Source organism: Vanessa cardui, chromosome 23 (genome assembly GCF_905220365.1).
Source record: "Vanessa cardui chromosome 23, ilVanCard2.1, whole genome shotgun sequence".
In the NCBI taxonomy this organism is placed as follows: Eukaryota; Metazoa; Arthropoda; class Insecta; order Lepidoptera; family Nymphalidae; genus Vanessa; species Vanessa cardui.
In genome coordinates this window covers 9231258-9337520 of record NC_061145.1, presented here as the reverse complement: position 1 = coordinate 9337520, position 106263 = coordinate 9231258, and the positions used below count along the sequence as shown (strand labels likewise).

The window sequence follows — 106263 nt, the reverse complement described above, 5'->3', positions numbered from 1 at the left end:
AAAAAAAAACCAAAATGTTTAAAAGCAACTGTACAATCATAAATGCATGGAATGGTTGCAAGAATGCTAGCAATGTTACTCCGTTGTTTCATATTATATTTTTCTTTATGTTTTGTTAACGACACTATAAATTGTTGCTTCTCAATACATAATTATTAGTCTGAGATATATGTTTTAAGAAATATAAACTCAAAATAATCATAGACATTGTCAAAAAATTTCGAATCACTAAGTAATACTCTAAAATTCGGTATTTTGTGTTCCAATCGGTACGGTTTTATTAGAGAATTCTAAAATTCATCGAAATGAACTTAAAAAGTCTTAAAGAACTTATTTCTCATAAAATATGCAATGAGGCATAAATTTCAAATTCATATAAAAAAATTAACCGCCTGATATACAATGAATATAAATCTAAACTTATAATATATGTTTAGTGCTTAGGCCAAACGTCGAAGCAGTATCCGAAAGTGTTCACTTTCCCCCAGAAACGCTTGGCCCCGCTAAAGAATTTGTCACGGTAGCGTAAGAGATCCCGTGGCCCCGGAGAAAGACGGAGAGGGACGCTGGTTTTTTAGTTTATAAACTCGGTGTACCTGGGCGCATTTGGCGTCCAGGGCTCCGGGAGTTCAATTTTTTTCAGAAAAAAGAGGTACTTAGTCCTACTTAGAACCATATTTACAAAATACTCGCTGTCGTATCTCTGTAATCACACCTTCCGCGATTGTAACTATATACCACCTGCTCATAGCTTTTTAGTTTTGGAGACAACAGTCTAAACTAATTTTTTAAATAAATTAATTTAGTGTAAAAACTAGTTTTGCCACTTTAAGTTAAATAACAAGCAGTTATTATTTCTTTTAAATTATGTTTTAAAAATAATAGTCTTATTATATGAATATAAACAATCAACATCAACAAGGGCAACAATAATTATTTTTATTGTGAATTATATTTTAATATAATCAAGAATATAAAAGCTGCAGTGGTTATACCATAACGCAATTGTCAAAATTGACAAACTCAATGTCAAACTGTTACTTGACGTTGGTAGTTGGTACACTTGTCACTTATGTTCTTTTCAAAGTTAATTTAAATTATTTTACAAAATGAACGACATAGGTAGACTTGTGGTTTTATATGGAAGCCAAACGTTTACCGCGCAAGAAGCAGCTGAACGAATATGGCGCACATCAAAGATATTAGGTTTCAAGGGCCCAGTACAGGCCATGGATGATTATCCAATATCTCATTTAATTCATGAGGAATACGCGCTATTTGTTTGTGCAACAACCGGTCAAGGAGACGAACCGGATAATATGAGAAGGTTCTGGAAGTTACTCCTCCGAAAAAATCTCCCTTCAAATTCATTAATGAAACTTAAGTTTGGTGTTATCGGTTTGGGTGACTCGTCATATGCCAAGTTTAATTTCGTGGGAAAAAAGCTTCATAAACGACTGATACAGCTCGGTGCTAAACCTCTCTTGGATATAGGTAAGATAATTATTGCAGTAAGTGAACACAATACAATACAATCACAAGGAAATATTAAACACAACATGAAAGGCAGAGACTGGTTATATTAATATTAATGTTTTTAATTAATTTATACAATATATAATTCTATAAGTACAAAAGTCAAACATTATTTCATTGTTAAAATGTTGTTGCCATAGAGAACATAACTATGTACTGTTAAAAATTTAACTTTTTTAGTATTAAAACCACAAATAAATTATATCAAATGATATTTAACTATAAAGTTATATATTCTGAATATCCATAAATTCCTTGTTTTAGCTTTATGTGATTATCAACATGACTTAGGACATGATGCCGTCATGATTCCATGGCTTAAAGACTTTTTTGCATCGATGAGAACATATTTTCCTAGTTTAAAAACTGACACCCTGGAAACCTCCTTCATACCAAGATGGAAAGTTTCGATATTGAAGAAATCAGAATGTCCAGATGAAACCACCCTCAATAAAGATATTTATTATGCAAAAGGTCATAAGGACCATTTTCATGATGCAACTTATTTTGAATTAGAAGAAAATAAAAGAACAACAGATGAAACACATTTTCAGGTAAGAAACAGGCCACAGATAATTAACAATGTTCTTTTTTTTAAAATTTGTGGAAAAAACATCAGGTGATATTTGATTGATTCTTGATGAGTCTGTATTTTTTTTTTTTTTTTTAGGATGTAAGACTAATAACTCTTAAATCTACAAATGATAGAATTGAATATAATCCAGGTGATATTTTTAACATAAGACCACGAAATTGTAAAGAGGATGTCGATGACCTCTTTGATATATTTCATACGCACAATATAGATATAAAACCGCATTATCACCTCTTAGTTGAAGAATATCACGATGGTAAGTGCTAGATAAGATCTATCTGTAAATCAGGTTTTTTAAATCTCATATCACTAAGATTTGTTATCTTAAATATGTGAGCTACGTTTTTACCCCAATACATTTAAAAAAAAAACTATATATATTGAAAATAATATAAAAATGTGCTCTGCATGTGAATTACCCTTATGAATTAATCTTAATTATTGGATTGCATCAAAAGTTTCTACCAAAAATTATATGAGAATTTAATACGGTAACACATTATTTTATTTAAATTAAGAACGTTCATACATGAAAATTGCTAATCATATATAAAATTAAATTAAATAATTATATTCTAATATATATAAATAAAAGCCTTATATTTACAAACTATATGTCAGTCTTCAAGTCTTATCACTAATAAAAAAAATATTAAAACATTATGAACACATCTTATATAATTGTTAATATTTCAACATATAAATATTTATTTATATTAGAATTATTAACATTAAGGCCATACACGTTCTATTAATATTTATATTAATATTATTAATCATTGCGTACATAATTTTCAAAGCACTATCAAAACGCAATCTGTCAAAACACACGTGCCGCGGAATTTGACAATTGCAAATGTCAATGTCATTTATCAACAACGCTTCCTCCCAAGTCGCATGTGATGAAATAAATTATATTGTAAAACGTATCTTAACACCTTAAAACCGATATGTTACGACGGCAGGCGCGTTTGCGCCGAGAATACTTGTATAGGAAATCAGTGGAGGATAAACAAAAGAGTATTCAAGCGAAGAAAGATCAGTTGAAAAAAAGTTTGGAAGAAAACATTCCGATACATGGTGATTTGCGTAAAGAAGCGCTCGCTTTGCAGAAAAGACTAGAATATGAGGATAAAGGTAAGTTATTAATTAAATGTTGTAGTATTTACGTCAAGATTAATAGTTGTTAAATAAGGCTCTATTTGGAAACACTGACCGTCGCAATTGCTTGTGCAAATCCAACAGTAACTAAATTTAAGTTCGTTAATTACTTAAATAAGTCAAAGTATGTAAATTTAAAGACAATTAGTAAGAATATTCGTCTTGTTCTGAGTTTTTGATGCTGTGTGTTGTGCATGATACAGATACATACAGATATATACATTTGTTACGGCACAAGTATCTATCCTTAAACAAATAAGTTGCATGATGTATAAAAAATTTTGAAGAAATATTTAATAACAATGTATTGGACAAATTCATATTGTTTTATTGTTGGAATTTGAAAAAAATATGATATTCAGTATATTGTATTGTATAAAAAAATTGTTGATCCATTTCAGGTCCTGAAAGAGCAGCAGTAATCGGTGGTATCAGTGGTGGAGCAAACACACTCAACTCACAAGATGACGAGTACAGATTTGCGGGCGTCGAAGACCCTAAGATCATGATAACTACATCCAGAGAGCCAAGTGCTAGGCTGAAGATGTTTGTGAAGGAAATCAGGTAGGAATCCATAAATAATCAGTTCTAAACAATAGTACTAAATAGGTGTATTTGAAACAATTGTGGTAAATATACAGTCTATGTTGTTCCCCGGAGTTTAATATTACTTAATACCAAACTTTGTCAAATTCAGTTCAGTGATGGCTATGAATGAGCAAGAGATAGACAATGTTGCTTTCACAATTATAATATTAGTATAGTACTATAAATATTGTACAATTGGACTATAGCATAACTCAGTTGTGCTAGTTGCTTGATTTGTTGATTCAAATCCAAGTTTAAAAGATCTTAAGAATTTGAATCAAGAAATCAGTTTAGTAAGAATAGAATTAGTCTTCAATCTGAACTATTTTGAATCTTATCTAATGTGCATCAGATTGTGAGAGAGTACTTGTGCTTTATTTATGAAACTAATTAGCTTTTATTTCAAATAAATTTATTGAAAACATTTTACGTAATGAATGCAAAAAGTATAACTAAAATAACAATTATTTCAGATTGATATTTCCGAACAGTCAACGTATGAACCGTGGTGGTTATGAAATGTCGCAGCTAATTCATGCATGCCGGGCAAATGATGTCACAGACTTCATAATTGTACACGAGACTAGAGGTGTACCAGATAGTTTGGTAAGTTAATATGTACTGACTTGTGAATATTGTTTGGAGTGAGAATATGTTAAAAATAAATTATTAAATAAATTTTATTGTCTATTAAAAGAGTCTTTTTTAGAAACTCTGGATTTAGGCTTGAGTTCCATCACAGGACGTTAATTACTATTGTAAACAACAGCATTGAGATTTCTCTTTTCAAATAAACAGATAACAGAATTTCTTGCCCTTCCTTCTGGAGAGTGTTTGGGTGTGAAAAATGCTTCAATGTGAAGTTTACTTGAATAAATTTGATTTAATTAATCTTAGGTAATCTGCCACTTGCCATACGGCCCCACGGCGTCATTCACTCTGTCCGGCGTGGTGATGAGACACGACATACCAGACATCGGGCCCATGAGCGAACAGTACCCACACCTCATATTCCACAACTTCAAAACTGACCTTGGTAAGTTAATAAACTAGTTTAAATATATCACGACACAAGACCATTTTTTTCTGTTAAACCAATAGTGGTAGTACTTAAAGTTTATTCAATTGTATAAAAATGTGTAATTTCAATGGAAGTTTTATCAAACTTATTTTTTATTTATATAAAATAATGTATTAATATTTTAATTAATCTTTTTTGCTCACAGGTTTAAGAACAATGAGTATTTTGAAGTATCTGTTTCCCGTTCCGAAGGCTGAATCCAAGAGAGTGATCACATTTGCGAACAATGATGATTACATATGTTTCAGACAACACACATACAGAAAGGTATATTGATTTTTATTTATGTCCAACATATTAATGTTAAATTTATAAAAATCTTTTTTAACCTGAGTATGTAGTAACCACAGTGCATAGATATTTTAGATATCGATTATTAATAATTCCTTCCTGTATTTGCTCTGGCTAACTCACCTTATAAGCTGAAACAGAACTATACTGAGTATTGTAGTAGAACATATGTGTATGAGTATACTGTAATTCGCAATAGTCAGTCAAACTATTATATATATTAGTGGTTAGAATGCATGCATCTTAACCAATGATTGCAGGTTCAAACCCACACAAGCACCACTATATATATATGTACTTAATTTGTGTTTATAATTCATCTCATGCTCGGCGGTAAAGGAAAACATCGTCAGGAAACCTGCATGTGTCTAATTTTGCATTCCACCAACACGCATTGGAACAATGTGGTGGAATATGTTCCAAACACTCCTTAATGGAAGAGGAGGCCTTATGCCAGCAGTGGGAAATCTACAGGCTGTTACAAAAAAAAAAGTCAAACTATTCCAAATTGTCATCTATGTATGGCATAGTGATGGAGAGTCATCGATAGAAAATAATAATTTGCCACTTTATATATGTTTTAAATAATGCTTAGATAAACTAGAAAATTAAAAGAGGTGATTGAATCACTCACCTGATAATAGTATGGATAATTTAAGCAATGTATGCAAGCATGTAGTGTTTTCTATGAAATAATACAACATTATCTTATATTTTCAGGCCGGTAAAGACATAGAACTAACAGAAATAGGCCCGAGGTTCCAAATGAAATTGTATGAAATCAAGCTCGGCACCCTGGAAGCCTTGGACGCAGCCAACACCGAATGGGCTCTCCGTCCCTACATGAATACAGCCGCTAAGAGAAGATTTTTGAGCAACGAAGACGGCTGGCAGGAAGAGGAATAAATTTTTTATAAATTAGTCTTTTGTTTTATTTGTCAGAATCCTTTTGTTCATGGTCATAATAAGTATATTTTGACTTCTAAATACAGTAGAACCTCTATGGTCGAAAATCAAGGGAGACGCCAAAAATTGGAGTTATAGTTTACGACTCAGGCAGATTTTGATTCGACATAGAGGTTGGGAATTGTTATAAATTTTGCGTTTCAAAATTTAAAAATTGCGGATGTGACACATTTTGTTGTTTATTATTTGTATGCAACCAACTATATTTCAAAACATCCTTAAAGTAAAAGTCTGTAACTTATTATTATTCAAACTAAAGCGGTAGTAAATCCTAAAGTCAATAAATTATTTTTCGAGTTTATGGAGGGAGATTTCGAATGATGGAGGTTTTGGTCCTTAGAGGGGAGGGAACAAAACATTTTTTCGAGATTTAGAGGTTTTCAACTCAACGAGGTTTTACTGTATTTATCTAAATGTTTTCTATTATAATATAATTGAATATAAAGCAGCCATTGACACCGAAAGAAATGTTAGCTATTCCTTATATCATCAATTCATCACTAATGTACAGTCAGTAAAACCTTCGTCAGTTTTCAAATTCATTCGTTTATCAAGTCTTAAACTCTTAGTACCTTTTGAATCTAAACATCAAAGCATTGCGACGCAATATGTCATTCTCGATCGGTAAAGCAGATTATCGCTCATACTGAGCACGCGAAAGTAGATCTTAAGGTGACGAACCTTTTCTTACCCCGACCGTGCAAGGACTACTATCAGTGCCTTATATCATTGCGCGTGCAAATTGACACTGAAATGTTGTTAAATGTTCTTTTGCGAAGGTTGAAGTGAGACATTGATAACATTATTTTCACAGCTGTATTGTATTTTCAGACATGCCAGTTCCAGATTTCCTTAAAGAACCCCTAACATTATACGAAATAGCAGAACAATACTGGGACCTGAAGGCGTATCCGACACAATACGTCTTCTCTCTTCTCGCGCTTATCTCGGAAGATAAATTAGAAAGAGACAAATGTCTTGAACTTAGCTCGGCTGAAGGTCAGGAAGACTGGTTGAATTATTGTAGAAGGCCTAGAAGGACTGTTCTTGAAGTTAGTTACTTTGTTTGATTATTTAAGAATATTTTGTTGGTATCAGAAAAGTACCTAAAATAATTTTCTGAAATCGTCTCCCTTTCATAAGGAAAGGATAAGGTTTTCGAATTTTTATTATTATTATTATTATTATATAATTTAAAAAAAATGTTTGTGAGTATGTATGTTATTGCTACTAATTCACGAAAAAACTACTGTAAGGATTTGGATGAAATTTTACAGTAATATAGTATATACTCAGAACACTTAGGTTACAATTTATAATTCTATGTTATTTGGTCATAAAATAACGATACATATAAAGTACCCGTGCGAAGCCGGGGCGAGTCGCTATAATTCATAATTCTAATGTACAGGTACTCCACGATTTTCACAAATCCGCGTCGAAGCTTACAATAGAAATAATATTCGAATTATTCTCGACGATAAAACCAAGATCGTTCTCCATAGCGAGCAGTGGCCTCGCGTCTGGGGGCACGAGGATAGAACTACTGATCGTCGTGGTCAAATATTATAGCAAATTAAAAAAAGCTAGACTCGGCTTAGCTTCGAACTGGCTGAAAAGTTTGAACGTAGGAGATAAAGTATATGGCTGGATTAAGAAAGGCACGTTCAAATTTCCAACGGATGTGGTAAGTTATGATCTACGCATCTATGTATAGTACGACACAAATTAGATGTAGCATCGGAAAATGCAATGGAATGAAAATAAAACAGATTACTGCCGATTTACACGACCAATAGAAATAGCTCCCTACCTCGCCATTCGACGCTATTCGTCGCTATAGATTCACGCGTCAGAGAAAGCAAGTGCATGTAAATCGACGTGTCAAATTGACGAATATATTAGGTACATAACACCTTAGTTAACAAGGTTGGTGGCACATTGACGATGTAAGGAATAGTTACTATTTCTTACAGCGTCATTGTCTATGGGTGATGGTGACCACTTACCATCAGGTGGCCCATATGCTCGTCCGCCAACCTGTACCATAAAAAAAGTACTATGGCATGAAATTTTTTGATATACCACACTAAATATTAGTCCCCCTTAGTTTTCTAAATTCTGATAATCCATAATATTCCTTCCAGAGCGTTCCCCATATATTCATAGGGCCCGGCACTGGACTCGCCCCATTCAGAAGTTTATTACAGGAGAAGATAATCCAAGGTACGGCTCATAAAGACACAATGCACCTTTTCTTCGGCTGCAGATACAAAGACAAGGACTTCCACTGTCGCGACGAATTGGAGAAAATGGTCGAAGACGGGAAACTGACTCTGTACTGCGCTTTTTCAAGAGATCAGGAGAATAAGATGTAAGTAAAAGCTCGAATTTAATATTTAGCCTAAGTATGTGATATAATTAGAAGGAAAAATGTAGAAATATGTAATTGTGGCATCATTTATGTTATATGATATAGTTGGTAAATAACTTACATATAATCAAGCAGCATTCAAAGAATGTTAGATCAACCAAACCATCTGATTGGTTAATGGAGGGTCATATTCCATCAATATAGAAAGATTACTCCTAGACCAGCGGCAACTTGCGGCCCGTGTTATGTTTTTTTTAAAAAGTTTACAAATATAACAAGTGACATACAAGAAATAGCCTCTCAAATGCAACCTCAGACATTAAAATAAAATTTGTGTAAAATCAGTTTCCTATTTAAGTAGTTTGTAGTTTTCATTTCTTTTTTTTCCTTTTTTTCTAGCTATAAAGCTCAAACATAATGTCTACGAATTAAATTCTGTGTCTTTTAGCAATTTTTAATACTATTTTTCTTTTTTCTATGGAACATGACTAATTAATACTAATTATGTAAAGGCATATTGGACTTCTTAGGTGGCCCTTGCCTACCAAGAGGTTGCCGACCACTGCTCTAGACCAGCGTTTCCCATTTGCCGGGTCGCGACCCGGTACCGGGCCATCAAAATAAAATACCGGGTCGCAATATTCCTTGTTTAAAAAATAATACCTACTATCTTGTCGTCAAGAATACACAAAATTAGCTCATCAAGCAATAACTTTTTTAATGCTTTTTGTCACAACTTACAAATGTGAAGCTGGGTTTTCAACACTAGTTTACCTTAAAAATAAATACAGAAACCGACTTGAAGTGGAACCAGACTTTAGAATAAAACTGTCATCATTTTCCGCGAACTTGGATTCTTTGGTCAAAAATAAGCAACAATTATACTCTTCGCACTGCATTTTTTTTGTGATTAAATAGACTATACCAAAATATTATGTTCCTAGTATCAATAAAATATTTTTACTATTAATAAATGTGTCTTATTTAATCTTAACGGAACCAGCTTGGGTTTAAAAGTATTCAGTGGGTCACGAAAGGGCTGTGGGAAAATTACCGGGCCATGGTAGAACAAACTTTGGGAAACACTGCTCTAGACTATACATAAAGTAACTGTTTCAATGTATGCGCATATAAATATAATATCTAAATGACCTTCCTAGTGTTAAAGTACAAAAATAACTAAACTAAACTTTTATTACAGATACGTTCAACATAAAATAGCCGAACATAGAAACTTGTTATGGCAACTTATAAATGAAATGGGAGCTTTTATTTTTATATCTGGCAATGCCAAGAATATGCCGGATAACGTCCGGGACGCGTTCATAGAAGATGTATTTAATAAGAGTGGCAACATTGAATTAGAGCAAGCTAAAGAAATGTTAAACAAAATGGAGCGAAATAATAGATTACAAGTGGAGACCTGGTGATAAGTTGTGATATTTAAATATAGTACGCACAACTTAGATGTCGCGTCGGCAAAATTCGTAAAACCGATCACATCCGAATTGAGTACGCTATCCCAAATTATTAATATTTATTTCTCATGTGAAAATAATCTTCACACAAACGTAATATTATATGACCTATCTTGATTCGTCAATTTAACACGACGATTTACATGTAATTGCTTTCTCGGGTTGAACTGACGCGAGAATCTATAGCGACGAATAGCGTCGAATGGCGCGATAGACGCTATTTCTATTGGTTGTGTAAATCGGCAGTGATCGGTTTTTTGAATTTTCCGATGCTACATCTAATTGTGTCGAACTATACATTTTTGATTACTTTCAAAGTAATCATTTGTAACGGGTTTATTGTATTGTAACTTCTAGTATTGTAATGAAAAGTGCGAATTTTGAAATATTTTAGGAATTGACAAATTAAAACTTGATACAAACAAGAAAATGTTTTGTTTATTTTTACTTTGAATTTCCTCTGTGAACAATTTTGAAAAAAAAAATAAATAAAATAAATTTTACGATGAACATTAAATTTTTTATTTTTACTAAAATTAGACATTTTTAAAAAAGATATACAATAGGAAGATTTTTTTATTTTAATTCAGTTTATTTCACTTACATATTGTTTATGAAAATAAGTTTTTATATAAATACATTGTATTTGTATAGAAATTAGTCTCCAATGAACGCAAACTTCAATCTTTCGACTAATCGACAAACAACCATAAAACTACACAAACAAGATATCTTAATAACTGCTTTCTGCGTTGAGTGATTATTTTATAAGGGATAACTCCTCCCAATTTATGTAGGTGTTGACAACTAAAGTAATTATACTTTAATTTACAATCACAGAAAACGTTTCATTTCTATGCATTATTACTTTTTTAATGTGTGATAAATTTTGTTTACATATGTGTGGTTTAATACACTTATCTTGGTATTAGTTATTATGGCGGGCAAACGGCAATACTTGGACTAATACGCCCTTGCATGACAAAACATTTAATTTCACTCAAGCTCAGGCTCACAGACTCATTTAAGGACGTTGTATAAAGTCTTTCTTGGACTATTTTCATTAAATCATTAAAAGTCATCTCAGACGAGAAATTTTAATTCACTTAAATTAATTCACAGTTATAATCACTATCACTAACTACTGCTCAGTCCCCACAACTTGACGTTGCCAGCATCCCGTTTCCTCTCCGGGGGCTCCTTGTCCTCACAGGCGAATGCCACCAGGTATCTGGACGGATGCCAGGCCACTGTGAACGTGGCTGCTTGTACTGGTATTTCTGCTACTTTTTCTCCTGTGGAAGTAATATATAATTCAATCTTACATGTTTCAAACACTATACTTTATTGGTGGGCATTATTATGGTATTATAGAGGCCAGCACATATGGCCTCAGATTCTAATTATGACATGTCTCCATTGCCAATAGGAGAAGAAATCAATATATACACATCTTAACTTAATACAACACTGTTACACATGACCGATAACAACTTTAATTTTACTTCCAAAGTTCCGTTAACAACCTCTTTGGTGTTCAAAATGACATTTTATCGAAAATCCATAATATCATGGATTATTCAATGATTGAAGGAATTCTGAATGTTTATTTGGCTTTGGATCTCTTGTGCATGGAATAGACTATATATAAAGATATTTCTTACACTCTAATCTAACCATAATAAGAGATATAAAAAACATTTAACAGTAAATTATAAATGTAATTGACTATATTATTGGTCAAGAGCTTGGTAAATCTAAGATATTTACTATGGATTTGCGAAAAAATGGCGTTATGACCGTCCTCAAATCTTAAATCGGAATCACAAAACTTATAGGAATGTTGGAAAAGTGCTATTTTATATAAAAAAAATTTAAATATATTGATCATACTCTCTCTCTCTCTCTCTCTCTCTCTCTCTCTCCCTCTCGTAAATCTAAGGTTTATGTATAATTTTTTTTTCTACTTATAATAGAATGGGGAATATACATATACCTATTATATAGAAAAACACTGACCTGTTTCAGTATCACCGATATCAATAATGTGATCTTCACTCGCTGAAGCCAAGAGTCGGCCGTCAAAACTGAACGACAGGGTGCGCACCGGCCATTCCAGTCTAAAAAAATTTAAGTCAAACATTTTATGAATACAGATAGACTAATAGAATGAACACTCTTAATGGAGCCTATATAGAAAATATGGATATCGTATTATATAAAGCTGAAGAGTTTGGATGTTTGTTTGAACGCGCAAACTTAAGCCCATTTATCTAGAACTACTAATAGGAGCGGAGTATCAATGAAAAATATTGTAATCAGAATCTGTAGTGTAATACAGATATCTATAGTAAAATACAAGAATTATGATAATATAAAAAAAGAACTGTCATTTTTGTGTGTCATGTGTCATGTTCTTGTACTTCTGTGCACGTGTGTACGTGTAAGAGTGTATAGTACGACACAAATTAGATGTAGCATCGCAAATGAAAACAAAACCGATTAGTGCCGATTTACCCAACCAATAGAAAAAGTTCCTTGTCGCGCCATTCGACGCTATTCGTTGCTATAGATTCTCGCGTCAGTTTAACCCGAGAAAGCAAACGCATGTAAATCGACGTGTCAAACAACGTGACGAATATATTAGGTCATGTGATATTACTAGTTATTACGTTTGTGTAAAGATCATATTCACATAAGAAATAAATATTGATAATTTGGGACAACGTACTCAATTCGGATGTTATCGGTTTTACGAATTTTGCCGACGCGACATCTAAGTTGTGTCGTACTATACATGTGTGTGTGTGAGAGCTAACATGTATGAATGTGTCAATATATTTGTACAATAAATCACCTGGAGAAGACCCTGAGGCAGGCAAGCTCGTTGACATCCCACAGGGACACGAGCGCGTCCGCTGAGCCCGTGGCGAAGTACCGGCCCGTGGGGTCGTGCTCGATGCAGATACACGTGCCGGGGTGAGCCTTCAGCACCGTCTGCAGCTCCAGGCCCGGGTAACTGAGGAGAGACCCATAGCTCGTATTACAGGATTTTTTTTTTTTGGTATAGTTTGGCGGACGAGCATATGGGCCACCTGATGGTAAGTGGTCACCATCGCCCATAGACAATGACGCTGTAAGAAATATTAACTATTCCTTAATTCGTCAATGTGCCACCAACCTTGGGAACTAAGATGTTATGTCCCTTGTGTCTGTAGTTACACTGGCTCACTCACCCTTCAGACCGGAACACAACAATACTGAATATTGTTATTTGGCGGTAGAATAACTGATGAGTGGGTGGTACCTACCCAGACGGGCTTGCACAAAGCCCTACCACCAAGTACCACATATACTATTTTATACTTTGAGTAACAGACATTTCTGTCAGCCTAGACATTTTCTACTTCGCACAACCACTTTGTGGAACCAGCTATCGTCGGCGGTTTTTCCGAACCGATACGATATGGAAACCTTCAAGAAAAGAGCGTACACCTTTCTCAAAGGCCGGCAACGCACCTGCAAGCCCCCTGGTGTTGCAGATGTCCATGGGCGGTGGTAGTCACTTATTATCACGTGAGCATGCTGGCCGTTTGCCACTTATATCATAAAAAAAGGACTTCATACTTACGTGAGAATGTGGACGCAGCCCAGTCCATTGGTCAAGAAAAAGAGATCAGACGTGCTGTTCCATGAGATTTCATTCACTTCGAAATTGAACTGCTCCTCGACAACCTGAAACATTGCCACGAATAAATTTAATATTCAGCTACACAATACTTGCAAAGATTTTTGCTATTCCAAAGAATAACCGGTTCTAACCGGCTCTAACTGGTTTTTTTTAAACAAAGAATAGGCAATATGCACCTGAACTCTCTACAAATGAAGTGCCATCTTTTCATGTTTAAAAAACCTTTAACATCCTCTTCCTCATACTTATGTGCTTACATAAAGAATTACTGTGAAAAATTTATGTTTGAAAAACCTTTGAGACCCTTTTTCTCATGTGTCTGTTCTTACATAAGGAATGACTGTAAGAAATTTTTTAGGCTCACCAGGGCAGACTAATCACTTTCAAGCAGGATATATTAATATATTATATTAATTTTAATAATTGTATTAACTAACATGACTTTGTATTTTTTAAATGTTGAAAACGAGTACCTACTGAGTTTCTTGCCAGTTCTTCTCGGTAGAATCTAATTTCCAAACTGGTGGTAGCTTCACTTAATTGTAAAATGAAGAATCAAAAGTGCTTATAAAAGTCTACTTGAATAATGTTTATTTTGATTAGATTGTTTATCTGTAATGTTGTATCTATATCTAAAGTTATAATCAATATCCTACCACTTTGTAGTTGCGAGCATCTATAAATGACACAAGGTCTTCTTTGTTCCCAACAGCAATCGTGGCTCCACTGGGTGACCATGCTATATTTATGTTCTCTCCCTTTGTTGAAATTGCTGCTGCGCATTTGTGTGATCTGAAATTATAAAGGATAAAAACTGACATTATTAATAATAACAATATACATTCTTTACTGCTTGACCAATATTTGTTATTTAAAGATATTTATTGCAGGTCATAATGGATAATGGATACTGAAATACAGGCTAATTCTGCATGAAATTTGAACATATCCTTAACAGAACATTGATTCTTATATATATGACGACCTCTATGATTGAGTAGTGTGTACATCAGTTTTCGCGGGCACACTATTCCGAAGTACAGGATTTGATTCCCGGCCGAGTAAATGTTGAAAAAGTTTATTAGTTTACTATGTTGTTTAGGGTCTGGGTGTTTGTGGTGCTGTCGTTACTTTTGATTTTCCATAACTTGTGTAAGCGCTTGCGCACTTTAGCAGCTTACATTGGGATCAGAGTAATATATGTTGTCCAATATTTATTTTTATTTTTTATACATAACTGTGACTTCCTATTTTCATGATTTATCTTACCGAGTATCCCATATCCGCACTGACTTGTCTCCACTGGCTGTGCTTAATAAATCAGGATGTGAGGCATGCCAGCATAGTTGATCAACCGAGCCGGTATGTCCTTTGAATATAAAATCTTGTGCCTGTAATTTGAAATAACAACCTGTTTCACTAATTGTAGATCTTATGAATAATAGATTTATTCACAAGATACATGGCTTTGTATGGACACACATACAAGATGTTAAGTAAGTAACTAATATTTTTACAGATTTTTTTCTTTTTTTTTATTAATAATATTAAAATAAGGTTTTATTAAAAAATATATTTTAATTTTTTTTCATATGCTTTATTTATTATAATCATCATCATTTAGAATTTCTGTATAACATAGATGAGGTTTGGAACTGATTCTACAATATATTTTTTTAATATTTTTAATTTAGTAATACTCTTGGTCTTAGAGTCTTCCTCTCTCCTAACATTTTACTGGACAATAATGATCTATTGTAAGTAAAATAATAAGGACAACTAATACTCATTAAAACAATTATGGTATGGGTATCGTTTCATATTTACCTACATAACCTCAAATAGTTTGTATGTAAAATAAATCGTGAGATTACTTACTAGTCTGTTTCTCTCCAAATTAAAAATCGCAACACTTTTATCAAAAGAACCTGAAGCTAATCTTCTACCATCGCAAGACCAGCCGACAGAATGTACTTTGGAGCTATGGGCTATATACTCCCGCACAACATTATGACTCGCAAAGTAACTTCGTAATTCTGCTAAATCTTCTATCGGTGTCTGAGTTTGCTTAGATTCCTTCATTTTAGTTTCTAAATTTGTTAATAACCATTTACTTTTTAAATTAGTAAACAAATATGAAATACCGCTACTGAAATGTCAACTTACAAAATACTGACAGTGTCAAATGACATTATGACAAGCCGTCAAAATGAATGAGGCTCGGGTTCTCGGGTATTTCATTATACAGCTGTGCCCTGTCGGTCGGTATAGCTAAAAGGCATAAAACAAAGAATTGAATCGAATATACAGGCGAAAATTGTTAGATGCCTATCAATAAAAAAAACTCCCTGACTTGTAACGAATGACACAAACACGCTGTCTGTTTAAGTCTTATCAGATTTTAGATTTAGATTTTATAATAAGTAGTAACAGTGTGAACTTTACACTGCTGGACTAAGGCCTTCCTCTCCCACTAAGGAGAGGGTTTGGAACATATTGCACCATGCTTTTGCAATGCGGGTTGGGGGAATGTAGAATTTCGATGAAATTAGACACATGCAATAAATAATAGGATACATTATAGGACGTCCTCAGGCACGGTGGAGTGACGATATACGCAAGGCGGCTGGCAGGAGCTGGATGCGAGTAGCCGGAGAAAGACCGCAGTGGCGTGTGCTTGGAGAGGCCTATATCCGGCAGTGGACAAAAACGTGCTGATGATGTGATGTGTGATGATGTGATAGACACATGCAGGTTTCCTGGTGATGTTTTCCTTCACCACCGAGCACGAAATGAATTATAAACATAAATTAAGCATATTTATATTGTAGTGCTTGCCTGGGTTTGAATAAGTATCAGTTTCAATAATTCAATAATATAATAATAGTTTTGACGGTTGTAACAGCAATATTTAGAGTTTCAGCTTAATAATGATAAATGGCCTTATAATAAATGAAATAATAAACGTACAAGTGAAATTAGAACATTTATTTCAAAATATATTTTTTAGTTCGATTGAACATATTCCCTCCTCCAAACTTTAAGCTGCGTAAGAAAATACGCCATTGGTAAAAACCAGACGCAGTACATAAACAATATATGTAATAATTTCTCCTGTAAATAATAAAACATTATAGCATAGTACCTAAATTTTTTTTTCAACAGTTAAAAATATGTACTAATTTTAAATATAATTAGAAATAGCTAGTACAAGACGTAAAGTTACGAAAATATCTATTACTCTGTATAAGTCTTTAATCTGAGCCAGATATTTACGTCGTTTTAGTTTTGGTCGGACAATGGCCTATATTAAAATAAATCACTTTTAGTTCTAAGATTTTAGTTTTTGCGCAAATAGCTTACCCCGTACGAACATGGAATCCTAGGAGGAGTGCATATAACTATACCGACTTGAGCAAACTTTCTTTTAGGCACGATAAGTGGTTGAACTGTTGTTCTACTTCTACGCAATATATTTATTAAGCCTTTTCCCAGCATATTTGATCGATCAATGCTATCCTTCGGCGATACAGTAACAATAATGCGAAAATGACATTTAAGTTTTTTATAATAAGAATACTTTCATTTAAAACATCCTTTAAATATAGGTTTTTTTATTAAAAAGGTTTTATTATTTTTTAAAAAAAATTCAACACTATAAATAAAAAGTTGTGTCTAATCACAAACCATAGATACAAACATGGGCGTTTAACAGACATATTAATCAGCGAAATCCATTACATTAGAGTATGTTCCCAATAACAATACGTTTTAGCATAAATTAGCAGAATATATTAAAGGTTTCTGACGTAGAAGGTATGATAGTATAAACTATAAACGCAAGAGACTTAACACTTTGCTCATATGATCCAGCAAAGGAAAAAGTTGTGAAGAGGGTACAAACATACATATTATAAAGGTACTAATACTCAAATCATCATCATCTTAGACAGCTTAGTTAACATAAACAAAACATCATATATCATATATATTTTTTCATACACACATTGCAAACATGTGTATTTAAAAAGTAAAATTAAGTAGAAACTTATTAGGAACTGTGCACAATATAAAAACCAAGGCACAAGGTCATATGTAAAAAATAAATTAATATTAAACAAGCTTTATACATACATTCAGTCCACATACTACAAAACATGTATACTAGATTTTATTTAAATAAACAATAAAATTGTGCGTTAGGTCAATTTTTCTATAAATATATGACTGCTGTGATAAAACTTAACCAGAGTTTTACTGCAGCTTAAAGAATATATTAACAAATGACTCTTTTCACTACTTCACTTAACAAAGCATAAAAAATGAAATCATATGCAAGATTCCAGGATAAAAATATATACATTCTCAATGCTTACGTAGGCATACACTCATCCAGTAAAATAATAAATATTAGACATCACATACATTACTATGATTCCAATGTAAGTAGCTAAAACACTTGTGTTATGGAAAACCAGAAGTAACAACGGTACCACAAACATCAAGAAAACATAGAAAACTAATTAACTTTCACTACGTCGACTCGGCCGGGAATCAAGAGCGGCGTACCCAAGAAAATCGGTGTACATAATACTCGACCACAGAGGTCGTCAAATAGTAAAGTCCCTGTATCTCAGACCATATAGTGGTTTCAAAGGCCATGAAGTTAACAAACGCAGGCAATAAAATAATAATTTTAAATATTGTAATATAAAAAAGCTATGGACATGTCCGTAGAGAAATATAAAATCAAAGGTCTATGAATCAGAATAACTCGATAAAGTTTCCTCTAAATTCTGCATGCATTTATAAAGACAAAATGTCGAACAATCTAAAATAGCAGCGCATTGGCGTATCACAAACACGAAACTTTTTGGACAGTTTTCCATAATTTCGATATCAAACTTTTCACTCATATCCAGGCTGCGGGTAACAGCTCGTGACTTGTAATGTCTCATCCAGTAATTAAACTTTTCTATGCTTAGATTACTAACAAGATTTTCACGTTTAATGTGCCTTCTTCTTTTTTTTGCCATGCGTGATAATTTTTCATTTGCAATTTCACTCAAAGGAATATCATCTTCAGAATCACTATCACTTTTTATAAGTTCTATTTTATTTTGCTGAGATCCAATGTTTGCATAGTTCTCTATTGTCTTATGAATTATCTTATCGAGATCTAAATCTGCGTCAAAGTTGATATTGTAGTTAAATTCAATGTCTTCATTCAATTTCAGGTATAGTTGTTCAATATCGTGAGTTGAATCGTCGAATTTCGGATTGCTTGGAGTTTTTATATTTAGATCTTCTGTGGTTTCGTCTTCGAGATCTGACATTGTATTATTTATTGTAACATTTGGATGAATGCTACTTATAACTGATGAATTAATGTCATTTTCTTTTTGGTCATTAAAATCTTCAATTTTACCAATGGAAGTTTCCATTTTAGTATCTTCTAAATCAAAGTGATTATTTACAAAAGTTTCATTGTTTAATAATTCCTGATTACTTTGGTTATGTATCACAGATTTGACATGCTCTGCTACTTTTTCTAATATGTCACTCTCTATGCTTTTATAGTACCCTTCCATTATTGCTTTGACAGAACCAATCGATTCACTCTGACCCGTTGGTGCGTCCATTTTCTTTCTTTTAACTTTAGTTTCACCAGCCTCTTGGTTTTCAAAGTCCTTCTTTCGCTTTCTCGGTTGTTTTTCCTTTGGCAGTGGTATTTTATATTTTCTGCAAGCCATTTCTATTAATGTTTCTATAGCCGAATTTCTGTCGAATGTATTTGGATTATAGTTGTCTTCCGAGTTCACAGATTCACTTAATCTGTCGTTAAAATCTAGTTTTGTATTTTGAAAATCATTGCCGTAGTCATTTTGAAATTCGGTGTTTTTCGAATCTTCGAATGCATCATCCTTTTTTTCTTTTTGAAAAATGTCCATATCTCTAAAATCATCATCAAATATACAAACGCCTTCATCTTCTTCGTCTATCGGTTCAAAAGCTTTTTCTTTTTTCATCTTAATGTTTTCCTTTGAGTCGTCACTCATTGCTTCATCACTTTCAACGGGTGTGGATTCTATATTAGAATCGTATCCATGATCACTGTCTTTATCACTGTTGAATTTATTTTCACTTTCTTTTGTAACATGATCAGTTGTAGGTGGTTTAGTTTTCAGCCAGTGTTTATTTTCACAATTCCTAACAAACACCATTGTAGTGTTCCCTTTGGATGATTTCAAGGTTCCAATTATAAAAGGATTTATACATTTGTTTATTTCGCTAACACCCTCAATCGTGTTATCCACATCGTCATATTCTTCAGGAAATTTTAAATCAATTATGGCATATTTGAGAGAATATTTAGTGAAGTCTTCACTGAGAAGTAACCTTAAGTCCGGATCTTGTAGGTATTCTAATATAATTTCCGTGTATGTGGACATAGGGGTAAGAGTAGCGGGGAATTCTTTTTTAGGGATAACCGAAACAGTTTTCTCGACTGTGATCTTATTTATGATGTCCATTGTCACATTGTCACTTAGCTTTATCGTCCTTGTTTTCCTCTCATTCAAATGTTCCATTAACACACAGTCATCAACTGGTAGTTTGTATATTCTCGCCATCGGCAAGTAATATTTACACAATATTGTCTTTCTAAATAATAAAAACTGATACCAGTCTTGAAACGAGAACAATCTCTCCGTTGAGTCTGAATATAAGCCGAGTTTGTAGGATTTTGAATAATTCTTTTCATAATTGATTTTATCAACTTGATCTGATATTTTGAATTCGTACTGATCATCCAAACCGAAGCACATTTTCAGAGCTATTAGGATATAAGACATACAAACGCCTTCGTAATCTGGTATGCGTACTAGGGTTTGCTTAGCCCGAGTATCCAGTTTCAAAAATTCACATGGCATGAGATTCATTAACGATATTACTAAAGTTTTAAATTCGCTAGGCAGACATAATTCCTTAACATAGTTACTAATCATTTTATTTAAATCTGGTACAAGCGGAACGCCTAGATCGAGACGTTTGAAGAATGTCATTGCTAACGTACGAATAATCTTCGGAGTGTAATCGTTTTGACAAAGGATGAAGTTCTTCCAATGTGGAATGGATTTCGTATTTATTTCATCCGGCACATATTTTGTACAATTATACAAGCTCAGCCTACCCTCTTTTATGAACCTGAGCAGATGAGACAGCTGTATCTCACTTCTGTCTAAATTCAATGCTATATATATCAATGTTAGCAATGTTCCTTTTGTCACGATTTTGATGTCACGTCGAAATTTGTCTGTTTTAGTTTTTTTATTGCGTGACGTTTTTGAGATGGTAGATTTGTCGTTTTCATCATCAGAGTCATCTGTATTTGCATCATCAACTTTCTCTTCTCCATCTGAATGTATTGTTTCATTGAAACTTTCATTATCAAGTTGACTTTTGTTTCTGAAAATTTAAAAAGATGTTAATAAAGTAAACCTACTGCAGGGCTTTTAGGTTGCACAAAAGTAAAGCTACTGAAAATCTTTAAGATCGCACCAATTCGGTTTGGTCACACATGTAATATACATATATACGTAAACTAAAAACTATTTATCTTAATTATAAAATTAAGAAAAAAAATACTAACGCTTGTAGCTCTAAACAATTCAAATATATTTATCAACTGTTAATCGTCCTAAACAGTAAAAAAGAGCTTTTGTGTGAATGAGAGACAAATATGGAGAGAGAATTTAGGGTAATTAAGCAGAAAACGAAGGTATCTTAAAAAAAGTTTCAAGTATACTGCGACACAACTTAAATGTAGCATCGGCAAAATTCGTGAAACTCCCTAATTAGGACTAACTATCCCAAATTATCAAAATTTTATTTCTTATGTGAATATGATCTTTACACGAACGTAATAACTTGTAATATCATATGACCTAATATATTCGTCAATTTGACACATCGATTTATATATATACTTGCTTTCTCGGGTTGAACTGCCGCGAGAATCTATAACGACAAATGCCTTCGGATGGCGCGATAGGGAGCTATTTCTATTGGTTGCATAAATCGGCAGTAATCGGTTTTATTGAATTTGCTGATACGGTTTGGTTTGCTGAGGGGTTTTATTGTAAAAATTGACTTCAAAGAAAACTCAATGCATATAAAATCGTTTGTTGGGAATTTATAAGCGTCGCTAATAAGTGAAATAAGTTTTAGTTACAATGAGATGTGCATAGCTTGATTATGGTGTGCCTACCGTCTAGAACGGTATTACGTGGTCGCGTGCGTTTACAAATAGGCGGTAGGTGAGTTGGTTGCTATTCTATTTGCCAGGCGCTAACAGGGGTAAGTATTTCATATGCAATTTTATTCTGGGGAAAAGCTATTACTATAACCTGTGGATACTTTTACCGTTCTTATATGTTGCGTATACACTGACGTTCATTAAAGGCGTAATAAAAAAACACATTCACAGGTAATATAATAATACTTACTTGTCAACATCTGTCACTTGAAACATCTTAATGTATTTTGTCCAAATCCATAATATAGCCGTCTTCACGCTGGTTTCAGCTCCCAAGTTCAACAATTCCTCTGTCAATCCGGCTAAGATGAAGTTGTAAGCATGCCACTTGTTCCATTCTGGACTCACTGAAACGATTTACAAAACATATTACAACAACACTTAAGGCCACACGTAGGGTAATATACGAAGGCTAAATAACATTAACATTTTTTTCATGACGTACTTGGCGTATAGGTTTGCGTATTGACTTGGCAACTAAGAAATTGTGTAACAGGAATAAGAAAAAATGAGATCAGTGTTGCCAACATCGGAGTTTTAACTTGTTTTTCTCGATTCGTTATGGATTTTAAAACATGAATGAATATAAAAAAAAAATCGAGTGGTCCCCTCACTAAGCCTGTCTTGTAGATACCAACTACAACTAAGCAGTAGAAAGTGCAAATTTCTACTTACTGCTGCTCATTAAGTGTTTCAAATTACGATAGCACATCGTATTTTGGACGATGATAGACAAGTAGTCTTTATCGACAAATCCTACTTTTACCATAGGCCAGATGTGGCATAAGTCAAATCATGAAAGCGTGTGACTTAGTATCACCCTGAGGAAATTCTTTGGAACATTGTGGGCAATTATTTGGAAAAGAATATCAATGGGGCCAGACATTAGAAAAAATCACCTGACTGCTAGACAGTATGTTTATGTATCTCAAATATAATTTGGTATCGTATTTTGAGGGTATTAGGACAGCAAGACGATATAATGCTAATACTCTATTGTTTTCCCCTTAAAGTCCAAAGGAGATTTAGCATAGGGCTAAAGGATTAAAGAATTTCTTGAGTTACAGATTATATTATTGCAACTGAAAACTGGAGACGGGAAAAACCTTTAACATTTAAAGAGCAGCCCAAATATTCTGCAAAACTTAATCTCTTGTAAAAAGTTACAGAGTTGCCTGCTACTTAATATTTTCTTTAACAATCTCTTAATATATTGATTCATTCTGTGAAATAAATTCAATTTGAAACAAGTTCTTTCCATTATGTTACCTTAACTTCCAATAAACTCATACGAAAATAGAAGAAGTGTATCATCTCACGGTAATGCCGTGGTGGAATATGTTCCAACCTTCAAATGGAAAGGAAGCCTTAGTGGCAGCAGGCAGCAGTAGGAAATTTACAGGCTGTTGTTGGTTCGTTGGTTCTTTTAAGCAGTTATTGTACTTAATTTCATAAGTAATATACTAATTTCATAGATGAATTTATACTAATAAAACAGTTTAACATACTTTCATTTATTTGTTTCGCTTGCACGGCTGTAGTAAGCTTCCTGGCTGTGGTATGTGCGAAGGTACCATCAGCTAACACTGTTTGCTCTACCACAGTTTCTCTTACATTAACATCTTGTGTACCACACTCAACGCAGTAGTAGAAGCCATCAACGAGATTCATATCTGTCCCATCACAAACTTTACAGGAATATGACGTCATTGTAAAAGATTAGAATTTCTATTTTATTATTTCTTATATTTACGATTATTGGTATTGCTCACAATTTAAAAACACGTGAATAACATGCTGCAACTCAGCTGAGATTTGACATTTGTATAAAAACATTAAATAAAATAAAAGACATAATTCAATAAATATATTACGTTATTTGTATATATCACAATTTTCCTTTTTAATCAATTGTTTTTCAAACCATTAATGTATATATTACAATAAAGGTTTTAACTTAACTACTTAGTGTTTAAAAATGTAAGTTACTATAAAGTTGGTATCATTGTTTTGAACTGACATATCATTTATTGCCATTAATAATGGAATGCTCCCATTTTAGGTGAATCCTATAAAGAACTCAAATCACATTATTATAATCATATTTATTACTAAAATTTATTCAAATCACTTAAGTACAAATACTGAAAAAATCATTTACTAGGCTAATACCAAAAATGTACAAAAGATACCATGTACCAAAGATGTTATGGAGCTCTGGAACCGTAACCAAAACTATTAAATATCCAAAACAGAAATGTAACTGAAACCTGCGTTTTATAATTTTTTGCAGACTCACAGAAATAGCTAAAACTTGTTTTTAAAGCTATTTGTTTTTTCGGTGCTGGTAAAATATTATGCATATATTCATATTCATCTCCTGATCCTGAATACTATGTTCAATATGGCACGTTTCAATGTGGATGAATTATAAACATGTTTATTTTTACTTTAAACGTAAATTATAAAAGTAAGTCTGTTAAAAAAACGTAACCTATTTAAAGTCTTCTACAATAATGAATTTAATATATTTTATTGATAAGCTTTTAATTTAAATTAAGACAAAATGACATGCACGGGATTATATGCGTTCAGAAATAAATAATCCCTTATGCATTATTAATTATTAATAAAGTACTGATTTTTTTTAGTAATGTATATGATATGCTCATTTAAATTTGTAATAAACGATATTTGATTTTGAAATATAAATAATATTGATAGTTTTCAAATAAAATTTCTATTTTTTTTAAATATAGTAGCATATAAAGTCATATCATGGCAACTGGAATTGTACCGTACCTTGCTTGCGGTTGTGGTCATTTGTAGCGTATCGCTATCCGTCGTCAATAACTATACGATACGATCCCGGGGCGTGTTCTGCGTAACAGAGAACTGAAAGAAACCGACCGGCTAATTTCACTTTCATCACTTAAACGAGTAAAGTTAAATCTTTGTGGGTAAAAAACTGAAATGCGAGCTCTGTTACGACCCGTCACACCCCTGTGAGAGATCGTGATCCGTGTTCGTTGCGTGTCTTCGTTTCAAGGGTTGTGCTATTCCCGCGGCTGTTTATCAGTGTTTACTATAGAGTGACTGAGCTGATGTTGTGCAGTGTAAGTTCTGTGTAAGATCGCGCGTTATTCATTGATGGGCGGCTTTTTGCACGCGGCGAAGGCGGCAGATCGGCCGCATCGGCGGATACCAGCTTTCCGGAGGGTCTACTTTAAAATCCGCCACACTGGAACTGATGGAATTAGAAAATATCGTAGCCAACACTGTCTACTTGAAAGCCAGAGAGGGTACGTTGTTATTTACAATTTAAATTAGTTACGCGAATTATTATTCATGAGCGACTTTGGGATTCTTTATTTAAAATGGTATCGAGTTGTGCGTGAATCTTGTTTACCGTGCAATTTGTAAACAGGCATAGTTGAATGACCTAATAATCAGTTATTTAATATATATTAATAAAGTTGATCAATGGACTCCTGTATGCACGTAATAGCGGCTATCTTCAACCGAAAAGTAAATAAATCTTGAACGGCTGGCACATTAGACATTACACATTAGTCATAATTGTCTGTAATCAGCTGTGAAATGTAATTTACGACTTGAGGTATGTCATTATTATTTATATTCTTGGTAAATTATTTGGCCATATTTAGTGATGCTATTAAAACATTCTTTATAAAAATACAACTTTATTGGATTGAAGGATTCATATTTACTATTTGGCCTTTTACGTTAAGGCAATTATTTTTTTTTACTTAAGAAAAAAAGCAGCCTCTAAGTATCCCACTGGTGGACTTAGGTCTACTATCCCTTTTCAGAAGAAGGTTATATGGATATTTTTGAAAATCATTTTGCTAATTATTATATACATTTTATGGCCAATGTTTCTCAATTATATTTATTAACGAAACAAATTATTATATTCATATAAATTTATGACATCACAAATGTTTCATGTAGGACTAAATGTCCTTGATCACTAAAAATATACACAATTCTCTGTTTTCCTAGTATATTATCAATATAGTGTTTTAATTAATTGTTAAACATTTTAAACAACCTTGAAATACAAAGATCTTTGGTTTATAATATAACAGTGTAACTTATAAATGGTGTTCATTAAGCGATCGGTTAAACAATGCTGTCATTAGAATGTCTTTTTTCCCACATTGATATGAGATTGAATGAGCTCTGCAATGGTTATTGATCACTGCCCCCCATAGTTATTGAGGCTGTATGATATACTTACCATTACTTACATAAAAAACACCAATCTAGAAAATTGGAATGTTACAACTGAAATACAATGACAATATATTACTGCTTGCACAAATGTTTAAGGCTTTGCATAGAGCCCTACCACCAATTAAAACAACAGCAACCTATTATTTATTAATTGATAATGCAAATAATAAATAATAGTTTTAGTAGATTGTTATAAAGATTAACTGAGTGTACCATACTTTACCTCTCTACTCTTACCTTATATCTTATATTTTCATACAGTTTGAGATTTTGTGGTTATTTAAAACAGTTGTTTTTGATGGATTGAAATAGTTGTTCCATTGGGATTTGTTCATTCTTTCTACTGACATTAGTGCATCTCTGGTAAAAAAAAAATCTTATTTAGGTCTGGCAATAATATGTGGTCAAGATTGCTTACAATAAAAGCACTATTATCTTTATATAAGTCAGGACTTTCTGCTATTGTCTGGGCTATCTATTTAACTAATATGTTTCAATGAATTGTCATCTATAGAGTCATTGTCTAAAAGGTAAAAACACATATAGTCTATTCCAACGACAAGAGAACAAAAGTTAAATAAAAAACATTTGACATAGAATTCTTGTTATATCATTGTAGACAGATCGAATAATTGATTATATTAGGTATGCATTTTCAAAATTGCTTTACGAATGTCAACAAAGCTGTTATCCTAACTTGGGCTATAATATACAAGTAGTTAAGTGGAGTATTATAATTAAAGATTAATCGTAATAGCGCTCAATATAGGTATAGCAAATCACAAAAATGCAAATTTAGCTACCATAAGTGTTAAGCATTCTTTTTAAATTTTCACGGTAATAGACATACAAATTTATCAATATAATTTTTATTTATCTTCATTTTCATTTTCCTTATAGTTATAAAGGTATTTATTTATTTACTTAAACATTAAACTGATTGTATGGTTTTATTTTTTATATTGAGTCTGAATTGACCTGCATTATTTAATCAACATTATTTGATAAAAGAAATTTTATCAAATAAAGATAATATGCATTTTTAGCAAATTATTCATTGCAATGATTGTTATCAAAATTTTATAGTATTTGTCGTACAACAGTCCAATAAACAACATTTAAAAAAAAGAAGTTTGAAATGGATTAATCAGCATTTATTGTACTGAAATGAGTTCAAAAGCTTGATCATCTTTATCTATTTGCTGTTAGCAGTTATGCATAGAATATTTTGTTAGTGTTTGCAATGAGGTCTTCTTAGATTAAAAAAGATTAATATTGTAATTTTATAAAAAATATTAAATTGTAAAAAAAATTCTCAATCAATGACTAAGAATAATAAAAATATACTTCTATCTTAAATAAAGAGGGTTTACCATATGGCAACATATTAAAAATAAAACAGTGAAGTGTTTATTAAAATAAATTATATTTCCATGGTAGCAAAAAAAAGAATGATGACAAGATGTATTTTATTGACATTATTTGTTGTATAAAAAAAGGAACAGATGTCGTTTAAAAGAGATTCAAACTTTATTAAATTACCAGAATCTTTAGATTTAGACCATGAACTTACAATCAGAGTCAAATATTGTATGCAAAAAAAAAAACACGTTGTTCTTAATTTAAAATTTAGTCACAAAACGAATTACATTTTTCTCTTTGATTAACTATTTAAAGTCTAGATAGACTTTCAAAAAGGAAAACGCATTAAAGGAAAAAATTGTGACCAATAGTAGACCTCTACGTACACGCACACAAGGAACGTAGGATGATGTTTGGCTAGTGTGAAGCGTAGTTGTCACGCACACCAAGATAATGAAATAGGCCTAATTGTTTTAGTATGTTTTTTTTTATTCTATCTAGACATAATATTTTTTCAATAGAATTTAGATGACGATGTTTTATAACAATGTACGTATATATATTTTTTTCCTTATCGCTTTCAAAGGTTAGACAGTTACATAAACCACTTAAGATAAAATTGTTCAAACGCATTATGTCACATGTTTGGGTTAAACACAAAACACAAAAGTTTATTGAACTTTATCGTATTATAAAAATTACAATCTCTTAAATAAATATTATTATAAACTTATTTGACTTGGTGCTATTTAATCTTTATACAATTTAAGTAAATTAAAAAAAATAGTTGAGTTGTAAATGAAAACTCAAATAAAAACTCATTGTTAATTCTTGTCATATTAAGTTTGTTTACAGTCGATATCACCTTTTATATTTTAATCACGCACACATACGTAACAGCAAAATCTATACAGATATAACTTATAAATTAAAAATCACCTTTTTTAAGAAGATTCATAACTAATCAATCGTTCAATTAAAAAGCAAATAATAAAACCGGGTGTATGGGTTGAAGGCTAAGCAAAGTAAGAGCGTTCAAGTGTCCTCTGCCTATGAAGACTGTTCTTGAGGAGGTTTGAAGCATACTCCGCTACAGTGCTCCAATGCATTCTGGTGGAAACACATGATGCATAATTTCACCCCACACATAAAGTAGCCTCACGATCTTTTCCTCTACCGCTGTTAGATGACGAATGAAATGAATTACTAATTCAGGAAACTTAAATTTTATTTTGAACAATGATTTATTTATCGTAACAATTCGAAGACGATTATAGCGCGATTTGAAAACCTACTAATCTATTAATGACAACTTATAAATAATATTTTACTGACGAAGATGAAAAACCGCGGAGCACGAGATGCTTTACTACAAACAATAGAACTCGTGATAAAAACATCAACTTCATATAAATTAAAAATAAAATTGGAGTGAAAAATGGGCAAGAAATAAAAAGATAATTTTAAACATCGATACATAAATGTCCAACTTAAAAATGTACAACTTCATTGCGAGCATCTCCTATTTTAACAGTCGGTTAAAACGATTTTGCTTTGCAATTTGAATCAGCAATCTTCGTGCAAAACTCACGTGTTCTAATCACTCGATCATCCCGGCTTAAGAGTAATTGAGCCAATGTAATTAAAGACACAATGGATACAACACAGTAGATAGATAGGTTGGTAGCATTGATTGATTGATTGCATACTTACGAAGGTGATCACTTACCATTACGATTCAATTGCCAACCCAACAAATATAATTAGACTTTTGCCGAAGTTGTAGAATAAAAAAAAAAAAGTTTTGTATTACCTTCGAACAGTTGCGAATTTAAATATGGAATTACTTATGCGTTCCTTTTTCTGTTTTAAACGGTAAATTGTAACTGCAATTCCATTATTAAAATTGTTCACATAACAACGCTCCCAATACGCCTAAATAATTAATTGAATACAAGTGAATTGACTAACTAAGGATAGGGACAAGCGTGAACCTGTTTAATTAGCATTCATGGCGCCGATCGACTGGTTTCATGCATTTCTAGAAAATAAACCGTAATTAATTAATATACGAACAAAAGTGTCTTAAAATAAACTTTATTTGTTAGTGGTGGTGGTTCCGACTATATAACGGTTCTTATACGATAACTAAAGGATGTTTCTAGTTATTCGTGTTTTGTGAATAATAATAATTTAAAAGAAGCAAATAAATTTTCTTCAAGTAATGCTCTGAGTTAATAAATAAAACAAAAATAATTTTACCAATAACCTCTTATGTTTTGCGGCATTCCTTTAAATCGAAATTAAAAAAAAATTTGCTAAATCCATTCATAAATTAACGAGTTTAAGACAGCGAATTGAGAACTTATTTTCAGTCAGTTAGTAGTAAAGCTTTAATTGAATAATGGAATAAGTTCGAAAGAATTATATATTAGAAATTACACACAGTATTAATAGTAAGATGGAAAATATTTTTAACGCATACTTGTCAAATCATCGACTAATTAAGTTCTAATGAAAAATAATTTTCTTAATTATATTTCATATTTTAGTCGCAATTATATACTCCCTATATTGTCACGTCACACGTTTACAATTAAAGATTAAACTATTTCATAGACTATTTTTTTTTTTAAATGTAAATATATTTTAATGTCAATGACCCGAAAAGGAGTGCCAGATCGACTATTTCATATTCAAGTAAATCGTTCGTATAAAATTGTTTACACTTTTAAAACACCTTAGCTGGCTCAAATGTTAGCTTAATATGACCGTAAATGGTTGTACGTTTTTCATCTCATTTAACGGTACAACTAATTAACTAACTTCTAACCCAAATCATCCGGTAAAAAATGTATTTCAATTCGCACTCAAGTGAGGTTTTAGAAGCAGTTTTGTATTGTCCTTTTACAGGTTAACGTTGAATGTAAAATATCCACCACCTTCACCAGTGTCCAATAGTAACTTAGTCTATGATGTAGCCCTGATCGGTTTCGACCAATCTCAAGTGAGAGTCTCACCAGTTCGATGGGACAGCAATTCCGATACGGCAGAAAAGTGTTCAAATACAGCACCAACAGCTAAACGTACCTTCAAGATACGGAAATATATTCACACTTCTAGTTTCTGGGACCCTAGCTGTTATCGAGAAAAATTTGGATAGTAAAACCCAATAACTTTTATCAGGCACAATTTGTGTCAGCACGCAGAAACTCGGGATCTAAGGTGTTATATGTAGCCACTACCACAATTAAAAAGTCAAGATCGGTATTAGATATACGAAGCTAGATGGCATATCTCGTCTATCCGTATCTAGCGAGATTGTGAACTGTCAAAAGATTGTTAACCGCAACATACTGCTTACAATTTCACATGCGTTAAATTCATATAATTATTCTTTAGTTTATAATCTATCGGAGCAGATTTCAGCTAGAATCGACTAGCACTATCGAAATTGTGTATGTTATATTGTAAGTTGAATAAACGTTCACAATCATTCGACAGTTTGTAATTGCGTGATATAGATAATTATCTAACGGTATTAATTTTTTTTACGGTGGTATATACAAATTATAGATAGATGTACCATTGAAGAAGATTACGATTGCCATGCTGTTTAAAAATAAAAATATACAGGAGTATAATAAAAAATACACAGATAAGATATACTAAAATTTTATATAGTTTTAAAGTCCAATAAAAAATATTTTTATTTTGTTTTCCAGAAAAAAAATATTAAAAAACTTATAAAGTCTGAAAATTTATCCTGAAAACAAAATCCTTATTTTATTAAGTATTCAAGCAAAGCGCTGGGATAACAGATATTTAACTTATAAATCACAGTTTTTGTGTAGGGTTTAACAATTTAGGTGTTGTTTACATAGCGTAATAAAAATAAAAAACCTTATATAATAAACGTATGTATGTGCGAGGCGTAGTACAAAGTATGTGCTTTACTAAGTGTATTTTGATATGTAAGTGAGTACTTAAAAAATTACCGTATACTTTAAAAAGGAATTTACCTAAAGATAAAGTATTACTATTACGTATTATAGGATGGACGATTTAAAAAAGATGGCGTGTATGGTTTGGATGTGGGCGGTCCAAGATTGGGATGGTTGTCGTTCTATGGCGCTTTCGTACAGTTGTTGTAAAAAATTGTCCTTTAATTTAATTAGTAACATCTCCTAAAGCCATTGGCTGTCGTATGTACATATAAACATAAGTAGCGGATTTATACTTGGTAGTAGGGCTTTGTGCAAGTCAGTCTGGGTAGGTACCACCCATTCATCAGATATTCCACTCCAAACAACAGTATTCAGTATTGTTGTGTTCCGGCTTGAAGGGTGAGTGAGCCGGTGCAACTACAGGCACAATACAAAACATCTTAATACCCGAGGTTGGTGGCGCATTAATAATCTAAGGAATGGTTAATATTTCTTAGCGCCATTGTCTATGGACGGTGGTGACCACTTTCCATTAGGTAGCCCATACGTTTGTCCGCCAACTTATACCATAATAAAAATGAGTCCGATGCCGTAACTAACCATATACAATATAAAACTTATTTCTTTATATTTTATATTTGTTTTGTGTGCATTATGATGAGCGGTCGACAGCCCATACACATTTATTACATGTACATCGTGCTACCAACCTTGAGAGCTAAGATGTTATTCTGCAGTTACAGTGATATATTCACCTTTTAAACCGTAACTTAACAATACTAAGTATTGCCGTTTGGCGAGAGAATATCTGATGAGTGGGTGGTTCCCACATAGACGGACTTCAGTTATACCACTAAGCAACCATCTCGGCTACCTTATTGATGAAAGTGTTCCAAATTATTTTTCTGCATCGTTATCATTAATCATTAAATAGTATAAAACAAAGTCGCTTACTGCTATCTGTCGCTATGTATGCTTAGATCTTTAAAATTACGGAACGGATTTTGATGCGGTTTTTTTAATAGATAGAGTGATTCGGAAGAAAGTTTGTATGAATGAATACATACACAATATTGTAAACAAACACTGATAATTTTAAAAGTTTGTAATGTGATGTCGTAGCCATGCGCAGACAGGGCGGATCGCTAGTAGGACATATTAAGTTGGCAACACTAAATCAAAATGATTGACGTCAACCTTAAAATCCTCATATGGTATAATTACATTTGCCGTTTAAGTTATTTTTTTTTTTTAATTTCGATTTTTAATGTTGCACGCCTGGGAATAACATTTATTGACACGTTCGTGTTCAATGAAAATGGTGTGATTTGATGCGGTTCGACACTTAAGGAACTTTAATTACTGTATTAAGTTCTTATATGGTCTTAAAGTGTTATTTATACGTCGGGTACGCTAACTTAAGTCTTAATTCAATCGCCTGTTAGACATTCCACACGATCACGATTTATCGCTGCGGAAAACCTCGCGTCTTAAACCCTATTTGTACCTTTTTAATCATAAAATACGTTTGCCCTAAATTATTGCTTTTTATATATCGGAGTAGTTCTAATTTTATTAACAATTATACAAATTTAGAACTATTCTGCCGATATTGCTAATGTAAGACATATTCTGTATTAGAACGTAACATGAAAATTTACGTTTTCGTAAGTTACGTTAAGATACAATAAAGTGTGTCATTAAAATAATCAATGGATTGATACAATTCTATTTAATAAATTATCTTTAAACCTCCGATCGTCGATTTGTATGAATAGTTTTTGTATCTTAACTTATGCGTGTCAGTGACCTTTCACTCGATTTTGACGAAAAAAAAGATATGTATATCGTGATACTTTGATATGCTTATTATTAATTGTTGTAGGATATTATAAGATAAGAATTATTAAGGAGATAATTACGCAAATGAAAATGATTTACTTTAATTTTTACTAAGAACACATAACGCCTAAATGTAGTTAAGTGGTAGGTTGACAATTCCATTTTGATATTGCGATGCTGATTTTAGACATAGGATAGAGATAGGATATAGTTAGATACTTTATTTATGACACTCAGTTAACAGAGACATGAAGTAAGAAAAAAGAATTAAAAAAATAAGGTCGATCGATAATTCCAATGTTCACCGATTTAAATATTACTTCGAAAGATGAATAAAATGTATACATCGAATGTAGGAATCTATATCATATATGCTTTTCAAAGAAACGTTTCGATACATACTAGCGAGTTGCCCCGGCTTCGCACGGGTACTTGTATGTATGTACGTATATGTATCGTTATATTATGTCCGATTTACATAAAATCATTATAAATTATAATCTATGTGTTACACTGTTTTGCATCCAAATTCGTTCAGTAGTTTTTTCGTGAAAGAGTAACAAATATATAGTACGACACAACTTAGATGTAGCATCGGCAAAATTCGGAAAACCGATCACATCCGAATTAAGTACACTATCCCAAATTATTAATATTTATTTCTCATGTGAATATGATCTTTACGCGAACGTAATAACTTGTAACATCATATGACCTAATATATTCGTCAATTTGACACGTCGATTTACATGCACTTGCTTTCTCGGGTTGAACTGACGCGACAATCTATAGCGACGAATAGCTTCGAATGGCGCGATAGGGAGCTATTTCTGTTGGTCGTGTAAATCGGCAGTGATCGGTTTTATTTTAATTTCATTGTATTTTCCGATGCTACATATTATTTGTGTCGTACTATACATGCATCCGTCCTCACAAACATTTATAATATGAGTAGGATATGACAGCACGTTCTGATCTTAACTTGTCTGTTATTGACACTAGCAGGGCATCAATGGTAGCGACGGTGTCATCTGATTTTGTTTGAGAATGAAGCGTTATCCCTAGCTCACTATGTCAGCGCCATCTGACGATATAAAGTATTATTATTATATGATTGACTTAATCTTTTGTTTATTATTTTATTTGTTGATTATAATACCTTATTAACTGCCCTGCATCTACAATACTTCGCACGTGACATTGACGCGACAATCTCTCTGTCCTCCAGGCACAAATAAAAGACCCAAAAAGTAAAAATATCTATCCAAAATACCGTGATAAGTTCAAATGTAGGCCTTTATACATTTTTTGTTTGAAATGAAAAGTACCTCTCAATTTTATGATATAACACGTCAGAATATTTGAAAATAGAACGCAATGAATAATGTCATGCAACGTATAGTAAGACACAAATTAGATGTAGCATCGGATAAATTTTTATAAATTAAAAAAAATCGCCTTCAAAAATGAACTAAAAAGAAAAAAATAATCAGTTACATCCATATCCAATTTACGATTTTTTAATCACCTCTCAAAGTCGGTGCCAACATTGCTATATATGCGTATAGGTACATAATACATACATACAAAAACTAAATCTATTTATTGTATAGATGACACCATTAGACAAACCTATCGAAACAAATTAAATGATTTCAATATAGGAATTTATTTACTTTGTTGGCACCGCCTTCAAAAGGTGATTAAAAAATCGTAAATTGGATATGGATGTAACTGATTATTTTTTTCTTTTTAGTTCATTTTTGAAGGCGGTTTTTTTTAATTTATAAAAATTTATTTACTGCTTTTCAGTGTTGTTTTGTTATTTATAATTACAATTGGTAGTGTTTGTCATTCACTTTAATGCCGTTAATCATTGAGGAGTTCTCCTGGTAGTCCACCATTAGCTAGACTTCATCATAGGCATGTTTACTAACATCAATTGCTTGACTACTATCTTAAAGAAATAGAACTAAGCCCGTAAAATAGTTACTTACTAATAGGTTCTGATTACTAGTTGTGGTCTTCATCATCAGTTCCACTTCATCAAATGTCACTTTTCGTGAGCATATGACCAAGGCACTTTGAATAAAACCAAAATCACTATAGGTGTGCCTATAAAATTTGAGGAGTTCCCTCGATTTCTCCAGGATCCCATTATCAAATCCTGATCTCCTGACAATGGGACCACCTGTAAAACATGCCCTTTCAAACAAAAAAAGAATTGTCAAAATCGGCCCAGCCATCTTCGAGTAATTCGGTAACATACATAAAAAATAAAAAAAAAAAATAAAAAAAATGGCCCCGACGAATTGAGAACCTCCTCCTTTTTTTGAAGTCGGTTAAAAATGAAATGGAATGAAAATAAAACCGATTACTGTCGATTTACACGACCAATAGAAATAGTTCCCTATCGCGCCATTCGACGCTATTTGTCGCTATAGATTAATGCGTCAGAGAAAGCAAGTGCATGTAAATCGACGCGTCAAATTGACAAATATATTAGGTCATATGATATTACAAGTTATTACATTTGTGCAAAGATCATATTCGCGTGAGAAATAAATATTAATAATTTGGGATAGCGTACTTAATTCGGATGTGATCGGTTTTACGAATTTTGCCGATGCGACATCTAAGTTGTGTCGTACTATACGTAAATTAACATTTATGAACGCGATAATGTTTGGTCAGTGTGAAGTGACTTAACAAGATTTAGCGTTTAATTGCGCTCCAGTTGTGACAAGCTCGTGGCCAGCTATCCAGTTCTTATTAAAATTTATTTCAATTATAAATCAATGCATTGCGTAACCTCAATCTGTATATATATTATATATCTTAAACTACATACTGTAACATTACATAGTATATATCCTTGGATCTTTAATATTCCGCAATGGATTTTTGAAGCGTTTTTTTAATAGATAGATTGAAGAGGAAGGTTTATATGTATAATACATGCACAATATAGTAGAGAATGTCTTAAAACATAGTAAGACATTCTGTAGTGTATTTAGTATCAGCATTGCAACCGTGCGAATCCGGGTCGGGTCGCTAGTATATAATATAATAGAGTTGAACGTATGGTTTCACGCGCTAATGCTAGCAGCTAACATAAATATTTAAATAATATTTTTATTTGCGTCACATTATCCGTTTATTTAGGGAGGCGACAGATTATAATATAAAAATTACGTTCATACTAAAATCTTTTTAAATAAATAAAAATTTTAACAAAAAGAAAAACCGACTTCAAACAAAACACTATTTTAAAACAAATGAATATGCACGAAAAAGGTAATAAAAATAATTGCGTATTCAACATAATTTTTAGAGTCTTCCTAAGTTAAATGAAATGAAAAATATTAGACTACTTAAAAGTCGATTAACGATTATATCATGTAGTTATAGTTATTGGTATATTTGGAGCCGGTGTCAGCCACGGTGCCCTTGCCCCAACAATCAAAAGAAAGAAGCGATACGAGCCCCTTGATTGATCCAGTATATTATTGTGTAAAAGGTAATTTGTAAAAAACATATTTGTTAAAGTTTTCTCGTATTGTTTTTTGATAGATATACGTATGTATGTAGGGTTTTATTGGCTGACACCGACTCCAAATATAACAATAATTATAACTACATGATATAATCGTTAATCGACTTTTAAGTAGTCTAATATTTTTCATTTCATTTAACTTAGGAAGACTCTAAAAATTATGTTGAATACGCAATTATTTTTATTACCTTTTTCGTGCATATTCATTTGTTTTAAAATAGTGTTTTGTTTGAAGTCGGTTTTTCCTTTTGTTAAAATTTTTATTTATTTTTTGATTTTAAGTGAAGCTCATGTTGACTAACTAATTTTTTATAATATGGATAGATTAAGCGTTCCGTTTATATGAGTCAGAAACTACTTCGAGGACAATTTCAAAGGAAACTTGCGAATAAAGCAAAAATAGACTTTCGAAAATGCGGATTTAATACGTCACGCGGCGTAAACTACAAGGATCCCTCGAAAGAGCTGTAATCGAACTCAGCAAAAAAACTTTGAAAAAGACCAACTATATTTCGTACATCATATGACATCACATCACATACACAAAATTTGATTAAAGATAGTAAGAAATTCTGCCCCATATCGCACCCTAACTGCGAGCCGTATAGGAGTTGCATCACTACATAGTATAAAACAAAGTCGCTTTCTCTGTCCCTATATTTTTAAATCTACGCAACGGATTTTGATCCGGTTTTTTTAAAAGATAGTGTGATTCAAGGGGAAGGTTTGTGTATATAATACATGAACAATATAGTAAAGAAACACTGATAATTTCAGAAGTTTGCGATGTAATGTCGTAAATACACAAATTCTGTAGTATATTTATATAGTATCAGTATTGCACCCGTGCGAAGCCGGGGTGGGTAGCTAGTCGATTATAATATTCGACTATGATAATTACATTAACATAACCACATCACGGAAGGTGACTCAAATATCCAAATAACCTATAAATAAAAGATTCGACCGAGTATCGCTAACGTGCTCCTCAGAATTGTTCCGTTCCCTTCCGTTCCGTTACTTTGTCATGGATCCTGTACTCAGAACCTTACCAAACTTTCACCAAATTACCCTTGAAGTATATATTTTATAATAAAAAAAGAATTATCAAAATTGGTTAACGTGATTTTCAGTTATTCACCTATTTGTCGCGCATATACATAATGCAAATTTAAGACTTATGTCGTTTTCATATGGATACCATCATCGGAAAAAAATTAAAAAAAAATGGGACCCCACGGGAAGCACTACCTTTCGAACAAAAAAAAAATTATCAAAATCGGTCTACCCAGTGAAAAGTTATGAGGTAACAAACATAAAAAAAAAAAAAAAAAAATACAGACGAATTGATAACCTCCTCCTTTTGGAAGTCGGTTGAAAATATATGATAGAAAAATCTCGTTCGGAAAGATTATATCAGGAATCAAAGAAAGTATCTCAACTGGATCGTGATTTTTAAATCATTTGTTGTTTATCGTCTATATTAATATAATAAATGTGACAGTAACTCTGTCTGTATGTCAGTCTGTCTGTCTCTTTCAAGACCAAACCGCTAAACACCGACTTAATGAAATTTGGTATGAAGCAAACTTGAACTCAACAAAGAACATAGGCTGTTATCACCTGACACATGACAACCAATGCCTAAAATGCGTGTGAAGTCGCGATAGACTTCTAGTTTGTAATATTTTACTGACATTATAGATGCGAATGTTTGAATAGATTGATGTTTATCAGTCCATCACGCCGAAACGCCTGAATAGGTATGAATGAAATTTGCTACAGTGATAAATTATTGTCTGGAACAACATATAAGTTACTCTTCATCCCGACAATGATAACTTATACCTGCAATAGATAGATTTTTATTCTGGCATTTTCAATTGCTTCAGTTGCTGGATTTATACTGAAGCTTTTTTTTATTATTATTGTAAGCGTGGGCAAAATTGTGCTTATAGGAATATATTTACAAATTAACTTATAATATTACAATTATGAATTTAAGACCTTACTCAGACTCTAGACTATTTTTGTACCAAATTTTATTAAAATCGGTCTAGTAGTTTTCGCGTAAAAGCAAGACAGACAGACGAGCAGAGTTACTTTCGCATATATAATATTAGTATAGTAGTATATTAGCCGAGATGGCCCAGTGGTTAGAACGCGTGCATCTTAACCGATGATTGCTGGTTAAAACCCAGGCAAGCACCACTATATATATGTGCTTAATTGTGTTTATAATTCATCTCGGGCTCGGCGGTGAAGGAAAACATCGTGAGGAAACCTGCATGTGCCTAATTTCATCGAAATTCTGCCACATGTGCATTCCACCAACCCGCATTGGATCAGCGTGGTGGAATATGTTCCAAACCCTCTCCTAAATGGAAGAGGAGGCCTTATCTCAGCAGTGGGAAATTTACAGGCTGTTACTTACTTACTCACTAGTAGGGTTTTATATCGCAGTTATTTTAACTTATGTGAATCAAGCTTTATTTTTTTTTTCGTAAGTATATAATATGTAATTTGTTGTGGCCTCGATAATACTAATAATAGTCCAGTGAAACTTAAATAAAACATTAATCTGCAGTCAATTGGCTGAAATAAAAGCTAATGATCAATATAACATAAAATCGATTAATATACTGTATATTATATACCACGATTCTATTTGCGTCAAATGTTGCCCGTTAAACCTGACATTTATAAGCCTATGTCCAATTTCCAGGCTAATTCAATGCCAAATTTAATTACGATCAGTTCAGCGTGTTGCAGTGTGTTCGTGCTGAGATATCAAAATGACAGAGATCCGTTCTCATAGTATAAGTATTTATGAAATACTATTATGCATCTAAAGTTAAATGTGTATTATTTATTAATGTTATATATGAAACATTAAGCATCTCTATTCCCCTTAGGCGACATAGAATACCTATATTAAGTGAAGAAGTTAAAATACCTGCTCCCTTTGTAAAGGATTTGTGGAAATTATTTAATATGAACTATACTAAGAAGGTTACATAAGAAATTCTAAATTTGAATATCGAAACGCGATTATTATTCCATTGATTGCCTCGCTGTTCTAGTAAGTAGTTCTGACTTGAAATCCCCGGATGGGCCCGAATAAATGCCAGTGAGTTATATGTAGAAAAGTTCTCAGTTACACCCCGTTTCTGGCAGATGCGAGCGTACACTCTCGTTCCTCAGCACATAAATACGTTGATCGCACGCGTGTACCCTTCACACTCGTGTTGGTTTACGAGAGTTAGGGTTCACTTATGTTTGTGCACACACTTGATGCTCTATAGTGTGTCCTGAAACACGTACGAATTGTTTTACGCTACCGTGTCGTGTGAAAGAGATAGCGTAATTAAAGTAGTACGAAAAATATTGCTAGTTCTTTGTCACACACTTAGCAAAGGCTGACCAAAATAAATACAGAGGTTCTTCAGTTCGCGGATGCTATTAACGCTAACCTATCTGTTCTTTTTTTCATGTAGGCATTAAATATAGAGGTGAAGTTTATTTTTTCTATTTAAAAAAAATGATTAAGTGTTGCCACTTTTTAATTGGGTTTATAACTCGACATTTAAAATTAGATTAAATGTGACATTTATGCACTTCTTACTATGCGAATATATTATATAAGGATCTACATAAAGCGTTTGTATCATGAGATATATACGTATCTATTGCTCAGCAATCATCATTATTTTTCAGCCAATTTCATCAAGTCTTAACGAACTTATCATCTAAACCTTTAAATAACCCTACGGATTCTTCATTTTTAATTATCACGAATAAACACTGAAGGACTTTATTTAATAACCAGCTGAGCCCGAGACCTTATACGCGTTTGAATTTAACAAAAAAAAAATATCCTTATTATATCAGTTATCTGTTAATGAAAGTCCCATCAAAATCGGTCCAATCGCTCCAGAGATTAGCCGGAAAAAACAGACAGACAAAAAATGTTATTTTGGTATATGTATCGCGCATACACACATATGCATTGAGAAAAAAGGGCTATTTAAATATTACAGATACTCCAATTTTATTATACGTGTAGATATATAGTGTTGCATATGAGATAGCAATAAAGATACATATTAATCGTATACGTTTGTCCTCAGGCGGTTCCGATAGCAACAAGGGCAAAAGCAAGAAATGGCGGAAGATCCTCCAGTTCCCTCACATATCGCAATGCTTAGATATAAAAACAAAAATAGGTAAGTACATTGTTATAAGTTCACATATGACATATAGATACCAGTTATTTAAAACATCTCCTTTTAAATTTACCCGACTTCAAAAAGGAGGAGGGTTATCAATTCGTCTGTATTTTTTTTTATATGTTTGTTACCTCATAACTTTACTGCTGGTTCACTGTCTTAACGACAGCCTGTAAATTTCCCACTGCTGGGCTAAGGCCTGTCCCTTTGAGGAGAAGGTTTGGAGCATATTCCATCACGCTGTTCCAATGCGGGTTAGTGCAATACACATGTGGCAGAAATTCAGAGAAATTAGACACTTGCACCGGCTCAAAAAATAACAATAATTGTAACTACATTATAGAGTTGTAAATCAACTTTTAAGTAGTCAAATATTTTTAGTTTTCATTATACTTTGGAGAACTAAAAATATTTTGAATACGTAATTTTTTTTTTTTTACTTTTTATTGCATATTAATTTATTTATTAATTTTGTTTTGTTATTTATTTACTTTTATTTGATGGAGCTCGTTATTTCGAACATCAACATCTATCCTCAAACTTCAGTCTCGTGAACAAGATATTCGTAGAAAATGTCGAAATATCGAATTCCACCAAATACAAATAAAAATTATGGTAAATATTCCGTTTTAAATAACTGCAATAAAAATAACCATGTTAATTTAAAATCTTATATATACATAGATACCATTTTTATGATTTCAATGACGATTCAAACGAACGACACAAAACACACGAAAAAATCAGTCTAATTTCGTATGGAGCGCGGTGATTCAAGTCTCAGCAATAAATAAGTTGTATAGAACGACACAACTTAGATGTAGCATCGGCAAAATTCGTAAAACCGATCGCATCCGAATTAAGTACGCTATCCCAAATTATCAATAGTCAATACTTATTTCTTATGAATATGATCTTTACACAAACGTAATAACTTGTAATATTACATGAACGTCGATTTACACGCACTTGCGTTTTCGGGTTGAACTGACGCGAGAATCTATAGCGACGAATAGTATCGTATGGCGCGAAAGGGAGCTATTTCTATTGGTTGTATAAATCGGCACTAATCGGTTTTATTTAATTTGCCGATGCTACTATATTTAAGTTGTGCCGTACTTTAGTACGAACAAACAGACATCGTCGACGTCGAGCCGTTATTAGTATTTTACCAGTTGACTCCACGCGAAAACAGCGCCATTGTTGGTTAAAATGAAAATAAAAGAAACTTCAACTAATGACGACACTTCAAAAGAATTTCTTTAAACGGTTTTTACTCTTATATCAATAAACTTTACCGTTCGTTTTGAATTAAATTCGTATGTATGACTTACTGTCTTCGATGTTACTAAAATTCGTTTTTACGCATGGTAGGTTGGTGGATGATTATATGGGCCATCTGATGGAAAATGGTCACTACCGCCCATAGACAATGGCGTATTATTGTAACCATTCCTTGTATCGCCAATACGCCACTAACATCGGGAACTAAGATGTTATCCCCGTTGTACATGTAGTTACACTTTCTCACTCACCCTTCAAACTTGAAAGCAACACTTTGGCGGTAGAATAACTGATGAGTGGGTGGTAACTACCCACTCATCATTTATTGAACAGTTAAACAGTTGGTATTTACAATTTCAGTTACGTTGTTTAGTAACCCTCACATTAAATTTAAGATTAGTAGTTTAACAATAATTTAAAATTAATAGAGTTTTTGGACTACTAAAATTTTGATAGTCATTAAATTAAACCAATATAATAATTATTTAAAATTGTACATGTACTTAATTTGAGAAAGGTAACCCTTTCTCTCGTAATTACATTCTTACACTAATAGCTGTGTTAGAAATGTAGGTAATAGAATTTTAATAATTATATTAATATAAACATTATACAGGCAGCAATAGGGCTGACCTCAAAGCCTTTTAGGTATCGTATTCAAGGTTATCCCAAAGTCATGTATATAAGTTTGTTCAACCCTTAATAACCGTTAGCAGCTGTAATATTATACAAATATCCGCTGGCTATTTCTGCAAACGCTATAAATGTAGTGTTACGAAGTGCCGATGAGATTCGGTTCGGTATTGTTTCATATTAGAACCTTTTTGTTATGTTTCTATGTTTATATACGTAAGGTAAATTATTTCTTATATGATGACGCGGTCTGCCTGCGATTTCGTGCTCGTTTGGTTTTTTAGTCGATGTAGAAAAAGTTCATTAGTTTTCTATGTTTTCTTGGGTCTGTGTTAGTGGTACCGTAGATTCTTCTGATTTTCCATAACACAAATGCTTTAGCTACTTACATTGAGATCAGAGTTACATATGTGATGTTGTCCAATGTTTATTTGAATTATTTCTTCCCAATATCCTAAATTAAAATTTTATATAATATAATTCTAAAATAAAAAGACCATTCCGTCCAACCGTTCCAGAGATTAGCCGGAACAAACAGACAGAGACATAAAATTGTAAAACAATGTAGGCAGTGACGTGCCTTTGGTATATATTTTTTATTGACATGGTAATATTAAACAAAATAAAAATAAGTCTACATAAATAGTCGTACATTCCAGACATATTTTACTGACTCGGAATTTGGCCTTGAAGGGGTGTTATATTTCTTAGTCCTATTCTGGATTCCTTAGCCGGTCTGGGTGGTATGTTATTGAAATATGATAATACTGTTACCATGTAAAAAATCATTTACTTAGAATACCGCAGCACTCAAACACAGGCTGATCGTCATCAACATCTGTCAGTCATGGCCAGAGATATACATATTCATATGCCAATATAATAATACAAAGAGCCGAGATGGTCCAGTGGTTAGTAGGCGTGCATCTTAACCGATGATTCCAGGTTCAAACCCAGGCAAGCACCACTGAATTTCTTATACTTAAATAGTGCTTATAATTCATCTCGTGCTCGGCGGTGAAGGAAAACATCGTGAGGAAACCTGCATGTGTTAAATTTCTACAAAATCCTGCCAATGTGTCATGTAAATGTACCCGCATTGGAGCAGTGTGATCTTACTACAGCCTTTGAGGAGAAGATAACGTAGTACATTAGTAGTACATTTAGTATTACATTAGTAGTACATTTACAGTAGTAAATGTACATCAGTATGTTGTCCAATACATTTGTCGGAACATCAAAGTCGGTCCCAATGTGAACCAGTTCTCACATAAAACGAGATAAAGTCTTATTAATGTTCATCCTAGACTTTATTAATAATGGTTAATGTTAATGGCGGTAAGTGAACGAGTCTTTCAATCCAAATCGTGGTTATTACTCTGGGGATGAGTCAGAACTGTCGTTTATCTTATACTAGCCACCCTTCCCGGCTGTACACGGCCGAGATAAGTTCTCTTTGCGACTTTGAAGCTAAAAAATAAAAATTTTTGGCGACTTCCGTGGTTGAGTAGTGTTTACACCGGTTTCCACTCCGAGGTCTCGGGATTAATTCTCGGCAGAGTCGATGAAGAAAAAGTTCATTAGTTTGGAATGTTGTGTTGGTCTGGGTGTTTGTGGCGCCGTCGCTACTTCTGATTTTCCATAACACAAGTGCGTTAGCTACTTACATTGGGATCAGAGGGATGTGTGTGATGTTGCCTAATATTTAAAAAAATAATTGATATAAATTGCATTAAAATCCGTTGTGTAGTAAAATATTAAGCACACAGACGATGGGAGGCGGCTGACTTTTTTATGCTATATTGAGACTAGTTTTAGCCGCGGTTTCACCCACTTTATATTTGTGTTATATATATGTAGGTATGTCTTATGTTTATGGAATACTAGTAGTCGCCCGTGGCCTCGCTCGCGTTTTAGAGTATTAGTTGTCATGTTTTATGCACAAAAAATAGCCTATATCCTTTTTTGGAGTTCAAGTTTGCTTCATAATAAATTTCATCAAATTCGGTTTAGCGATTGGTCGTGAAAGAGTATCAGACAGACAGAGTTACTTTCACACTTTATAATATTATTATAAATAAAAAATTACTTAAACGTAACAGTACTCAAAAATTTACCTTTATTACTTCTGACGCTATTATGTCGTATACATAATAAGTTATCACCATATATCACCATATATCATTGGAAATTGACTGAAAGACTTAAAAAAAGTCACGAACGCCTGTATGGGTTTACTATTTGTAAAGTTTACTTAGTATAGTTACTCACCAACTGATGTCCACTATGTAAGCTGTTTTTCGACGCGTGTTTAGCTTTTATTCCAATTCAGATACCTAGATAAATATTCTATGACTAAATAATATTGTATATATAAAAAAAAGATATGTATTTATGCGGTTTAAAAATGGCTTATATCACGGTCACCAAATACATACATTTACATATTCATACCAATGTAACTCTATCTGCAGTACAGTTAGTTATTGATGTATCTATATGTTATATTTCATTTGACGATGTTCTTTTATTATCTTTCCGGGTCAAAGAGGTTGCATATCTAGAAGCGGCCAGTTTTATAACGGCAGATATGACGTTTCTACAATCTATATGATCTAGATTTTTTATTAACAGATAGACAGATAATATCGGATATGTCCTTTGCGATAGTTGATGTGTTCTTAACAACTATGAAACATAATAATTTTAATTAATTTAAATTTCTTAAAGAATAACCTACGAAACAATCTATGAATAGCGTGACTCTTATGTGTATTAATATAAGGTCTAAATTTGAACCTCATGGTGTGACTCGTGCTCAAAGAAAGCAGATACACAATAGAAAACGACGACAATATGGCGTCCCATTTTCCCTCGTTCAAATTTCACGTGCATATTAAGTGTATGAACAGACAGACATTGGTTTACTCAAGTGGACGTTTTCTTGCACAAATGGCCTTTAGTGTACGTTTTTTAATGTATGATAAGTTTATGTTACCAATTTCCTACTAATGTTATAAATGCGAATGTAAGTATGTTTGTTTGTTACGCTTTGACGACATAACTAATGTTATGATAATTATGAATTTTAATCTTGGTCTTAAATAGATATCTACTCTTTTTTTAATCTGTATACCTAAAATAGTTGTATGTTTCTGACTTAAAAAATGACGGATTTCCACGCAACTTTCAACCCCAATTTCACGCCTTTAGAGGTTGAGTCACCCCGAGGTTGCACGGCGATGAGGAATCTGTCAAGAAGGACTTTTTATTATATACCAGCGACCCGCCCTGGCTTCGCACATGTGCAATTCTGATACTAAATATGCTACAGATTTTTCCTTGTTTCTTTACTATAAAGTAAAGTAAAGTAACAGCCTGTAAATTTCCTACTGCTGAGATAAGGCCTCTTCTCCTATAGAGGAGAGAGTTTGGAACATATTCCACCACGCTGTTCTAATGCGGGTTGGTGGAATGCACATGTCGCAGAATTTCGATGAAATTAGATACATGCAGGTTTCCTTACGATGTTTTCCTTCACCGCCGAGCACGAGATGAATTAGAAACACAATTAAGCACATGTGTATATAGTTATGCTTGCCTGGGTTTGAACCCTCAATCATCGGTTAAGATGCACGCGGCCATCTCAACTCTTCTTTACTATAGGGTCCATTTCTATATAAAAATCTTCCTTTCGAATTGCTCTTAACTATTAAAAAAAAACCGCATTACAATCCGTTTTAAAGATATAAGCATACATAGGGATAGACAGCTGTAAGCGACTTTGTTATACTATGTAATGAAGATATAGATATGTAACATTTGAACAGTTAGAGTGATACCTCTACTCTCTCTCTCTCTCTCTCCCTCTCTACTCTACTCTAATGGTACAAATGTATACTATACACAGTACTGGGATACAAGACTACAAAGTATTGATACTAGGCGGTAAAGTAAATGATGATAGCGTGCTTACTCCTCAGCTAAGAGGTCCCTGAACTGGCTTTACCGTTACTATTATAGTGGATTTACAATTATGTTTATACGTTATTAGATATTATATAAAGTTTAAAGTACCATAAAAGTTTTATCAATGTTGTCATTTTTATAAAATAGCCAATATACATAATTATACGGAACCTAGAAACTCTTAGAAATTGGTGCTGTAATAAATACGAATCATTTCTTAGCAATGCACTACCAACCTGACTAATAAATGACAACGGAGCATTAGTACTATGTATTTAATTTAGTAATAGTTTTTATGTTTCTGGTTAAGTCTCTCCTACTCAGTACTCCATAAGTCAACTCTCACCAAGCCTCTGTTACAGCGACGTTGTCAGATATAACTGAGCATGTTGACACACTTAGTACAACGGACTGAAATAACATAACATCTATCAACTCAATGTTTCAGCCCTTTGACTATAAGCTCCCCGAGATCAAAGTGTGGCGCCCCTTAAAATTGAAATATTATACCCATAAATACGGTCGCTAAGTCATCTATCGTCGATAAGGAACGAAGTGTAAAACGTGCAGAGCCGAGATGGCCCAGTGGTTAGACGCGTGCGTCTTAACCGATGATTGCGGGTTCAAACCAAGGCAAACACCATTGAATATTCATGTACTTAATTTGTGTTTATAATTCAACTCGTTCTCGCGATAAAGGAAAACATCGTGAGGAAACCTGCATGTACCTAGTTTCGTAAAAATTCTGCCACATGTGTATTCCATCAACCCGCATTGGAACAGCGTGATGCTCCAAAAAACCTTCTCTTCAAAGGGAAAGGAGGTTTCAGTCCAGCAGTTTTAGCGGGAAATTTACAGGCTGCTGTTGATGTAAAACGTACGTAATTAACAATTAAATGGTGACGTTCGTTCCCAGTCACAGACGACACCCGGGACGGTTATGTAGGGTGACCACTAATTTTGGAAATTCGTCGGAATTCCCATAAGTTATTTTAATAAATAACCACTAAGAACCACTCAAATATGATTATTTGAGTGATACATAAAGGTATAAATTAAGACATTTCGATTTCATGGTTGACATCACGTTTAAGTATTTGAAAAATGCATTAGTGTTTAATATGTCAGTGTCGAGTTGGATGTGACAGCTACAAATAAGTGTGGGTAAATAAAATATATTTCATTCAATAAGCTTTGTGGTAAAGCATTTTTGAATCGTCAATTTTTCAACTATGTTCGAAGATTTCGGAAAGCAGCGTTTACCGTGAATAATAATTGGTAAGTGAGTCGTTGTTGCATTTTTGATAGAAAGATTTTTTATATAAATGATGCGTATATCTAATAATATAGTTTTTTTTGGCGATAGAGCATATAGGCCACCTGGTGGCAAGTGGTCAACACCTCCCATAGAGAATAGTGTTGTAAAAAACATTAACCATACCTTTCGTCAGCAATGCCCCATCAACTTTGGGAACAAAGATTTTATGTTCCTTCGACTTTTAGTTACACTGGCTCACTCACCCTTCAAACGACGACCTCCATGGTCGAGTGGTGTGTACACCGGTTTTCATGGGTACGCCACTCTGAGGTCCCGGGTTCGATTCCCGGCCGAGTCGATGTAGATTACCAATAGTTTTTTATGTTGACTTGGGTCTGGGTGTTTGTGTTACCGTCGTTACTTCTGATTTCCAAAACACAAGTGCTTCAGCTACTTGCATTGGGATCAGAGTAATGTATGTGATGTTGTCTCATATATTTCGATTAAAATTCTACATTAATTAATTTAAAAACCGGAACACAACAGTACCAAGTACTGTTGTTTGGCGTTAGAATATCTGATGAGTATGTGATTCCTACTCAGACGCGCTTGCACTAAGCCCTACCAAAAAGTAAACAGTTTCATAACAATCGAAACTGATATTTACCCTACCGTTCAAGTAGGATGCCTGTACTTATTACACGCGTAGGGTGGCCCAGGGTTGCCCACGAGAAATTAATTTTAGAATATTTTTTCTAACAAATTACCCGAGGAATTGGTATTTTATTACATTACGATATTAAATGAAATTAATCATGTCTGGTTTTATATTACGTTATAAAAATTTTAATTTGATTTTATTTTCAGTTCCCTTCCGAATCCCCTCGCGTTATTAGATATGATTACTTCCTTTAGCATTCCGCTATGATATCATAACTAACTCTATTTTATCGATTATCATTCGAATTGAAACCTTATTTGATTACATTTAAAATGCAAAATCGAAATTTACTTTTTATAATATATATATATATATGGGGAGTCCCCAAAACTCCCAAAATCTTAATCGTTTCACATTTACTTACCAAGTTCCAAGAGTAATTGTAATTCTTATTTTTAATGAATAAGTGTCTATGATATAAGGACAGCCAGACGAATCCATAAGGGTTCTGTTTTCTGCCATTGGCTACGGAACCCTTAAGTAGTAATGAAATCTTTAGAGTTCAAACTTGGTAGCATTTTCAACACGTGGGTGCTAACCACTACCGGCTAAGATTAATGTGTATTATTGTTGCGTTCCGGTTTGGGGATTAAGTTAGTAACTACATGAGGAACTAAACATCTAAGATTTTGTAGCTTGGTTTAAAATACATATTTTATTTTTTATTTTATTTTATTTTATTAAGGACCATCAGCAGTCACAACACTTACACATGTAATCATAAAAACACATTGAAACTTATATAAAATGTGCGACTCTTTAAGACGGCCACAACATGCATTCTTAGGTACAATATATTTTTTTTTGTTTTACTGAATACTAACAATTGCTAACCACATTTGTATATAAAATTAAAGATTTAAAAATAAATTAATTTAAATTAATAATAATAATTAATAACATTGAAAATAAAGCTTATATATAAAGCATATAAAAACTTCTTCTTCGAGTAATTAATTATTGTAACGGTTTATAAATAACTAGTTGTCGCCTGCGGCTTCGCTCGTGTTTTAGGGGGGTTTTCAAAAAACTTAGCCTATTTCATGAAATTTGGTTCATTGGTTTGGTTGTGATAGAGCGACAGGCGACATAGTTACTTTCACATTTATAATATTAATATAGATTTGTAATGTCAATGTCATAGAAAAAATGACTATATACCTATGTTATTTTAATATAGTGTTACTTACTAAAAGTATATAGAGGCCCATGAATAAGCCTTAAAACCAATATAAATCAAATTAAACGAAAACCGTTTTAATAATTTTCGAAAAAGCTAATTCCTATTGTTGTATCGCCTACAATTTAGAAGTCATAAAACAGTCGATTTTTTAATGACATAACATTTCAGTATCAGTAGTATAATATATATTTTAATGCAATTAGATTATTGATGAAATCATTTAAACAGTTATATTAAGTAGATTATTAAAGAATAAAAAGTTAAAATCGAAAACATCTGTAATGGTTCCAAAACTGGCAATAAATTAAATCCATATTTGACATTATAATAATTTACCTCGGGACGTTGCATATTTGTCTCGCAAAACAAAATATCACTTAAAATTCAACGCGAATATTTTATATCGTGTTTAATTCAAGACGACAGCGTGATAACGCAATAAATTTAACACCTAACAAGAAAACACGGCCAGTTCCATAGATAAGACAGTTTTAAGAGTTGTAGCCGTGACAGACTGACATATTGACAGCGCGGCTCTCGGAGGTTTTCGCTGTGCCTTTAATGGTAAGGTTTTATAAACGAATGCATATATGTATTAGTCTTGTGCCAAAACGGGAGAGAACTCGTCGTCGTGACGGATTGCTTACAAAATGGAGATTCACGATTCGGTCTGTATGATCTCGTGTAATAGACGGCACGTTGTACACTGCTGGGTGCGTTATTTATGCGATTTTAATGTTTTCACGAACGTTTTAAGTAATTACAAATTTGTACATATTTACATCAGACGAAATCGGTTTAATTCGTTTTCGTATGAAAGGCTCTAATTGTGATGACATATATAAGTGTCGCAATAATTACTATTCATTAATTAATGTGACTATTGAGAAGACTCGTTTTTTTGCTATCTAATATATTATTAAATAAATATGAGACAACATCACATACATTACTCTGATCGCAATGAATGTAGCTAAAAGCATTTGTGTTATGGAAAATCAGAAGTAACGACGGTAACACAAACACTTGGGTCTGGCCCAAGACAACATAGAAAACTAATGATAATCTACATCGACTCAGCCGGAAATCGATCCCAGAACCTCCGAGTGGCGTACCCATGAAAACCGGTGAACACCACTCGACCACGGAGGTCCGTTAAAAATATACTCTATTCAAGTAGGCTTTTACAAGCACTTTTGAATTGTCATTTAACCAACTATATTAAGTGAAGCTACCAACGGCTCGGAATGATTCTAACGAGATGAAGCGCAAGAAACTCAGTAGTTACTCTTTTATGCCTAACTGAAATGTCTAAACGGAAAACTTAAATTAAATTTATACCAGAGGATGCAGCGCTCGTTTCGTAGAAGGTTTTATTAGATTATCTATTTATGTATATAAAAAAGGGAAATATAACTAACTGATAATACCTGTTGACTTCCAAGCAGGATATATTAATTTAAATAATTGCATTAACTAACATGACTTTGTATTTTTTAAATGTTGAAAAAGAGTAACTTTCACTCTTTTTCATCATTTAAAAAATACAAAGTAGAGACGATTCAAAAGTGCTTGTAAAAGCCTACTTGAATAAAGTTTTGTATTGATTTTGATTAATAACGAAATTTCAGAAACTGTAACACCCATAAAGTTGACATCTGTCAGGTAGGTTCCGTATACAGTACAAACATTCGCTAGGAACAGATTATAGGAAAATTCACCCTGGAGGTTTGTGTTTTATAAATTTCGCACAGGTAAAGCCACAGGCTTAGCTAGTTAATTGTTTAAAAATTGATGAAATATAATTTAAACAAGAAATTATTTAAACTATTTCCTAGTAAGTTGTAATTAGTTCAAGGTAAGCAATTAAGTATAAGTTATCATTAGCATACTACTATATGTATAACTATAATACTATATATTTCATTAAATTGAGTAGTGACAAATTAAAGTTAGATATAAACTAATTAATGCTATCTGTCATACAGCTTATTTATATGATAAATGTTTGCGTAACAAATATTCAAACCAAATACTCGCTATTACCAAATCGTATAATTTATATAACTATTTACGTACAGTCAGAGTAAGAAAACCTTCGTCAGTTTTCAAATTCCTTTATCAAGTCCTAAACTCTTAGTACCTTTTGAAACTAAAGCACTAAAGGAACAACTGCATATAAATTTAAATAGTCCGATAACTTGGTTCAAAATAGTGTAACATCTTTGGACTGCGTCTAGTTTTGTATCAACATGAAACCTTTTTAATGACGTAATTGGTCATTCTATATTTAAATTAGATATGATATCTTCTACTGAATTGTCATCGGTAAAGCAGATTATCGGTCATACTGAGCACACGACAATAGATCTTAAGGTGACGAACCTTCTCTTACCCCGACTGTACAAAGTTTATTCTAGGCCGCTGAGATTTATCAATCAAATTAACCGAATGTGACACTCAGCCCTGCGTCCCACTGACCCCGCCTTCAACAGTAAACAACTTTTCTATGTAGTTATAAATAAATCGGGGAGGACACTAAATGGGGTCTTGCCATTAAGTCCCTAGCCCATCACTACTCATTCTGTCAAGGATTCCCTATTTCGAGTTGAATAAACGATTAAGTAGTGTTTTTTTTGGGACGTATTCGCCTCCCTCGATTTGTGTTTTGGCATGGGAATTCTGAATTTTTCTTTTTTATTCGTTTAATCTAGAATTTTCCTAGTATTCACCCGGCATCGTGCCAGATACACTTATTAATTGAATCCCAAAACTGTCAAGTAACGCTTTTCATTTGTAGACAGTTTCCAAGCAAATTTTATCTATGTTAAAGGATTAGAAAGGGACATATGTATCAGAAAGGGATAGATATATTGTATGAAACTTATCCTTTACGCTTCACGAAGTCTTAATATAGTATATTAAGACTTTGAAAAAAGTATGCTTGCAAATACACTTAAAGACTGTTCCCCTCGTCCCGTAATAATTTGATGAGACGATAGACCGATCAACCCAAGAAAGCTTAAGCGCCGGTTTAACGTCCTAGTTCTAAGCTGTTAGTGGGTATTTACTGGCAAAAGAAACGAATATCTCTTTATTGATCGGACTCTGGAACTCGGATCCTCACGATCTACAGCCGAACAGGTTAACGTGACAAATGGTCTTCGAGAAATCGTTAAGGCTTAGCGCGCGAGTAATACAATTTACACACACTATTTATGAAGTATCTAATACTGTTAAAATGATTTGATGAAATAATAATAATTTTTTTTTAAGTTAATTATATATACTTGGTGGTAGGGCTTTGTGCAAGCCCGTCTGGGTAGGTACCATCCACTCATCAGTTATTATACAGTACTCAGTATTGTTGTGTTCCGGGTTGAAGGGTGATTTAGCCAGTGTAATTACAGACACAAGGGATATTACATCTTAGTTCCCAAGGTTGGTGGCACTTTGACGATGTAAGGAATAGTTAATATTTCTTACAGCGTCATTGTCTATGGGTGATGGTGACTACTTACCATCAGGTGGCCCATATGCTCGTCCGACCATACCAACCTATACCATAAAAAAATATTACTGCCGGACACACATTTTTGTTACAACTCGAATCAGAGCCAGAGATAAGAAGGAAGAAATATAACACAAAATTTACTATTTTGTTTGACACTATAGTAGATGGCGTTATTTAAAATAAAGGATTATACAATTTACCTATTTACAACAAATACGATAAAAAAATACATATATGTATGAAAAACATAATATGCATATTTAAAATAAGGTTGTATAAAATAACGTAGATGGGTGAACATATATTTTTTGCCAAGTAATTATTCAGATTTGATGCTGCGACCTTGATAACTACGTAAAGTGTTTAACGAAATGTCACGGCTCGATGTAAGGTTAAACAGATGAAAAGCTGAACTCATCTGGGAGATGTTTTTAAATTAACCAGACTATTAAAGTATCGAGGTATTTCATTGTTGTAGGTCGTTTTTCTTATTTAGAACTATATGCTATTATGTTTTCTAATATATACTGAATAAGGGTTAACGTCGTAACACCGTTTACATTGAAGGATAAATGCAATGATATTCTAATAAACAGATATGTTATAGCTATACTAAACATCAGAAAAAAGTGTGCCGCGCCGGGGACCGTTTATTTTACACTTCGTTACAAGTAAAGTAAGGATAGCTTGATAAAAACAATAAGTAAAAGGGATAACTAGATGTTTTAAATACGCAAAACGTATTACTACATAATTATGATGTATTATAACGTATTACTGGCATAATTATGATGAAAACGACTAAAGGCAAACGTCCCAATTAGGACGTTTTCTAGTCTTCACTTTTTGCGCATTAATGACATATCTGTTTACTAGAACATCATTGGATTTTTTTTTAATGGGTCAACGATATTGGCCTTTCTTACTCAGAACGGCTTAACTGATTTTCATCAATTAGATCAGTGGTGTAAGAATGCATAGAGAATTAATATGAATAGCGTACTAATTGTATCTCGCGGTTTCGCTCGCGTTTAACTGAGTTCAAGTCCTTCCTTGGAGTTCCAGCCTGCTTTGTACCAAATTTCATCAACGGTTTAGCCGTAATAGACCAACAAACAGACGCATTTATAATATCAGTATAGATTTGTACAGAACAAATACAAGTTTTTGTAGTGTAATACTTTATTCTATACTTAAAAATGTATTCGAATATATTTATTTGTCTCTGGTGCTAAAGTGTGCTCCGAACGGATCAATTGGATCTAATTAAAGATTTATTAATAGTACTTTTAGCTCTGCCAATTAATAAATTTAAATCTCGCCGTTTAAATAAAACTGTAATAAATCGAGGCGTATTACTCAGTAAATAATTGTGTAGGAGATAAAAAGCGTGGAGTTGTTACAAATTGATTTTGATGCGATTAAATTCATTCAATTTTCTTTAAGATCTACTTTTTGTATCCAATCTTTTTTTTCGTGGTTTATGTGTGACTTTTGATCCCACAATAACCATGGGGATCATTTTTTGCACGGATCGAAAAGGCTACGGGAGAATTTTGATATAAAACATCTTTGACGCTCTTTGCTATTATTTGCTAGACTTTTACTGGAGGACCTATAGGGATAGCGAGAGGGATAGCCCTGGCCTCCATATCCATATTTCTATATTAATATTCTAAATGAGAAAGTAACTCTGTCTGTCGGTCTGTCGCTGTTTCACAACCAAATCGCTGAACCGAATTTGATGAATGAAGCAAACTTGAGCTCCAAAAACGTAGGCTACTTTTTTGCCTAACACATGACAACCAATACTCTAAAACGCGCGAGAAGCCTCGGGCGACTCCTAGTATTATAATAATATAAAATTAAAATGTGTTAATTTTTGTGATGAAATTAGGGCTATGTAGAAGACGTATTTTGGCATTACGTCCTCGTACAATATGTTCAAATATATAACGATATATCCACATCAATATATCTATTGCGTGCGTTCAATTAAATTCATTTATTCAACATATAGGCCCGTCAAGGCGAAGTAAACGCGTCAGCACTTGTGATTCCAGCGACGCGCGATTGACGTACGACTTTGAAAAAAAAAACTTTGTAATTTATTTATGATTTATTTGAGAATATCATTTATTGTTTTAAGACGAAGGACGCTGTAACTGTGTACGTAGAATGTTAATATTCATAATAGATTCGTAAAGAGAATTGTATTACGAACGAAACCCGCCGACATGTATGAGGTGGGAATAATTATAAGTACATGGATTTGTCTCTTTCTATCATATGGAGTTTTATATTTGAAAGATAAATACAACTGCATTATCATTACATAGTATAAAACAAAGTCTTGTACTGCCTGTCCCTATGTGTTGATCTTTAAAGTCACGCAACGGATTTAAATGTGTTGTTTTTTAATAGATAGATTGATTAGAGAGGAGGGTATTTGTATATATTACAAATACATGGATAATATAGTAAATAAATACTGATAGTTCACATATTCTCTACTATATTTAGTATCAGCATTGCACCGTGTGAAGCCGGTTTAGGTCGCTAGTATATTATAATATTTATTAGCATTATTGTTGTTTTTAAACTAACTGGCTTGGCTTGCATGAAATATATCAAACTACTTGTAACATATATCCCCGTGAGGCATGAATTAATAAAAGTGACCTATGTCCTTCCCTGGGAGTCGAATTAACCCCATACAAAATTTATCCTTAAAGCATAAAAGATAAGAGTTACTCTCGCATTTGTAATGTTACATCACATATATAATTTGGAGAAGAACACTCCAAATAATTTGAAGATTTAGAAGTAATAAAATTACACGTACAAAGTACTCTCTGCCTCTATTATTTTCCTTATTTTATAAGCTATCTATCACAAGAATTACATAAGAATATTAACCAACAACAGCAAGGGAGCCTTCAACTTATTTATGAATAAATTCTTTCTTTTCGACGAATTCTCCACAACCCATACCAGCAATGTTTTTTTTATGATATAGTTTGGCGGACGAACATATGGGTTTCCCATAAGTATGGTATTAATGGTAAGTGGTCGCCATCACCCATAGATAATGACGCTGTAAGAAATATTACAATTCCTTACATAGTCAATGTGCCACCGACCTTGGGAACTAAGATATCATGTCCCTTGTGCCTGTAGTTACACTGGCTCACACAACCTTCAAATTGTTATTTGGTAGCAGTAGAATAACTGATGAGTGGGTGGTACCTACCCAGACGGGCTTGCACTAAGCCCTACCACCAAGTAATCCGTCGGTCGCCGTATAAGTTCGGAGCGGATCTGTAATATTTTTGTTCGCAATTACAAGGTACAGGTGTCTGAGATTTACGCGCGTATATTTACCAGTCACGCCCAAAACGAACAAGGTCATCGTATCCACATCTTAATTAAAATAAAAGATCAGGCATTCTAATACAAAAAAAAACAGCTTTACCAATTTCCAAGTAGACAAATTTCATACTGTATGCCAAACTTGCGACCAGACCCGGCTTAGCTCGGCTGCAATTCTGATACTAAATATACTGCAGAGGAGTGGCTTGCAATGTTGACTGTTTTTCAGTCATTCTATGATGTATTGTGCATGTATATTATATATAAAACTTCCTCTTGAATCACTCCATCTATTAAAAAAAACGGCATCAAAACCCGTTTTAAAGATTTGAGCATACATAGGGATATAGGGAACAGGAAAGCGACTTTGTTTTATACTACCTACTGATGAACACTAATTATTTAGTTTTTGAAATACATAGGAAATATATGTCTCTTAAAAAAAATCAGAAACCTTTGTAAAAATAAAATTTTTAAATAAAGTATTTTTACTTGACAGTTTGATCTTTACGATGATGTACGAAATCTCTGTTTGGACATTTTTTTTGTTATTATGTAATCGAAACATTGTTTCGTGCCAAATGTTTGTTTACTTAAATAACAAAGTCTTAAGATATATAATAAGCCTATAACTTTACAACTGTTTGTTTGCAGTTAATTTTAGCTGTATAACATCCGTTTTTTCCTAAACACACATGGATGGGATACTGTTTCACGCACCGATTGTATTACGAATAGGGTCACTTATCTTCGTGACAGCCGGCTTATTTCAACAGACTTTTTTTGACGACACATAAGCTCTTTTGGACCACAGCTGCCGCTCCATGTTCTTTGAAGGGTGACCTTGAATTATTCTAAGATGAGAAAACAAATATTGGAACATGGAATCGAATGAATGGAAATTAAAGACAAATTTACGTGCTTTAACTCCAAAAAAAGCGAAAGGCTATATGTACAGATGGTTTTTAATCATTAGGACTATTAACTTGGTTAATTTCCTTTTAAAATCTATCAATAAAACTAAACATTTCTTCGAATCGACTTCCGAAAAGATGTAAGAACACCCACACACTCTCTTCCAAATATATTTGTCAACAACAACAAAATTGTGCTGCTGGTCATTTGATCTGCTGTTGTGTTCTCTGCTTATGAACCACGCAAAGTCATTGACCGTGTACTCTATGAATTTACAATTCACCTGCCTGTCGAGACTTGAAGACCTGTCCAGCTCTGAATTAAAAAGGGATAGAAATGTGTTCAAACCTCTGTATGTTCTTTTATCGCATGCTTAATTAACATGAAGACATACGTGAGTGCGGTCACGATTAGAAGTCAGTCGGTGTGCATTGTGTGACAACGTAGTTCTGACTGCATGGCTCCTAAGAGAGACAAAGAGGTCGTGCCGCTCTGTGTTGTAGCTATTGTGTTTTGTCTCGCTCTAGAGAGAGTGATCAATTCGCAAGGCTTAGTTTTTGTCTCAAGAGACAATAACAAGTTATTCCATTAAACAAGAGTAATTGTAATATTAAATTCCCTTGTTTGTCTAGTAGATTAAAGGCTGTAGATCACGAAGACCTCGGTCGAAATCCCGGTTGGGTAATCTATTTATCTATCCGTCTAACTAGAGATATTTGTATCCGAACGCATAGGATTGTCAAGTAAAATGTTTTGAATTAAATTGTCCCGTTCTCGTAATATTATTATACTAGCTGTCGACTTCGTATGGGCAAAATTCATACAAAGTTACGCACCCAATTTGTCCCCTAATCAAAGTTGAACAGGAACAAGAAAGAGTTATTGTGACAAACTTTAAGAACCAATAGTTTTGCAGATCTAGAGATTCTTTAGATATTTTGATGAGTGGCCTCTCGAAAATAAATTGAGTATAAGAATATAAATGTAATACTTTAAATTGCATGATTATAACCAGCATTATGTCCAAAATTGCTGGTTTTTCGGTCTTTCTCTACTCTTTTTTGTGTTTGCATGATTTTTATATTCAGACTGCAAAACGATTCAAATTTCACACTTCATTCAGTTTGGTGTAGCTGCTTTACAAGATGAACCCAATTTGTAGCGTGTATATACATATTTGTATGTATATATTTGAAGATAAACGCTTGTTAATATTTATTAACATTGACACTTTGTATGCAGGATATCGCTTGTTTTTGTGCAGTATCCCAGAACAATGTAAAATGACACTTCCGCGGTTGTACGTATCGAATGTTGGAGTTGAAGGTTTGATGCTGTTCTGCATGATGAACGCGGACGAACTCAGAATACTATATTTAATATTATATGTTTTACTAGCGGCACCGGCTTCGCTCGCAAAGCTGATACTAAATGAACTACAGACTTTCTTTATTCACGACCACACATTAGAAGATTCTAAAATCATCTTTACTATATTATCCATGTTTTATATACAAAAACCTTCCAAAAACCTTACAAAAATCTATTAAAAAAAGTTTCATCAAAATTCGTTGCGTAGTTTCAAAGATTTAAGCATACGTAGGGATATAGGAACAGTAAGCAACTTTGTTTTTTACTATGTAGTGATTTAGATTTTATAAAGTTTGTGCCTAGAAAAGTGTGGAAGTAAGGTTACGGGCTCGCTAACAACAGCGAGTAACTAAATTGCTCATTTGTTTTTTTTTTTGTATTTTATAATTTTCACTGAAAATTGTTTCATCATCAGATTGATGATTGATTGAGGATGATGATGATATGATGAGATTAACTCCACTTTGTCCTTATTTGCAAGTTTAAATAGTAGGTAATTTCTCCTTCCAGTTTTCTTATATATTCTAAAAATATTCTTAAGCGCTATGAATTTATATTCAGTGTTAAACGTCAATATTTTCTTCGTTAAAGAAAGAGACAGCGAAACAATGTATAGATCTGTTTCATCCGTTTGAATGACAAAAAAGGATGTCCGTCAATTGAGTGCATTTCATAATATGCCTGACATGTTTGACATACAATATGAATAACGATGGTGCTTTATTCGTAGCTGTTTCCAAACGACGAATTACGGATGTCATAAAGAAGTATCTACTCGTTCCCTATCCTTCTCTATCTCGTTGTCAACTCATTGATTTAGAAAGAGACGACTGAATATCACTGTGACATAATTAACGGTTCTTTAGTGACCTGAATCGGGAGACATGTTGAGCTATAAATGTAACAAAAGTGCTAATTGCTAAGGACATTAACTTTATTGATGTGACGGAACAGACCAGATAATTGGTACGAATTGGCAAAGAACGGTAAATAAGTTATTATTTACAAAAACAACAGCCTGTACATTTACCAATGCTGGGTTAAGGCCTCCTCTCCCTCTCCCAATGCGGGTTGGTAGAAAACACATATGGCAGAATTTGTAAGAAATTAGACACATGCAGGTTTCCTTCACCGCGAAGCAAGAGATGAATTATAAACACTAATTATGCACATGAATATTCAGCGGTGCTTGGGTTTGAACCCGCAATCATGGGTATGAGATGCACGCGTTCTTACAACTGGTTACTACTGGCTGGCTACTCTTACCACTTAATCATTTATTTAATTTACCTGTACGTATTAGCTTTTCAATTAAAAGTACTGCACTAACTATCCGGGATCCTCTTATTGATCTTTTCTTTGGGTCTCTCTTTTGTTTGAGTTGTTTCGAATGTTTAATTGTCCGTAAGAGCCCTCGTACTATAAAACTGTTTTTTTTTTAGTAAATAACAGTTTTCGCATTTTCTATGATGTATTACAAATTTTAAATACATACACATATGATTTGATGTATAGATGTGACCTCCGTGTTCGAGTAGTTTGTACACCAGTTTTCACGGGTACGCCACTACGAGGTCCCGGGTTCTATTCCCGGCCGCGTCGATGTAGAAAAATTCATTAGTTTTCTTTGTTATCTTGATTCTGGGTGTTAGTGGTGCTGTCGTTACTTCAGATTTTCCATAACACAAGTGCTTTAGCTACTTACATTGGGATCAGAGTAATGTATGTCATGTTGTCCAATATTTATTTTATTTATAATTTATATTTAAATATTACTATGGATTGATTTCGTTCCCAGTCTGTAATGGAAACGTCTAGAAAAAAAGCCACAATGTATATTTGTACGTGTATCAACTAGGGTATTGAATGTAACGCGGTACGCATGATTAACACAAATAACTCTTAATACTGTTTCAAAGCAACGCTAATGCCTTTACAATGATATCTAATTAAAAAGGGCCCTTTGATCGGCTGACGTAAAATAAATGAGTCCACGTCAAAGAGTAAAAGCAACGTGAAACAGATAGCGCACACGTATCTCGTTTGATGTGGGAGCCTTTGGTCTGTTGAGAGTAGTTCCAAGTTTGAATTTTGCATGTATCGGTTTTGATGCGATGAATTTTGTCTTCTGTTAATTGTGAAGCGTTTGATAGGTATTTGAAAATGGAATGTTTTCCTAAATAACCAATTTAAATTTTCCTTTACAGATTCATTTTTCTTTCGTTCCATTCGATATTTGAATCAAGGTACTTCAAAACCTGCCTAAATTAGCTACTAGCATTCGATTCACATAAAATTGTTATCTTTTTTTTTTCTTTGTCTGTCAACGAATGTTATTTGTAGTAGCTATTGACGCGCTTGAATATGCCGAAACATAGCAATGTTTTCGTCGATATTTTAATAGTAAATATGATTCAATTTCGACCTTTTTTACCATCGCAAATTTTAGTATATAAAATCATTGTCAGTACGGTCAAATATACATAAACTTATTGATTAAGTTAGTACAACAATAGTCAATGTAACTGTATAATGTAATGAAAGTTTTAGATCAAGATCAAGACTGAAGTAAGAAAATGATCCACACAGCCCCGAATTCGGTGATGGCCTCTTTTGAAGGACGGCGGATAAATAATTTAATATATCTTGTTGAAGTTTACTCGGTAACAATAAGAAAGTCGTTGTTCCGTTTTCTGGGAAGGATATATATCTCCCTTTACGGAGAAAAGTTCGTAACGATATCTATCACGTGCGTAGTGTGAGTGATAATTGGGAGAGTTTCGGGAGTTTCCTTCAATTTGGGCTCGATATGATCGCCTCTCGTACGATGGAGGTTTTAACTCGGTTCTAAGGTATGTAGTCTAGGTCTTACTTTTTTGGTTTGGTTAGTACTTTTTCTCAGCGTTAATGATTGCGTTATCTCGCTTATTCGACGCTATTAGCGGCTGTCCTCACTGTAGGGTTAAGATGCAGTGCTCAAATCGCTCGCTTACCGCACGGTATATTTATTTACATTGTATATTAAATGTAAGTTGTATTTACAGCGGTTCATGCACTCACAACAAAATTAAGTATATATGATAAGTGAGTGCTACTAATTAAATATAGGATGTATGTTTTGTTGTTAATTAGTAATTATAAAAACTAATTTAATTTATATTTTTTGAAACGTAATTTTATTAACTGTGTTGTGACGGTAACGAAATGTCTAGTTAATTCTCTTGCCCTATATACTTTTATTTGTTATCTGTTATCGAATACGGCACAATAGATTAATACATAACTACAGCACAAGGGACATAACATCTTAGTTCCCAAGGTTGGTGGCCCATTGACGATGTAAGGTAATATATCTTACAGTGTCATTGTCTATGGGTGATGGTGACCACTTACTATCAGGTGGCCCATATGCTCGTCCGCCAACCTATAACATAAAAAAAAAATAAAAATAAAAAAAATACATGATTGTAATACCAGGCTTTTACGAGAACTGACCTTTTAAACTATATTATTTAAACGGCTATGGAACAGTAAGGGCTGATATGGCTCAGTAAATAACCATGGGTACAAATCCGGTTAAGGGTGTTGGAAGATTCTGCTATAAGTCTATCCTTCTTTTATGGGTTTCATTTAGTTCCAATTCTTCCTCTCAAGGGGATAGCAGACCAGCTGTGTGAACATGCTTAGCGTCCATTTCAGGTGTTATTTTTTACAGTATATTGAGAATAAAAATTAAGCACATGAATCAGCGGTGCTTGCCTGGGTTTGAACCCGCAACCATCGGTTAAGATGCACGCGTTCTAACCATTGGGCCATCTCGACTCGACATTTTCTACATTGATAAATATAACGAACATAAATAAATAAATCTAGTCTTAAGATATCCGCTTTTCAAATAAATTGACAGTCGGTTTATACAAAAACTCGGTCACGAGTACGAAAAACCTCATTTCACATCTATTTTTCATATATTATTATTAACAATTTAGTTGATAATTGGACTCATAAAAGAAAAATAATAGTGGTAATATCACACAAAGCTTTCCACATAGCTCGACAGCTAGAGCTAATTCCATCAAGCATTTCCATTGCGTGTTATACATGAGGCAATTTCTTCTGACACGTGCAAGATTCTTCGCTAGCACGATATGTATTATAAACTTGAATTAACTACGTGAAAATTTAGTGTAACTAGTCTGGGTGTGAATAGGTTATAATTCACACGTTCTATTCTATAATTGAGATCAAATAGCACGCGATTGCGTTTAAATATAATTAAAGTACTTATTAAAGTAATTTTTAAAATCGTACCATTTCGAAAGTCATTTTTTTTATTGATTTTAAAGTCGAGGCTAAAGTTTAATGCAACACAAACGCGTATTTCGCAATGTAATCGAAATAACTTTATTTTTTTTAATGTAAACTTTAAGCAAAGATGCTTTGTTGATTTTTTGGAACTATCGAAAATAAGTATAACATTTATAATGATTGGCTACTGTTTGGAAATACCTTTGCCTGAAAAATCAATGTCATTCTAATGCCCTTAGTTGATGGTACTACGTTAGCAACTTTAATAAGTCAACAACTGTAATAAAGCTTGTAAACATATTTCAAGAATTATTACAATGAATGACAGACTTTTCTTAGTAATAACTTAAGTATCTTAAAAGCGATAAATGTAAAGCTTAATGCTTTGGACAGCGGAAAGGTAAAATATAAAACGTATTAAAAAAACGTTCGTTCGAAGCGGAATTCTCTGGGCTTAATTGAATACACCTACGTCGAGCCCTCTTCAGATAAACGCGATATAATATCGAAATCGCTATACTATCTCCGATAATTCCAGACAATTTCCCTCGCGCCCACGTGTATTATGTGAAAATTGCAGTCGTGAAAATCCATGGTTAGCGGGAATGGCACGGTCGCTTCCGTTATTCGTAATATTTGAATTTCGATAATCGTATATCGTTGAAATTTCGAAAATTTCCTAGTTATCGTAGTAATAGAAAATGATTTTCCGACTGAATTTTGGCCAGGAATCGCAAGGATTTTAATTTCATCCACATGTCCATATTCTGATGCAGCCTTAGAGATAATAGGCGTAGAACCAAGAGACTCATAGAGTAATCTGAGGTACGGCATAACTCTTCGCTAAGAAAAGTCTCAGTGGCCTTCCGGCCTCCATATCTTGGGATCTCTTTATCTTTACACTCATGAGCTAACGACTAGATCTAACCAGTAAAATTGTAAGTGTACTATAATATTATAAACGTGAAAGAATCTCTGTTTTTCTTATACGTTTTCACGACTAAACCACAGATCAAAAATTCATAAAATTCGGTGCGAAATGAAGCATGCCTTATGTTATATAGGCTAACACGCGCGAAGACTTGGTTTCTATAAAATAAAAAATAAGAATATTCTATATGTAATTGAATAAATTAAGAATGTTACGTGAACGTTTATTTATTCTAGCGCCGAACTGCAATTGTATATGACGTCTTACAAGCCATCTATATAAATATAAGCAAATGCGTGTCAAATATAATATAATGAGATGCGAAAATGTTCGCGTGTATTGTACGACACGACTTAGATGTAGCATCGGCAAAATTCGTAAAACCGATCACATCCGAATTAAGTACGCTATCCCAAATTATCAGCATTTATTTCTCATGTGAATATTATCTTTATACGAACGTAATAACTTGTAATATCATATGACCTAATATATTCATCAATTTGACACGACGATTTACATGCACTCGGGTTGATCTGACGCGAGAATCTATAGCGACGAATAGCGTCGAATGGCGCGATAAGGAACTATTTGTATTGGTTGTATAAATCGGCAGTAATCGGTCTTATTTAATTTGCATGCTACGCAGGAACTAAAGTATTGAATATTTCGACGTTCGTTGCGTACAGACTTAATGTTTCATTAACTTGTTATTGTTTGTTTAAACATTGTTCGAGTAAGTTGTTGGAGTTGTTCTAATTACAAGAGGGTTAATTTCGCCATCAGACAAGGGATGCTTACACGCCTTGGGCTTTCATTTCAAAGGATTGAAATTGCTATAAATGTTATGTATTTCGTGCCTCTCATTATATTCGTATCTATAACTTTGAAGGGTGATCATCTTGTTGTTAAATGTTGATTTCGAAATTTTCCCTGTATACTTTGGAAAACATTGACGGAATATGTTGCCAGTTTATCTGATGAAGTCGAAGAATGTGGTGCTTTCTTAAAGTATAATAATTATACTATCCTTTATTCATAAAAAAAGATTTACAGATAAAATTGAGATCCCGGGTTCTTGTGATAAGCAAAAGCCTGTGCCACAACGAACCACACAAATCACAAGTATGTTTTTTGATTTTATGAACAGTTGTGAATGTGAATTAATTAATCGAAGATTGCTGGTTCAAGCTTTACTTTTTATGTTTATTTGTCTTCTAGAAAAGCCTACTTATTCTTCAAAGTTGTTAATGAGCCTTCAAGCCGGTGTTGCAGATTCACGGATGGTGATAGCCACTATCCATCAGATGATCCTCTTGTTCGTTCGACACCTATGCCATACATGTGTATTCTGTCAATGCTGTTTTACTCTTAGTAAATTTCTATATCCATGATGTATGCCTTGACGACAATATGACTAATTAATGATATGTTGCTTACTTTGTTACTTTGTTATATGTGAAGTGATATGAAATCTAATCAAATTTATAGATAATGCACAGTTGATAGACGCACAGTGTATTTTTTTTCATGACGTAGATGCTCTGACATGCATGTGTACCGCCTGATGCATTTGCTAAAACAATTGCTGAACGAAATTGGCGCTATGAAATATTTACCATTGCTAACATGACCAATGCGCCACCAACCTAAAGAACTAACCTTTTATATCCGTTGTGACTCACCCATTTTTTTCAAACCGGAACATATTCTTTAGAATATAGTAATATAGAATAAATGATAAGTGGGTGGTATATACCCAGAACTTGCCCAAAAGCTCGACCAACAAATACAGTAGTATGTTAATTATTTTTGTCCAAAACCAAAAAGAGTTTTATTTATGTTTTTAATAATAGCAGAAAACTTACGGTTGTCAACATCATTTTCTAATTTTCAATTCATAATTACCTGATGAATTGACTTAACTTACCTTAATGCAATTCGTTTTCTTCACGAATTATATTATACGATGATTTATTCAGAATCTACATAATCTGTAACGTTTCCATAAATATTCATATACATCAATTAGACACTTCAACTATCCCTGCAGACAGGTAAGTATTTTACCACTAAAATGTCGAGATAGGTAAGATTTCACGAGTTCAAACCCCCTAGAGGCGCTGAAGATTTTTTATATACTTGCTTTGTTTTTTTTTTTTCAAATATTCTGTAGCAATACTAATCGTTTAAAAATAAAAGTGGCTCCTAAGCCGTGGTTGAACGAATCTTCGTAAATATATTTTATCTTAGTTAAAACAACATAAACTTGTCAACGTGTATGTTGATAAATTGTTATAACGAACTTCGCGAGTCGTTATAAAGATTGTTTAGAAAAAAGTTAATCAAAGTAGAAGAAGTAAATCGAATAGAATGTTTGTCGACACACTAATGGATCAGTTCGAAGATTGATAATGAGTATTTTGGTAAACTTCCTTTCCTTATAACCGTATGCTAGCTAGCTACCCGCCCCTGCTTCGTTTGGGTGCAATACTGATACTAAATATACTACACAATTTGTTTATTTACATAACATTATAAACATCCAAAATTATCAGGGTTACTTTATTATATTGTTCATGTATTATATACAAAAACCTTCCTCTCGAAACTCTCGTATGTATTTAATAAAACCCCATCAAAATTCGTTGTCAGTTTGTCAATGTCTTTTTTTTTTAAGTAAGAGAGTGAATGTATGTTATGTTCGGATTCGATTGATATATTACATAGTTAATAATATATACGCAAGATGGCTGGCAGGACCTGGATGCGAGTAGCCTAAGAACGATCTCAGTGGCTTGCAATTGGAGAGGCCTATGTCCAGCAGTGGATCGATTGATAATAATATAACTAAAGTTAATTATAATCAACTTGATTGGTCGTTATTAAAATGTAGTTGCGAAAATAAAAATACCTACACCGCTCTGCGCCAAATATTGTTGCTAAGCGTCGCTGTAATTATAATTTGTTTTTTAACGTTTATTTTGAGAACTAATTGTCGTTCGCGACATGGCTGGAGGGGGGGGGGGGCGCTATTATGAAGTGGTAGCCTGTAAGGTATAAAAAGTTTCAAGCTTGCTTCATAGCAAGTTTCATCAATTTCGGTTTAGTTAGTTGATCGTGAAAGCTTAACAAAGCTACAGACAAACAGTTATTATTTAATGTAAATTATTTTTGTTGCAGTCTTGCAATCCTCAGACCACTTGCTCAATTTATTTTTTTATCTATAGTAACTACATTTGTATATAATTATTATTAATGTAATATCTGATCTCCCCTGTGTGTTGTGTAATGACACCAACTCACACACACACACACACAACAGAGTCATAGATACATAATTTATTATTGATGTTGATGTTTAATTAATTACGACTAACAAGAATAAAGTATGTTTTTTTGCATTTAATATAATAATGTATAGATTTTTCCATCGGATAACTGTTATCGTATGAAATACATTAATGTTGCTGTAAGTGCTAATTATAAATATAAATGAGTATTCGCTGCGGTAATTAATCTTTGTAATTATTATATTTTTAATTTATTATGAAAAACGTGTTAAATAAATGTGTGTTGTATATACTTATACTTGCTGTCCCAACTACAATACAACAACAACAGCCTGTATATTTCCCACTGCTGGGCTAAGGCCTCCTTTAACATTGAGGACAAGGTTTGGAACTTATCCCACCATGCTGTTCCAATGCGGGTTAATGTAATACACATGTGTTAGAATTTCTATGAAATTAGACACACGCAGGTTTTTTAACGATGTTTTACTTCACCACCGAGCACGACATGAATATATATACACACAAATTAAGCACATGAATATTCAGCAGTGCTTGCCTGGGTTCGAAACCGCAATTATTGGTTAAGATGTACGCGTTCTAACCACTGGGCCATCTCGAAATACAATACGATAAGGGTCTATGTACAAATTCTAGATCGTAGAACAAACATATAAACGAAAATTCTTTTGTTTTCTTCCTAGCCGGAAACGACTACCCCTTAAATCACAATGTTTATTGACGAAAACCGCATTGAAATACGTTGCGTAGTTACAAAAGATCTAAGCGTACAGACAGCGGGAAGCGACTATGTTTTATGTTATGTACATATCATAAATTGAATATGCAGAGATACCCTTACATCTAATCCCTTAGGTATCAGAATGTATGCTTAAAGTCGAATCTTAATCCATATTTCCATACTAATATTATAAATGCGAGAGTAATTGTCTGTCTGTCTCGCTTTCACTCCAAAACTACTAGACCGATTTAAATGGAATTTGGTTAGTCTAGAGCCTAAGAAAGGACATTAATAACTGTTGACTTACACGCAGGATATGTTAATTTTAATAATTTTATTAACTAACATGACTTTGTAATTTTTTAAATGTTGAAAAAGAGTAACTACTGAGTTTCTTGCCGGTTCTTCTCGGTATAATCTACTTTCCGAACCGGTGGTAGCTTCACTTAATTGTTAATGACGATTCAAAAGTGCTTGTAAAAGCCCACTTGAATAAAGTTTATTTTGATTTTGAATTTTATTCCATATTTCCATATTAATATTATAAATGCGAGAGTAATTGTCTGTCTTGTCTCGCTTTCACTCCAAAACTGCTGGACCGATTTAAGTGGAATTTGGTTAACAAATAGTCTAGAGCCTGAGAAAGGACATAGGCTACTTTTTAATTGGAAAAAGTTTTGTAAACGAAGAGGTTTTACATTAATGCAATATTTTAAGTTTATTTGTAATATTCATATTTTCGACGCGAGCAAAGCCGTGAGTAACAGCTAATCAAAAATAAATAAAGCTAAAATTATAGATGTGAATATGAGGAAATAATACCGTTCTATTTTTGAACTTGAGAAAGAACCTGTTCTAAAGAGGTCCGTTACAAAAAAAAAAACAACTCAACACAACACTCGATGACATAATGAAAGGAGCGATTGAACAATGAATAACAAAAATAAAATCTTGATAAGATATTGTATGATTACGTTATTAATTAATAACATTCAAGGTTGATGTAAATAAAATATTAAACTGTCAGTAACAAGGTTAGTAAAGAGAGACGTGTGTGGTTATTAGTAATGTTACAGATGTGTGCGTGTTTGTTTGTATGTCTGTGTACATGTCACATTCACACTGGACGGATTTTTTCGGATATACTTAGCCCAGTTTTAAGATTTTGAGGCTGATTCTGTTGATATGATGGTTTTCCGACGTAACATACTAAAAAATTGAACTCGCTTACCCCTGTTCCTATGTATGCTTAGATTTTAAAAATTACGCAACGGATTATGATGCGGTTTTTTTTTAATGAATAGAGTGATTCGACAGGTTTTTTTTTTATCCAATACATTGCACAATAGAGTAAAGAAACACTGATTATTTTAGAAGTTTGTAATGCTATGTCGTAAATAAACCAATTCTGCAGAATATTTAGTATCAGTATTGCACCCGTTCGAAGGCGGGGCGGTTAGTATGTAATAAAATTTGGCCATTAAAATGTTTCATTGGACATTTTGAGCAATTCAATTTTGACACTATTAAATACGATACTTGATTAGCTTATTATTATTTGGGAAGTCACTGTTAATTAGTTAAGATTTACATGGTGGTAGAGCTTTGTGCAAGCCCGTCTGGGTAGGTACTACTCACTCATCGGTTATTCTACCGCCAAACAACAGTACCAAGTATTGTTGTGTTCGGGTTTGAAGGTTGAGTGAGCCAGTGTAACTACAGGCACAAGGGACATAACTTCTTAGTTACCAAGGTTGGTGGCGCATTGAGGATTTAAGGAATAGTTAATATTTCTTACATCGTCATTGTCTATGAGTGATGGTAACCACTTACCATCAGGTGGCCCATATGCTCGTCCGCCAACATATGCCATAAAAAAATTAATGATTAGAAATTTAATTTTAAAACTTTACACAAAAAGCCGTTAATTTCGAGTTCGACATTTAAATAGTACTCTCGTCGGATCTTAAGAGGTTGAACATCACAAATAAAAAAAAATATATTGAAAATTTATTAAATTATACATTATTATGTTTGGCGTGTCTGCGGTTTTCTCAAGTCTATGTCGTGACACGCTGTTACAACATCGCATGGCTACCCGGACGGCGGACACGCTCAGTGTTTAATTTTAATTAATATGATTAAACGATTACTGTAATACCCACCACGCGACCGCGAGCGGAATAGCGAGGAATGAATTGTTTAATTTATTTAATAGTTTGTTGTTAGCGTTGCCTTCGTTAATTTGCTATTTGAATGTCCCGACAAACATATATTCATATGTAGCGTTTAAATTAAGTAATCAATCTTGGTCGTATAACTTTTTTAACTGTAGAAAAAAGTATAATTAATTTTTCAAATAAAATGAATACCCACATACATTGCTAATCGCGAATTCTTTTTGAAAGACTCTGATTGGTGGAAATGTTGCTGACATTAATTGCTCACAATAGTAATATATGAACTGGAATAGAAGAACATATTTTGATTGATACGATTAAAGAGTTAAATATAATTAATCTTCGATTAATATATTGCGTACGATTTGTTATTATACTTTGTCAAGAACTATAAACTGTTCTTGATTAACATATAATCTATATTAATATTGTAAACGCTGTATGTAACCTCTTCACGATTAAAGCGATTTTGATGAAATATTTGGAGATAGTTTAAGTCCCGGAGTAACAAGTAAGTAAGACAAAGGCTACTATATTTTTTTATTTAGTTACTTAATCATACTACAATTCCTTTTAACTACTTACTAATAGTACATTTTTGCTTTGCTCCCAAAGTTTTGATAACAATTTCGCTGACAATTAAAACGCAATGTTTTACCCAATACCATAGATATAATAAAGATATTGTGTCGCCAATGATATTTTGTCTATACTCTTTGGTGATCTCAGATGGCCCATTGGTTAGAACGCGTGCATCTTAACCGATGATTTCGGGTTCAAACCTAGGCAAGCACCACTATATACATGCTTAATTTGTGTTTATAATTCATCTCGTGCTCGCCGGTGAAGGAAAACATCGTGAGGAAACTTGCATGTGTCTAATTTCATCGAAATTCACCCACAGAGGAGGCCTCAGCCCAGCTGTGGGAAATTTACTAGGCTGTTACTTTACTTTACTCCTTGGATTGGATTAGCTAATTTCGATTGGCAGTCGCATATTATATTGAGATTCGATTTTTAATGTCATATCTTAGATACAATTATCATCTATACGAGGTCGAGACTATGGCCTCGTCGAATTACCAAATACGAATCTCATGATTGGTGTGGTTTGTGCTCGCTGTCATCGCTAGATGAGCCTTTAAGTGGGCGACGGTGATTTTATACTGATTTTTGAAATAACGGTTTATTTCAATAGAGACCAGATCACTAGTCAGGGTAACTCTTGTATGATTACAGGTATAAGATATATTGTTGGCGCTTTGACGATTTAAGGAATTGTTAATGTTTCTTACAGCGCTATTGTGATAATGGCGCCAACTTGTCATTATGTGGCAATACCTTGTCCTCCTGTCATAAATATAAAAAAAATATATACTCCCCTGATTGGTTGTGGTGGTTAAACTCAGTGGTGACTACGTATCATCAGGTGCCCAATTTACAAGACAGCCTACATATTTCATAGTCCAAAGCTAACTCCATGATCTATAACTGTACCAGCTAGCCATTAGACCAATGAGTATCCAGTGTAAATGTATTCTTATTACATTACTGGAACGGCTGGACCTATTTTGACGGGACTTCCACTGGCAGATAACTGATATAATAAAGAGTAACTTAGGCTACAATTTTTTTTTATTTAATTCAAATTCGTACGAGGTCGCGGATACAGTTCAAAATAAACTTATTTATTCACGAATTTGTGATTCTTCGACACGATACACAACATCGTGACGGGATAACAACAGTGCAAATTAAAAATAATTTCAGCCTCACATTCGCTGGGTGTATCGGTACATCTTTAATTAAAGACGTCTTAAGAGGTCCACCTTTTTCAATTAAACGTTTTTAATCAGGAAAGTTGGTGAGGTTAATGTGTGAGGTCGCGGCCTCATTCGGCTAATTACGTTAAATCACTGGTAGAAAAAAAAATACATGAGCCGGTGTGACTCAATGCTCCATATTTCACACTTATCTCCGACCGGCATCATTGTAATTGATCTCATAAACTTGTCAGCTGATACACGGGATAATGTGCTTTAAAACGTACACAATTAAGGCTACAATTGTGGGTTTATTGTGTTGATATGACAAATGTATGGTATGTATCTGTCGTGATGTCAGAGGATGCTGTAACGGGATCATTTGAATTTGATAAATCTGTATTGGCATGTGTTATTTATATGTACATTTTATCTATTATGTGTAGACATCTGGATCAGAATATCTTTGAAATTTATAGTCATTGACACTGTTTGTACGATCACAATGTTTAATGGCACATATATGAGGTTTTTAAACAGGTTTTAATTTTTACACTTTCCACGCTACATTAAATTTAGAATATTTAGAGTCAACCCCATTGACTTCAGCTACGGCGAGCATTCTCAAACAAGCCTAGCTGTTCACGCGTACCATATAGTGTGTATATGTATGTGTGGCAAACCCAAATAAAATATATAAATAATAAATATGAGACAACATCACATAAATTACTCTGACCCCAATGTAAGTAAAGCACTTGTGTTATGGAAAATCAGAAGCAACGACGGTACCACAAACACCCATTCCCAAGACAACATAGAAAACTAATGAAAATCTACAAGAGTCGAGATGGCCCAGTGGTTAGAACGCGTGCATCTTAACCGATGATTGCGCGTTCAAACCCAGGCAAGCATCGTTGATTCATGTGCTTAATTTGTCTTTATTATTCATCAGAGTCCTTTAGCCCAGCAGTGGGAATTTACAGGCTGTTGTTGTTGACAATGTACATTGACTCGGCCGGAAATCGAACCCGGGACCTCGGAGTGGGGTACCGATGAAAACCGTTGTACACACCAAGCGACCACGGAGGTCGTCAAAATCAATGAATAAGCTCCGAAAATTTTAAAATCGTTTTTAAACACCAAACACGTGGTTTGAAATTGGAATCTACGAAATTATAAACTATCTCTAGGTGTCTTGGCCAATATGTAAATCGAGTTACTTCTAATAAATCGATTTAATTGTAATAAATCGATTTAATTTCAGAGCAGAGTTGGCCATTTAGATTGCGTGCTTATTAACCGATGATTGCGGGTTAGACCCATCACTGAATTATGCTTAATTTGTGTTTATAATTCATCTCGTACTGATCCGTGAAGAAACCTGCTTATCCAGTCTAATTTCAACGAAATTCTACCACGTATCTTTCACACACTTGGAGCAGAGTGGTGGAATGTGGTTCAAACTTTCTCCTCTGGAGCCTTAGCCCAGCTGTGGGAAATTTACTGAATGTTACAGTAATTTCGTCAGGATTTGCATTGCACTGCTGTTGCGGATTGCATGTGACTGCTTCGAGGGAACATTAAAATCAATAAACAAAGGTCAAATACACGACGGCGTTATGAATGAATCGATGAAACAAAATTGACAAAGTTCAATGAACACGCTGAGCTGAGATGACCCAGCGGTTAGAACGCGTGCATCTTAACCGATGATGTCAGTTCAAACCCAGACAAACACCACTATATATATGTGCTTAATTTGTGTTTATAATTCATCTCGTGCTCGGCGGTGAAGGAAAACATCGTGAGGAAACCTGCATGTGTCTAATTTGATCAAAATTCAGCCACATGTGCATTCTACCAACCGGCATTAGAACGGCGTGGTGGAGTATGTTCCAAACCCTCTCCTTAATGGAAGGGGAGGTCTTATCTCAGCAGTGGTAAATGTACAGGCTGTTACTTTGCTTACTTTTACAATGAACATCATTGGATATGGTATATGAACATGTTAGCAATAACGTATCTCTCGTCGTGATGATTAGACACGCAAAGAAAACGTAATTGCTGCTAAGTATTACTAAATGCGTAATTACTGTTGTTGTTCAATGAAACGGTTAAAAATGTAAATTGTTCAGTGATTAACTTAGAAGTTAACGGATTCGCTTTTAATTTGATTTAGGCGTGACTTCTATCTCCTTCTTTCGAATGAGTAATCGACGATAAAAGAAGGAGAGCAATTATAAACAAAACATCCGCTACAATGTTTATAAGTGATCCCGTAATGATAATAAAAAATAAGTTAGGTTATATTAATTAGAACTTACGGCGAGATATTTATTTGGAATAAAACTCGACAGCTTTATATATAAACGGTAATTTCCTGTCTAATCTTTTAAAGTTTAGTAGTTACATACGTGTTTGGATTTGTGAGGAGGCCTCTGTTTCATGACGAAGATAACTAGGAAAGCATTTTGTTTTATCAAATCGAATATATGCTTCTTATTTTTTAGTAAAGAGTCAAGAAGTTTGTCAGTGATATCTGATAAATTGTTACGTTGATGATACCTACTGAGGTGGCCTTGCTCAAATCATTGCCACCATCCAAAATCTTTTTTTTTTATAGAATATGTTGGCGGACGAGCATATGGGCCACCTGATGGTAAGTGGTCACCATCACCCATACACAATGACGCTGTAAGAAATATTAACTATTCCTTACATCGTCAGTGCGCCACTAACCTTAGGAACTAAGATGCTATGTCCCTAGTGCTTGTAGTTACACTGGCTTACTCATCCTCCAAACCGGAATACAACAATACTGCGAACTGATGTTAAGCGGTACAATATCTGATGAGTGGGTGGTACCAACCCAGGCGGGCTTGCACAAAGCCCTACCACCGAGAATTTTATGCCAGTTTCAGTCCATTTTTTTATAAAAGTACTAAAAATTTACTGTAATAAGATAATTATGTCGAATTAATATAAGTAAAGCCATACTGGGATACGTGATACTTCTCCGAATGAGGAATCGAGGTCTTGACAAAAATACAATTATTGCCCGATTCACACGACAATATCTGCTCAATTTTAAGTTTCACGAACTGTTTAATATTCACGTTTAAACGATTGATTGGCTCAGAGGTCATTGTAGCAGTCTTTATTAACTGATGTGGATCCGATCTCTGTTCATCACTTATAAATAATAATTTATAAAACTCATACTTACATATATTATATACATGTCTCGATTCAGTTGAATGAGCTTTCGTTTCGTTAGTATATTGTCTATTTTATGCACTTGCAGATTCCGAAACTATGTGATCTAATGTGACATATTATGTGATATGCAAACGAGCAGGAGGCTCACCTGGTGGAAAGTGATTACCACCGCCACAACCATTAGTGATGGACATCTGCAACAACGGGAGGCTTGAAGTTGCTTGCCGGTTTTTAAGGAAGGAGTACGCTCTTTACTTGAAGTCGCATCGGAAAAACCGCCGGTTGGTTCCAAATTTTCTGATAGAATATACCCTCAATACTCCAAGACCCTCAATAGCAGCCAGACTTAGGAGGTGTTATAATCCATTGGCACGAACAGTACCTAAAGTCATTGGTAGCACTAATGCTCTCTAGAAACAGAAGAACAGTTCCTTCGGTTTTGTGAGTAAGGGGATAGAGACATTCTTTACATATAATAAGTTCTGCTTTTTAGTGTGTCTTGACAAATACCGCCGTTCCTGATACCCGTGAAATGGACGTCACAGCAACGCACTTGCATGCTGATTTTTCAGATGTCCCTGAGTGTCGTAGATAATTCCTGCTCGTTTGCCACGAGTTACATGAACATAAAAAAAGAATCGTGGAACAGACAATGAAGTTGCTGTAGCAATATATGTATTAAGTATTACAAAACAACGCTTGAGAATAAATAAATGATAACAAATACAAATGTTATTAAAATTCCATGAATTAAAAAAAAATGACAAAAAATATTTTTTAATGATGGTATATAAACCGTCTATAATAGAAAGAGACAAATAGAAATGAAGAGGAAAAGAGAAAGAGAAACGATTTCTACCGGCTACTCTACCGTAAGCCGCTTTAAAGACTTCCAATAAAGATATAAAGTAAGCAGCTGGCTTGACTTCGAAAAAGGATGCCCTTTACGAAATTCGGTCAGAAATAAAATACGATGTCGGATGGACGCACTTGACTATGTATTGTGTATGTTGAATGTATCGTATTCAGATAATGTGTATTATTACAGCATTACACAGAGCTATCAATAATTTAATACATTAACAGAACGACGGATGGCCATAATTATATCTGGTTTTACAGATAGCAATAAGAGGATATTGCTAGCTTATTTAAATGTAACTAAATAGCAATGAGTGCGTATTTTTTATATGTTATTTCCTTTACAAAGTGATTATAATTTTATTGTTTCCGCAAAATAAGGCGTAAAACGAATGTGTCTGCGTTGATACTGGGATGCGAGTCTTGCTGGGCCTTTTTTGCTACAGGTAAAAGTCTCGAAGGAAATATAATAGAAATTTCTGATATATTTTATAGATGTATTATTCATGGACGATCATTAAAGTACGTAGCGGTATAGATTTTATGGCGGCTTTCATTATTATAATATTTTATATTTCTTAGACATTGTGCATAATGAAATGGTGTTTGCGGGTTTTGACAAAGGTTTTCTTATGAATTGGATTTTATTTTTTATAAATACACTCGGTCTCATCAGCTGACCAGACATTGATACTGCTCGTGAATTATGTATGGTTGCAATGTGTTGCGTGTGAAATATTATGCGCCTTGTTAGGTGGAAGGTTTTATTCTGGAACAACGAATCACTTGGCAAATAAATTGAAATACCTATTTTCGAAAAGTGTTTCAATAATGAGCCGTAACTTGAAATGTCTAAAAATGTCCCATTGCTGTGCTGAAGCTTCTACTTATCTATGAAGAGTTTTGGTGCTCATACTATAACTCTGATCCAACTAAGGGAGTTGTCTTGTTCACTCGGCATATAGTTTGTCTCACGATGTGTTCTTTCAACTTCGAACACGAAATGAATCAGACGTAAATGAAACACATTGTTATTTTATATTCCCGAGGAGGAAATCGATTCAGTGTTAAAAATAAATCTATAAGTTGAGTGACGGCCTAATACATATGGGAAGTTTTTAATTGAATTACTTCAAATAGAAGGACAGACTTGGGAATATTTTTGACTTATATATAGATAATAGTGTATGTCTTCGGATAACAAATCGTATAATAACGACTGTCCTATTATTTTTATATTGTAACTAGCTCTTCGCCCCGGCTTCGCACGTGTGCTATACTGATACTAAATATACTACAGAATTTGTTTATTTGCGACATCACCTTAGAAGCTTCTAAAATTATCGATGTTTCTTTACCATATTGCTCATGTATTATATACAAAATCTTTACTTTTGATCTATGTATTAAAAAACCGCATCAAAATATGTTGCGTAATTTCAAAGATTTAAGCATACCCATGTCCCTATGGGCAGACAGCGGTAAGTAAGTGACTTTGTTTTATAGTATGTAATATTAATGATGTCGAATTGTTTACCCCACACAGTAGTATCGATGTCACCAGTAACGCTTCAGTAGTGTCGTATCGCTTGTAACTGAATTTATACTTGTTTATGTATTTACCTATGGATTTGAAGCGTTTTCTATTTTTCCTTCAGCGGAAGTGATCTTATTTTCACTCGTTTGTCCTGTATTAATATTTGATTGAATCACAAACTATCTTGAAAACGTACACAAAAAGTAAATCCTAAAATCCATATGTCAAACAGATAATATATATATTTTTTATCATACAGCAATCTAGTAAAGGTTTTCAATCTGTCAGATTGGACTTTCTATTTCATCTCTTTTATACAAATCTGTTATATATATTATTTGATGGAATGAATTATGAATGGCTATATCTACGTAGGTGATACGAAGAAGTAAAAAAATCCCGACCAAATCTCTTTTCGCAAGACGAGCTACGTGTTGTTTTATAACCATTTGATGAGCTATTTTATTGACACATTAGAATATTATATAATCGGATAAGACAATACGTGACCTGAGAAATATGGCAGAAAAAAGGTCAAGATTGTATTCAAACTCTAATGTGCAGAAGACGATCACGCAGTAATAAATAGTACATTCGACCAGTGACTTTTAGTAAAATTGGAAGAAAAACAAGAAAACGTTGTTAGTCGTAACTAATTTAAAAGTTCAGTAATAAGATAGATTTAAAGAGATTTTCGTGCGAACAGTATTAATAGTGGGAGGAAATTTGTAAATTTTATTTGGCTTAAGCCCAAATCGGCGTGTCGAAGGCGATTCCACTTTGTTTATATTGCAATAAATCATAGATTTTTTTTACGCAGCGATGAACCTTTGTCGTGAAATCTGGATTATATCTCGATTTAGACTTGTGATTATGAGAACTAGATTTGTTTTAGTAAGAAAATGGATCACCTGATTTGAAGTGGTTACCCTACTGTAGTAGCAGACAGGCGTTGTAAAGGCGAAGATATCTAAAACCGCCAAAACAGTGATAAGCAATACCTACTACATCTATCACGATCGTTGATAGCTGTAATTACACTGGCTCACTCATTCTTTAAAACGAAAAACAAATGATTGCAGTTAAGTAATTAATTACTGCAGAATGAGATTGTTACTCAGACTTAAAATTTATGAAAATCGTTATCAACGGTACAACCACAATAGCTTGTAATTTAATTTCTCACTACTGGGCTAAGGCTTCTCTCCCTTTTGAGAAGGTTTGGAACATATTCCAGCACGCTGTTCCAATGCGGGTTGGAAGAATACACATGTGTCAGATATTCTATGAAATTAGACACATACATGTTTCCTCACGATGTTTTCCTTCACCGTCGATCACGAGATGAATTATAAACACAAATTAAGCACATGAATATTCAGTGGTGCTTGCCTGGGTTGGAAACCGCAACCATCGATTCAGATGCATGCTTTCTAACAACTGAGCAACCTCGGCCTTTTTTATGTAATCGATTTAAATTTATACGAACGAAAAGGTGTGCATTGGTTGCCTTTGTAAAATCGATTCAGACGTATCTTATGTATTCGAGTCAAAACTTCGATGTTTTGGCCGCTCACTATCGATAGTAGTTAGTATCGATAGTATGCAGCAACATCTTGTACGGAATCGAATCCTTCAGGTTGCCTTGATTCGGTTACTGCGTCCTGGTATCTGCAAAGGTAACTTTAATTGTGTGGCCCGAATACTATGCAAACTTGCATTGTAACGCGTAACTTCACATTCTCCAATTGGTCCGATTTATTGACTTGCAAATTTTGTACGATTTTCACGTTTTGAGGTCTCTGTATACAATTTTATTGTTATTAAAAGTATATTGTTGATTTATCTTATTTATCATATCATATATTCTCTAATTCGAAGATGTCTAGTGACTAATTTAAAATAATTAAATTTTGAAAGGATTGGTTAAATGATGCTGTATTCTTCTTTCGAATGTAAAATGTGTAGATGGTCGAAAATCATATCATATACTATTAAAATACAAAATAAAATTCTAATCTAACAACAACGGTTTCGAAGGTATAAACTGACTAATTTAAAATAAGGTATTTTTGAAGGGATTGGTTAAACAATGCCGTCTTTTGTTTACTTATTAATGTAAATCAATGATGAAACAAAGTTTAAGTAATACTTCGCCAAACAACGTTCAAGAAAGCTGAACGTGTATAAAATATTTTCTTATGTAATTATATCTCGTAGCTCCGAATAAAGTTTGAAACATATCAAGCGTGTTACAGCCCCAGTTCCGCTGGCGTACTACGCGAAAAATATCACCAACCATTTGTTTATACGAGCCAAGTTCGTGTTTTACATCGCTAGAGTCTTCGACTCAATAAAACTTATCGCGGATCGATCGTCGAATCCAAGTCATAGGCGGAAGCGGTAATGAGCTATAGTGTTATAATGTCATGTTTAAATGTTTTGGTGTTATCTTGTTTATCATTGCTAAGCTATGTACTAAGCAGTAACTATCATATAAAATAAATAACTTTGATCGAATTTTGGGGACGGTTGCCTATTTAAATACTGATAAATAAACTCAAATACAGGTTCGTTGCTCATACTTTTTATCTCATAACCAATGCCCTATTTTGGATTAGAGTTCTGTGCCAAGACCTGGGCGCTGCGCATTGATCACGCCTAACAAGTATTGTAACATTGGTGAGGCGTTCAAAAGCCTTTTTAAAAACCTCTTTTGGGGAAAAAATAGTCAGAACATTCCACTAATGTGCACAAGCGTCCGGGTATAAGCAGTTTTGATTTCACAATCCAAGGATACGACGCTGAAGAAACTAAGGATATAAAAAACGTAACCACTTCCAACAGCTTACTTGAGGGTCTAGATTTAGAACTTCTTTATTACATTTTATGGATCTTAAAATAAACGAATAAAATCGAACCCGCTACATCGTGATCACTTAAGGCACGCGTTATTACTTCGCAAGCGCCCCACGCTTTGAATAACTATGCGTTGTAAATAAGCGATACGTCGCGTGTTTGTTTGTTCATGTCTCTTGACAACTCACTGCGACGCTAAATTCCTTATAAGACATTAGGCGGACGTATGACATTCATCTTCACGAACAATATATTCTCGAGCGAATTAATTGAATTATGTATTAATCTTTGATAAGTTTTTGTTAGGGAGTTGGCAGTGATGGATCCGCAGAGTGAATTAATGAGGCCGAGAGTTTACTGTTGCTAGGGTAATCTGGATCGCTAAACGATGATGTAGCTTAAATTATTCTTGGTAGGGATAGGATATTTCAAATTTGGAACAATTGAATAAAGAGGTTTTATGCGTATTACTTTTTTTTTATTTCTTCCTGTATTGGATCGTAAATATAACCTCCTAAGGGATTAAATTGGCATAAAATTGGAATTTATAGCATCGTACTACAACGGACAAATTAGAGGGGAATCTTTGTATGAATTTTACCCCAAATGATATCGGGATGGACAGCCACTTTATGTATATAAATTGTCTCTTAAAAGCTTGATGTATCGTATGAAAATCTGCCATACCTATATACACCAACCCGCATCGTAGCAGCGTTGTCTTTACCCGTTTCAATAAAAGCAGAGGATTCCTTTGCCCAGCAGCGTAATATCGATATGCCGTTGCTCGACGGTGATTAGTCACCCCGCAGCGAATTAATCCCTTAGTAACTGAATGATCAAATTGTTGTTCGTTCAATGAATTCACTAATAGAATAGTTCCATTAATTAACTCGATGGTAAATTCTTAATTTGAATAATTGGAACACAAGCAATGACCCAAATAGAGAAATAAACATCTATCTATCTATCTATCTATCTCATATTCGTATTTGGTTATAAAATTTGTCGCCTGTTTACCATTTTGGCGAGACGTCAATATTTGTATCAACTATTTGTATATCTGAATACTTACTAGGAAATTTCCGTCTGTGTGCTGTTTAGCTTTTTGTCAATTCTAGTTCTTATTCTTTTATTATTGTATTTGTTTGTTTATGTTTTTATTCTATTTTTGACTTTCAAGATATTGATGTACCTACCCACCTACTATTAACATCCAAATTACTAAATTAATGATCAGTGTGGATATTTAAACTGGGATATACAAATATGAAATAAAATTATTAAAATGGTATATTGCCTTAAATTGAATTAATTGCAATTTGAAAGGTTTGAGTTAATTCAGTATTTAGTGTCTAACAAATCTTAAATACATAAATACAACCTAAGTCAGAAAAGAGTAACTACTCAGTATCGACTGAGTTTTATTCGGTTCTTCTTGATGGAATTTACATCCCGAACTGAGTGTTACTTTGAGTTTAATTGAATATTGTATTATATATGGTTAAAACTGTTTACTTGGAATGTTACCAATAAATGTCTTTTCATCATATGTCGTGGCGACGCAATAGATGATTAATATTTCTGAACATGCCAATATCTAAGGACAGTTGTCACCCTTTACCAACAGCCTCATTTACAAAGTTCCAAAGTTCGTATAAAAACAAAAGCCAGTTGACGCTATTCGAAAAAAATAAATGATTTCACAAACACAACAGGGTTACAGCCTAGTCTTAAGATAAAGAGGCCCCCCATTTGAATAGAGAGTAGATTGAGCAATATATTACGGGGATGAATGTCCACGGCCCTTAAAAAATATCTCCTAACCTAAAGCGATGTCGATTTATTTCCACCGCTGAACCATTCCAGACTATTACAGTTTTATCTCCCTCGCCAAATTGAATTGTTATGTTATAAATATTCTATTTAATGGTGATGCGTTCTAATTCATTTTATTATTCATTAAATAAACGCTATTGATTTTATAATTTAATTGTGATATTTTTGAAACCCCTTTTGTTATATTTCTCTTTGAGTTTTTTTATATGTGTTAATAAATGATTTGAAACTTTTATTAGTCTTATATTTGTCGCGACTTCGCTCCCGTCCTAAAAGGCTGGTTGCCAGGTTTTATACATAAAAATGTGCGCCCTTGCATACATACCAATTTTCATCGAGTTTTAGTGGTTTAATTTCATTGGTTTGTCCGTGACCGAGCGAAAAACAGACAGATCGACTTTCGCATTTGTATGTAATTTTAGTATAATTGATTTCTTAGTAATGTTATTTAAAAGTTTTAATAAAATAATTAACTTAACTTTTTAGTTAAAAAAAAAAACTAAAAATTAAAATAGTTCATCCCCAATTTTCCACCCTTGTTGGTTGTTTTTTTTATTATTAAATTTAAATGGGACCACCCTTGAGGTGTTACGTATACGCCGAAAAAAGATTTGTTCAAATCGGTTCATAATTGGCGGATTATCGCGTAACAAACATAGAAAAAAACATACGGGTCGAATTGAGAACCTCCTCCTTTTTTGAAGTCGGTTGAAAATTAAAAAGAATAAAAATTTAATTAAGCCCAGGTTCTGTTTTTTTTTAAATCGTACGTATTCCGTTTTTTTTTAAGTTTGTATCATCAGTGTTACGAAATATAGAACGTATATAGAACTTATAGCTATCATATCGTTTTGAAATAAACAAGGTTATATACCAAGTTATCCTGTATTATTAATAATGTTTAATAAATAAAGACTTGTTATGTAAATGCAAGAGAATTAAACTGTCGTCGGTATGTTTATTCCTTCGAGATTTTAAGGCTCGTTTTCGTTGCACCAAGGACATTGATTGTGGCCAAATGTTATATAAAAAGAAATAAGTAGGCCAGGAATATTAAATATTTGTAATTCATTATTTGTAGGGGATTGACTAACTTAACTTAACTGAATAGTCCTATACATATAGAATTTTCAAGAAATGGCTCGGATTTTGTCTTCTTGTGTTTCGGAAAGAACGTAACGTATTTGTCTTTCTCCTGATATTTTCCCGTTTATGTCTGATTGTGAAGGTGAGTGGATGTCTTACGCAGTTCCTAGTCTTCCATGAGTCGCTCCGAAATTAGTTTAACATTTTGTACGATTATATTATGTTTCGATTTGAAGCATGACTGCCTGATTCGATTGTTTTTATAACCAAAGGACATAAAATCTGAGGTGTGATCATTTGCCTCTGTGATGGTTTTTTTTATATATATTTTCTGAGTAAGCATACGACTCCACTCCACTTGATGGTGACTGGTAGTGGAGTCCAAACGCGAAGACGGCCAGTACAGTCAGTAAGAATGAGCTGCATCAGTTGCCCTCGCCATGCTCGTCCCGCAAGAGGCTTCTTCATTCACCGCGTATTCTTTTAATACCTACTTAATGCTGCTGATACTTGTGCCTCTATTTATAGTCTATAAACAAAGGTGATGAGCCTGGTCTATCTAATTGTCAGGAATGACTTCCTATTATAAATAAAAAAAAAAAAAACAAACAAAAGGAAAGGTTTACCAGTCAGTCCATTGGCACACTCACAGATTAATCAAGAAATCTCCGAAACTGAAACACCTACAAGCTCGAAATTTGGCAGGTAGTATCCTTATAGGGTGTAGATATCAAGGATCTAACAAATCTTCACCCCTAAGGAGGATTAGAAGTTTTTATGTTATAAATTTCGTACGGATAAATCCACAGGTTCGGCTAGCGTTTTCATAATAACGAGGTAAACGGCGTAAGGTTAATTGTTTGAGTGATATTTGAAATGACGTCGGCGTTCGGAATGCGTGACGTCAAACGTCTATTATTGGTAGCGCGGGCCCTTCGGAGTGCAGGTGAATTACAACACTTGCGGTTAAAAAATATATCTCGAGTTTTTTATATTATACGTACCGATCTAACAGCTGTAACCTTTGTTGGCGATATTTAAATTGATAAGGTTATAATACAATTGTAAGGATATGCTATACTGTACCATTGTACCAAATATTACTTAGTAATTTTTGTATCAACCTTATGTCTTGTTGGGTTATCTCGACCACGTATAATTGTATTACCGATGTGTACGTGTCAAGAGGTTTCGTTGTGTGTATTTTTACGCAGTTTTTAACAGTTATAACAGTATACGTGTTATTTTCTAACTTGTAAAAAAATATATTCTTAGTATATTTTGCTCGTATATTAGGTAGAGCTGTACTAAGTATCAGGTATAAAAAATAACCTGTCTTTTCTAGAGGTTTCTAGGTCTTCCATGTTGACCTCATACCAAATTTAATTTAAAATCAATTTTGTACTTATTGAAACAGAGTTGCTTTCGCATTTATAATATCAGTAAAGATGAATTTAAATATATATTAAAATACGAGACATTTAGTATACGTAACAAAAGTAATGAATATTATTTATTCAAGAATGGCACATAAAAGCTCCTTTGAGTGTTCATGTTACGCTATTGAATTAAAAGTAATGCCGCCGCCGTTTCGGAATGTAGATTCTACCGAGAAACTCAGGAGCCACTCATTGTAACTAAATCGTTTTATTCAAATGTACATACATACGTAGATAGGTTTCGTTTAACTTCGATATGACTCTTATTTTCCAAACAACTAGCGACCCGCCCGAATTCGCACGGGTGCAATGCTGATACTAGATATCATAGTCAAAGTCAAAAGTCTTTATTCAAAATAGAAGTGTTTACACTATCTTATTGACTGTCAAAAAATCTACCACCGGTTCGGAATTCAACACCTCAGATCTGAGAAGAACCGGGGAAAGAAACTCAGCGGGATCCAATTTTTTTTTGTTTTTAGTATAATGTTAAATATACAATATATATTTTTAATAAATTTTATATTACAGAATTTGTTTATGTATGACATCACATTAGAAACTTCTAAAATTATCATTGTTTTTTTTTTTCTGTATCGTCCATGTATTGTATATAAAAACCATCATCGCAAATCACTCTATCTATTAAAAAAAAACGCATCAAAATCCGTTGCGTAATTTTAAAGATCTAAGCGTACATAGGGACAGATAGCGGTGAGCAACTTTGTTTTATACTATGTAATGATTATCACTTAAAAATAACTTTATTTTATATTTGGATTCAAATGGAATTAATAATTGAGTCAAAACAGCCCACAGCTCTCTTTGGTTTCTTTTAAACACGCATTGCGAAATAATTATTAAGACAGTCATGAGCCTCGCTGTGGTAATCACTGCTTGCCACACGCGCCGTGAGAGATTTCGTTCTTTGAGCTTAAAATACGTACAAAATCGATTTCAATGATACTGTTGTACAGCTTCCCACGTGTCTAGCGGGAGGTAACTTTACCCTTGACAACGTTACGAACAATTAATAAAATAAAATCAATTTTCGGATTAATATCAACTAGTAGTCCCCCCCGGCATCGTTCGCATTTTAGGGTATTGGTTGTATGTTATGATGTTATGTTATGTTGTTGTATGTGTTCCTAAGCTGTTCAGCGGTTTGGTTGTGAAAGATCGACAGACAGACAGACAGATTTACTTTCAAATTTATAATATTAATATAGATAACATTTCAACTGTTTTCCTTTACTTATACTTTTTTTTTAGTTTATTATCTCCAGCTTAGGAGTTTAAATGTTAAATAGGAACGTTCCCTCAGTTATCTCGTTTCATTGTTTCAAAGGCATTGCCGTCTAACGGTAACGGTCGACTCGGAGAAATTTAAGATCGCGTAATTTTAAAATAACTAGACACAGAGTTGCAAGGTTCCCGTTTATTGCTTTAAAGCGGCTTAAAGGACGAAAAAATGGCGGAAAAGTTCATACTCGTAATAAAAGAAAAGTGTAATTTATTTAAGGATAACATGTTGGAATATATAATTTTATTATTGAGTTTTGTTATAATAAAAAAGAAGTAATGCTTCGACTTCTTACGGACGAAATAAGAATTGTATTTATTATCCGATTGTGGTGCCACCTATCGCGTTAAGTGTAAACTATCCAGTGTACATTACATATAAAAAACCAATAGGTTTAAATGGCCCTGTCCCACTGGGTCAAAAGCTGACCCGGTAGCTGAGGTTACCGGGGAGGACCAGCCCGGGTAAGGAGGGAAACCTGGAGGCCCGTTTTCATACTTAAACTACGTTTTCAACTTCATTAAAATCGATCCAAGTCCTTAGGAGAAGTCCTTCATAGACATACACACTGATATACTTCACACACACGTATAGTTCACATACACGTACATATACTTCACACACACGTACATATACTTCACACACACATATATACACCGTAACAACAGGCACGAGGGACGTAACATCTCATTTCCCAACTTTGGTGGCGCATTACTTATGTAAGAATATATTAAAATTTCATACGGCGCCAATGTCTAGAGCCAGTGGTGCTTACCTACCTACCTATATCATAAGAATCTAGAACTATTATATGTATAAAGAGAAGAGACGGGATGAGGATTTACCATCAGGTACCATTAAATAAAAAAGTGTGATCGGGAATTATAAACTACAAAAGCGTCCCAATCAGTAGCGTAGTTTGTAAAGGCCTTGAATAGGTTGCATCGAGAAAAAAATTTAGTCAAATTATAGCAATGTAATGTAACCTTGTAATGACCTTTTTTAAATATTGCCCCTAAGGCCTTCCTAGTCTTAGGGGGGTCGACCTTTACCCTATGATATCTACGCCACTGACGTCGAATGAATCTCTAATAACGGGTTCAAAGATGTATGTAATGCCCCTAAATAATGACATACCAATTATACGTATATACGATATTTATAATACAGGAAACGTATATACAATTATTACTTATTAAACAATAATAAGGAAATTATATGAGTATTTTTATTACAGTTATAAATAAACGATTCGTTTTGTTTTTCCCACATTGATTTTGTTTTCCGTCTCTAAGGTTTTATTTATAGGTCTGCAGTTGAGCAAGAACTCTATGGGCAGCGGTATAGTACGACACAAATTAGCTGTAGCATCGGCAAAATTCGTAAAACCGATCTCATCCGAATTAAGTACGCTATCCCAAATTGTCAGTATTTATTTATTATTTGAATATGATCTTTACACGAACGTAATAACTTGTAATATCATATGACCTAATATATTCGACAATTTGACATGTCGATTTACATGCACTTGCTTTTTCGACGAATAGCGTCGAATGGCGCGATAGGGAGCTATTTCTATTGGTTGTATAAATCGGCAGTAATCGTTATTATTGAATTTTCTGATGCTACATCTAAGTTGTTTGGTTACTTTACGTTCTTACCTATGTTTTTAAATTAAATTAACAAGACCACTCATAATGCGACACAACTAATTACTATTTATAAGTAATTGTTTATAGTGTACTTGTGGTGTATAATAATGAATGTTTATTAATTAATAATTCAATGATTATTCAGCCTTCACTCCGCTGTCTTCCCATGACCTAGAGCTTTATTTTATCAATGGTAATTTGATCCGAACGTTCACTTTAATTTCCAAGTTAGGAAGGCTCAGTTTAACGTCTTCCACGAGGGTTTGAGTGCTAAATTATAAAGATAGATAAAATTGACGCGAGACTAGCGAATGATGCCGACTTTGGGGACATTTTCAGAAAAAAAAATAGAACTATATAGTATCCCGTTGAGTTTCTTTCGCTGGTTCTTCTCAGGTTCGAGGTATTAAATACTGAACCGGTGGTAGATTTTTGACTATCAAATTATCAATAAGCAAGTGAACAATGACAAAAATATTTCTTTATTTCTATTTTTAGACCTCGTAAAGTGTATGAACTTGATTATAGTGGCAACATTTCATGAATGTAATTTTAAATTGTATCGAAGTTACATATCATGTATTCGTTATGTGATACTTTCTTCGTGCATATATTCTTATAATAAAAATATAAATATTAATTTTATTATTTTTACAATGGCAACAAAATAGTTTTTTTTTTAATAAACGAAGAGACTTTTGTAATCCTTATTTGAAAAAAAGTTTTCAATCTACATAATAATTATTTGCGTTTCATTGAAGGTTTTTAGTACACACTAACCACCCGCCCCGACTTCAACGGGTGTAATTGATACATACAGAATATATCACTTTAGAAATATCTAAAATAATCACTGTTTCTCTTCTATACTGTGCATGTATTATACATATAATTAATCAATTTATCTATTGAAACAAAACAGCATCAAAATATGTTGTGTAATTTTAAATATCGAAGCGTACACAAGGACAGACGGTTTAATCGATTTTGTTTTATACTATTATATGTTCAAAAACATAGAATCAGGGCTCCGTTCTCATTGACGTTCGTTTCCTCGGTACGTCTAAGGAAAGGGTAAGCACTTTAAGTAATGCCGTTTACCAGACGGACCCGAGAAAAGTAACGGATCAGTGATTTTTGACGGTCATTTCGTTTTCAAACAGGCGTTTAAACGTTCGAATCGGACATAGTGCGAATGAATTTACAGTTACATAGTTATATATGTTATAACAACAAAAAGCATTCGTAAAAAAGTTAACATACATGTACAGCATTTGTTCTCATTTTTTTTTCCAACGCTACCAAATGTCATACTTTCAAAACATTACTCATTCATACAATAATAACTTTCGCTTTTAAAAAAATAGCTAAATTAAACTATAAAGAGATAATTGATATTTAATTTCTAATTAACAGTAAAAGGTATACAGTAATTGAACCGGTCCCCGAGCAATTGGTATTAATTAGAAATTAATTACTCTAATTTATACTAACTTTCCACAACGTGTGCAGTGCCGATGTATGAACGGTATGTAGGTTTAACTGGCTCGTTAGTTTTTAAATAAGAGGTAGCTAGTGTAGAGGAAAATGGAAGTTGGTATCTCATATAAGATTAAGGGGAAAAGTCTTTACCCTCAGACGGACTTTCTCCTTACTAGATTAATCTAGTTTGGGTGCTGACCTCTAGTATCTTACTCACCTGAGTTCCTCCTCATCAGTAAGCAAGGTCTCGTCAATCATTTAGCCTTAAGGGACCAGAATCAAAAAGCATCTTCGAAAGATTTTAATTGCCAGAACGCTTCTGTACTTATTGTAACCATGAATGTTTTCTTAATTTGAAAATAGTAACTTTTAGTTTTGGATATCACTTTGACTCTAATTCCACTTCATCAATCATCAACAGCCTGTAAATTTCCTTCTGCTGGACTAAGGCCTTCTCTCCCATTGAGGAGAAGGTTTGGAGCCAATGCGGGTTGGTGGATTTAAAAATGGCAGAAATTAAATTAGTCACATGCAGTTTTCCTCGCGATGTTTACTTAACCGTCGAGAACGAGATTAATTACAAATACTAATTCCATTTAACTCTACTGAATGTATGGTGTTTTTGATAATAATCTTATAGCCTAGCTCCAACGACATCCTAACTTCATAGATTTTTTTATATACAACGACTCTTTTCAACCACTTATTTCCATATCAGTAGCGTACTAACTTATCGACTAGATTTTTTTAAATAGTTAATTTTATAAGTAGTTCATTAGAGTTGTTGGCTATCTTTATCACGGACTGTCTCTTAAGATCGTTATCGTTTCAGCTATAACCGTTAAAGTAGCGTCCCTTCATGCCCTATCTTCATCCTGTCCATATGATACTAGTTAATACTATCTAGTTTTATAAAACTAGTTTACCGACCTGACTTCGCTCGCGTTGAGAAGGGTCTACATAACAACTTCGAAGATTGGAAAAACCGTTGGCACGATATAATATCTCATACTACTTTGAAGGGAACAAAATAGATATTCATGAATAAATAAATATTTTTTGACACAAAATTCGCGATACTTTTTAAACATACCTCGTATATCGTAATAAACATGAGTCCATTGGTTTATTCATAGATTCCGACAACTTTAACAGTCATCATGATATATCAGTCAATTTACACAAAACTTCAATAATAATAAAAATAAATAATAAATATGAGACAACATCACATACATTACTCTGATCCCAATGTAAGTAGCTGAAGCACTTGTGTTATATATTATATCAGAAGTAACGACGGTACCACAAACACCCAGACCCAAGACAACATAGTGGTAAACTAATGGTAATCTACATCGACTCGGCGGGAATCGAACCCGAGACCTCAGCATAGCGTACCCGTGAAAATCGGTGTACACAGCACTCGACCATGGAGGTCGTCATTCAATGAATATAAACTTTAACCTTCATCATGAATCACTTCGTCCATTGGCGAATACCCTATGAAGATCCATTTGGTAGTTTTTCCCTTACAGACATAACAAGGCGACGACTTGAAAATATTCAGTGACGTGAAAAAATATTGTTGTGCTAACCGTACCTACTTTTTTTCATGTAGCTAATATTTGTGAATCACATATTTCAGAATCGTCGCTGCAATCCCTCGACACCTCATACATATAAAATCCACACAGACCTTTTCATAATCCACGGATTTTGCGGATCGTTCAGTCGATCGGGGAATAGACCCGGATTTAGCCGGATAAAATACTAAATCTATAATATTATAACTTAGATAACGATAGGGAAACGCGAAAATATACTCGCCGTATAAACTATGAATGAATACTCAACAAGAATTTTTATCTTTACATATAATAAAATTTGAGTGTCTGTTTGTAATATTACAATAGTCCTTTTTTTACTCATTGCCTATGTACTTATACCAAAATAACAATTTTTGTGTGTCTGTCTGTTTGTTCCGGCTAATCTCTGGAAAGGCTGGACAGATTTTGACAGGATTTTTACTGGCAGATAACTGATATAATATGGAGTAACTTAGGCTACAATAATGTTTTCTTTTGTTAAATTCAAACGCGTATAATATCACGGGCAGAGCGTGTATAAAATAAACTTAACAATATATTTTTTCTGTCTTTACGCTGTACTGTGTCACACTCACACTACTATGAGTGTGTCACTCATACAAATGAACGCCGATAATAATGTAATGTGGAAGGGCGCGTCTTCATGTATGAATACACCGATATTGAGAAATTTTAGTTGGTTAGATGGATGTTTGTTAATCATACTAGAAGGAATGAACGGATCTAAAAGAAATATTGAACGAAGAAGATTATAATTTGGATAATCAGCTAAAGATACACACTTACATACGAATACAAATGCATGCATTATACTTTCATATATAAAACACATTATATAAATAAATTTATGTTGGTATACATAATACATCTGTTTAAAGCGAACATAACTATTCGCTATGTAAATATATGTGTTTTTCGCCATATGACATTATAGCACATGTATTTTAATATACTTTAACAATTGCTATATATACACGTAGGATAATAAACAGACTTCTGTTTGTATTTTAAACTTAAGTAAATTAAACAAGAATCAATTTTCGTCGAGACATTCCCTAAGGTACTGAAATAATTTATATTGAAAGGTGTTTATGAAAAAATGCTTGTCATGAGATTAGACGTTGTCTTAAATAATCAAAGTATGAATGATAGAATTTTCCGAGACAAATTGCTTTTGAAAAAATGAATAAAATCCATAAAAATAGACGTCCAATATCTATCTTATTCAATATAATGGTTGACATTTTTTTATCGAAAATTATTAAACATTTTTAAGAATAAACTAGAGGTTTTGTGAAATTAATCTTTTATTCGCTGGTACCAGGAAGACGGGCGATTAATCAAAATCCAAATCGTTGTCAAAATATACTTTATTCAAGTAAGCTCTGAGCACTTTACAAATGCTTTTGAACCATCATTCACAAGATTAATTAAAGGCCGTTTAGACCTGTTTGAAATTTAGATTCTACGAACAACTTGGTTACAGAAAAGTATCCAGTTTATACTATTTTATATAAGAATTGTAGTTAAAAAATTATACAATCCAACTGACCGGTGTCATTCAGATCAGTTTTATATATTTTTGGCTACCTTATACCTTACACGGCATGTCCTTACTTTTTTTTTTAATATGGAAATGTTTGGGCATTTTTCTTCTTTCCGTAACAACTTTCTATGTACATTATTAGACAAAAAAAGATGAAATAAATCGATCTCAAGCTATGGCGCTAACATAAGAATTATCTATTTATTTTTATGCATATATCGTTGTGAGGCAAAAGAAACCAGTCAAAACACAGCGCTGCCTTAGACTGGTCCTTCTAATATCTCCAAAAAAGAAAAAAAAAATCAAAATCTTCAATATTAAAATTAGATTTTAAATGATGTTAATTTTCCTTACATTTAATGTTCCTAACATTTCTTTATCTTTTCCAGATGTAGAATACGATTACGTGGTGGACCAGCAGCCGATCGGAAAGCTGCTCTTCCGACAGTTCTGCGAACGGAACCGACCCAACTACCACAAGTACAACAGCTTCTTAGATGCGGTCAGTGACATGTTTGTTTGTTCGATTGCTTCCACTCACAAGCTCTCACGTGTGCCCTGAAGATGAGAGGATCTTGCAATGGTATCGATTCTATTACACGGTCTATTAAGTAACGAATGTAGCCGAGGTAAGCCGAAATGTCCCAGTAGAATTCGTAGAATATTTTTTAATGGTAATGGGATAAATTCCGGGAAAGTATAGCAGTTTTTTCTTGTATTTCCATTGTGTTTATGGTTTGATTGTGTTCTGGCAGAAGTTCTAATAATTGCCATTTCAAAGAGAAAATAATTGCTATAGTGATATTTACAGGCTACGTATTAAGCTCTTATTACTTTATTCTCTTTATTTGCTGTCGAAACACCCATGACCTGTGGTGCATAACGCTTTATCAAAAGTATAACACCTCGCCTTATTACCTTGACTGGTGACAGGAGGGCTGGTTCGTTTTTTGCCCAGAGGATCGGAAATGTTGTTAGCATTCTTGTCACCATTACACGCGGTTATAATTTATACAGCAACTATTTTTCTTATATATTTGTATATATTTAAGAAATTATGAATATTACCTATTGTAAAGATATTTCGTAATTATTTTTTATTTACTAATACTGTTTTACATACATATCTTTCTCTTTGAATTCTTAATGATTTTTACTTGTATATTTGCACAACACGGACAAATTGCTTTCGCGTTTCTCGGTGAAGGGAAACATTGAGTTGTGTTTATAATAATATTATATTTAAAATTGAAACCAGAGACAACTGGGAAGGCACCACAATATAGACAAGAAGTAGACGTTGGCGCCAAAGCTAACATTAGCCCATATAATATTCAACCGAAAGTTTGTAATATTTTTACAAAAATTGGGAGTGCGCTTAGATCAAAACATAACTGTTGTTGTTTATGTCGTGCAACTTCGTACGAAGAATAGAATAATAAAATATTTACTACCTCTAAATAAGTTACGTCTGAGAGATATCTTCTGAACTTCTAAATTATTTGTGATAAACAAATTTCAATGGAAATTTACTTATTAAATTAGGTTAGAGTTTTAAGTAGTAATAGTTGTTTGGTATCAAAATACATCATAGTCCTGGCTCACTTAACATTGCTGTATAAAGTATTAGGTTGTCTACTTACCACATCTATCGTCTTCTATTCTCTAGTGTAACGGGTTAAATGGTGACCCAGTGTAAATACAAGCATAAAATTTTGGTTAACATAGGACAGTAGCGACGTAATAGTAGTAGAATCTTTAACAGTATCGAAGTGTTTGAGTAGCGTTAAGTTCTTACCGTATGGGTCTATTTGCCAGTCAGCCTACCTATTTAAGATAGGCAAGTAAAATTAATATTCAAAAAAATTAAATGTAAATTGTATGGAGGTATAGTATGTCCTATAAGAAGACCAATCCAATTTCTTACTTTTGTTGCCAGACGTATAAAATTTTATTACTTTATTAATAAAAATAACGAATTCTAAGTTGTTAAACGGTTTATGTTAACCATAAATCAGAACGTCGTATTTAAATGTCAGATTAAATGTATTTATTGCATTATGTATTTTTAAATTTATTATCATAATGTAGATAATAGTGAGCGATTTCAATGTCATGAGCTCGTGTGGGCGGTTCCTGATGCTGTCCACTCAGTGCCTACATTTCAGTAACTAGGCGGTATCGAGGGACGATAGAATTGTTTCAGTAAATGTATGGATTAATGACATTCATGCATTTAATACTGGACATAAATTTAGTTGATAATAATTTAAAAAAAATGATATAAAACCATGGGCAGTTTCGAAGGCCCCGTTTGAAATAGGAAGTAGAGTGGCTTTAAAAAATGTTTGAATAGGTAAAATGATTTTGTTTTAAAGCCAACCAATGCGAATTGGTAATATTGAAAATTTTCTATTTTGTATGTGGCAATCTTTTTCCTCTAATATATAATTTTTTTCTTCTAATTTATGAAGTATATCATTCTGTGTTAAACTCATGGTTAGAACTCTTATTCCCTTAAATACGGCCCTGACTATAACAACCAAAAATTCTTTACACTTTATATTGTACCTACGATTGTATTCCAAACATCAAGAGCGTTTTACGTATATTGGTGTTCTAGTTTTATTTAACATTGATCTGCACGATTTGATCCTGGTCCTGGACTGGTAATAACTTGTAATTAATTTTATATAAGTTCGAAAGTAACTCTGTCTGTTTGTTACGCTTTGATGATTAAACTACTGAACCGAATTGGATGAATCTTGATTTGAAGCAACAGGGAAGGACATAGGGTTTTTATATTTGACCTATGAGCAATAATCCCGAATATACGATTGATGCCGCGGTTTCCCAATTAGTATTTGTATAAAAGCATGCACTAAACAAATAACTGTAAGCTTAACTAGCAATCTTTGCTTGATATGCCTATAACTATGAACTATATAGATGATCTGTATAATTTAGAAAACCTTATAAACGTTGTATTGCCTTTAGATAAATACTGATTTCTCTTTCTATCATTAATGATTTGACATTTGTGAGAAGAAGACAACATTAATTGATAAAAAAACAACATTTATAAGTCGCACGTGAAATATATATAATCTGTACCTTCTTGGTCAAAATATAGGGTCGCAAAAAAAAAAACAAATAAAACTGTATATATATATATATATATATGTAATGCATGGATTTAATAATTGCTAGATTTTAAATAGAAATAATTGATATTAACCGTTTTTAATAATTCATATTCCGAACAATTATTTCGGAACTACTTTAAAAAAAAAAGTATTTTTGTAAGAGATTTTGAATGAGCCCTGGCTGAATGTATGTGTCCTTAATCAATGTATTTTTTTTTAAATATACAATACGTTTCGTTATCTAGATCTGCGCATCGTGGTCTACAAGCCAGAATAACAAGAAAAGCTTACGTGTATGTTAAAAGTTGGTATAATGTAAAACCCGTTCCATTAAGAAAGTCTTACATGTAAACAATCTTTATCGCTGTTCCTTTTTTAAAATATTTGTTTGTTTGGTGTGTATTTATATCTATTTTATAAATATATGCGTATTATCTGTGGTCGGCCATTTTATATAATTCCATTTATGGTAATCTATACGCATTATTAAGAAGATATTGTTTTACTTTTTTCGTTTCAACGCGCTTATCTCTTTAGCTACCGATCGGATTTGAAAATACCTACTGTAAAGATATATGTTGGGATTTCTTTTGTGGGTATTTACTTATATTTATCATGAATCAGGGGGACCCATGTACCATGTTACCTAGGCTGCAAGGGATGCGAACTAATCTGTCTCGTGTTGATGCTTTGCCGATATTATCAAGTGTTAGATCATCATTGAAAACCCTAGAAGGTTCCTTTAAAACTTCTTTGGGGATGGGAGATCGACAAAATACTGGAACCTAGACGGTTCTGGGTCTTAAGACGAGGTATTAGCACGGAATATTTAATAAATACTAAACACCATTTTTAATATTCCATATACTGTTTTTCTGTTGCGAAAAGTTTGAATGAATATGTTTGGTATTCAAATATTTAAAAAATGAACTTTAATTGATGTCCGTCATTTAATTTTTAGGTGTTTTATGCCAAACAGTAATACTAAGCATAAGTTATATGACAGTTTGAAAAGTGGGCAAGCCAGTATAATAGGCAAAAGATACATTATATCTAATTAACCAAGATTGGTGGTGCCTTAGGGATGTAAAATTTGTGTATGTTTAAAATTTCTTATATACGGGCTGGGATCATTCAATATGGGATAGCTGGTATGTCCTTTCTCCTACACTTGTCACGTCAAGACATAAAATTTACTATACTTGTTAACCAACTATAATCTCGGAGAGCGCTCTATCTCCTGGTATAAGTTTGACGTATATTGGTGTAGTAGTTTTTTTCAGTTAAGCGTAACCAAAAAGAGATCTTTGCATTTTACCAGTACAAAGATTTCGACAGATTCGACCAATAGATTGGCCAAGTTATGATTAACAATATAAAACAAACAGTCAGTGATAAAATAATATTTTTGAAATGATTAATTGTCTACGCCCTAAGACTTTCATAATGGAATAGTACCTATATATTTATCTCCCTCTTTCTATTGGACCAGAAATTTGTGGCAATAGTTGTTTTCCAGAGTTTATTTTCACTGAAATGTAACTAAAATTAATCTCGGTAGTTACTAAAATGGGTACAGATGGATAAGGGACTAAAACATATGTATTTCTTATAGTAATTTAGCTTAAGTGTTGACAGTCCTTTCCCTCCATATCCGCTTTAGTGGACAGCGAACCTAATAGTTCTCTGAAGATCTAAGACGTTGTTATCGAGATGTGATGTGTAATACTTACAGACGGAAAGATACGAGGTGGAGGTGGATGAGACGCGGACGGCGCTCGCCGTCGAGCTCTTCGGGCGGTACCTGAAGACGGAAGATGGGGAAGCGGTCACGGACGTCGTCCCTCCTGACGTCATCGATGACGCGAGCAAGTTGCTTGAAGGTAACTAAAGTATCCATAAATTTACTTGGTGGTAGGGCTTCGTGCAAGCCCGTCTGGGTAGGTACCACCCACTCATCAGTTATTCTACCGCCAAATAACAGTACTCAGTATTGTTGTGTTCCGGTCTGAAGGCTGAGGGAGCCAGTGTCACTACAGGCACAAGGGACATAACATCTTAGTTCCCAAGGTGGTGGCACATTGACGATGTAAAGAATAGTTAATATTTCTTACAGCATCATTGTCTATGGGCGATGGTGACCACTTACCATCAGGTGGCCCATATGCTCGTCCGCCAACCTATACTTTCTTAAAAGAAAAAAAAAATATCCATATCAAAAATACCATATATTTTATCGTTTTAATTGGAAGGCACTTTGTCTTTGGAGTAGTATAAGGATTTCAGTACCATCAAAAACTCATAGCTCAGTATAGAGATTTTTTATAACGAAAATCAAATTATTCGTTATTCAAGTAGCCTCGTAAACTTTTGAATCGTTATATCACAGGGGTGAATTAAGTGTAAAGGTACGAACGCTTCGAAAAGTAGATTCAACCGAGAATAACCAGCAAGGAACACAGTAAAAGAGTAATCTTATACTGTATGTCAGTACTATATTTTTTTATATATACTGTGTAGATTCAGCAAATACTATGTCTACGGTTTTTTATCTTTTTTATATATGCTTAACATGATCTTTAAATTTATGAACAGGCAAAGTTCAAAATATAAGACCAAATTATATATTGTCTTTTGTGTAAGCTACACTTAAAAGTAAAGTAACAGCCTGTAAATTTACCACTGCTGGGATAAGGCCTTCTCTTCCATTAAGGAGAGGGCTTGGAACATATTCCACCACGCTGTTCCAATGCTGGTTGATGGAATGCACATGTAGCAGAATTTCGATGAAATTAGACACATGCAGGTTTTCTCACGATATTTACCTCCACCACCGAGCACGAGATGAATTATAAACACAATTAAGCACACATATATATAGTGGTGCTTGCCTGGGTTTGAACCCTTAATCATCGGTTAATCTCAGCTCCTTACTACTAATTTTGATTGTATTTATATTTCAGGCGGCTCGAAGGACATCTTCACGGAGTGCATACGATGCGTCAAGAGCTTCCTCGCCGGCAGTCCGTTCTCTGAGTTCGAGAGGTCGATGTACTTCCACCGCTACCTCCAGTGGAAGTGGCTGGAGGCGCAGCCGGTCACTCAGCACACGTTTCGGATGTACCGCGTCTTGGGGAAGGGAGGATTCGGGGAAGTGTGCGCGTGTCAGGTGAAGTGTCTATGTCAAAATTAAAGTAATCTTCTTCAAAATAATCACTTTTGAATCGTCAATTAACAATTGAGTGAAGCTACCATCGGTTCGGAAAGTAGATTCTACCGAGAAGAAACGGCAAGAAACTCAGTAGTTACTCTTCTTCAACATTTTAAAAATTTTAAGTCATGTTAGTTAATTCAATTATTTAAATTAATATATCCTGCTTGGAAGTCAACAGGTATTAATTCCACGTTTTTTTATCATCTACAAGTCCAAGGTCTTATTTCTAACGGACAAAGTTATTTCTGGTAGGTCCATCTCAATGGGAGTTTTAAAAGTTTAAAAACTCCCATTGAGATGAACCTATATATATATTACCTATATTACCTATATATTCACCACCCAGCACCATGAATTATAAACACAATTTAGCACTTGGAAATTCTAATGGGGCTTGCCTGGGTTTCAACCCACTATCATCATCGGTTAAGATGCACGCGTTCCGATCCCTGGGCCATCTGAACTCTTACGGGAAAATATGTCAAATGTTAACAAATGTCCTGTTCGCAGGTTCGCGCTACGGGTAAGATGTACGCGTGCAAGAAGTTAGAAAAGAAGCGAATAAAGAAGAGGAAAGGCGAGAACATGGTGATCACGGAGAAGCTGATACTGCAGCGGATCAACTCGCGCTTCGTCGTCAACCTGGCGTACGCGTACGAGACCAAAGACGCGCTGTGTCTCGTGCTCACCATCATGAACGGTCAGCTTTGCCACCATCACGAACCTATAAGGATATTGTATCCGACTTGACCGATTGACTATAGAATCTGTCGGGTTATAAAGACGACCTACGTGGTCGAGTGGTGTGTACACTGGTTTTCATGTCGCCAGTCTGAGGTCCCGGGTTCGATTCCCGGCCGAGTCGATGTAGATTATCATTAGTTTTCTATGTTGTCTTGGGTCTGGGTGTTTGTGGTACCGTCCTTACTTCTGATTTCCATAACACAAGTGCTTCAGCTACTTACATTGGGTTAAAAATTTTTTTTTAAAAAAAGTGCTGCCCAATAACCCCTATAGTTCGTTAGTTTTTACAGGAGTACCTTGTAAACCGACAAATTACATATCCATTGGCATTTTTTTGCAAATATAAATGCGACCCGAATATTGTAATTTCTGTTGTTTATATAAAAGTAGATAGATAGATAGATAAAAACTTTATTGCACACAAACATTAACAGGAAAAAAAAACAGTAATAACAAATATAAGGAAAAGAAAGTGGTGTACAAGGGCGGTCTTATTGCTATAAGCAATCTCTACCAGACAACCCGTAGTGAAAGAAGCAAAGTCAAAATATATGGGTAGTGCAAATAATAATAAGCGAAGCGAAGGTAATCCAGACAATTATAAAAACCTAACTACATACATACATATACATATATATACATACATATACGCATAAATACATACAAATATACTAAATACATATAAATACATATACAACAACAACAACAACAACAGCCTGTAAATTCCCACTGCTGGGCTAAAGGCCTCCTCTCCCTTTGAGGAGAAGGGTTGGAACATATTCCACCACGCTGTTCCAATGCGGGTTGGTGGAATACACATGTGGCAGAACTTCTATGAAATTTGTCACATGCAGGTTTCCTCACGATGTTTTCCTTCACAGCCGAGCACGAGATGAATTATAAAGACAAATTAAGCACATGAATCATCGGTGCTTGCCTGGTTTTGAACCCGCAATCATCGGTTAAGATGCACGCTTTCTAACCACTGGGCCATCTCTGCTCTTCAGGCCATCTCTGCTCTTCACATGACATACATATAATGCACTATAAATTTAAAGATCATCAAAGCGTGTCGTAAAATATTTGAATTATTTATAATCATGAGCCTTCTTGCGGTGCTTAGGCGGCGACCTGAAGTTCCACATCTACAACATGTGCGGCGCCGACACAGGCCTTGGACTTGAACGGGCGCGCTTCTACGCCGCACAGGTCGCCTGCGGCCTCGAGCATTTGCACAAGATGGGCATCGTCTACAGGTACTGCTCCAATACCCGTGTTATAAATTGGTGGTAGGGCTTTGTGCAAGCCCGTCTGGGTAGGTACCAATCATCAGTTATTCTACCGCCAAATAACAGTATTCAGTATTGTAGTGTTCCGGTCTGAAGGGTGAGTGAGCCAGTGTAACTACAGGCACAAGGGACGTAACATCTTAGTTTCCAAGGTTGGTGGCGCATTGACGATTTAAGGAATACTTAATATTTCTTACAGCGTCATTGTCTATGGGCGATGGTGACCACTTATCATCAGGTGGCCCATATGCTCGTCCGCCAACCTATTCCATAAAAAAAAAAATGTCTTTTAATCAATCAGTCCTCTAAGCAGTCAATAATCCCGAGTCGATGGATTAGTTTTTTAATGGTAACTCATGTGCGGTCCTCAGGGACTGCAAGCCGGAGAATATCCTGCTGGACGACGCGGGCCACGTGCGCATTTCAGACCTGGGCCTGGCTGTGGACGTGCCCGACGGCGGCAGTGTGCGCGGCCGCGTCGGCACCGTCGGCTACATGGCGCCCGAGGTACGCGCCGAGTGCGCCCGAGTGCGCCCGAGTATGCCCGACTGACGGCCGATAGGGTTGCCAGGTGTTAGGATAAAGCAGGACATACGTAGGATTTTTGATTGCTTGTCCGGTCAAAATAAGCGGCATCCGGCCTGTTAGGATTTTTCAATTTCATCATCAAATAATTTTTGTTTTGTTATAATATAACGACTGATGATTAAGAGAGTTAGAGACTGATTTATAATAAAGAAATATTAGCTTGATTTTGCTTTTGTTTTATTAAAATGCAATTAGAAAATCCCGGATTTCCATTTTTTTTTAAGTAACACTAAAATTTTTCAAAAACGTGTAGCGTCCGGATTTTTCGACCGAATGTTGGGACAAAAAAAAAGTTAGTTTTACACTTTTTATAAAAAAAAATGGACAAAAAAAAAAACAAGATGTCCGGATTTTTTACCCGAATGTCGGGACAAACTCACAGGTCTGTCCGGCTTTTGCGTCTGAGGACCTGGCAACCCTAACGGCCGTCTGCCCGCAGGTGATCGACAACGAGCGCTACACGTTCAGTCCCGATTGGTTCTCGTTCGGCTGCCTCGTCTACGAGATGATCGAGGGCCGGGCGCCGTTCCGCGCGCGCAAGGAGAAGGTGAAACGCGAGGAGGTCGACAGGCGCGTGAAGCACGACGCCGAGAAGTACTCGCACAAGTTCAGCGAGTGCGCGCGTGCGCTGTGCGGCGCGCTGCTGGCCAAGAGCGCATGCGCGCGGCTGGGCGGCGCGGGCCGGCGCGGAGCCGCACTCGTCAAGCAGCATCGCTTCTTCGCGCGCCTCAACTGGGCGCGCCTCGAGGCCGGCATGGTGGTCGCGCCCTTCGTGCCCGACCCGCACGCGGTCTACGCGAAGGACGTGCTCGACATCGAGCAGTTCTCGACAGTGAAGGGCGTGAACCTCGACGCCGCTGACGACACCTTCTACGGCAAGTTCAACACGGGCTCCGTCAGCATACCCTGGCAGCGCGAGATGATCGAGACGGGTTGCTTCACCGAGCTCAACGTCTTTGCGACCGGTTGGTATCGCTTCCGCTGTGCTATACGTGCTAAACTAATGTCAAATATGTCAAGAAAAAAAAAAATATGCTATTAAATATAATATAATCGTCCTGGTAATCAATAGTGTTTCGCACCACCGCCAAATCTAGTAGCTAATTACATAAAAAGTCTTCATTAAAAAGTACTATCACTGTACTCAGTCAGTGTCCAAATTATACAACTAACTTCCTATAAATACTTTCTTGTATTTTTTTTTTTTTTATGGTATAGGTTGGCGGACGAACATAATTATGGGCCACCTGATGGTAAGTGGTCACCATCACCCATAGACAATGACGCTGTGAGAAATATTAACTATTCCTTACATCGTCACTGCGCCACTAACCTTGGGAACTAAGATGTTATGTCCCTTGTGCCTGTAGTTACACTGGCTCATTCAAACCGGAACACAACAATACTGACTACTGTTATTTGGCGGTAGAATAACTGATGAGTGGGTGGTACCTACCCAGACGGGCTTGCACAAAGCCCTACCACCAAGTAAAATATGAAAACAAAAAAAAATGTATCCCCGTAATCATAACGACTTGACTCTTCACAGACGAGGAGGGCAAGGAGAGTCGCACGGCAGACCTGCAGCTGTCGCCGCCCAGCGCGCCCGCCGACACCGACACGGGTTGCTTCGTCTTCGCGAGACGGGTACGAACAAATACTTCTAATAAAAACGTTTTGTATATACGAATAAACAGATTCCTTACAGTAAATTTTGGCGTAAGATACAAGTTTAACATTTTAACTTAGAAATAATTTAACGTAGAAATTAATTAATAATTCATTGAGACATCAGACAACAGGTAAAAATGCTCGTCTAAATGATGATGTAAGTTTTGAGTGTCGTCTGAATGAGGAAAGGTGGCCCGGAGGAGGCACTTATTAACGTTCTTCCTTTACGTTACGATTTATGTCAGATCACTCTACTGTAAGCATTGTAAAAAGTAACGGAAAACGCCAATCAAATTAGTTTTATTACTTGGTGGTAGGGGTTTGTTTCCCACTCATCAGTTATTCTACCGCCAAATAATAGTACTCAATATTGTTGTGTTCCGGTTTGAAGGGTGAGTTAGCCAGTGTAACTACAGGCACAAGGGACGTAACATCTTAGTTCCCAAGGTTAGTGGCACATTGACTATGTAAGGAATAGTTAATATTTCTTACAGCGTCATTGTCTATAGGTGATGGTGACCACTTACGATCAGGTGGCCCATATGCTCGTCCGCCAAAATATACCTTAAAAAAAAAAGTTTTTACGAGATCGAGTCTTGAGCGCTCATTGGTCGCCTGTCGCGTGACCGTCGACGGGCGGCCAATGAGCGCGCGGCAGTAAGTACGATATATATAGTCATATGATATGTCAGTTCACTCTACTGTTAGCATTGTTAAAGTTACAAAAACTGCCAATCAAATTCAGTTTTTACGAGATCGACTTGAGTCTCGAGCGCTCATTGGCCGCCTGTCGCGTGACCGTCGACCGGCAGCCAATGAGCGCGCGGCAGTAAGTCTCACGACGCGCGCGGCGCAGACGCTGTGTCCACAGAAGAAGGTCCCGGCGCGGCTGCGGCCCGTGTGCGTGCCGGCGCACCTGCTGGCGCCCGCGTCGCCCGCGCCCGCCAGCTGACCGCCCGTGACGTCACCCGCGACGCCACCCGCCGCGCGCACCCCGCCCGTGACGTCACCCCGCCTCTGACGTCACCCCGCCTCCGACGCTTTCGTTTCCGTACATTCGTATCGTTTCACGTCGTCGACGGTCACGCGACTGCTCGAGCTCAGTGATGCCAACTCGTACAAAATATTCCCCAAATTGCTGTTAAATTAACCTAAACGTCGATTGAATTTGCAATTAACTCAAGTAGAGTTAATTGCAAATATATTAAAGTAGTATAAAATAGCTGTCGTATTTATGTAAATGAACTTTTGACATTTACAAAAAATAATTCATGATCTGATAATGAAATTCAATATTTTTACTTTTACAATAAGATGCACTAAATTCTCCCTAAATTAGGGGAAAAAACCTCCAAGTTGATATCACTGCTCGAGTTGTCTATCGGACTAAGGTGTAGATCAACTCGATACAGCGCTTCGATTGAATGACAGAACACATATTATTTTCACTGTACAATATCTATATAATCTTGAAACTATTTTTCAGACGTACCTTAGAATCAGGCGTGATTTTAACGATAATTTGGTCGCAGCGCTGTAAACAGATAAAACATTCATGAACAAGTTAGTTTAGGGACAATTTTTTATATACGTATTATAAATGTAATCATGCAGAATTGAATAGTTTTAATCGACACCGACTCTATGATTTAATTTAAGTCCATTTTGTATATTGACAGGTTATTTTGATGATTTGTTATCCGTCGACTGATGTTTTCTTTTTATACGTATTATTTACAAGCTCAAACGTGAGTATTAAGTGAACAAAAACCTTATTCGTATTGTAATAGAGTATATTATTATTTGACACCCCGATGAAAGCTGGTTCGTCGTATGTTGGAAATTTTTGCTAATTAAAAACTCTAAGGCGTATAATATAATTCGTTGAAGTCTAAACGATTCTGTTAATTTTCGAGATACGTTAATACATATCTTTATGAATATATAATATACCTCATTATGTGTAATCGTTTGTGTAATTAAGCTTAAATCGGGGTATTATTTATTTAATGGAAAAACGAGTTGATATTATTTATTAATTGATTACGTTTAATTGTAAATTTTTAAGAGCCGTATATTTGATATAATGCTTATTCGTGTTTATATATTATATGTGTTCGTATGTTCGTTACGGTTGTGTGTGTGAGAGGATATAGTGGTCGAAATTTTGAAAGATTCTCTTCGAAGAATACGTAATGATATTTTTAATGGAACTAGGAAGCGTTTGACGTGCTTTTCGGATATGACGGTGTTGCCAGCTGGAATTATGCAAGTATTGTCATTGTCGATAGCTGATAGCGAAGGGATCGGAGCTACGTTTAGATAAATAGAGACATAGCTGGACTAGGTACGCTCTGCGCGAGAGGATAGCAAAAATAAGCCTATTTATTTTCAATGCAATAAATTATTTTTTTACTTTTTGATGATAAATGTAATAGAATTATAATATGCCAATATGATG

General features: G+C 34.1%; 5 protein-coding genes across 7 annotated transcripts; 3 read left to right on the top strand and 2 right to left on the bottom strand.

The window, feature by feature from the left end:
- Positions 1-1030: 1030 nt before the first annotated feature.
- LOC124539741 (NADPH-dependent diflavin oxidoreductase 1) lies at positions 1031-10090 on the top strand. Its single transcript, XM_047117085.1, has 7 exons — positions 1031-1494; positions 1801-2090; positions 2207-2387; positions 7050-7270; positions 7630-7905; positions 8366-8592; positions 9794-10090. The coding sequence occupies exons 1-7, from the start codon at positions 1110-1112 to the stop codon at positions 10020-10022; spliced, it is 1809 nt and encodes a 602-aa protein (XP_046973041.1). The 5' UTR covers positions 1031-1109; the 3' UTR covers positions 10023-10090.
- LOC124539742 (U3 small nucleolar ribonucleoprotein protein IMP4) lies at positions 2973-6173 on the top strand. Its single transcript, XM_047117086.1, has 6 exons — positions 2973-3268; positions 3694-3856; positions 4354-4486; positions 4778-4916; positions 5107-5228; positions 5973-6173. The coding sequence occupies exons 1-6, from the start codon at positions 3082-3084 to the stop codon at positions 6156-6158; spliced, it is 930 nt and encodes a 309-aa protein (XP_046973042.1). The 5' UTR covers positions 2973-3081; the 3' UTR covers positions 6159-6173.
- A 1063-nt stretch (positions 10091-11153) lies between the features above and the next one.
- Positions 11154-15941, bottom strand: LOC124539710 (THO complex subunit 3). The gene is made up of 7 exons (XM_047117049.1): positions 15640-15941; positions 15031-15152; positions 14418-14553; positions 13702-13805; positions 12928-13089; positions 12090-12190; positions 11154-11365 (listed from the first exon to the last, which is right to left on the bottom strand). Exons 1-7 carry the CDS (start codon positions 15841-15843, stop codon positions 11208-11210), a joined length of 987 nt encoding a protein of 328 aa, XP_046973005.1. The 5' UTR covers positions 15844-15941; the 3' UTR covers positions 11154-11207.
- A 1987-nt stretch (positions 15942-17928) lies between these two features.
- Positions 17929-24021, bottom strand: LOC124539714. The gene is made up of 3 exons (XM_047117052.1): positions 23587-24021; positions 22269-22425; positions 17929-21228 (listed from the first exon to the last, which is right to left on the bottom strand). Exons 1-3 carry the CDS (start codon positions 23786-23788, stop codon positions 18519-18521), a joined length of 3069 nt encoding a protein of 1022 aa, XP_046973008.1. The 5' UTR covers positions 23789-24021; the 3' UTR covers positions 17929-18518.
- An 855-nt stretch (positions 24022-24876) lies between these two features.
- Positions 24877-104964, top strand: LOC124539684 (G protein-coupled receptor kinase 2). Of its 3 annotated transcripts, XM_047117007.1 has the most exons (12): positions 24877-25380; positions 41176-41271; positions 93540-93652; positions 96542-96589; positions 98032-98179; positions 99260-99465; positions 100021-100210; positions 101378-101510; positions 101915-102050; positions 102571-103096; positions 103681-103778; positions 104659-104964. In XM_047117007.1, the coding sequence occupies exons 1-12, from the start codon at positions 25329-25331 to the stop codon at positions 104752-104754; spliced, it is 1842 nt and encodes a 613-aa protein (XP_046972963.1). In that variant the 5' UTR covers positions 24877-25328; the 3' UTR covers positions 104755-104964. The 3 variants fall into 3 exon arrangements, with proteins under 3 accessions (XP_046972963.1, XP_046972964.1, XP_046972965.1); XM_047117008.1 differs by lacking the exon at positions 96542-96589; XM_047117009.1 differs by lacking the exons at positions 24877-25380; positions 41176-41271 and having other exon boundaries at positions 93576-93652; positions 96542-96600.
- The last annotated feature ends 1299 nt before the right edge of the window (positions 104965-106263 follow it).

Bases quoted from the DNA above. Each gene is read 5' to 3' on its own strand.
- LOC124539741 (XM_047117085.1), top strand. From the start codon at position 1,110: ATGAACGACATAGGTAGACTTGTGGTTTTATATGGAAGCCAAACGTTT. The intron at 1,495-1,800 runs GTAAGATAATTA...TCCTTGTTTTAG, and splicing joins TAAACCTCTCTTGGATATAG to CTTTATGTGATTATCAACAT. The intron at 7,271-7,629 runs GTTAGTTACTTT...TCTAATGTACAG, and splicing joins CTAGAAGGACTGTTCTTGAA to GTACTCCACGATTTTCACAA.
- LOC124539742 (XM_047117086.1), top strand. From the start codon at position 3,082: ATGTTACGACGGCAGGCGCGTTTGCGCCGAGAATACTTGTATAGGAAA. The intron at 3,857-4,353 runs GTAGGAATCCAT...CAATTATTTCAG, and splicing joins ATGTTTGTGAAGGAAATCAG to ATTGATATTTCCGAACAGTC. The intron at 4,917-5,106 runs GTAAGTTAATAA...TTTTGCTCACAG, and splicing joins CAACTTCAAAACTGACCTTG to GTTTAAGAACAATGAGTATT.
- LOC124539710 (XM_047117049.1), bottom strand. From the start codon at position 15,843: ATGAAGGAATCTAAGCAAACTCAGACACCGATAGAAGATTTAGCAGAA. The intron at 13,806-14,417 runs GTAGGATATTGA...GCAATGTTTCAG, and splicing joins ATGCTCGCAACTACAAAGTG to GTTGTCGAGGAGCAGTTCAA. The intron at 13,090-13,701 runs GTAAGTATGAAG...GTCTCTCCTCAG, and splicing joins GGCTGCGTCCACATTCTCAC to TTACCCGGGCCTGGAGCTGC.
- LOC124539714 (XM_047117052.1), bottom strand. From the start codon at position 23,788: ATGACGTCATATTCCTGTAAAGTTTGTGATGGGACAGATATGAATCTC. The intron at 22,426-23,586 runs GTATGTTAAACT...AAATCGTTTCAG, and splicing joins AGCGAAACAAATAAATGAAA to TGAGTCCAGAATGGAACAAG. The intron at 21,229-22,268 runs GTAAGTATTATT...TTAAATTTTCAG, and splicing joins CAAGTGACAGATGTTGACAA to AAACAAAAGTCAACTTGATA.
- LOC124539684 (XM_047117007.1), top strand. From the start codon at position 25,329: ATGGAATTAGAAAATATCGTAGCCAACACTGTCTACTTGAAAGCCAGA. The intron at 96,590-98,031 runs GTATGTTAAAAG...TAATACTTACAG, and splicing joins ATAACAAGAAAAGCTTACGT to ACGGAAAGATACGAGGTGGA. The intron at 98,180-99,259 runs GTAACTAAAGTA...TTTATATTTCAG, and splicing joins CGCGAGCAAGTTGCTTGAAG to GCGGCTCGAAGGACATCTTC.